General features: G+C 53.6%; 2 protein-coding genes across 4 annotated transcripts; both read left to right on the top strand.

The window, feature by feature from the left end:
* The first annotated feature begins 13,956 nt into the window (after positions 1 to 13,956).
* On the top strand, positions 13,957 to 78,354 carry ttbk1 (tau tubulin kinase 1). 3 transcript variants are annotated; one of them, XM_031902145.1, is made up of 15 exons: positions 13,957 to 14,090; positions 33,464 to 33,622; positions 34,372 to 34,519; positions 39,762 to 39,835; positions 41,005 to 41,145; positions 41,371 to 41,475; positions 51,935 to 52,000; positions 56,139 to 56,231; positions 56,602 to 56,727; positions 59,650 to 59,804; positions 60,108 to 60,327; positions 62,034 to 62,206; positions 62,556 to 63,096; positions 74,923 to 76,433; positions 77,755 to 78,354. In XM_031902145.1, exons 2-15 carry the CDS (start codon positions 33,515 to 33,517, stop codon positions 78,134 to 78,136), a joined length of 3,843 nt encoding a protein of 1,280 aa, XP_031758005.1. In that variant the 5' UTR covers positions 13,957 to 14,090; positions 33,464 to 33,514; the 3' UTR covers positions 78,137 to 78,354. The 3 variants fall into 3 exon arrangements, with proteins under 3 accessions (XP_031758005.1, XP_031758004.1, XP_031758006.1); XM_031902144.1 differs by having other exon boundaries at positions 14,020 to 14,104; XM_031902146.1 differs by lacking the exons at positions 13,957 to 14,090; positions 33,464 to 33,622; positions 34,372 to 34,519; ... (1 more) ...; positions 41,005 to 41,145; positions 41,371 to 41,475 and adding an exon at positions 43,689 to 43,998.
* Positions 78,355 to 103,857: 25,503 nt separating this feature from the next.
* Positions 103,858 to 111,897, top strand: LOC116411083 (solute carrier family 22 member 7-like). Its single transcript, XM_031902981.1, has 4 exons — positions 103,858 to 104,293; positions 109,100 to 109,203; positions 110,829 to 110,983; positions 111,671 to 111,897. The coding sequence occupies exons 1-4, from the start codon at positions 103,865 to 103,867 to the stop codon at positions 111,841 to 111,843; spliced, it is 861 nt and encodes a 286-aa protein (XP_031758841.1). The 5' UTR covers positions 103,858 to 103,864; the 3' UTR covers positions 111,844 to 111,897.
* Positions 111,898 to 112,695: the final 798 nt, after the last annotated feature.

Below are 112,695 nucleotides of genomic sequence, written 5' to 3'. Positions count from 1 at the left end.
CACACAGGCAGGGTAGGCAGGCAGGTATTGTGGCACACACAGGCAGAATAGGGCAGGCAGAGTATGGCACACACAGGCAGCATCAGGCAGACCAGAGTATGTGCACACAAACAGGCAGTCATAGGGGCAGGCAGAGTATGACACATAGCAGCATAGGCAGCAGAGTATGGCACACACAGGCAGACATAGGGCAGGCAGAGTATTGCACACACAGGCAGCATAGGCAGGCAGAGTATGGCACACATAGGCAAGCACAGGCAGCAGAGATATGGCACACACAGGCAGCTAGGGCAAGCCAGAGTATGGCACACACAGGCAGGGTAGCAGCAGAGTATTGCACACAAGGCAGGGTAGGCAAGCAGGAGTCAATGGCACACACAGGCAGGGTTAGGTCAGCAGAATATGGCACACACAGCAGCATAGGGCAGGCAGAGTATGACACACACAAGGCAGGGTAGGGCAGGCAGAGTATGGCACACACAGGCAGCATAGGGCAGCAGAGTATGGACACACACAGGCAGGGTAGGGCAGGCAGAGTATTGGCACACACAGGCAGCATAGGGCAGCAGAGTATGCACACACAGCAGGGTAGGGCAGGCAGAGTATGGCACACACGGCAGAGGGCAGGCGATGACCCGGTCAGAGGCAGCGCAGATATGGCAACACAGGTGCAGCAGGGAGCAGTGGCGCCGCACGTATAGGGCAGACAGATATCTCAGTGCACATACAGCACATATACACAACATATCACGGTGGCGACAGAGTATGCCACACACATGCAGCTAGGCAGGCAGAATGACACACAGGCGGAACACGGGCAAACAGTAGATCTATGTGCAAGCACATGCAACATAAGCGCATGAGATCCAAGTCGCACCTAAGATGTCACACACATGCAACATAGAGTAGCGGCACGAGCACAGGTTATCTCAACGTAGAGGCTGTTCCTGACGCTACGTCAAAATCAGGTAGAAAACTATTGCCGAACATCATGAATGATCTATATGATCTACCTGTGCTTTTATCACTGATGCAAATTCGTAAAAGCAAATACCTACCTTCCCCACTACCAACACATAAAAATTCTTATAAAATGTACATACCCCATATAAACAAAGCAGCAATAGTAGAAGGAGGGGCCTGTCCATATTGTATTAATCACCTCTTAATAAACGGTGTAATATGCATATAGGGCTGATTCACTAAAGTGCATTAAAACGTGTGCTATTTTACGCGCGATACTGTATGCGATATTTCGTGCACGCGAATTATCGCAAGTGCGATAGCTTTTGCACGCGTGCTAATTGACACGACATTACGCATGCGGCAATTGCCACGCGACTTGATGCGCGCAGCAGCATAAAACTGGCGACATTTTGCCCTGGGAGAGCACAGAGTGCTAGAGAGGTGCTGTATAAATGTTTATTTGCAAAAAAAAAAAACCCAATAAAGTAAGAAAAAAAAGAAGTGCTAGAGATAATAAAATGTGGGGGGGGGGGGGGCATTTAAGAATATTTAGCCAAATACTTAGGGGTCCGTTTGTTAAAGTGGCTTAAATTAAGTGGGAGATTTTAGACACAGAATAAATGGCAAATATGTTATGGGCACTTTATTAAACGGGGACAAATATAATATTGCAATTATTCTGGCAACAAAACATTGGATTGGCAGTTATCCCACTCGCCAGAAAATACGCTACGTACTAATTAACGCAAGTTTTACTATTCAGCAAAATGGGCTAAAGGCAAAATTGTTGGCAGAATATTTGCAAACATGTAACCCATATAGCATATTGATGTGTTACTGATAAATGTAAGGGTGTAGGGGAAACTACATGAAAGTATAGAATACCATATCAAGGAAGGAAAAATAATGACACATTACTCAGTTCAAGTAGAAAAATAAAAACTTTCATATTAACAATAAAATATTTTAAAAACTATAAAAAAGAAAAAAAAAAAACTTAGGGCTTGCTGCCCTTGAGTTCCCGCATGTCCCCCCGCAAGCTGGGCCAACTGGGCCTTTATGGTGTCCAGATCCTCCTGCATTGACCGAAGTGTGGGGTCAGTCCACCCAGGTGTTGTTTGGGTCTCCAAATCTTCAGTCTGTGATGGTCCCTCGTCTGCAGGAGGACCTGGTGCCCAGCGCTTGGCCTGGGGAGAGTCTGGGGCCTGGGGGGAGAACTCAAGGGCCTGGGGGGAAACTGGGGTAGAAATCAAGGGGGAGAGTGTCCTGGGCCTGGGGTGTGCCTCTGGGGCCTCGCCGGGTGCTTGGGCCTCGGGGGCCTCTGGTGGCGCTGGAGCCTCGGGGGCCTCGGGGGCCTGGGGGGCCTGGGGTTGGGCCTCTATAGGGAGAAGAGGCGCTATATCGAGCTGAAGTTCTGTGAGACAGTATTGCAAGATGTTATTTAAATCTATTATACATATACACTCACCAAAAGGATTATTAGGAACACCTGTTCAATTTCTCATTAATGCAATTATCTAATCAACCAATTACATGGCAGTTGCTTCAATGCATTAAGGGGTGGGGTCCTGGCCAAGACAATCTCCTGAACCCCAAACTGAGTGTCAGAATGGGAAAGAAAGGGGATTTAAGCAATAGTGGGCGGGGCATGGGTGTTGGTGTCAGACGGGCCGAGTATTTCCCAATCGGCTCAGTTACTGGGATTTTCAGGCACAACCATTTCTAGGGGTTACACAGAATGGTGGGAAAAGGGAAAAACACCCCGTATGGGGCAGTCCTGTGGGTGCAAATGCCTTGTTGGTGCCAGAGGCCAGAGGAGATGGGCCGATTCAGCTGATAGAAGGGCAACTTTGACTGAAATAACCACTCGTTACAAGCAAGGTAGCAGCAAAGCATTAGTGAAGCCACAACACACACAGCCTTGGGGCGCATGGGCTACAGCAGACCCCCCCGGGTACCACTCATCCCCACTACAAATAGGAAAAATAGGCTACAATTTGCACCAAAATTGGACAGTTGAAGACTGATGATGGTCTGATGAGTCTCGATTTCTGTTGATTCAAATGGTAGAGTGAGAATGTGGCGTAAACAGAATGAGAACATGGACCCATCATGCCTTGTTACCCCTGTGCCGGCTGGTGGGGTAATGTGGGGATTTTGGCACCGTAGCGCCAGTGGCCAACGCCATGGTTAATGCAAGGCTACCTGGCAAGTTTGACATGTCCATCCCTAACCACCATGTACTAAACTCACGAATACTCCTGCGAGCCAGCCAAGCATGCCAGTACGGAAGCATGCCGTTATATCGACGGACACAACTTACTCGCTGTAGAAGATCTACATCATGTATACTCTCCTGCTCGGTCGGATTAGCGTCATACCAAACACTAGTGCGACCTTCAGCTTGCCCTTATCAGTGCGCATACACTTCATCCGGAGCTCCGGCCGATCCACTCCATGTATAGCCTGACATCCTCGAGCTATCTCGCACAGGAATAAGTCTTCCTATGTTGTATGTACTCCCGCGGCTATTCTTTTTGACGCCCGCAGCTATTCTTTTGTCGTGCGGCTAATATTTTTGACGCCCCGTGACTATTCGTTTGACGTAGGGCGACAACACGGAAATTCGCCGCAAATCCATGCCTTGGATGAAAAATTTCAGTCCGATTCACTAATTAGAATCCCAATTCTTTGGTGAATATACACATAGATTTTGAGTTAATACAAAAACTGTCCTTAATAACAGTGACACAAAAATGGGCAACTGCCTACTTGCTGTGATTGTGTATTCAAAACAGAAGGGAAAAATAAAAATCAATTATTTTATAAATAGTGTAAATAAAGTACATTTTGCTAAACTATTTATGATTAGATAAGGATTGGAAATTAATTTTAGGATACAAAGGTAGCCCACGATCCCCTGTACAAATCCCTTATATTTAACCACCATCGCTAGTACTCGATGTCCCTGATCTACTGCAAACAACAAACACCTTGTAAATCCACGCCTGCAGGTATTAGGTGTAACCATGTCATCCTCTATGACCTCATTCGCCAACAACTATGCTATAACACCATCATGAGAATAAATCAGACAATTAACAACCTCCACGTGTTAGAGCCTAGTTTAAAGCCCATCAACAGTAACCATTCTAAATTGTCTTGGTCTGCCTAGCGCTGAGACAGGTCATAACCTAGCTGCTCTCAGTGAATGCGTACCTTCCTGCTTCCAAATGCAGAGGACACTTTATGTGGACTAAGATCTGGTCTCAATATAATGCACATATTCCACCTGAACCTATATAAGATCCAAACGTGAATGTTGTTAATGTGAACTTACATTACTATTTTTATTCATGTAGCTACTGACACAATTGTTTCTTATCACATTTTGCAATTATATGTAGGCACACCACGCCACGAATAATGTCATTTACCAGATTAGTTCGCACAAATGCACCACACTATATACCGATACTTACATCTAATCCACATGAGCTATAGAAATGTGGCGTGGGCAAAAAAAGAATTCGCCCGCCCAAGCCGAATCCCAATTCCTATTGGTGCCAACCCAGTAGCCCGCCTCGATGGACTGACAAACATTCTGTCTATTGACCATGCAGCTGAGAACCTCCAATCGATCAGGCATCGAATATCTCTCCGTACGATCGAGGACCCTATCTTCCTTTGACGTAGACAGAAGCCGGCACCGACATACATTTCCTCCTATGACGATCCCAACCACATATAAACGTGCGACAATGTCTCTTTCGGTGACATATCGAAGTAATTTATGGCACACGCTCTTTTTCTCATATCATTTCCGCAAGAAAGTGCCAACCAATCGATCGAAATACCTCGGAACGAAAATCCATGAGCCTGCCGCAAATACAAATCATTTTGCCCGTATATCAGACGTAAAATCTATTCTGGCTCTTTTGACAGCTACGCTCGGGCTGTATAAGCAACGGTATACTATAATTAAATTTGCTTGTCTTTGCGCAAAGCCAAATATCACGTTGATAAATCGATCAACCACCTTGGATACAAAGATAAGTAATTAAAATGCACTGGGTGGTGGTGTACTATATAAAGCTATATTATTTTGTCGACATAGAGGCTGTGCTAGTGAGATATACCATACCCACATCCCAAATGAGAATAATGTGAATACCATTTGATCCCGAGCATACTTACATGGGACCCAACAATGCCCCTACTTCTTCATTCCTTCATGCACCTAGTCACACCACAAACTGCCCCGCGTCAACTACCAAACCTCGACCATGACCTCCCTATCTGAGCCAGTTATTTTCTTCCATAGACTAAAAGAACACAAAATAATATTGGCTATGAAAACTCTGTCTAACAATATTCCTTTTACGCCATCTCTATCCCCTATCCACATGATGAAGCTACCGTAACTGATCTAACGGGTAGAAATACAATAATTCATGGGTCTAATTAGGAGAAATAATGGTGGATGGCGCAACTTTCCATAATTTTCACTACATATTTATTATAACATACTAATTATTTAATAATTTTTTTAATATATGATTTAGTTTTCTCAGTTAATCTATGTTTTTCTGTGCAGCAGCATACATAGCTGTGTACTTAAAACAATATACATATTGTAACCTCACTATTAAGATTGTGCTGCTAAGAAGACTGTTAATACATTTAAGCTGGTTGTAACATTTGTATAGACATTGAGTTAATGAGTGCAAGCACATATCAGAATCAGCGATGCACTCCACCAGGACCCCCGGTTGCTGCGTAAAACCAGCATAAAACATTATATAAAATGTTTCCAAAAGGCTGATGCGTTGTCATGTATATGATAAGATAATTGCAGTTTCATGTGACTAACATAAAACAATGAATGATATGCATTTAAAAGGCCTTTGATGAAGTTGAACGTGATCACTAGCTACGTCATAGTTACATACAACTACTTAAGTTAATCCCTCCACTTACTCAATCATACTAATCATATATGAAAATTGGACTGTTTCTGATATGCCAACCTAAAGTTAGCTATTAATACAAAATCATTAATGAATAATAGTGGAACATTCATTTATAAATATAATATAATTTATAATAACACTGTAAATAAGTATGAACAATATTATCGATTTGATTATAAGCAATTTCTATTAGTTACTTAGGATTATAAGTGGTAAAAAAAAACTCATTTACATGATGCCTAGCACCATTAACTGTTATGACAACAATAAATCAATGTATTCACATCCCATTTGACATTTAACCCTTTTGGTTCCCGAGTATTCTCAGAGAAGAGATATTTATGTCTGGTGGAAGCGTAACATAAGGAAGAAAATGTAGCCCCAGCACCTCTTTTGGTGTGAAAAGAAACCAAGAGCCTGAGGAATTTTAACCTAAAATGGTGAGACGTCTATGCTCCAATATTCTGTCGTGGCTAGAGAGTCGTTAGGTTATGAGATGAGTAATGATAATGATTTGTGTTACTGGCGTGTAGGTTTTCTTGTTGCTGTATCGATCGGTTATGTTGATGTTAGAGTAGACATGTTAGATAAGAAGCTCTCCATGACTGATGATAATAAGTATATTGTATGCAGCTGACGCGCTTGGCTGAATGCATAGTATACAATGGTCACAGTGACAATGGTGTCTTATATGTCAGCAGGACCCATTTTGATGTGCCAAATCTTGGGCTTGCATACCTCTTAGGCCAGTGATCCCCAACTAGTGGCTTGTTGATGAGTAACATAGTTGTCGGTGTTGCTCACCAACCCTTTTGGGATGTTTTTGCTCCCAGTGGCCTCAAAAACAGGTGCTTATTTTGAATTTCTGGGTTAGTAGGCAATCCTTGATTGCATGAAAAAACCCAGATGTAATTGCCAATAAAGCTTCTGTTAGGCTGCCAGTCAATCAGTAAGACTATCAAATAGCCCTAATAATAATATAGCTCTCGATTGCGCACCTCCAAGAACATTTTTTCATGCTTAGGTGTGTCTCTGCCTAAAAATGATTTCTCATAAATAGAATGTGCGTGTTAGTGGGTGTATTAAAAGTTGGGCGATCTTAGGCCATTAGCACTACAGTTTTAGACTCTGCACTTATTTAAGTATATCATCTGAGGCTGTGGTGAATATAAAAGAAAAACTGGTAGAGTTTGAGGAGACCTTGTGAGAATAAGCTTTACTGAGTTTAGTACGAGAATGTATGGACCTTGGGTTTATCATACTAATGACACTACCATTAAGGTATCGACACGGGTAAGTATCAGTACCCTGTCCAAACACCATCTTTCAGATGTGCATCTGGTAATTGCATATAATCACTGAAGCGTTTGTTAAGGCATCTGGTGGGGTGGATGATTACCATTAATAGTTGATTAATGAGTGAGCGGAGGATGTTTTATGTTTTAATAAAGTTGCTGGCAGGTGTTCCTGGAAGTGTGAAACGTAAGAATAAAAGAAAAAACCTTGGGTTAAGAGTGGAGCCTTCCTTACATGTTATTGCATATTACACCTTTTGGTAGACAAACCTTTTACTCCTTTTTAGTTGCAAAAATTTCTAGGAGAAACACTTTACCCACAAGATATTGCGGATCAATATCATCAGTTATTAAATAGTTTATTTTCCTGTTGTTTTTTTTCTTTCACATATTGCATTTGTTATTTAAGTTAAGTTTTCTCTGCTGTACTGGGGGGATAGTGTGGGAGTCGGACGTCTCTGGGGTAACAGTCTCTCTGGTACCGGGGGGATAGTGTGGGAGTCGGACGTCTCTGGGGTAACAGTCTCTCTGGTACCGGGGGGGATAGTGTGGGAGTCAGACGTCTCTGGGGTAACAGTCACTCTGGTACCGGGGGGGATAGTGTGGGAGTCAGACGTCTCGGGGTAACAGTCACTCTGGTACCGGGGGGATAGTGTGGGAGTCAGACGTCTCTGGGGTAACAGTCTCTCTGGTACCGGGGGATAGTGTGGGAGTCGGACGTCTCGGGGGTAACAGTCACTCTGGTACCGGGGGGATAGTGTGGGAGTCGGACGTCTCGGGGGTAACAGTCACTCTGGTACCGGGGGGATAGTGTGGGAGTCAGACGTCTCGGGGGTAACAGTCACTCTGGTACCGGGGGGATAGTGTGGGAGTCAGACGTCTCTGGGGTAACAGTCTCTCTGGTACCGGGGGGATAGTGTGGGAGTCAGACGTCTCTGGGGTAACAGTCACTCTGGTACCGGGGGGATAGTGTGGGAGTCGGACGTCTCGGGGGTAACAGTCACTCGTGTGATGCATTAAAGGGGAACTAAACCCAAACAGCTACATTTCATGCCCATTTGCCCCTCAGTTCTTCTGGGTTTAGATACATTTTCTGCTTCTAGTAGTTTCTGAGATCGGAGCAGTTCTACCCTGCCGGTACCGCCCCCCAGCTCTCCGACTGTCTATTAGACTCCCAGACTGTCTATTAGACTCTCCCAGAGAGAGCGCGAGGCACAGGGAAGTGAGGAACTGACGACTTCACTTGCACCGACCAATCACAAACCCTGTTTCAGTAACAATAACCAACCTGCCCTGAGGCTTTGGGCCCATTAACCCTTTCACTGCTAGAAGAAATCCACGCTTCATCCGCAGTTACTGCCGGACAATTGCCCAACATTCATTGCTTTTATTACTGGGGCATTACTGGGGGCAACTGTTACTGTACCAGAAAACTATGAGATTTCTATCCAATATGGAAAGGTTTATTATGGGGGGCACAGAGATACCCACTAGCCCCGCCCCAGTAGGGAGAGACCCACCCACTCTGGGCACAGAGATACCCACTAGCCCCGCCCCAGTAGGGAGAGACCCACCCACTCTGGGCACAGAGATACCCACTAGCCCCACCCCAGTAGGGAGAGACCCACCCACTCTGGCACAGAGATACCCACTAGCCCCACCCCAGTAGGGAGAGACCCACCCACTCTGGCACAGAGATACCCACTAGCCCCACCCCAGTAGGGAGAGACCCCACCACTCTGGCACAGAGATACCCACTAGCCCCGCCCCAGTAGGGAGAGACCACCCACTCTGGCACAGAGATACCCACTAGCCCCGCCCCAGTAGGGAGAGACCCACCCACTCTGGCACAGAGATACCCACTAGCCCCGCCCAGTAGGGAGAGACCCACCCACTCTGGCACAGAGATACCCACTAGCCCTGCCCCAGTAGGGAGAGACCCACCCACTCTGGGCACAGAGATACCCACTAGCCCCGCCCCAGTAGGGAGAGACCCACCCACTCTGGCACAGAGATACCCACTAGCCCCGCCCCAGTAGGGAGAGACCCACCCACTCTGGCACAGAGATACCCACTAGCCCCCCAGTAGGGAGAGACCCACCACTCTGGCACAGAGATACCCACTAGCCCCACCCCAGTAGGAGAGACCCACCCACTCTGGCACAGAGATACCCACTAGCCCCGCCCCAGTAGGGAGAGACCCACCCACTCTGGCACAGAGATACCCACTAGCCCCACCCCAGTAGGGAGAGATAACCCACCCACTCTGGGCACAGAGATACCCACTAGCCCGCCCCAGTAGGGAGAGACCCACCCACTCTGGCACAGAGATACCCACTAGCCCCGCCCAGTAGGGAAGACCCACCCACTCTGGGCCCAGAGATACCCACTAGCCCCGCCCCAGTAGGGAGAGACCCACCCACTCTGGCACAGAGATACCCACTAGCCCCGCCCCAGTAGGGAGAGACCCACCCACTCTGGCACAGAGATACCCACTAGCCCCACCCCAGTAGGGAGAGACCACCCACTCTGGCACAGAGATACCCACTAGCCCGCCCCAGTAGGGAGAGACCCACCCACTCTGGCACAGAGATACCCACTAGCCCCGCCCCAGTAGGGAGAGACCCACCCACTCTGGCACAGAGATACCCACTAGCCCCACCCCAGTAGGGAGAGACCCACCCACTCTGGCACAGAGATACCCACTAGCCCCCCCCAGTAGGGAGAGACCACCCACTCTGGCACAGAGATACCCACTAGCCCCACCCCAGTAGGGAGAGACCCACCCACTCTGGCACAGAGATACCCACTAGCCCCGCCCCAGTAGGGAGAGACCCACCCACTCTGGCACAGAGATACCCACTAGCCCCGCCCCAGTAGGGAGAGACCCACCCACTCTGGCACAGAGATACCCACTAGCCGCCCCAGTAGGGAGAGACCCACCCACTCTGGCACAGAGATACCCACTAGCCCCGCCCCAGTAGGGAGAGACCCACCCACTCTGGGCACAGAGATACCCACTAGCCCGCCCCAGTAGGGAGAGACCCACCTCTCTGGCACAGAGATACCCACTAGCCCCACCCCAGTAGGGAGAGACCCACCACTCTGGCACAGAGATACCCCACTAGCCCCACCCAGTAGGGAGAGACCGACCCACTCTGGCACAGAGATACCCACTAGCCCGCCCCAGTAGGGAGAGACCCACCCACTCTGGGCACAGAGATACCCACTAGCCCCGCCCAGTAGGGAGAGAAACCCACCCACTCTGGCACAGAGATACCCCACTAGCCCCGCCCCAGTAGGGAGAGACCCACCCACTCTGGCACAGAGATACCAACTAGCCCCGCCCCAGTAGGGAGAGACCGACCCACTCTGGCACAGAGATACCCACTAGCCCCGCCCCAGTAGGGAGAGACCCACCCACTCTGGCACAGAGATACCCACTAAGCCCCGCCCCAGTAGGGAGAGACCCACCCACTCTGGCACAGAGATACCCACTAGCCCCGCCCCAGTAGGGAGAGACCCACCCACTCTGGCACAGAGATACCCACTAGCCCCGCCCAGTAGGGAGAGACCCACCCACTCTGGCACAGAGATACCCACTAGCCCCGCCACAGTAAGGAGAGACCCACCCACTCTGGCACAGAGATACCACTAGCCCCGCCCCAGTAGGGAGAGACCCACCCACTCTGGCACAGAGATACCCTAGCCCCACCCCAGTAGGGGAGACCCACCCACTCTGGCACAGAGATACCACTAGCCCACCCAGTAGGGAGAACCCACCCACTCTGGCACAGAGATACACTAGCCCCGCCAGTAGGGAGAGACCCACCCACTCTGGCACAGAGATACCCACTAGCCCCGCCCAGTAGGGAGAGACCCACCCACTCTGGCACAGAGATACCCACTAGCCCGCCCCAGTAGGGAGAGACCCACCCACTCTGGCACAGAGATACCCACTAGCCCCGCCCAGTAGGGAGAGACCCACCCACTCTGGGCACAGAGATACCCACTAGCCCCGCCCAGTAGGAGAGACCCACCCACTCTGGCACAGAGATACCACACTAGCCCACCCAGTAGGGAGAGACCCACCCACTCTGGCACAGAGATACCCACTAGCCCCGCCCCAGTAGGGAGAGACCCACCCACTCTGGCACAGAGATACCCACTAGCCCCGCCCCAGTAGGGAGAGACCCACCCACTCTGGCACAGAGATACCCACTAGCCCCGCCCCAGTAGGGAGAGACCCACCCACTCTGGCACAGAGATACCCACTAGCCCCGCCCCAGTAGGGAGAGACCCACCCACTCTGGGCACAGAGATACCCACTAGCCCCGCCAGGGGAGAGACCCACCACTCTGGCACAGAGATACCACTAGCCCCGCCCAGTAGGGAGAGACCCACCCACTCTGGCACAGAGATACCCACTAGCCCCGCCCCAGTAGGGAGAGACCCACCCACTCTGGCACAGAGATACCCACTAGCCCGCCCCAGTAGGGAGAGACCCACCCACTCTGGCACAGAGATACCCACTAGCCCTGCCCCAGTAGGGAGAGACCACCCACTCTGGGCACAGAGATACCCACTAGCCCCGCCCCAGTAGGGAGAGACCCACCCACTCTGGCACAGAGATACCCACTAGCCCCGCCCCAGTAGGGAGAGACCCACCCACTCTGGCACAGAGATACCCACTAGCCCCGCCCCAGTAGGGAGAGACCCACCCACTCTGGCACAGAGATACCCACTAGCCCCACCCCAGTAGGGAGAGACCCACCCACTCTGGGCACAGAGATACCACTAGCCCCACCCCAGTAGGGAGAGACCCACCCACTCTGGCACAGAGATACCACTAGCCCCACCCCAGTAGGGAGAGATACCCACCCACTCTGGCACAGAGATACCCACTAGCCCCGCCCCAGTAGGGAGAGAACCCACCCACTCTGGCACAGAGATACCCACTAGCCCCGCCCAGTAGGGAGAGACCCACCCACTCTGGCCCAGAGATACCCACTAGCCCGCCCCAGTAGGGAGAGACCCACCCACTCTGGCACAGAGATACCCACTAGCCCCGCCCCAGTAGGGAGAGACCCACCCACTCTGGCACAGAGATACCCACTAGCCCCACCCCAGTAGGGAGAGACCCACCCACTCTGGCACAGAGATACCCACTAGCCCCGCCCCAGTAGGGAGAGACCCACCACTCTGGGACAGAGATACCCACTAGCCCCGCCCCAGTAGGGAGAGACCCACCCACTCTGGCACAGAGATACCCACTAGCCCCACCCCAGTAGGAGAGACCCACCCCACTCTGGCACAGAGATACCCACTAGCCCCGCCCAAGTAGGGAGAACCCACCCACTCTGGCACAGAGATACCCACTAGCCCCACCCCAGTAGGGAGAGACCCACCCACTCTGGCACAGAGATACCCACTAGCCCCGCCCAGTAGGGAGAGACCCACCCACTCTGGGCACAGAGATACCCACTAGCCCCGCCCCAGTTAGGGAGAGACCACCCACTCTGGCACAGAGATACCCACTAGCCCCACCCCAGTAGGAGAGAACCCACCCACTCTGGCACAGAGATACCCACTAGCCCCACCCCAGTAGGGAGAGACCGACCCACTCTGGCACAGAGATACCCACTAGCCCCGCCCCAGTAGGAGAGACCCACCCACTCTGGGCACAGAGATACCACTAAGCCCCGCCCCAGTAGGGAGAGACCCACCCACTCTGGCACAGAGATACCCACTAGCCCCGCGCCCAGTAGGGAGAGAGACCCACCCACTCTGGCACAGAGATACCCACTAGCCCCGCCCAGTAGGAGAGACCGACCCACTCTGGCACAGAGATACCCACTAGCCCGCCCCAGTAGGAGAGACCCCACCCACTCTGGCACAGAGATACCCACTAGTCCCGCCCCAGTAGGGAGAGACCCACCCACTCTGGCACAGAGATACCCACTAGCCCCGCCCCAGTAGGGAGAGACCCACCCACTCTGGCACAGAGATACCCACTAGCCCCGCCCCAGTAGGGAGAGACCCACCCACTCTGGCACAGAGATACCCACTAGCCCCGCCCCAGTAAGGAGAGACCCACCCACTTCTGGCACAGAGATACCCACTAGCCCCGCCCCAGTAGGGAGAGACCCACCCACTCTGGCACAGAGATACCCACTAGCCCCACCCCAGTAGGGAGACCCACCCACTCTGGCACAGAGATACCCCACTAGCCCCGCCCCAGTAGGGAGAGACCCACCCACTCTGGCACAGAGATACCCACTAGCCCCGCCCCAGTAGGGAGAGACCCACCCACTCTGGGCACAGAGATACCCACTAGCCCCGCCCCAGTAGGGAGAGACCCACCCACTCTGGCACAGAGATACCCACTAGCCCCGCCCCAGTAGGGAGAGACCCACCCACTCTGGGCCCAGAGATACCCACTAGCCCCACCCCAGTAGGGAGAGACCCACCCACTCTGGCACAGAGATACCCACTAGCCCCGCCCCAGGGCCTGGCAGGGGATGATGGGAAAGAAGCCTCACAGACTGATACTCAGCTCCGAACACCGGGAGGCCCCGCCCCCACAGAGGTAGAACTAAAGGCCGATGGGCGGGGAAGAGGCGGGGCGTATCCAGGTGGGAGTGTTTTGTTCGACGAGCGACAGAGGTGGGCGTGGCGCTGCGCGATTCGGTGGGTGGGGTCGTGACGTCAGTGCAGAGGCAGCGCGCAGGGCATTGTGGGAGAATCCGCAGCAGCGGGACCGGCGGGAGGGAGTGAGGGGCGCGCCCGGACACTATCAGCGGCTCCTCCCCCTACCGACTGCCCCGGGGAGCATGAACCCCAGCCGGGAACCGCGGTGAGAAACGGGAGGTACCAACTGGCATCATGGGGGGAATGGGGAGGGTGGAGGGTACCAACTGGCATCATGGGGGGAATGGGGAGGATGGAGGGTACCAACTGGCATCATGGGGGGAATGGGGAGGATGGAGGGTACCAACTGGCATCATGGGGGGAGTGGGGAGGATGGAGGGTACCAACTGGCATCATGGGGGGGAATGGGGAGGATGGAGGGTACCAACTGGCATCATGGGGGGAGTGGGGAGGATGGAGGGTACCAACTGGCATCATGGGGGGGAATGGGGCTGATGGGAGGATGGAGGGTACCATATTGCTACTGGGGGGCATTAACTGTCTGGGGCTGATGGGGCTGCTCTGTGTGTGATACTGATACCGTCTGTACTGCTGGGGCATTGTGTGTCCTACCCCTGGGGCATTCCCTGCCCTCCTGGCACCAGTCTGTAGGGGTATCCCCCCTGGTACTGCTGGGGCATTGTGTGTCCTACCCCTGGGGCATTCCCTGCCCCCCTGGCACCAGTCTGTAGGGGTATCCCCCCTGGTACTGCTGGGGCATTGTGTGTCCTACCCCTGGGGCATTCCCTGCCCTCCTGGCACCAGTCTGTAGGGGTATCCCCCCTGGTACTGCTGGGGCATTGTGTGTCCTACCCCTGGGGCATTCCCTGCCCCCCTGGCACCAGTCTGTAGGGGTATCCCCCCTGGTACTGCTGGGGCATTGTGTGTTCTACCCCTGGGGCATTCCCTGCCAACTGCCCCCCTGGCACCAGTCTGTAGGGGTATTCCCCCTGGTACTGCTGGGGCATTGTGTGTCCTACCCCTGGGGCATTCCCTGCCCCCCTGGCACCAGTCTGTAGGGGTATCCCCCTGGTACTGCTGGGGCATTGTGTGTCCTACCCCTGGGGCATTCCCTGCCCCCCTGGCACCAGTCTGTAGGGGTATCCCCCCTGGTACTGCTGGGGCATTGTGTGTCCTACCCCTGGGCATTCCCTGCCCTCCTGGCACCAGTCTGTAGGGTATCCCCCCTGGTACTGCTGGGGCATTGTGTGTCCTACCCCTGGGGCATTCCCTGCCCTCCTGGCACCAGTCTGTAGGGGTATCCCCCCTGGTACTGCTGGGGCATTGTGTGTCCTACCCCTGGGGCATCCCTGCCCTCCTGGCCACCAGTCTGTAGGGGTATCCCCCCTGGTACTGCTGGGGCATTGTGTGTCCTACCCCTGGGGCATTCCCTGCCCCCTGGCACCATGTCTGTAGGGGTATCCCCCCTGGTACTGCTGGGGCATTGTGTGTCCTACCCCTGGGGCATTCCCTGCCCTCCTGGCACCAGTCTGTAGGGGTATCCCCCCCTGGTACTGCTGGGGCATTGTGTGTCCTACCCCTGGGGCATTCCCTGCCCTCCTGGCACCAGTCTGTAGGGGTATCCCCCCTGGTACTGCTGGGGCATTGTGTGTCCTACCCCTGGGGGCATTCCCTGCCCTCCTGGCCACCAGTCTGTAGGGTATCCCCCCTGGTACTGCTGGGGCATTGTGTGTCCTACCCCTGGGGCATTCCCTGCCCCCCTTGGCACCAGTCTGTAGGGGTATCCCCCCTGGTACTGCTGGGGCATTGTGTGTCCTACCCCTGGGGCATTCCCTGCCCTCCTGGCACCAGTCTGTAGGGGTATCCCCCCTGGTACTGCTGGGGCATTGTGTGTCCTACCCCTGGGGCATTCCCTGCCCTCCTGGCACCAGTCTGTAGGGGTATCCCCCCTGGTACTGCTGGGGCATTGTGTGTCCTACCCCTGGGGCATTCCCTGCCCTCCTGGCACCAGTCTGTAGGGGTATCCCCCCTGGTACTGCTGGGGCATTGTGTGTCCTACCCCTGGGGCATTCCCTGCCCTCCTGGCACCAGTCTGTAGGGGTATCCCCCCTGGTACTGCTGGGGCATTGTGTGTCCTACCCCTGGGGCATTCCCTGCCCTCCTGGCACCAGTCTGTAGGGGTATCCCCCCTGGTACTGCTGGGGCATTGTGTGTCCTACCCCTGGGGCATTCCCTGCCCTCCTGCACCAGTCTGTAGGGGTATCCCCCCTGGTACTGCTGGGGCATTGTGTGTCCTACCCCTGGGGCATTCCCTGCCCCCCTGGCACCAGTCTGTAGGGGTATTCCCCCTGGTACTGCTGGGGCATTGTGTGTCCTACCCCTGGGGCATTCCCTGCCCTCCTGGCACCATGTCTGTAGGGGTATCCCCCCTGGTACTGCTGGGGCATTGTGTGTCCTACCCCTGGGGCATTCCCTGCCCTCCTGGCACCAGTCTGTAGGGGTATCCCCCCTGGTACTGCTGGGGCATTGTGTGTCCTACCCCTGGGGCATTCCCTGCCCTCCTGGCACCAGTCTGTAGGGGTATCCCCCCTGGTACTGCTGGGGCATTGTGTGTCCTACCCCTGGGGCATTCCCTGACCCCCTGGCACCAGTCTGTAGGGGTATCCCCCCTGGTACTGCTGGGGGTTCTTCCCATTGGCTACTACTATTGGGGTATTGTATCTGCTGCTGCCTGCACTGGTATCTGAACTGCTGGTTCTGGCCAATAAATATAAACTGTTTGTGATAATTCTGTCCCACTGTCCTGGTACCTTGGGTTCTGTACTGAATGGGTTTAAGTACCTGTAGGTCCAGTCTGCTGGTCTGTTATTGTCTGCCTGAACTATAGCGGGGTGACTGTTACCCCAATGTTTCTATATATCTGTAACCTTGTTATGGGCTAAGGGGGCCCAGCCTGAAGGCCAGTTAGGGGGGGATTTGGGGTGAGTGCTTATTTGTGCCCTGGGTACCCCTGGAACTATAGCCCCAATGTTTCTATATATCTGTAACCTTGTTATGGGCTAAGGGGGCCCAGCCTGAAGGCCAGTTAGGGGGGGATTTGGGGTGAGTGCTTATTTGTGCCCTGGGTACCCCTGGAACTATAGCGGGGTGACTGTTACCCCAATGTTTCTATATATCTGTAACCTTGTTATGGGCTAAGGGGGCCCAGCCTGAAGGCCAGTTAGGGGGGGATTTGGGGTGAGTGCTTATTTGTGCCCTGGGTACCCCTGGAACTATAGCGGGGTGACTGTTACCCCAATGTTTTCTAATATATCTGTAACTTTGTTATGGGCTAAGGGGGCCAGCCTGAAGGCCAGTTAGGGGGGGATTTGGGGTGAGTGCTTATTTGTGCCCCTGGGTACCCCCTGGAACTTAAGCAGGGGTGACTGTTCCCCCAATGTTTCTATATATCTGGTAACCTTGTTATGGCTAAGGGGGCCCAGCCTGAAGGCCAGTTAGGGGGGGATTTGGGGTGAGTGCTTATTTGTGCCCTGGGTACCCCTGAACTATAGCGGGGTGACTGTTACCCCAATGTTTCTATATATCTGTAACCCTGTTATGGGCTAAGGGGGCCCAGCCTGAAGGCCAGTTAAGGGGGGATTTGGGGTGAGTGCTTATTTGTGCCCTGGGTAACTGTACTGGGTATTGGGTACATACTGGGTATTGGGTACATACTGGGTATTGGGCACATACTGGGTATTGGGTACATACTGGGTATTGGGTACATACTGGGTATTGGGTACATGCTGGGTATTGGGCACATGCTGGGTATTGGGCACATGCTGGGTATTGGGCACATACTGGGTATTGGGTACATACTGGGTATTGGGTACATACTGGGTATTGGGTACATACTTGGTATTGGGTACGTATTGGGTATTGGGTACATACTGGGTATTGGGTACATACTGGGTATTGGGTACATACTGGGTATTGGGTACATACTGGGTATTGAGTAAGTACTGGGTATTGGGCACATACTGGGTATTGGGCACATACTGGGTATTGGGCACATACTGGGTATTATGAAGGTTACTAGTTCAATTAAAGGGTTAACATTGGCAATGTGACTTATTACAGGAGTCTGTTGGTTGCCGGGGTCAGTGACCCAGATGGGCAGATTGCTGCTCATATAAATAAAGGACATAGTGGGACCCAGTTGGTAGGTTTCCCAGAACAGGTCCCTGTGTGACCCACTAGCAGTTTGTATAGAGGGGAGCTTCCCTGTATGTGATTGGCCTCGTTGTGCTGCTTATTGGCCAATAGAGCGAAGTGCAGGTTCCACTGTATATTGGGGGTGAAACACGCAGAACCCTAAATTTGGCACCCCCCCCCCAAATATATTCATACAGTGGCTTGCAAAAGTATTCAGCCCCCTTGAACTTTCCCACATTTTGTCACATTACAGCCACAAACAGGAATCCATTTTATTGGAATTCCACGTGAAAGCCCAATACAAAGTGGGGTACACGGGAAAGACCAATACAAAGTGGGGTACACGGGAGAGACCAATACAAAGTGGGGTACATGGGAAAGCCCAATACAAAGTGGGGTACACGGGAAAGCCCAATACAAAGTGGGGTACACGGGAAAGCCCAATACAAAGTGGGGTACACGGGAAAGCCCAATACAAAGTGGGGTACACGTGAGAAGTGGAAGGAAAATCATACATGATTCCAAACATTTTTTACAAATAAATAAGTGCAAAGTGGGGTGTGCGTAATTATTCAGCCCCCCAATACTCTGTAGAACCCCCTTTTGCTGCAGTTCCAGCTGCCAGGCTTTAGGGTATGTCTCTACCCGCTTTGCCCACCTACAGACTGAAATCCTTGCCCATTCTTCTTTGCAAAACAGCTCCAGCTCAGTCAGATTAGATGGTCAGCCTTTGGGAACAGCAGTTTCAGATCTTGCCACAGATTCCCCATTGGATTTAGATCTGGGCTGTGATTGGGCCAGTCTAACACATGGATATGTTTGGGTTTAACCCATTGTTGCCCTGGCTTTATGTTTAGGGTGGTTGCCCTGCTGGAAGGGAACCTCCGCCCCAGTCTCAAGTCTTTTGCAGACTCCAAGAGGTTTTCTTCCAAGATTGCCCTGTATTTGGCTCCATCCATCTTCCCATCAACTCTGAGCAGCTTCCCTGTCCCTGCTGAAGCCCCCCCAGAGCATGATGCTGCCCCCCCATATGTGACAGTGGGGATGGGGGGGTCAGAGGGATGTGCAGGGTTAGTTTCCGCCACACATAGAGTTTTGCATTTTGGCCAAAAAGTTCCATTTTGGTCTCATCTGACCAGAGCCCCTTCTCCCACATGTTTGCTGCCCCCCCCCACATGGCTTGTGGCAAACTGCAAACGGGACTTCTTATGGTTTTCTGGTAACAATGGCTTTCTTCTTGCCCCTCTCCCATAAAGGCCAACTTTGTGCAGTGCCCGACTAATAGTTGCCTATGGACAGATTCCCCCCCCTGAGCTGTAGATCCCTGCAGCCCCCCCAGAGTCACCATGGGCCCCTTGGCTGCATTTCTGATCAGCGCTTGTTGGGCCTGTGAGTTTAGGGGGACGGCCGTGCCTGGGTAGGGTTACAGTTGTGCCATACTCCTGCCATTTCTGAATGATCGGTGGAACAGGGCTCCGTGGGAGGTTCAAGGCTTTGGGAATCTGTTTGTAGCCTAAGCCTGCTTTATATTTCTCAATAACTTTATCCCTGACCTGTCTGGTGGGTTCTTTGGGCTTCATGGTGTTGTTGCTCCCAATATTCCCTTAGCAACCTCTGAGGCCGTCACAGAGCAGCTGTATTTGTACTGACATTAGATTACACACAGGGGCACTCTATTTAGTCATTAGCACTCATCAGGCAATGTCTATGGGCAACTGACTGCACTCAGACCCAAGGGGGCTGAATAATTACGCACACCCCACTTTGCACTTATTTATTTGTAACAAATGTTTGGAATCATGTATGATTTTCCTTCCACTTCTCACGTGTACCCCACTTTGTATTGGGCTTTCCCGTGTACCCCACTTTTTGGGCTTTCCCGTGTACCCCACTTTGTATTGGTCTCTCCCGTGTACCCCACTTTGTATTGGGCTTTCCCGTGTACCCCACTTTGTATTGGGCTTTCCCGGGGAATTCCAATAAAATTGATTCATGTTTGTGGCTGTAATGTGACAAAATGTGGGAAAGTTCAAGGGGGCTGAATACTTTTGCAAGCCACTGTATGTTTATCTGTTTACAGAGGGAGAGGTGCTCAGTTGGCAAGTTTGTTTCCCTAAAGGGGGTCAGTGATTTGGGGGGGGGGGGGATACTGTGGGGGGGTTGAACTTGAACCGTTTTCTACTGATATTAACTCTTTCAGTTGCCTCATTCCTGCCTTTCCCCCAGACTCCCAATAGGGCCCTGTAGCCCCCCAACCCTTTCACTGGCCTGGCGTTCCAGTGGGGAGCCCTTAGTGGGAAGGTTGGGGGGCTCCTAGAGATCCTTATCACTTATCAGTCTCAGTAAGGCCTCTTTTCTAGCTCCCCCCTTCATACTCTTTGGTTTTTCCCTTTTGGGAGTTTGCCCTTTTGGGAGTTTGCCCTGGGGTTGGACTTGGCTGTACATGTAGCAGTTCTACTGACGATTCCCAGGCTTCTTATTGGAAGTAAGGAGCTCCCAGTCTGTATTTATCTGGGCCATGGGGGGGTAAGTAATTACCCATAAGTCTCTGTAGAGGAGGCACCTCTGCCCATTGTTGGGTACAGAGCCCCAGTATATGATCTTGGGGAGCCCTATAGCCAATCTCTATCCCCTCGTGGCATTGATAGTCGGCCATTGGGCTTGCGGAAAGCTCTGGGTATCACTTGGACCAGAACCTTCTCCCTGTTCTCAGGCCCATAAGGAGATGACTGGTGTCTCTGTAGGTTTTGCCCAAGTTTGTTCCTGTACCCTCCAGTTCCTGCCTGTCTCTACTCTCTTCCCTTGGCAGTGCCCCTTCCAATGCCACCCACTGATATGCCATCATTAGTGTCCATCGTGCCCTGTTCCAGACCCACGTTTAACCCTATGAAACCCATAACGGTACTTCCCTAATGACCTACAGTAGGTCAGTAAGTTGCTCCTTGGTAAAGCCTGTAGGGTACGTCGGTGGGCACATTGCTGGGCATCACTTGGTGCCCTCATCCTGCGGATACTGAGCCTGAGCAGCCAATGGGAAGGCCAGATTTCAGCTGGTCAACGTTCTGTCACCCTCAGGGCATTTCTGGGGTCCTAGACCCTCCTTGCACTCCGGACGCATGAGTAAGGGGGTTTATAAGGGGTATTATGGGGTATTTGTACAGCCAAGTGCTGAGTTTGTTGTTTGGCTCCACCCCATAGGGAGCTCCACTTGGGTTGAGCCATATGGAGCACTGGGCTCTGAGCCAATGGGGGCCCCTTGGTGCTTGGGTAACTGGTGAAACCCTCCTCGTTCTTGTCCGCAGGCTCTTAGCTGAACTCACCCCCTCCCGTAAGGGCTTCAGGCTCCCGGAACTGTAGCAAAATGGTGAGAAGCGGGTACCGTCCGGCATGTTTGGCATCTTGCATCGTCTCTGATACCCACAAGATGCCCGGGCAGCCCAGTGCATGCTGAGCCCCAGTACACTGACCCGTTGGCCCAAGGTGCGTGGGGGTAACTGGGGCTTGTATGGAGGGCAAATAGTAATGGAGAAGGGGTTACATGGGCAGCAGGTAGAGCTGGGTATGTTGGTGGGTGGGGTCCATTTTAGGAATACGAGAAGATAGTGGCCCCATAAAGAAACGCCTGCGAATGGGCGGAGCCAGGCCAAGAATATTGTCACCCAAGAACCACTTGGCCCAGTGACCCCCTCTCTGTCCCCAACACAAACTCCCACTTGGGCCAGTGACCCCCTCTCTGTCCCCAACACAAACTCCCACTTGGGCCAGTGACCCCCTCTCTGTCCCCAACACAAACTCCCACTTGGTCTCGTCAACCAACCCTCAACCTTCCCCCCCTTCGGCCTACACCCAGGCTCCCTGCTCCTAGCTCCTCCCCCTGCTGATCCCTCCCACTTTGTTGTGGTCCCCGAAACTGTGCCCCAGGCATGTGCTTAATTCTCACCCTGCGCATTGGGGGGCAGAGTTTGTTTCTGGAGGATAATGCCCCCTATGTGCCAACACCTCTTCGGGGCTAAAGGATAGTGTTCTGGGTATTAGGCCCCCCTATAACACTCACCTACATGGGAGCAGAGTTACTCACTGGAGGATAATGGCCCCATAGCAGAACCCTTACAAACTGGAGAGCAGCCTCACTTACTGGGGTGTAGCCCCTTATACTGGAAAAGTCACCCAGTACTGAGTAGGGTTACTCGCTGGAGTATAATTACACAGGCCCTTATCCTTTATGGTATATTGGTACGAGAGGTGTATTGGATACATGTAGGTATAGGGAAGGGTATGTTGGGGGGAAGGGGTATGTAGGGAGGGGTATATTTGTTACATGTAGGTATAGGGAGGGGTATGTTGGGGGGAAGGGGTATGTAGGGAGGGGGGTATTTGTTACATGTAGGTATAGGGAAGGGTATGTTGGGGGGAAGGGGTATGTAGGGAGGGGTATATTTGTTACATGTAGGTATAGGGAAGGGTATGTTGGGGGGGAGGGGTATATTGGGTACATTGTAGGTATAGGGAAGGGTATGTTGGGGGAAGGCGTATGTAGGGAGGGGGGTATTTGTTACATGTAGGTATAGGGAAGGGTATGTTGGGGGAAGGGGTATGTAGGGAGGGTATATTGGGTACATGTAGGTATAGGGAAGGGTATGTTGGGGGGAAGGGGTATGTAGGGAGGGGTATATTGGGTACATGTAGGTATAGGGAAGGGTATGTTGGGGGGAAGGGGTATGTAGGGAGGGGTATATTGGGTACATGTAGGTATAGGGAAGGGTATGTTGGGGGGAAGGGGTATGTAGGGAGGGGGGTATTTGTTACATGTAGGTATAGGGAAGGGTATGTTGGGGGGAAGGGGTATGTAGGGAGGGGTATATTTGTTACATGTAGGTATAGGGAAAGGTATGTTGGGGGGAAGGGGTATGTAGAAATAGGGGGGGGTCATATGGGGGGGTAGTCTTATTAAACTAAAAAGTGCAATTGTGATGAACAGGAATATGCACACGTGGCCTATGGGGGGTATTTGGGGTATATATATATATAAATATGCTGCGTCACTTCATTCCCAGGCTGGGTATGTAATGTACAGGGGTCTCACTCGCCCCCGAGCGGCTCCCCCCTTGCCTGGCTTGTACCGTATCTCTGGGGGTCGGCTCATTTCTGGCACCCTAGGGGGCACTTGGGCAAATGCGCTGTGATGCACCGACCCCCCCAATATAGGGGGGCGCATGGGGGGAAAAACTTGCGCCTTTGCATGCACGACTGTCACTCCATCAGGCACACAAGCGACAAGTACCCCCCACCCCCACAGAGAAGCCCCCACCCACTGGGGAGCAGAGTTACTCAGTGGGAGATAGTGCCCCCTATAGAGAAACCCCCACCCATTGGGGAGCAGAGTTACTCAGTGGGAGATAGTGCCCCCTATAGAGAAACCCCCACCCATTGGGGAGCAGAGTTACTCAGTGGGAGATAGTGCCCCCTATAGAGAAACCCCCCACCCATTGGGGAGCAGAGTTACTCAGTGGGAGATAGTGCCCCCTATAGAGAAACCCCCACCCATTGGGGAGCAGAGTTACTCAGTGGGACATACTGCCCCCTATAGAGAAACCCCCCCCCCCATTGGGGAGCAGAGTTACTCAGTGGGACATACTGCCCCCTATAGAGAAACCCCCACCCATTGGGGAGCAGAGTTACTCAGTGGGAGATACTGCCCCCTATAGAGAAACCCCCACCCATTGGGGAGCAGAGTTACTCAGTGGGACATACTGCCCCCTATAGAGAAACCCCCCCCCATTGGGGAGCAGAGTTACTCAGTGGGACATACTGCCCCCTATAGAGAAACCCCCACCCATTGGGGAGCAGAGTTACTCAGTGGGACATACTGCCCCTATAGAGAAACCCCCACCCATTGGGGAGCAGAGTTACTCAGTGGGAGATACTGCCCCCTATAGAGAAACCCCCACCCATTGGGGAGCAGAGTTACTCAGTGGGAGATACTGCCCCCTATAGAGAAACCCCCACCCATTGGGGAGCAGAGTTACTCAGTGGGACATACTGCCCCCTATAGAGAAACCCCCCCCCATTGGGGAGCAGAGTTACTCAGTGGGACATACTGCCCCCTATAGAGAAACCCCCACCCATTGGGGAGCAGAGTTACTCAGTGGGAGATAGTGCCCCCTATAGAGAAACCCCCACCCATTGGGGAGCAGAGTTACTCAGTGGGACATACTGCCCCCTATAGAGAAACCCCCACCCATTGGGGAGCAGAGTTACTCAGTGGGAGATAGTGCCCCCTATAGAGAAACCCCCACCCATTGGGGAGCAGAGTTACTCAGTGGGACATACTGCCCCCTATAGAGAAACCCCCACCCATTGGGGAGCAGAGTTACTCAGTGGGACATTACTGCCCCCTATAGAGAAACCCCCACCCATTGGGGAGCAGAGTTACTCAGTGGGAGATAGTGCCCCCTATAGAGAAACCCCCACCCATTGGGGAGCAGAGTTACTCAGTGGGAGATAGTGCCCCCTATAGAGAAACCCCCACCCATTGGGGAGCAGAGTTACTCAGTGGGAGATAGTGCCCCCTATAGAGAAACCCCCACCCATTGGGGAGCAGAGTTACTCAGTGGGAGATAGTGCCCCCTATAGAGAAACCCCCACCCATTGGGGAGCAGAGTTACTCAGTGGGAGATAGTGCCCCCTATAGAGAAACCCCCACCCATTGGGGAGCAGAGTTACTCAGTGGGAGATAGTGCCCCCTATAGAGAAACCCCCACCCATTGGGGAGCAGAGTTACTCAGTGGGAGATAGTGCCCCCTATAGAGAAACCCCCACCCATTGGGGAGCAGAGTTACTCAGTGGGACATACTGCCCCCTATAGAGAAACCCCCACCCATTGGGGAGCAGAGTTACTCAGTGGGAGATAGTGCCCCCTATAGAGAAACCCCCCACCCATTGGGGAGCAGAGTTACTCAGTGGGACATACTGCCCCCTATAGAGAAACCCCCACCCATTGGGGAGCAGAGTTACTCAGTGGGAGATAGTGCCCCCTATAGAGAAACCCCCACCCATTGGGGAGCAGAGTTACTCAGTGGGAGATAGTGCCCCCTATAGAGAAACCCCCACCCATTGGGGAGCAGAGTTACTCAGTGGGAGATAGTGCCCCTTATAGAGAAACTCCCCCCACCCATTGGGGAGCAGAGTTACTCAGTGGGAGATAGTGCCCCCTATAGAGAAACCCCCACCCATTGGGGAGCAGAGTTACTCAGTGGGACATACTGCCCCCTATAGAGAAACCCCCACCCATTGGGGAGCAGAGTTACTCAGTGGGAGATACTGCCCCCTATAGAGAAACCCCCACCCATTGGGGAGCAGAGTTACTCAGTGGGACATACTGCCCCCTATAGAGAAACCCCCACCCATTGGGGAGCAGAGTTACTCAGTGGGAGATACTGCCCCCTATAGAGAAACCCCCACCCATTGGGGAGCAGAGTTACTCAGTGGGAGATAGTGCCCCTATAGAGAAACCCCCCCCCCCATTGGGGAGCAGAGTTACTCAGTGGGACATACTGCCCCCTATAGAGAAACCCCCACCCATTGGGGAGCAGAGTTACTCAGTGGGAGATAGTGCCCCCTATAGAGAAACCCCCACCCATTGGGGAGCAGAGTTACTCAGTGGGACATACTGCCCCCTATAGAGAAACCCCCACCCATTGGGGAGCAGAGTTACTCAGTGGGAGATAGTGCCCCTTATAGAGAAACTCCCCCCACCCATTGGGGAGCAGAGTTACTCAGTGGGAGATAGTGCCCCCTATAGAGAAACCCCCACCCATTGGGAGCAGAGTTACTCAGTGGGAGATAGTGCCCCCTATAGAGAAACCCCCACCCATTGGGGAGCAGAGTTACTCAGTGGGAGATAGTGCCCCCTATAGAGAAACCCCCACCCATTGGGGAGCAGAGTTACTCAGTGGGAGATAGTGCCCCCTATAGAGAAACCCCCACCCATTGAGGAGCAGAGTTACTCAGTGGGAGATAGTGCCCCCTATAGAGAAACCCCCACCCATTGGGGAGCAGAGTTACTCAGTGGGACATACTGCCCCCTATAGAGAAACCCCCACCCATTGGGGAGCAGAGTTACTCAGTGGGACATACTGCCCCCTATAGAGAAACCCCCACCCATTGGGGAGCAGAGTTACTCAGTGGGAGATAGTGCCCCCTATAGAGAAACCCCCACCCATTGGGGAGCAGAGTTACTCAGTGGGACATACTGCCCCCTATAGAGAAACCCCCACCCATTGGGGAGCAGAGTTACTCAGTGGGACATACTGCCCCCTATAGAGAAACCCCCACCCATTGGGGAGCAGAGTTACTCAGTGGGAGATAGTGCCCCCTATAGAGAAACCCCCACCCATTGGGGAGCAGAGTTACTCAGTGGGACATACTGCCCCCTATAGAGAAACCCCCACCCATTGGGGAGCAGAGTTACTCAGTGGGAGATAGTGCCCCCTATAGAGAAACCCCCACCCATTGGGGAGCAGAGTTACTCAGTGGGAGATAGTGCCCCCTATAGAGAAACCCCCACCCATTGGGGAGCAGAGTTACTCAGTGGGAGATAGTGCCCCCTATAGAGAAACCCCCACCCATTGGGGAGCAGAGTTACTCAGTGGGACATACTGCCCCCTATAGAGAAACCCCCACCCATTGGGGAGCAGAGTTACTCAGTGGGAGATAGTGCCCCTTATAGAGAAACTCCCCCCACCCATTGGGGAGCAGAGTTACTCAGTGGGAGATAGTGCCCCCTATAGAGAAACCCCCACCCATTGGGGAGCAGAGTTACTCAGTGGGAGATAGTGCCCCCTATAGAGAAACCCCCACCCATTGGGGAGCAGAGTTACTCAGTGGGACATACTGCCCCCTATAGAGAAACCCCCACCCATTGGGGAGCAGAGTTACTCAGTGGGAGATAGTGCCCCCTATAGAGAAACCCCCACCCATTGGGGAGCAGAGTTACTCAGTGGGACATACTGCCCCCTATAGAGAAACCCCCACCCATTGGGGAGCAGAGTTACTCAGTGGGAGATAGTGCCCCCTATAGAGAAACCCCCACCCATTGGGGAGCAGAGTTACTCAGTGGGAGATAGTGCCCCCTATAGAGAAACCCCCACCCATTGGGGAGCAGAGTTACTCAGTGGGAGATAGTGCCCCCTATAGAGAAACCCCCACCCATTGGGGAGCAGAGTTACTCAGTGGGACATACTGCCCCCTATAGAGAAACCCCCACCCATTGGGGAGCAGAGTTACTCAGTGGGAGATAGTGCCCCCTATAGAGATACCCCCACCCATTGGGGAGCAGAGTTACTCAGTGGGAGATACTGCCCCCTATAGAGAAACTCCCCCCACCCATTGGGGAGCAGAGTTACTCAGTGGGAGATAGTGCCCCTTATAGAGAAACCCCCACCCATTGGGGAGCAGAGTTACTCAGTGGGAGATAGTGCCCCCTATAGAGAAACCCCCACCCATTGGGGAGCAGAGTTACTCAGTGGGACATACTGCCCCCTATAGAGAAACCCCCACCCATTGGGGAGCAGAGTTACTCAGTGGGAGATAGTGCCCCCTATAGAGAAACCCCCACCCATTGAGGAGCAGAGTTACTCAGTGGGAGATAGTGCCCCCTATAGAGAAACCCCCACCCATTGGGGAGCAGAGTTACTCAGTGGGACATACTGCCCCCTATAGAGAAACCCCCACCCATTGGGGAGCAGAGTTACTCAGTGGGAGATAGTGCCCCCTATAGAGAAACCCCCACCCATTGGGGAGCAGAGTTACTCAGTGGGACATACTGCCCCCTATAGAGAAACCCCCACCCATTGGGGAGCAGAGTTACTCAGTGGGAGATAGTGCCCCCTATAGAGAAACCCCCACCCATTGGGGAGCAGAGTTACTCAGTGGGAGAAGCTCCCACCAGTGAGTCAATGGAGGGTAATGCCCCCGATAATGAAGTCCCCTGGGGGCAGGTGTCCGTCTCTGATGCCAATTCCCCCCCAATATGGGGTGGGTGCTGCCCGTCGCTCGTGTCTCTGCCATCCGTGTGGGCATGACAAGTGCATGCTGGTCCCGTGTTTTCCTGTGTTTCACCTCATCTGTCTTGTCTTCTTCTCCCCGTTGCCCCCGGATACCTGCCCACCCCAGTCCAGCCACGGCAAGAAGAGCACAGTAAGGAAGGGGGGGCAGTTGGTTTATTCTTGTGCATGAAACTGTTGGTGCCACTTACCTTGGCTTCTTCTTATCATACCCCCCCGGGGTATTTATATGCTCTCTGGTCTCTCTCGTGCCGACACCCAGGAAACCTACCCGGGCGGGTACATCTGTGCCCCCTACACTGTGTGTTTCCTGGGGTCCCTAATCAGTTTAATGGTTCCCAACACCCCCTCTTTGCACATATACTGTATCTTACCCCCAGATCCCTCAAATCAGGATATAAGAACCATCTGTCTCTGAGCCCAGACACTGCCACCAGGGGATCCAGGATATAGGAACCAACTGTCTCTGAGCCCGGACACTGCCACCAGGGGATCCAGGATATAGGAACCATCTGTCTCTGAGCCCAGACACTGCCACCAGGGGATCCAGGATATAGGAACCATCTGTCTCTGAGCCCAGACACTGCCACCAGGGGATCCAGGATATAGGAACCAACTGTCTCTGAGCCCAGACACTGCCACCAGGGGATCCAGGATATAGGAACCATCTGTCTCTGAGCCCAGACACTGCCACCAGGGGATCCAGGATATAGGAACCAACTGTCTCTGAGCCCAGACACTGCCACCAGGGGATCCAGGATATAGGAACCAACTGTCTCTGAGCCCAGACACTGCCACCAGGGGATCCAGGCTATAGGAACCATCTGTCTCTGAGCCCAGACACTGCCACCAGGGGATCCAGGATATAGGAACCAACTGTCTCTGAGCCCAGACACTGCCACCAGGGGATCCAGGATATAGGAACCAACTGTCTCTGAGCCCAGACACTGCCACCAGGGGATCCAGGATATAGGAACCATCTGTCTCTGAGCCCAGACACTGCCACCAGGGGATCCAGGATATAGGAACCAACTGTCTCTGAGCCCAGACACTGCCACCAGGGGATCCAGGATATAGGAACCAACTGTCTCTGAGCCCAGACACTGCCACCAGGGGATCCAGGCTATAGGAACCAACTGTCTCTGAGCCCAGACACTGCCACCAGGGGATCCAGGATATAGGAACCAACTGTCTCTGAGCCCAGACACTGCCACCAGGGGATCCAGGATATAGGAACCAACTGTCTCTGAGCCCAGACACTGCCACCAGGGGATCCAGGATATAGGAACCAACTGTCTCTGAGCCCAGACACTGCCACCAGGGGATCCAGGATATAGGAACCAACTGTCTCTGAGCCCAGACACTGCCACCAGGGGATCCAGGATATAGGAACCGTCTGTCTCTGAGCCCAGACACTGCCACCAGGGGATTCAGGATATAGGAACCAACTGTCTCTGAGCCCAGACACTGCCACCAGGGGATCCAGGATATAGGAATTGTCTGTCTCTGAGCCCAGACACTGCCACCAGGGGATCCAGGATATAGGAATTGTCTGTCTCTGAGCCCAGACACTGCCACCAGGGGATCCAGGATATAGGAATTGTCTGTCTCTGAGCCCAGACACTGCCACCAGGGGATCCAGGATATAGGAACCGTCTGTCTCTGAGCCCAGACACTGCCACCAGGGGATCCAGGATATAGGAACCGTCTGTCTCTGAGCCCAGACACTGCCACCAGGGGATCCAGGATATAGGAACCAACTGTCTCTGAGCCCAGACACTGCCACCAGGGGATCCAGGATATAGGAATTGTCTGTCTCTGAGCCCAGACACTGCCACCAGGGGATCCAGGATATAGGAACCGTCTGTCTCTGAGCCCAGACACTGCCACCAGGGGATCCAGGATATAGGAATTGTCTGTCTCTGAGCCCAGACACTGCCACCAGGGGATCCAGGATATAGGAACCGTCTGTCTCTGAGCCCAGACACTGCCACCAGGGGATCCAGGATATAGGAATTGTCTGTCTCTGAGCCCAGACACTGCCACCAGGGGATCCAGGATATAGGAACCATCTGTCTCTGAGCCCAGACACTGCCACCAGGGGATCCAGGATATAGGAACCGTCTGTCTCTGAGCCCAGACACTGCCACCAGGGGATCCAGGATATAGGAACTGTCTGTCTCTGAGCCCAGACACTGCCACCAGGGGATCCAGGATATAGGAACCGTCTGTCTCTGAGCCCAGACACTGCCACCAGGGGATCCAGGATATAGGAACCGTCTGTCTCTGAGCCCAGACACTGCCACCAGGGGATCCAGGATATAGGGACCATCTGTCTCTGTCTCTGAGCCCAGACACTGCCACCAGGGGATTCAGGATATAGGAACCGTCTGTCTTTGAGCCCAGACACTGCCACCAGGGGATCCAGGATATAGGAACCAACTGTCTTTGAGCCCAGACACTGCCACCAGGGGATCCAGGATATAGGAACCAACTGTCTCTGAGCCCAGACACTGCCACCAGGGGATCCAGGATATAGGAACCGTCTGTCTCTGAGCCCAGACACTGCCACCAGGGGATTCAGGATATAGGAACCAACTGTCTCTGAGCCCAGACACTGCCACCAGGGGATCCAGGATATAGGAACCATCTGTCTCTGAGCCCAGACACTGCTACCAGGGGATCCAGGATATAGGAACCAACTGTCTCTGAGCCCAGACACTGCCACCAGGGGATCTAGGATATAGGAATTGTCTGTCTCTGAGCCCAGACACTGCCACCAGGGGATCCAGGATATAGGAACCGTCTGTCTCTGAGCCCAGACACTGCCACCAGGGGATCCAGGATATAGGAACCGTCTGTCTCTGAGCCCAGACACTGCCACCAGGGGATCCAGGCTATAGGGACCATCTGTCTCTGAGCCCAGACACTGCCACCAGGGGATCCAGGATATAGGAACCGTCTGTCTCTGAGCCCAGACACTGCCACCAGGGGATCCAGGATATAGGAACCGTCTGTCTCTGAGCCCAGACACTGCCACCAGGGGATTCAGGATATAGGAACCAACTGTCTCTGAGCCCAGACACTGCCACCAGGGGATCCAGGATATAGGAACCGACTGTCTCTGAGCCCAGACACTGCCACCAGGGGATCCAGGATATAGGAACCAACTGTCTCTGAGCCCAGACACTGCCACCAGGGGATCCAGGATATAGGAATTGTCTGTCTCTGAGCCCAGACACTGCCACCAGGGGATCCAGGATATAGGAACCGTCTGTCTCTGAGCCCAGACACTGCCACCAGGGGATCCAGGATATAGGAACCGTCTGTCTCTGAGCCCAGACACTGCCACCAGGGGATCCAGGCTATAGGGACCATCTGTCTCTGAGCCCAGACACTGCCACCAGGGGATCCAGGATATAGGAACCGTCTGTCTCTGAGCCCAGACACTGCTACCAGGGGATCCAGGATATAGGAACCAACTGTCTCTGAGCCCAGACACTGCCACCAGGGGATCCAGGATATAGGAATTGTCTGTCTCTGAGCCCAGACACTGCCACCAGGGGATCCAGGATATAGGAACCGTCTGTCTCTGAGCCCAGACACTGCCACCAGGGGATCCAGGATATAGGAACCGTCTGTCTCTGAGCCCAGACACTGCCACCAGGGGATCCAGGATATAGGAACCGTCTGTCTCTGAGCCCAGACACTGCCACCAGGGGATCCAGGCTATAGGAACCAACTGTCTCTGAGCCCAGACACTGCCACCAGGGGATCCAGGATATAGGAACCTTTCCCCTCCTGGCTTATTGGGGTACTCATGCCATACTGTATGTGGGGCACAGGCCTTCCTGCTCTGCACTGTGGATCTGACTCATGAGGGGATTGACAGGGTACTACATGGGTTCAGTTATACTTGAAAAGGGCATCCCTAACATAGTGGGCTGGGCTGTTAAGTGACTGGCACTCAGCTGGTACTCTCTGTGGGTTCTGGGTCCAGAGTTCTAATGTAGAACAAAGCTGGTATTCTCTGTGTGGTTCTGGGCCCAGAGTTCTACTGTAGAACAAAGCTGATACTCCCTGTGGGGTTCTGGATGCAGTAAAGGAGAGCCCTAGTGTGGGAAAGGGCTGCCACTCACTGCTGGGTTCTGGGTGCAGTAAAGGAGAGCCCTAGTGTGGGAAAGGGCTGCCACTCACTGCTGGGTTCTGGGTGCAGTAAAGGAGAGCCCTAGTGTGGGAAAGGGCTGCCACTCACTGCTGGGTTCTGGGTGCAGTAAAGGAGAGCCCTAGTGTGGGAAAGGGCTGCCACTCACTGCTGGGTTCTGGGTGCAGTAAAGGAGAGCCCTAGTGTGGGAAAGGGCTGCTACTCACTGCTGGGTTCTGGGTGCAGTAAAGGAGAGCCCTAGTGTGGGAAAGGGCTGCCACTCACTGCTGGGTTCTGGGTGCAGTAAAGGAGAGCCCTAGTGTGGGAAAGGGCTGCTACTCACTGCTGGGTTCTGGGTGCAGTAAAGGAGAGCCCTAGTGTGGGAAAGGGCTGCTACTCACTGCTGGGTTCTGGGTGCAGTAAAGGAGAGCCCTAGTGTGGGAAAGGGCTGCTACTCACTGCTGGGTTCTGGATGCAGTAAAGGAGAGCCCTAGTGTGGGAAAGGGCTGCTACTCACTGCTGGGTTCTGGATGCAGTAAAGGAGAGCCCTAGTGTGGGAAAGGGCTGCCACTCACTGCTGGGTTCTGGGTGCAGTAAAGGAGAGCCCTAGTGTTGGAAAGGGCTGCTACTCACTGCTGGGTTCTGGGTGCAGTAAAGGAGAGCCCTAGTGTGGGAAAGGGCTGCCACTCACTGCTGGGTTCTGGGTGCAGTAAAGGAGAGCCCTAGTGTGGGAAAGGGCTGCTACTCACTGCTGGGTTCTGGGTGCAGTAAAGGAGAGCCCTAGTGTGGGAAAGGGCTGCTACTCACTGCTGGGTTCTGGGTGCAGTAAAGGAGAGCCCTAGTGTGGGAAAGGGCTGCTACTCACTGCTGGGTTCTGGGTGCAGTAAAGGAGAGCCCTAGTGTGGGAAAGGGCTGCTATTCACTGCTGGGTTCTGGGTGCAGTAAAGGAGAGCCCTAGTGTGGGAAAGGGCTGCTACTCACTGCTGGGTTCTGGGTGCAGTAAAGGAGAGCCCTAGTGTGGGAAAGGGCTGCTACTCACTGCTGGGTTCTGGGTGCAGTAAAGGAGAGCCCTAGTGTGGGAAAGGGCTGCTACTCACTGCTGGGTTCTGGGGGCAGTATGGCAGAACCGTGTTGTGGTGCTGATCTGACTCTCTCCCTTTCCCTCTCTCTCTGCAGGTCAATGTTTCTATTAGATCTGGAGCGGGGCGCATCCTTTCGGGGTGGCCCATGCAGTGCTTAGCGGCTGTCATCAAGGACGACGGAAACATGAGCGGAGGGGCGGAGCAGGTGGACATCCTGCCAGTCAGCTATGTCGTCAAGGACCGATGGAAGGTGGTGAGTGACTGGGGTGGGAGGGGCTGATATAGATACTGGGGTGGGCGGGGCTGATACAGACACTGGGGTGGGAGGGGCTGATACAGACACTGGGGTGGGCGGGAATGATATAGACACTGGGGTGGGAGGGGCTGATATAGATACTGGGGTGGGCGGGGCTGATATAGACATTGGGGTGGGAGGGGCTGATATAGATACTGGGGTGGGCGGGGCTGATATAGACACTGGGGTGGGCGGGGCTGATATAGACACTGGGGTGGGCGGGGCTGATATAGACACTGGGGTGGGCGGGACTGATATAGACACTGGGGTGGGGGGGCTGATATAGACACTGCGGTGGGCGGGGCTGATATAGACACTGGGGTGGGTGGGGCAGATATAGACACTGGGGTGGGCGGGGCTGATATAGACACTGGGGTGGGGGGCTGATATAGACACTGGGGTGGGGGCTGATATAGACACTGGGGTGGGGGCTGATATAGACACTGGGGTGGGGGCTGATATAGACACTGGGGTGGGAGGGGCTGATATAGACAGTGGGGGGAGGGGCTGATATAGACACTGGGGTGGGAGGGGCTAAAATAGACACTGGGGTGGGCGGGGCTGATATAGACACTGGGGGGTGGGACTGATATAGACACTGGGGTGGGGGGGGCTGATATAGACACTGGGGTGGGCGGGGCTGATATAGACACTGGGGGGAGGGGGTTGCTGATATCTCATGTAGTGAATAAGCATTTTCCTTGCAGCTGAAGAAGATCGGTGGGGGAGGATTTGGGGAAATCTATGAGGCCATGGATCTGCTGACACGGGAAAATGTTGCACTGAAAGTGGAATCTGCGCAGCAACCGAAGCAAGTGCTGAAAATGGAGGTGGCGGTGCTGAAAAAACTGCAAGGTCAGAGCAGCCATTTTGTACCTGTGTCATAACAACCACTGTGTGTGTGAGGGTAAGTGAGGGTGAGTGAGTGTAAGTGAGTGTGAGTTAGTGTAAGTGAGGGTGATTGAGTGTAAGTGAGTGTGCGTGTGGGTGAGTGAGTGTAAGTGAGTGTGAGTGAGTGTGAGGGGCAGTTAGTGTAAGTGAGTGAGTGTGAGTGTAAGTGAGTGTGAGTTAGTGTAAGTGAGTGTGAGTTAGTGTAAGTGAGTGTGAGTTTGTGTAAGTGAGGGTGAGTTTGTGTAAGTGAGGGTGAGTTAGTGTAAGTGAGTGTGAGTTAGTGTAAGTGAGTGTGAGTGAGTGTAAGTGAGTGTGTAAATAAAAGGCCACTTACCATTTCTGGAGTGGGGGGGGGGCTGACGTGACTGGAGGGGCCCATGGAGCTGTTTTTGCAGCAGGACATGCGGGGGTGGGGCTGGAGGTGGGGGGGCTCTAATAGGGTCCCAAACAGCAGGAATATCATTTCCATGTGTCCGCTCTTTGGGGTGGTCCCGCGATGATCATGTTACACACGTGACAGCCCCCTTGGCTTTCTGCCCCCAACCCTCTGCCCCAGCGCCAAAAGCTCTGACTGCAAAGAATGTGTCCTGTTATATGCTGGGCAGGCAAAGGGTTAAAGATTAAGCGCTTAGTGACAAGAGGAAGGAGGCCCCTGCCCAGAGAGCTTACAATCTAAAGTCAGTGGGTAACGTACAGACACAAATAGGAATTGGCTGAACTGTCGCCCTGTGTAATGTCCCTCAATGTGATATTGCAGAGAATTTGGGGAGCCCCTACAGTACAAGCCCAGTATTGGGTGCCGGGACCTTTGGGTGCTGCTTGGAATACACACCCGCTGGTTGGATAGTGGAAATCAGTGTATGGGCTCAAGATCCCTAGATCCAACGTCTGGGAACCCAGTTGGTCGCTGCACCCACAAATGCAAGTTGCGCCAATAGTGCAAAGAAGAACCAATATTTAAACCCGACCCAGAACCGCCGGCGCCTTCTCTGGGCAAAAGATTATTTAACACGGACCGAGTCCAAGTGGAAAAGGGAGAGTCGTTTTCATCCACATATCGACATATACACCCGGGTACCCCATGCCCAGACCCTCCCCTAGCTACACAGGAACCCATAGCCCACGTCTACATCCTGACCCCCCCCCCCACCCCAAAAGGTGGGAACTATGCTGATAGGGATAGTGGCCAGTAAGTGTGAAACACCTGCCCCTGCTGCCCAAGAGGTTGCCCCAGTGCCCGTGGAATGAGCCCTTGAGCCTGCCGGAGCCGGATTGGTATGTTCTGGCTATCTGCCCCGAGATCCAAAACTGCAGCAGCCTGACCTTCCCTTTTCCTCCACAAACAACAAAAACTCCCTCAAGGTTCCATAAAAAAATCCCTTAATCATTGACTCTTCTGCCAAAAAGTGACCTGATAGTGCCGATAACGCGGAGGCATTCGCTTTCAGAGTTCCCAACTGTAACCCCTTCTTCTCCTGGACAGAGAACCCATTTTTGACTCTTCTGTTCCAAATTCGGTAATACGATGCAGAGGAAGAAGGTTTTTTTGCTTTTAACAAAGTTAGGAGACTCTGAAAGGCCTAATCCTTCCAATCTCTGGCGCTCAACAGCCAAGCCTGAAAAGAGAGGCAGAGTTTGGGTGCAGCAGAGGTCTCTGGGAGAGAAGATCCCTCCTTGTGGGGAGCAACTTGCCAGTTTGAGTAGCAGAAGAAACCTTGGCCTGCTCGGCCATTTTGGGACTATTAAAGTCTTGAATCAGAGAACTGGAGATATCAGTGGAGCCGGGGGAACCACATAAGCCGCTGGAGACTTCATGGGTGGAGAATAGTATCTGCTGCCAGTGCCGACCAACCAAAAGTCCTGGTGAAGAATCTGCAGCTTGGTGTTTCCTAAGATGCCATCAGGCCCCCTCTGCTTACTAAGCTCTGAAAGGCTACTAGTGTGTCTCCATGGGCACGGTAGGTTGCTTACAGAGGTTAAAAAGACTGATCTCTGCCCAGAAAAAGGATCTACTGAACCATCTGCATTTGAACTCTGCTTCCTGTCCCCCATTTCTTGTCCACATAGGGTTTATAGACCATCACTAGTTTGGCCAAGAACCCCTTGAGGGATGAAGCAAGAGTACAAAGAGCATGTTTTGCTGCTCTTATCTCCAATGCATAAGAAGGAGTCTCTGGAAGAGGAGAAGGCCATTTTCCTTGCACTGCCAGATGAACCCCCAAACCCCATGCTGAGGCATCTGTGGTTATTATTTTCCACTCAATCTGAGACATATGCCACCTGGCCCATCCAACCAGGTCTCTTGGTCGTGGTCTCCAAGAGAAACATAGCTGCCACAGTCTGTCTGGGAAGAAAAGAGGCCCATGTGGATATTACATGGACCTTCTAAGGAGACAAGGATGCTGTCCCTAGGGCGGTCTGGAACCAAGCTCCCAAACACACGAGGGAATTACTTTTGTCTTTGTTTAGGAAGCCAACCATGACTGATCGATTACCCTGTTTCGATGACTGATCAACAAGTTTGGATCCCTTGCCGACAAGAGGAGATCATCTAGATAATGCCAAAGGGCAATGCCCTCCTTTCTGAGCTCTAAAGGGTAGGCTTATGTATTGCAAATGCCTCTTGGCTATGGCAAGCCTCAGGTAACAGATGCACCTCTGCCACTGGCATATGGGGGTACATCCCTCTGCCCAGAAACACACATTGTAACAAACACTATGGTTAGAAATGCAAAGAAGGGGGTTGTTTCTCTATTGACATCTGTAGGAGGTACGAGCAGCCGCGGGTACGATGAACAACAACTTCCTACACCCCCCCAGTGAGTCTAGCGTTTGGTTAGGGATACCAACAATTGCCCCTTCAGGTCTCGTAACCCCTCAAAGGGTATCAGAAGTTTGTAATTGAGGAGATTTCAGAAGCCATTGGGTAGGTCCCACATCCCTCAGATTTATAGAGAAAAGGCCATTTCTCCAGGGAGAATCATCACTGTGATTGTAAAGATGGATTCCATGTTGAACTTCTGTGTAACCGGTTGATCCCCTTGAGATGCAGGACTGGTCTCCATCCTCCCCGCGCTTTATTTACTAAATAAACAATTGAGTATATTGAGTATACACCAGTTCCCGGGGGGACGGGGACAACCTCTTTCTGATTCACCAACAGTTGAACGTGGTGCAGATAGCTTGCCTCTTTTCTGCATTTTTGGGAAAGGTTGACCGAACAAAAAAAAATCTTTTGAAGTAAGGGAGTAAATTTTGGGCGGTAGCCTCTTTCCAGGATGCCCCCCCACCCAGTGATCTAGAAATAGATCTTCTCGACACAGGAAACAATGTTGCCAGCCCAACCTTCCCTACATGCACAGATGGATAGTGAGGAGGACTTTTTGGAAACCTCCAATGACTTGGATTTGCCTCCTCTAGCAAACCCAGACTGGCCTCCTCAGGGCTCTCTAATCCCTCTTTGCCTCCTCTAGCAAACCCAGACTGACCTCCTCAGCGCTCTCTAATCCCTCTTTGCCTCCTCTAGCAAACCCAGACTGACCTCCTCAGCGCTCTCTAATCCCTCTTTGCCTCCTCTAGCAAACCCAGACTGGCCTCCTCAGGGCTCTCTAATCCCTCTTTGCCTCCTCTAGCAAACCCAGACTGGCCTCCTCAGGGCTCTCTAATCCCTCTTTGCCTCCTCTAGCAAACCCAGACCGGCCTCCTCAGGGCTCTCTAATCCCTCTTTGCCTCCTCTAGCAAACCCAGACCGGCCTCCTCAGGGCTCTCTAATCCCTCTTTGCCTCCTCTAGCAAACCCAGACCGGCCTCCTCAGGGCTCTCTAATGCCATTTTGCCTCCTCTAGCAAACCCAGACTGGCCTCCTCAGGGCTCTCTAATCCCTCTTTGCCTCCTCTAGCAAACCCAGACTGGCCCCCTCAGGGCTCTCTAATCCCTCTTTGCCTCCTCTAGCAAACCCAGACTGACGTCCTCAGGGCTCTCTAATCCCTCTTTGCCTCCTCTAGCAAACCCAGACTGACCTCCTCAGGGCTCTCTAATCCCTCTTTGCCTCCTCTAGCAAACCCAGACTGACCTCCTCAGGGCTCTCTAATCCCTCTTTGCCTCCTCTAGCAAACCCAGACTGACCTCCTCAGGGCTCTCTAATCCCTCTTTGCCTCCTCTAGCAAACCCAGACTGGCCTCCTCAGGGCTCTCTAATCCCTCTTTGTCTCCTCTAGCAAACCCAGACCGGCCTCCTCAGGGCTCTCTAATCCCTCTTTGCCTCCTCTAGCAAACCCAGACTGACCTCCTCAGGGCTCTCTAATCCCTCTTTGCCTCCTCTAGCAAACCCAGACTGGCCTCCTCAGGGCTCTCTAATCCCTCTTTGCCTCCTCTAGCAAACCCAGACTGGCCTCCTCAGGGCTCTCTAATCCCTCTTTGCCTCCTCTAGCAAACCCAGACCGGCCTCCTCAGGGCTCTCTAATCCCTCTTTGCCTCCTCTAGCAAACCCAGACTGGCCTCCTCAGGGCTCTCTAATCCCTCTTTGCCTCCTCTAGCAAACCCAGACTGGCCTCCTCAGGGCTCTCTAATCCCTCTTTGCCTCCTCTAGCAAACCCAGACTGGCCTCCTCAGGGCTTTCCATGTCTGCTGAAACCTTGGTCTTCCTGAGCCTCAAAAAATATTGGGCTTAAAAGGAATAAAGTTTTGTCTTTTCTGGCTCTTTCCTCCTGAAGCCTTCAACACCACCCCATGAAGCCTGGTACTGAATAACCGAAGGCCCTTGAATACCAAGGTACATAGACTCATCTTGGAGGACACATCCACCGACTGGGACCTCAGTCATAACCAAAAGGAAATGATGGAGGAAGCAAAGGGGCAGAACCGTATGGGCTTTGTAGCACACTACGTGTTTCCGGCCAGCATGCCTCTTGACAAGAGAGTGGGTGCTAAACTGGGCCAGTGCCCTCAGTCCCATTGGGAACATGTGGTGCATTGAGATAGTGTTGGGAAAAGAAGAGGGGGTACAAAACATCTCTCACCCCCAACTTTTTGGAAACGTGTTTCTGGCATCCAATTCAAAGTGAGCAGAGATTTCTTAGAAAACAGTAAAATCTCTCAGTTTTAGCATTGGATCTGTTTGTACTATTTGCTATTAAATATTGGGGTTAATTTATCTGCAAATCACCCCATTCAGTTGCCCCTTCATATCTCTCCCTATTATCTCTGCAGGGAAGGACCATGTCTGCAGGTTCATCGGCTGTGGGAGGAATGAGAAGTTTAATTACGTGGTCATGCAGCTTCAGGTAAGAGACACTTACAATATGGTGTGGGTAATGTCAGGGCAGGTGGAGCATTCAGGGATATCGGGGCAGGCGGAGCATTCAGTGATATCGGGGCAGGTGGAGCATTCAGGGATATCGGGGCAGGTGGAGCATTCAGGCATATCGGAGGAGGCGGAGCATTCAGGGATATCGGGGCAGGCGGAGCATTCAGGGATATCGGGTCAGGTGGAGCATTCAGGGATATCGGGGCAGGCGAAGCATTCAGGGATATCGGGGCAGGCGGAGCATTCAGGGATATCGGGGCAGGCGGAGCATTCAGTGATATCGTGGCAGGCGGAGCATTCAGTGATATCGGGGCAGGCGGAGCATTCAGGGATATCGGGGCAGGCGGAGCATTCAGGGATATCGGGGCAGGCGGAGCATTCAGGGATATCGGGGCAGGCGGAGCATTCAGGGATATCGGGGCAGGCGGAGCATTCAGTGATATCGGGGCAGGCGGAGCATTCAGGGATATCGGGGCAGGCAGAGCATTCAGGGATATCGGGGCAGGCGGAGCATTCAGTGATATCGGGGCAGGCGGAGCATTCAGGGATATCGGGGCAGGCGGAGCATTCAGGGATATCGGGGCAGGCGGAGCATTCAGGGATATCGGGGCAGGCGGAGCATTCAGTGATATCGGGGCAGGCGGAGCATTCAGTGATATCGGGGCAGGCGGAGCATTCAGTGATATCGGGGCAGGCGGAGCATTCAGGGATATCGGGGCAGGCGGAGCATTCAGTGATATCGGGGCAGGCGGAGCATTCAGGGATATCGGGGCAGGCGGAGCATTCAGGGATATCGGGGCAGGCGGAGCATTCAGGGATATCGGGGCAGGCGGAGCATTCAGGGATATCGGGGCAGGCGGAGCATTCAGGGATATCGGGGCAGGCGGAGCATTCAGGGATATCGGGGCAGGCGGAGCATTCAGGGATATCGGGGCAGGCGGAGCATTCAGTATGTGTGTTTATTAGATAAGATAGTAGACAGAGCCCCCAGTTGCGATGCTGAAGGCTCAGAAGACTCGGTGAGTAGCATCACTGCAGCTTTTGCCCCACTGTATTAAGTTTCTTGGCCGGTCCCATGGGGTATCTGCACCAGGAAATCTATTTATGGGGCAATTAGGCGAGTGCTCTGTGCCCTTTTCCTCACAGGGAAGAAACCTGGCAGATCTGCGCCGGAGCCAACCCCGTGGCACCTTCACCATGAGCACCACCCTGCGCCTGGGCAAGCAGATCCTGGAGTCCATCGAGTCCATTCACTCTGTTGGCTTCCTGCACCGCGACATCAAACCGGTGAGTACCGCCCTGATGGGGAGCGAGAGGGGCAGAATAACAGGGTTGCCCATAGTGAATAGCAGGGGTAGATGCCATTTCATGGAGGGGGCACATTCCTGTAGGGGCCCCCCTACTGCCAGAGGGGCCACCATAGAGTGACATATAACAGGATCCTTCCAATGAAATCCCCCGTCCCGCCGTGTTGCCCCGGTGCCACTTACCTGTTGTCCGTGTGTGTTGCAGTCCAACTTCGCCATGGGGCGGCTGCCATCGACCTACCGCAAATGCTACATGCTAGACTTCGGCCTGGCGCGCCAGTACACCAACACCACGGGGGAGGTGCGGCCGGTAAGTACACATTGCTTGGCTCGGTCTGGCAGAGGGAGTCTGGGTAATCATCACCACTCAGCTTCCACCAACTAGCGCCGCCATATTGCTTCTATTTATTATCAACCCCACTGGGGCATCTGGCTCGGCATTCTGGGAACCAACTTCTGTCTCAGCAACTTCACTCACTGGAAGGAAAACTGCACCAAGAAATTCACAGAAAGAACAAAAAGACTTCATTGTTGGTTCCTCCCAGACCTTCTGCCTTTCATTCCATTCTTCTCCTGCTGGGAGGTCTCCCAAAGCCCATCTCTCCAATAACTCCTCCCAGTGCTCCATGTGACCCTTCCTATACTCCTCCTACTGCTCCATATAACCCTCCCTATAACTCCTCCCATTGTTCCATATAACCCTCCCTATAACTCCTCCCATTGCTCCATATACCCCTCCCTATAACTCCTCCCATTGCTCCATATACCCCTCCCTATAACTCCTCCCATTGCTCCATATACCCCTCCCTATAACTCCTCCCATTGCTCCACATACCCCTCCCTATAACTCCTCCCATTGCTCCATATAACCCTTCCTATAACTCCTTCCAGTGCTCCATATAACCCTTCTTATAACTCCTCCCATTGCTCCATATACCCCTCCCTATAACTCCTCCCATTGCTCCATATACCCCTCCCTATAACTCCTCCCATTGCTCCATATACTCCTCCCTATAAATCCTACTACTGCTCCATATACCCCTCCCTGTAACTCCTCCTACTGCTCCATATACCCCTCCCTGTAACTCCTCCTACTGCTCCATATACCCCTCCCTATAACTCCTCCTATTGCTCCATATACCCCTCCCATAACTCCTCCTACTGCTCCATATACCCCTCCCTATAACTCCTCCTACTGCTCCATATACCCCTCCCTATAACTCCTCCTACTGATCCATATACCCCTCCCTATAACTCCTCCTACTGATCCATATACCCCTCCCTATAACTCCTCCTACTGATCCATATACCCCTCCCTATAACTCCTCCTACTGATGCCATATACCCCTCCCTATAACTCCTCCTATTGATCCATATACCCCTCCCTATAACTCCTCCTAATGATCCATATACCCCTCCTATAACTCCTCCTACTGATCCATATACCCCTCCCTATAACTCCTCCTACTGATCCATATACCCCTCCCTATAACTCCTCCTATTGATCCATATACCCCTCCCTATAACTCCTCCTAATGATCCATATACCCCTCCCTATAACTCCTCCTAATGATCCATATACCCCTCCCTATAACTCCTCCTATTGATCCATATACCCCTCCCTATAACTCCTCCTATTGCTCCATATACCCCTCCCTATAACTCCTCCTATTGATCCATATACCCCTCCCTATAACTCCTGCTACTGATCCATATAACCCTCCCTATAACTCCTCCTAATGATCCATATACCCCTCCCTATAACTCCTCCTACTGATCCATATAACCCTCCCTATAACTCCTCCTAATGATCCATATACCCCTCCCTATAACTCCTCCTACTGATCCATATAACCCTCCCTATAACTCCTCCTATTGATCCATATACCCCTCCCTATAACTCCTGCTACTGATCCATATAACCCTCCCTATAACTCCTCCTATTGATCCATATACCCCTCCCTATAACTCCTCCTACTGATCCATATAACCCTCCCTATAACTCCTCCTACTGATCCATATAACCCTCCCTATAACTCCTCCTACTGATCCATTTAACCCTCCCTATAACTCCTCCTACTGATCCATTTAACCCTCCCTATAACTCCTCCTACTGATCCATATAACCCTCCCTATAACTCCTCCTATTGATCCATATACCCCTCCCTATAACTCCTCCTACTGATCCATATAACCCTCCCTATAACTCCTCCTACTGATCCATATAACCCTCCCTATAACTCCTCCTACTGATCCATTTAACCCTCCCTATAACTCCTCCTACTGATCCATATAACCCTCCCTATAACTCCTCCTACTGATCCATATAACCCTCCCTATAACTCCTCCTACTGATCCATTTAACCCTCCCTGTAACTCCTCCTACTGATCCATTTAACCCTCCCTATAACTCCTCCTACTGATCCATATAACCCTCCCTATAACTCCTCCTACTGATCCATATAACCCTCCCTATAACTCCTCCTACTGATCCATTTAACCCTCCCTATAACTCCTCCTACTGATCCATTTAACCCTCCCTATAACTCCTCCTACTGATCCATATAACCCTCCCTATAACTCCTCCTACTGATCCATATAACCCTACTGCAGTGTTGGGAGTCAGGGGCACTTAATGCTGAATCATTTGGGTTTGGGGCCATTGGTGTATAAGTGGAGTGCATTATGGGAAGTTGGTGGGCGGGGCAGCTGAGTGGAATTTCCGTTATTGTTTATTTCGCATTCACATGAATGAGTTTTATTTTCCCACCATGTTTTGCTTCTGTTTTTCAGTTTTGCTGCGCTGTTTATTTTTGCCGGCGGGACATGCGCTGTGAGTCTCCATCCCCATCCCTTTCCTTTGCTTTTTATTTTCTCTCCATATTAGCAGCGGGGGTGTCTCTAGGGGGTACGGGGGTCTCTGTACTGGGGTGTCTGTACGGGGGCACTGGGGTGTCTGTAGGGGGGTACAGGGGTGTCTGTAGGGGGTACGGGGGTCTCTGTACGGGGGTGTCTGTATGGGGGCACTGGGGTGTCTGTAGGGGGGCACGGGGGTGTCTGTAAGGGGGTACGGGGGTGTCTGTAGGGGGGCACGGGGGTCTCTGTACAGGGGTGTCTGTAGGGGGGCACGGGGGTGTCTGTATGGGGGCACGGGGGTGTCTGTATGGGGGCACGGGGGTGTCTGTAGGGGGGCACGGGGGTGTCTGTACAGGGGTACACGGGTGTCTGTATGGGGGCACGGGGGTGTCTGTATAGGGGTGTCTGTATGGGGGCACGGGGGTGTCTGTACAGGGGTGTCTGTATGGGGGCACGGGGGTGTCTGTACAGGGGTGTCTGTATGGGGGTACGGGGGTGTCTGTACGGGAGTGTCTGTACAGGGGTGTCTGTACAGGGGTACGGGGGTGTCTGTACAGGGGTAGGGAGTCAGCGTGGGGGTAACAGAGCGCTGGGAGTCAGCGTGGGGGTACCAGAGCGCTGGGAGTCAGCGTGGGGGTAACAGAGCGCTGGGAGTCAGCGTGGGGGTAACAGAGCGCTGGGAGTCAGCGTGGGGGTAACAGAGCGCTGGGAGTCAGCGTGGGGGTACCAGAGCGCTGGGAGTCAGCGTGGGGGTAACAGAGTGCTGGGAGTCACCGTGGGGGTAACAGAGCGCTGGGAGTCACCGTGGGGGTAACAGAGTGCTGGGAGTCACCGTGGGGGGTAACAGAGTGCTGGGAGTCAGCGTGGGGTACCAGAGCGCTGGGAGTCAGCGTGGGGGTAACAGAGTGCTGGGAGTCACCGTGGGGGTAACAGAGCGCTGGGAGTCACCGTGGGGGTAACAGAGTGCTGGGAGTCACCGTGGGGGTAACAGAGTGCTGGGAGTCACCGTGGGGGTAACAGAGTGCTGGGAGTCACCGTGGGGGTAACAGAGCGCTGGGAGTCAGCGTGGGGGTACCAGAGCGCTGGGAGTCAGCGTGGGGGTACCAGAGCGCTGGGAGTCAGCGTGGGGGTACCAGAGCGCTGGGAGTCAGCGTGGGGGTAACAGAGCGCTGGGAGTCACCGTGGCGGGGGCTAACAGTAACAGAGCGCTGGGAGTCAGTGTGGGGGTAACAGAGCACTGGGAATCAGTGTGGGGGTAACAGAGCGCTGGGAGTCAGTGTGGGGGTAACAGAGCGCTGGGAGTCAGTGTGGGGGTAACAGAGCGCGGGGAGTCAGTGTGGGGGTAACAGAGCGCTGGGAGTCAGTGTGGGGGTAACAGAGCGCTGGGAGTCAGTGTGGGGGTAACAGAGCGCTGGGAGTCAGTGTGGGGGTAACAGAGCGCTGGGAGTCAGTGTGGGGGGGGTGGCTAACAGTAACAGAACGCTCCTGGGGAGGGGGACAATGAGTAGCGGATTCAACTCATCCTCATCCAGGACCAACAGATCCAACTCATCCTGGTTTCCCACTACCGTCTGGTTCTCTCTCCTCTCATTCCCTATTGGATCACTACCGTCTGGTTCTCCTCTCATTCCCTACTGGATCACTAACGTCTGGTTCTCTCTTGGTAGTGATCCAATAGGGAATGAGAGCGATTAGAGATGGGTGGGTTGGGTGGGATGCGGGTGAGACTGGGGGACTGCACTTTATTGCCCCCTTTCTTGGAATAGTACAGATTTAGTTAGCATGAAGGTAGAGGAAATGGGGCAGTACACAGGAAGTTGCTGTATAGTGAGGGGAAATGGGGCAGTACACAGGAAGTTGCTGCATAGTGAGGGGAAATGGGGCAGTACACAGGAAGTTGCTGCATAGTGAGGGGAAATGGGGCAGTACACAGGAAGTTGCTGCATAGTGAGAGGAAATGGGGCAGTACACAGGAAGTTGCTGCATAGTGAGGGGGAATGGGGCAGTACACAGGAAGTTGCTGCATAGTGAGGGGAAATGGGGCAGTACACAGGAAGTTGCTGCATAGTGAGGGGAAATGGGGCAGTACACAGGAAGTTGCTGTATAGTGAGGGGAAATGGGGCAGTACACAGGAAGTTGCTGTATAGTGAGGGGAAATGGGGCAGTACACAGGAAGTTGCTGCATAGTGAGGGGAAATGGGGCAGTACACAGGAAGTTGCTGCATAGTGAGAGGAAATGGGGCAGTACACAGGAAGTTGCTGCATAGTGAGAGGAAATGGGGCAGTACACAGGAAGTTGCTGCATAGTGAGGGGAAATGGGGCAGTACACAGGAAGTTGCTGCATAGTGAGAGGAAATGGGGCAGTACACAGGAAGTTGCTGCATAGTGAGGGGAAATGGGGCAGTACACAGGAAGTTGCTGCATAGTGAGGGGAAATGGGGCAGTACACAGGAAGTTGCTGCATAGTGAGAGGAAATGGGGCAGTACACAGGAAAGTTGCTGCATAGTGAGGGGGAATGGGGCAGTACACAGGAGTTGCTGCATAGTGAGGGGAAATGGGGCAGTACACAGGAAGTTGCTGCATAGTGAGGGGAAATGGGGCAGTACACAGGAAGTTACTGTATAGTGAGGGGGAAATGGGGCAGTACACAGGAAGTTTCTGTATAGTGAGGGGGAAATGGGGCAGTACACAGGAAGTTGCTGCATAGTGAGGGGAAATGGGGCAGTACACAGGAAGTTTCTGTATAGTGAGGGGAAATGGGGCAGTACACAGGAAGTTGCTGCATAGTGAGGGGAAATGGGGCAGTACACCAGGAGTTGCTGCATAGTGAGGGGAAATGGGGCAGTACACAGGAAGTTACTGTATAGTGAGGGGCAATGGGGCAGTACACAAGAAGTTGCTGCATAGTGAGGGGAAATGGGGCAGTACACAGGAAGTTGCTGCATAGTGAGGGGAAATGGGGCAGTACACAGGAAGTAGCTGCATAGTGAGAGGAAATGGGGCAGTACACAGGAAGTTGCTGCATAGTGAGGGGAAATGGGGCAGTACACAGGAAGTTTCTGTATAGTGAGGGGGAAAATGGGGCAGTACACAGAAAGTTGCTGCATAGTGAGGGGAAATGGGGCAGTACACAGGAAGTTTCTGTATAGTGAGGGGGAAATGGGGGCAGTACACAGGAAGTTGCTGCATAGTGAGGAGAAATGGGGCAGTACAACAGGAAGTTGCTGCATAGTGAGGGGAAATGGGGCAGTACACAGGAAGTTGCTGTATAGTGAGGGGAAATGGGGCAGTACACAGGAAGTTGCTGCATAGTGAGGGGAAATGGGGCAGTACACAGGAAGTTGCTGTATAGTGAGGGGAAATGGGGCAGTACACAGGAAGTTGCTGCATAGTGAGGGGAAATGGGGCAGTACACAGGAAGTTTCTGTATAGTGAGGGGAAATGGGGCAGTACACAGGAAGTTGCTGCATAGTGAGGCGGAAATGGGGCAGTACACAGGAAGTTGCTGCATAGTGAGAGGAAATGGGGCAGTACACAGGAAGTTGCTGCATAGTGAGGGGAAATGGGGCAGTACACAGGAAGTTTCTGTATAGTGAGGGGGAAATGGGGCAGTACACAGGAAGTTGCTGCATAGTGAGGGGAAATGGGGCCAGTACACAGGAAGTTGCTGCATAGTGAGGGGGAAATGGGGCAGTACACAGGAAGTTTCTGTATAGTGAGGGGGAAATGGGGCAGTACACAGGAAGTTGCTGCATAGTGAGGGGAAATGGGGCAGTACACAGGAAGTTGCTGTATAGTGAGGGGGAAATGGGGCAGTACACAGGAAGTTGCTGCATAGTGAGGGGAAATGGGGCAGTACACAGGAAGTTTCTGTATAGTGAGGGGGAAATGGGGCAGTACACAGGAAGTTGCTGTATAGTGAGGGGCAATGGGGCAGTACACAGGAAGTTTGCTGCATAGTGAGGGGAAATGGGGCAGTACACAGGAAGTTTCTGCATAGTGAGGGGAAATGGGGCAGTACACAGGAAGTTGCTGTATAGTGAGGGGGAAATGGGGGCAGTACACAGGAAGTTGCTGCATAGTGAGGGGGAAATGGGGCAGTACACAGGAAGTTTCTGTATAGTGAGGGGGAAATGGGGCAGTACACAGGAAGTTGCTGCATAGTGAGGAAGAAATGGGGCAGTACACAGGAACTTGCTGCATAGTGAGGGGAAATGGGGCAGTACACAGGAAGTTGCTGCATAGTGAGGGGAAATGGGGCAGTACACAGGAAGTTGCTGCATAGTGAGAGGAAATGGGGCAGTACACAGGAAGTTGCTGCATAGTGAGGGGAAATGGGGCAGTACACAGGAAGTTGCTGTATAGTGAGGGGGAAATGGGGCAGTACACAGGAAGTTGCTGCATAGTGAGGGGGAAATGGGGCAGTACACAGGAAGTTTCTGTATAGTGAGGGGGAAATGGGGCAGTACACAGGAAGTTGCTGCATAGTGAGGGGATAATGGGGCAGTACACAGGAAGTTGCTGCATAGTGAGGGGAAATGGGGCAGTACACAGGAAGTTGCTGCATAGTGAGGGGAAATGGGGCAGTACACAGGAAGTTGCTGCATAGTGAGGGGGAAATGGGGCAGTACACAGGAAGTTGCTGCATAGTGAGGGGAAATGGGGCAGTAAACACAGGAAGTTGCTGCATAGTGAGGAGAAATGGGGCAGTACACAGGAAGTTGCTGCATAGTGAGGGGAAATGGGGCAGTACACAGGAAGTTGCTGCATAGTGAGGGGAAATGGGGCAGTACACAGGAAGTTGCTGTATAGTGAGGAGGGAAATGGGGCAGTACACAGGAAGTTGCTGCATAGTGAGGGGAAATGGGACAGTACACAGGAAGTTGCTGCATAGTGAGGGGAAATGGGGCAGTACACAGGAAGTTGCTGCATAGTGAGGAGAAATGGGGCAGTACACAGGAAGTTGCTGCATAGTGAGGGGAAATGGGGCAGTAACACAGGAAGTTGCTGCATAGTGAGGGGAAATGGGGCAGTACACAGGAAGTTGCTGCATAGTGAGGGGAAATGGGGCAGTATACAGGAAGTTTCTGTATAGTGAGGGGGAAATGGGGCAGTACACAGGAAGTTGCTGCATAGTGAGGGGAAATGGGGCAGTACACAGGAAGTTTCTGTATAGTGAGGGGAAATGGGGCAGTACACAGGAAGTTGCTGCATATTGAGGGGAAATGGGACAGTACACAGGAAGTTGCTGCATAGTGAGGGGAAATGGGGGCAGTACACAGGAAGTTGCTGCATAGTGAGGAGAAATGGGGCAGTACACAGGAAGTTGCTGCATAGTGAGGGGAAATGGGGCAGTACACAGGAAGTTGCTGCATAGTGAGGGGAAATGGGGCAGTACACAGGAAGTTGCTGCATAGTGAGGGGAAATGGGGCAGTACACAGGAAGTTGCTGCATAGTGAGGGGAAATGGGGCAGTACACAGGAAGTTGCTGCATAGTGAGGGGAAATGGGACAGTACAACAGGAAGTTGCTGCATAGTGAGGGGAAATGGGGCAGTACACAGGAAGTTTCTGTATAGTGGGGAGAAATGGGGCAGTACACAGGAAGTTGCTGTATAGTGAGGGGAAATGGGGCAGTACACAGGAAGTTGCTGCTTAGTGAGGGGAAATGGGGCAGTACACAGGAAGTTGCTGTATAGTGAGGAGAAATGGGGCAGTACACAGGAAGTTGCTGCATAGTGAGGGGAAATGGGGCAGTACACAGGAAGTTGCTGTATAGTGAGGGGAAATGGGGCAGTACACAGGAAGTTGCTGCATAGTGAGGGGAAATGGGGCAGTACACAGGAAGTTGCTGCATAGTGAGGGGAAATGGGGCAGTACACAGGAAGTTGCTGCATAGTGAGGGGAAATGGGGCAGTACACAGGAAGTTGCTGCATAGTGAGGGGAAATGGGGCAGTACACAGGAAGTTGCTGCATAGTGAGGGAAATGGGGCAGTATGCAGGAAGTTGCTGCATAGTGAGGGGAAATGGGGCAGTACACAGGAAGTTGCTGCATAGTGAGGAGAAATGGGGCAGTACACAGGAAGTTGCTGTATTGTGAGAGGACATGGGGCAGTACACAGGAAGTTGCTGCATAGTGAGGGGAAATGGGGCAGTATGCAGGAAGTTGCTGCATAGTGAGGGGAAATGGGGCAGTATGCAGGAAGTTGCTGCATAGTGAGGAGAAATGGGGCAGTATGCAGGAAGTTGCTGCATAGTGAGGGGAAATGGGGCAGTATGCAGGAAGTTGCTGCATAGTGAGGGGAAATGGGGCAGTACACAGGAAGTTGCTGCATAGTGAGGAGAAATGGGGCAGTATGCAGGAAGTTGCTGCATAGTGAGGGGAAATGGGGCAGTATGCAGGAAGTTGCTGCATAGTGAGGGGAAATGGGGCAGTACACAGGAAGTTGCTGCATAGTGAGGAGAAATGGGGCAGTACACAGGAAGTTGCTGTATTGTGAGAGGACATGGGGCAGTACACAGGAAGTTGCTGCATAGTGAGGGGAAATGGGGCAGTACACAGGAAGTTGCTGCATAGTGAGGGGGAAATGGGGCAGTACACAGGAAGTTGCTGCATAGTGAGGGGGAAATGGGGCAGTACACAGGAAGTTGCTGCATAGTTAGAGGAAATGGGGCAGTACACAGGAAGTTGCTGCATAGTGAGGGGAAATGGGGCAGTGCACAGGAAGTTGCTGCATAGTGAGGGGGAAATGGGGCAGTACACAGGAAGTTGCTGCATAGTGAGGGGAAATGGGGCAGTACACAGGAAGTTGCTGCATAATGAGAGGAAATGGGGCAGTACACAGGAAGTTGCTGCATAGTGAGGAGAAATGGGGCAGTACACAGGAAGTTGCTGCATAGTGAGAGGAAATGGGGCAGTACACAGGAAGTTGCTGCATAGTGAGAGTAAATGGGGCAGTACACAGGAAGTTGCTGCATTGTGAGAGGAAATGGGGTAGTACACAGGAAGTTGCTGCATAGTGAGGGGAAATGGGGCAGTACACAGGAAGTTGCTGCATAGTGAGAGTAAATGGGGCAGTACACAGGAAGTTGCTGCATAGTGAGAGTAAATGGGGCAGTACACAGGAAGTTGCTGCATTGTGAGAGGAAATGGGGCAGTACACAGGAAGTTGCTGCATAGTGAGGGGAAATGGGGCAGTACACAGGAAGTTGCTGCATTGTGAGAGGAAATGGGGCAGTACACAGGAAGTTGCTGCATTGTGAGAGTAAATGGGGCAGTACACAGGAAGTTGCTGCATAGTGAGGGGAAATGGGGCAGTACACAGGAAGTTGCTGCATAGTGAGGGGAAATGGGGCAGTACACAGGAAGTTGCTGCATAGTGAGAGTAAATGGGGCAGTACACAGGAAGTTGCTGCATAGTGAGAGTAAATGGGGCAGTACACAGGAAGTTGCTGCAATTGTGAGAGGAAATGGGGCAGTACAACAGGAAGTTGCTGCATAGTGAGGGGAAATGGGGCAGTACACAAGAAGTTGCTGCATTGTGAGAGGAAATGGGGCAGTACACAGGAAGTTGCTGCATTGTGAGAGGAAATGGGGCAGTACACAGGAAGTTTCTGCATTGTGAGAGGAAATGGGGCAGTACACAGGAAGTTGCTGCATAGTGAGAGGAAATGGGGCAGTACACAGGAAGTTGCTGCATTGTGAGAGGAAATGGGGCAGTACACAGGAAGTTGCTGCATTGTGAGAGGAAATGGGGCAGTACACAGGAAGTTGCTGCATAGTGAGAGGAAATGGGGCAGTACACAGGAAGTTGCTACATTGTGAGAGGAAATGGGGCAGTACAGGGGAGGAAAGTGCGAGGTTCTGCCCAGTGTTTGGTACATTTGTAACATTAATTTCCTGCCAACAGCCTCGCAATGTTGCCGGATTCCGTGGGACTGTGAGATACGCGTCAGTGAATGCGCATAAGAACAGAGTGAGTATAGAAATAAAATGGTTCTTGTTCCCTGGTTCCTACCCCCTAGCGCAGCCCCCCATCCCTTTCCTTATACCCTTAACCCCCAGACCCCTTGCAGACAAATCCCAGCAGTACCACTATCTGCAGAGAGAAGGTATATCTCCCTATTGTCAGTGATCTGCACTGGTGCCAGTCTGTGCCAGGTGGGCTCTGTATCCCCCGAGTGCCAGGTGGGCTCTGTATCCCCCCGAGTGCCAGGTGGGCTCTGTATCCCCCCGAGTGCCAGGTGGGCTCTGTATCCCCCGAGTGCCAGGTGGGCTCTGTATCCCCCCGAGTGCCAGGTGGGCTCTGTATCCCCGAGTGCCAGGTGGGCTCTGTATCCCCCGAGTGCCAGGTGGGCTCTGTATCCCCCCGAGTGCCAGGTGGGCTCTGTATCCCCCGAGTGCCAGGTGGGCTCTGTATCCCCCGAGTGCCAGGTGGGCTCTGTATCCCCTCTAGTGCCAGGTGGGCTCTCTATCCCCCGAGTGCCAGGTGGGCTCTGTATCCCCCGAGTGCCAGGTGGGCTCTGTATCCCCCGAGTGCCAGGTGGGCTCTGTATCCCCGAGTGCCAGGTGGGCTCTGTATCACCCGAGTGCCAGGTGGGCTCTGTATCCCCCGAGTGCCAGGTGGGCTCTGTATCCCCCGAGTGCCAGGGGGGCTCTGTATCCCCCGAGTGCCAGGTGGGCTCTGTATCCCCCGAGTGCCAGGTGGGCTCTGTATCCCCCGAGTGCCAGGTGGGCTCTGTATCCCCCGAGTGCCAGGTGGGCTCTGTATCCCCCGAGTGCCAGGGGGGCTCTGTATCCCCGAGTGCCAGGTGGGCTCTGTATCCCCCGAGTGCCAGGTGGGCTCTGTATCCCCCGAGTGCCAGGTGGGCTCTGTATCCCCCGAGTGCCAGGTGGGCTCTGTATCCCCCGAGTGCCAGGTGGGCTCTGTATCCCCCGAGTGCCAGGTGGGCTCTGTATCCCCCGAGTGCCAGGTGGGCTCTGTATCCCCTCTAGTGCCAGGTGGGCTCTGTATCCCCTGAATTCCAAAATCAGTGCCCAGGTGGTGCCAATAAAACTATTTCTATAGAGTTTCTATAGGAGATGTTGGCACGCCTGTCTCTCTCTCCCTGCGCAAGGGTCGGTGCCCAGGTGGTGCCAATAAAACCATTTCTATAGAGTTTCTATAGGAGATGTTGGCACGCCTGTCTCCTCTCTCTCTGCGCAAGGGTCAGTGCCCAGGCGGTGCCAATAAAACCATTTCTATAGAGTTTCTATAGGAGATGTTGGCACGCCTGTCTCCTCTCTCTCTGCGCAAGGGTCAGTGCCCAGGTTGTGCCAATAAAACCATTTCTATAGAGTTTCTATAGGAGATGTTGGCACGCCTGTCTCTTTCTCTGCGCAAGGGTCGGTGCCCAGGTGGTGCCAATAAAACCATTTATATAGAGTTTCTATAGGAGATGTTGGCACGCCTGTCTCTCTCTCTGTGCGCAAGGGTCAGTGCCCAGGTGGTGCCAATAAAACCATTTCTATAGAGTTTCTATAGGAGATGTTGGCACGCCTGTCTCTTTCTCTGCGCAAGGGTCGGTGCCCAGGTGGTGCCAATAAAACCATTTCTATAGAGTTTCTATAGGAGATGTTGGCACGCCTGTCTCTTTCTCTGCGCAAGGGTCAGTGCCCAGGCGGTGCCAATAAAACCATTTCTATAGAGTTTCTATAGGAGATGTTGGCACGCCTGTCTCTCTCTCTGTGCAAGGGTCAGTGCCCAGGCGGTGCCAATAAAACCATTTCTATAGCGTTTCTGTAGGAGATGTTGGCACGCCTGTCTCTCTCTCTGTGCAAGGGTCAGTGCCCAGGCGGTGCCAATAAAACCATTTCTATAGAGTTTCTATAGGAGATGTTGGCACGCCTGTCTCTCTCCCTCTGCGCAAGGGTCAGTACCCAGGCGGTGCCAATAAAACCATTTCTATAGAGTTTCTGTAGGAGATGTTGGCACGCCTGTCTCTCTCTCTCTGCGCAAGGGTCAGTGCCCAGGCGGTGCCAATAAAACCATTTCTATAGAGTTTCTATAGGAGATGTTGGCACGCCTGTCTCCTCTCTCTCTGCGCAAGGGTCAGTGCCCAGGCGGTGCCAATAAAACCATTTCTATAGAGTTTCTATAGGAGATGTTGGCACGCCTGTCTCTCTCTCTGCGCAAGGGTCAGTGCCCAGGCGGTGCCAATAAAACCATTTCTATAGAGTTTCTATAGGAGATGTTGGCACGCCTGTCTCTCTCTCTCTGCGCAAGGGTCAGTGCCCAGGTGGTGCCAATAAAACCATTTCTATAGAGTTTCTATAGGAGATGTTGGCACGCCTGTCTCTCTCTCCCTGCGCAAGGGTCAGTACCCAGGCGGTGCCAATAAAACCATTTCTATAGAGTTTCTATAGGAGATGTTGGCACGCCTGTCTCTCTCTCCCTGCGCAAGGGTCAGTGCCCAGGCGGTGCCAATAAAACCATTTCTATAGAGTTTCTATAGGAGATGTTGGCACGCCTGTCTCTCTCTCCCTGCGCAAGGGTCAGTACCCAGGCGGTGCCAATAAAACCATTTCTATAGAGTTTCTATAGGAGATGTTGGCACGCCTGTCTCTCTCTCCCTGCGCAAGGGTCAGTACCCAGGCGGTGCCAATAAAACCATTTCTATAGAGTTTCTATAGGAGATGTTGGCACGCCTGTCTCTCTCTCTGCGCAAGGGTCGGTGCCCAGGTGGTGCCAATAAAACCATTTCTATAGAGTTTCTATAGGAGATGTTGGCACGCCTGTCTCTCTCTCTGTGCAAGGGTCAGTGCCCAGGCGGTGCCAATAAAACCATTTCTATAGAGTTTCTATAGGAGATGTTGGCACGCCTGTCTCTCTCTCTCTCTGCGCAAGGGTCGGTGCCCAGGTGGTGCCAATAAAACCATTTCTATAGAGTTTCTATAGGAGATGTTGGCACGCCTGTCTCTCTCTCTGTGCAAGGGTCAGTGCCCAGGCGGTGCCAATAAAACCATTTCTATAGAGTTTCTATAGGAGATGTTGGCACGCCTGTCTCTCTCTCTCTCTGCGCAAGGGTCAGTGCCCAGGCGGTGCCAATAAAACCATTTCTATAGAGTTTCTATAGGAGATGTTGGCACGCCTGTCTCCTCTCTCTCTGCGCAAGGGTCAGTGCCTAGGCGGTGCCAATAAAACCATTTCTATAGAGTTCCTATAGGAGATGTTGGCACGCCTGTCTCTCTCTCTCTCTGCGCAAGGGTCAGTACCCAGGCGGTGCCAATAAAACCATTTCTATAGAGTTTCTATAGGAGATGTTGGCACGCCTGTCTCCTCTCTCTCTGCGCAAGGGTCAGTGCCCAGGCGGTGCCAATAAAACCATTTCTATAGAGTTTCTATAGGAGATGTTGGCACGCCTGTCTCTCTCTCTGTGCAAGGGTCAGTGCCCAGGCGGTGCCAATAAAACCATTTCTATAGAGTTTCTATAGGAGATGTTGGCACGCCTGTCTCTCTCTCTCTCTGCGCAAGGGTCGGTGCCCAGGTGGTGCCAATAAAACCATTTCTATAGAGTTTCTATAGGAGATGTTGGCACGCCTGTCTCTCTCTCTGTGCAAGGGTCAGTGCCCAGGCGGTGCCAATAAAACCATTTCTATAGAGTTTCTATAGGAGATGTTGGCACGCCTGTCTCTCTCTCTCTCTGCGCAAGGGTCAGTGCCCAGGCGGTGCCAATAAAACCATTTCTATAGAGTTTCTATAGGAGATGTTGGCACGCCTGTCTCCTCTCTCTCTGCGCAAGGGTCAGTGCCTAGGCGGTGCCAATAAAACCATTTCTATAGAGTTCCTATAGGAGATGTTGGCACGCCTGTCTCTCTCTCTCTCTGCGCAAGGGTCAGTACCCAGGCGGTGCCAATAAAACCATTTCTATAGAGTTTCTATAGGAGATGTTGGCACGCCTGTCTCCTCTCTCTCTGCGCAAGGGTCAGTGCCCAGGCGGTGCCAATAAAACCATTTCTATAGAGTTTCTATAGGAGATGTTGGCACGCCTGTCTCTCTCTCTGCGCAAGGGTCAGTACCCAGGCGGTGCCAATCTGCACATAATGGTTACTGTGAGACGTTTCTCTGCCCGCAGGAGATGGGCCGGCACGACGACCTCTGGTCCTTATTCTACATGCTGGTGGAATTTGCTGTTGGACAACTGCCCTGGAGAAAGATAAAGGACAAGGTAAGATCAAAGCAGTTACCTGCCAACCCCCCCCAGGGCATCTGATGTGGTACCATGTGACCTGGTTACTGAGGTGCCAGGGGGAGGGACATCCACTGAGAGTGCTGCTAGGAACAGTGCTACAGTGCGGGGGGGAATCTTCTATTTGCTTTCAGGGGTGGGGGGTTGGGAGACTGTAGATGGGGCCCCTGTTTGGGCAGTAACTACCAGGGCTGGAGCTTCCATGGCTATATGTGCCAGTCCTGTAGGGGCCCTATAATATTCCTGCACCAGGGGCCTGTTATATTTTCACTCACAAGAAGTAGTGTTTTAGTTTGGGGGGTCTCCCTGCTGTGGAAGTAACTGCCCCATTGTGTGTTTGCCCCCCCAGGAGCAGGTTGGCATGATTAAGGAGAAGTACGATCACCGGATGCTCCTCAAGCACATGCCGTCTGAGTTCCACCTCTTCCTGGAGCACATTTCCACTCTGGACTACTTCACCAAACCGGACTATCAGGTACCCCACGCCCCCACGGGCATGTTCCCGTGCCCAATCAGTAACAGGCATGTTCCCGTGCCCAATCAGTAACGGGCATGTTCCTGTGCCCAATCAGTAACGGGCATGTTCCCGTGCCCAATCAGTAACGGACATGTTCCCGTGCCCAATCAGTAACGGGCATGTTCCCGTGCCCAATCAGTAACAGGCATGTTCCCGTGCCCAATCAGTAACAGGCATGTTCCCGTGCCCAATCAGTAATGGACATGTTCCCGTGCCCAATCAGTAACGGGCTTGATCCTGTGCCCAATCAGTAACGGGCATGTTCCTGTGCCCAATCAGTAACGGACATGATCCTGTGCCCAATCAGTAACGGACATGATCCTGTGCCCAATCAGTAACGGGCATGTTCCTGTGCCCAATCAGTAACGGACATGTTCCCGTGCCCAATCAGTAACGGGCATGTTCCCGTGCCCAATCAGTAACGGGCATGTTCCTGTGCCCAATCAGTAACGGGCATGATCCTGTGCCCAATCAGTAACGGGCATGTTCCTGTGCCCAATCAGTAACGGACATGTTCCTGTGCCCAATCAGTAACGGACATGTTCCCGTGCCCAATCAGTAACAGGCATGTTCCCGTACCCAATCAGTAACGGGCATGTTCCCGTGCCCAATCAGTAACGGACATGTTCCCGTGCCCAATCAGTAACGGGCATGTTCCTGTGCCCAATCAGTAACGGGTATGTTCCCGTGCCCAATCAGTAACGGGCATGTTCCTGTGCCCAATCAGTAACGGGCATGTTCCCGTACCCAATCAGTAACGGGCATGTTCCCGCACCCAATCAGTAACGGGCATGTTCTCGTACCCAATCAGTAACGGGCATGTTCCCGTACCCAATCAGTAACGGGCATGTTCCCGTACCCAATCAGTAACGGGCATGTTCCCGTGCCCAATCAGTAACGGGCATGTTCCCGTGCCCAGTCAGTAACGGGCATGTTCCTGTGCCCAATCAGTAACGGGCATGTTCCTGTGCCCAATCAGTAACGGGCATGTTCCCGTGCCCAATCAGTAACGGGCATGTTCCTGTGCCCAATCAGTAACGGGCATGTTCCCGTGCCCAATCAGTAACGGGCATGTTCCTGTGCCCAATCAGTAACGGGCATGTTCCCGTACCCAATCAGTAACGGGCATTTTCCTGTGCCCAATCAGTAACGGGCATGTTCCCGTGCCCAATCAGTAACGGGCATGTTCCCGTGCCCAATCAGTAACGGGCATGTTCCCGTGCCCAATCAGTAACGGGCATGTTCCTGTGCCCAATCAGTAACGGGCATGTTCCTGTGCCCAATCAGTAACGGGCATGTTCCCGTACCCAATCAGTAACGGGCATTTTCCTGTGCCCAATCAGTAACGGGCATGTTCCCGTGCCCAATCAGTAACGGGCATGTTCCCGTGCCCAATCAGTAACGGGCATGTTCCCGTGCCCAATCAGTAACGGGCATGTTCCCGTGCCCAATCAGTAACGGGCATGTTCCCGTGCCCAATCAGTAACGGGCATGTTCCCGTGCCCAATCAGTAACGGGCATGTTCCCGTGCCCAATCAGTAACGGGCATGTTCCCGTGCCCAATCAGTAACGGGCATGTTCCTGTGCCCAATCAGTAACGGGCATGTTCCCGTGCCCAATCAGTAACGGGCATGTTCCCGTGCCCAATCAGTAACGGGCATGTTCCTGTGCCCAATCAGTAACGGGCATGTTCCTGTGCCCAATCAGTAACGGACATGTTCCCGTGCCCAATCAGTAACGGACATGTTCCCGTGCCCAATCAGTAACGGGCATGTTCCCGTACCCAATCAGTAACGGGCATGTTCCCGTACCCAATCAGTAACGGGCATGTTCCCGTGCCCAATCAGTAACGGGCATGTTCCCGTGCCCAGTCAGTAACGGGCATGTTCCTGTGCCCAATCAGTAACGGGCATGTTCCTGTGCCCAATCAGTAACGGGCATGTTCCCGTGCCCAGTCAGTAACGGGCATGTTCCTGTGCCCAATCAGTAACGGGCATGTTCCTGTGCCCAATCAGTAACGGGCATGTTCCCGTGCCCAATCAGTAACGGGCATGTTCCTGTGCCCAATCAGTAACGGGCATGTTCCCGTGCCCAATCAGTAACGGGCATGTTCCTGTGCCCAATCAGTAACGGGCATGTTCCCGTACCCAATCAGTAACGGGCATTTTCCTGTGCCCAATCAGTAACGGGCATGTTCCCGTGCCCAATCAGTAACGGGCATGTTCCCGTGCCCAATCAGTAACGGGCATGTTCCCGTACCCAATCAGTAACGGGCATTTTCCTGTGCCCAATCAGTAACGGGCATGTTCCCGTGCCCAATCAGTAACGGGCATGTTCCCGTGCCCAATCAGTAACGGGCATGTTCCCGTGCCCAATCAGTAACGGGCATGTTCCCGTGCCCAATCAGTAACGGGCATGTTCCCGTGCCCAATCAGTAACGGGCATGTTCCCGTGCCCAATCAGTAACGGGCATGTTCCCGTGCCCAATCAGTAACGGGCATGTTCCTGTGCCCAATCAGTAACGGGCATGTTCCCGTGCCCAATCAGTAACGGGCATGTTCCCGTACCCAATCAGTAACGGGCATTTTCCTGTGCCCAATCAGTAACGGGCATGTTCCCGTGCCCAATCAGTAACGGGCATGTTCCCGTGCCAATCAGTAACGGGCATGTTCCCGTGCCCAATCAGTAACGGGCATGTTCCCGTGCCCAATCAGTAACGGGCATGTTCCCGTGCCCAATCAGTAACGGGCATGTTCCCGTGCCCAATCAGTAACGGGCATGTTCCCGTGCCCAATCAGTAACGGGCATGTTCCCGCGCCCAATCAGTAACGGGCATGTTCCCGTGCCCAATCAGTAACGGGCATGTTCCTGTGCCCACAGATGATCATGTCGGTGTTTGAGAGCAGCATGAAGGAACGGGGGATCACAGAGAACGAGGCCTTCGACTGGGAGAAAGGGGGAACCGAGATCCTGCTCTCCACCAGCTCCTCCACCCCCCCCCAGCAGAACACCCGGCAGACGGCGGCCATGTTTGGGTGAGTGTTCAGTCTGGCGCTAGCCGTGCATTGTGGGACCCTTCATACCACAATATGTTGCCTCTGGGGCAGTGCCAAGCATGGTGGGTCCCTCAGTGCCACATTATTGCCCCTCTGGGGCAGTGCCAAGCATGGTGGGTCCCTCAGTGCCACATTATTGCCCCTCTGGGGCAGTGCCAAGCATGGTGGGTCCCTCTGTGCCACATTATTGCCCCTCTGGGGCAGTGCCAAGCATGGTGGGTCCCTCAGTGCCACATTATTGCCCCTCTGGCTGACAGTTTGCCTTGACCCTTCTCTCTGTAGGGTGGTGAATGTGACTCCGGTACCGGGCGATTTAATGCGGGAAAACACAGAGGACGTCCTGCAGGGAGAGCATCTCAGTGACCAGGAAAATGCCCCCCCGGTGCTTCCGTGCCGGCCGGCCGACATCACTGGCCAAACACCCAACTTGGGCTTTAATGACACCGAGATTTGGGAAGAGACAGATGTAAATCGCAACAAGCTCAGGATCAGCATCAGCAAGGTATCAACTTCCTGTGTCCCACATGCCCCGCCCCCTCACTGTCCCACCCTAAGGATCAGCATCAGCAAGGTATCAACTTCCTGTGTCCCACATGCCCCGCCCCCTCACTGTCCCACCCTAAGGATCAGCATCAGCAAGGTATCAACTTCCTGTGTCCCACATGCCCCGCCCCCTCACTGTCCCACCCTAAGGATCAGCATCAGCAAGGTATCAACTTCCTGTGTCCCACATGCCCCGCCCCCTCACTGTCCCACCCTAAGGATCAGCATCAGCAAGGTATCAACTTCCTGTGTCCCACATGCCCCGCCCCCTCACTGTCCCACCCTAAGGATCAGCATCAGCAAGGTATCAACTTCCTGTGTCCCACATGCCCCGCCCCCTCACTGTCCCACCCTAAGGATCAGCATCAGCAAGGTATCAACTTCCTGTGTCCCACATGCCCCGCCCCCTCGCTGTCCTACCCTAAGGATCAGAATCAGCAAGGGATCCCTTCCTGTGTCCCACATGCCCCGCCCCCTCGCTGTCCTACCCTAAGGATCAGCATCAGCAAGGTATCCCTTCCTGTGTCCCACATGCCCCGCCCCCTCACTGTCCTACCCTAAGGATCAGAATCAGCAAGGGATCCCTTCCTGTGTCCCACATGCCCCGCCCCCTCACTGTCCTACCCTAAGGATCAGCATCAGCAAGGTATCCTTTCCTGTGTCCCACATGCCCCGCCCCCTCGCTGTCCTACCCTAAGGATCAGCATCAGCAAGGTATCACTTCCTGTGTCCCACATGCCCCGCCCCCTCACTGTCCTACCCTAAGGATCAGCATCAGCAAGGTATCAACTTCCTGTGTCCCACATGCCCCGCCCCCTCACTGTCCTACCCTAAGGATCAGCAAGGTATCACTTCCTGTGTCCCACATGCCCTGCCCCCTCGCTGTCCTACCCTCACTGCTCCTTCTCCTCCAATCCCAGCTCAGAATAAACATCAGCAAGGTATCAACTTCCTGTGTCCCACATGCCCCGCCCCCTCACTGTCCCACCCTCACTGCTCCTTTTCCTCCAATCCCAGCTCAGAATAAGCATCAGCAAGGCATCACTTCCTGTGTCCCACATGCCCCGCCCCCCGCTGTCCCACCCTCACTGCTCCTTCCCCTCCAATCCCAGCTCAGGATCAGCATCAGCAAGGCATCACTTCCTGTGTCCCACATGCCCTGCCCCCTCGCTGTCCTACCCTCACTGCTCCTTCTCCTCCAATCTCAGCTCAGAATAAACATCAGCAAGGTATCAACTTCCTGTGTCCCACATGCCCCGCCCCCTCACTGTCCCACCCTCACTGCTCCTTTTCCTCCAATCCCAGCTCAGGATCAGCATCAGCAAGGCATCACTTCCTGTGTCCCAGATGCTCCACCCCCACACTGTCCCACCCTCACTGCTCCTTCTCCTCCAATCCCAGCTCAGGATCAGCATCAGCAAGGCATCACTTCCTGTGTCCCACATGCCCCGCCCACTCGCTGTACTGCCCTTACAGAGCCCCTCCCTATGCTGATGGTGAGATCCTACACAAACGCCAGTAGGTGGGCTGTAGATCAGGTTGCCAGCGGGCAGTGAGGAGCCTGAGTTACAAGACATTGGCGGGCACATCTTTATTCTGTACATATTATCTCGTCTCCGTGCCAACATGCCAGTGACAGTGCCACACAAACATTCTGCCTTGCAGACACAGTGCCTGATGGAAGAGGATCCCAGTCGGGGAGGGTGTCCCAGTTCCCCCGTACGGGCACCCCCAGAATCCCCTACCACCCAGGCTCGTTCCCTGCGCTACAGACGGGTCAACAGCCCCGAGTCGGACCGACTCTCTACAGCCGAGAGGGCGGAGCTGCCAGAGAGAAGGTAGGGAACCCGGGGCGCGGGGGGGGGGGGGGGTGATGGACTGGGAATGAGGATGATATAATGGTTCTTGGTGCTGCTGGGACCCAGTGTGGCCCCGGTATTGGAGAAGCCATGCAGTTTTTATTGAGGCACGGCCCCCGTGTAAGGAGGCTCTGGGGCAGTAGGTTTGGGCCGAGTCACAGTATTTTCCCTTTTCTCAGACAGTAGAACCCCTGAAATCTGGGGGCTTCCCTAACGCCCAGCCTCTTACCTACCTAAGTGCAGCTAATACCAACAGGCATCGGGTGGGGCCCCGTTCATGTTTAGGGCCCACACTGAGTCTGAACATCCTCTTATTATGTTCTGACAGGTCTCGGATGGACCTCCCTGCTTCCCCATCCCGCCAGGCCTGTTCCTCGCAGCCGGCCCAGATGTTGTCCATAGACACGGGGAATGCTGATCGGCAGGGCAGCGGGCGCATGGAAGTCTCCGCCTCGGTGGAACATGAAGCTTTAAGCAACGCGTTTCGCTCGGTGCCGCTGGCGGAGGAGGAAGACTTCGATAGCAAGGAGTGGGTGATCATAGATAAAGAAACGGAGCTGAAGGACTTCCATCCCGGGGCAGAACCCAGCACCTCCGGAACTACTGACGAAGAGCCCGAGGAGCTGAGACCCCTGGAGGAAGGGGAGGATCGGCGGAGGCCCGGGGGGGCGGAGGCAGCTGTAAGACCAAAGGTGCACGAGGCCAGGCCACGGGCCATGCAAACCGTAGCCGAGGAGGAGACGTCCTGTCGAAATGAGGGGCTGGACAGCAGGCCCGACGCGACTCCTGGGAGCCCATCCCATTCCCATTCTACATCCCTAACGCGGCAGCGGAGACGAGAGTCTGATCCGAGTGGACCTCAGAGACAGGTAAGACGAGTGACTCCACACACAACACAATAGAATATTAGTGTGACACCTAGTTATATAACGGGGCACTTCAGCTCCAGTAAGGGTTATATATATTTATATTTGTTACATATAATGTACCAGAACCAACCGCGTGTTTGCCCCATAGGCTCTAATATATTATTATATGCTCCTGTGTAGCCTGCCATTGGCTCGCACTGTAAACGGTGAGCAGGAGTGATCTGGCCCTTGTGTGTATGGAACCCAAGTGAGCAACGGGGGTCTGATCTTTGTATAGAACCCAAGTGAGCAACGGGGGTCTGATCTTTGTATAGAACCCAAGTGAGCAACGGGGGTCTGATCTTTGTATAGAACCCAAGTGAGCAACGGGGGTCAGATCTTTGTATAGAACCCAAGTGAGCAACGGGGGTCTGATCTTTGTATAGAACCCAAGTGAGCAACGGGGGTCAGATCTTTGTATAGAACCCAAGTGAGCAACGGGGGTCTGGTCTTTGTATAGAACCCAAGTGAGCAACGGGGGTCTGGTCTTTGTGTAGAACCCAAGTGAGCAACGGGGGTCTGATCTTTGTATGGAACCCAAGTGAGCAACGGGGGTCTGATCTTTGTATAGAACCCAAGTGAGCAACGGGGGTCTGATCTTTGTATAGAACCCAAGTGAGCAACGGGGGTCAGATCTTTGTATAGAACCCAAGTGAGCAACGGGGGTCTGGTCTTTGTGTAGAAACCAAGTGAGCAACGGGGGTCTGATCTTTGTATAGAACCCAAGTGAGCAACGGGGGTCTGATCTTTGTATAGAACCCAAGTGAGCAACGGGGGTCTGGTCTTTGTGTAGAACCCAAGTGAGCAACGGGGGTCTGATCTTTGTATAGAACCCAAGTGAGCAACGGGGGTCTGGTCTTTGTGTAGAAACCAAGTGAGCAACGGGGGTCTGATCTTTGTATAGAACCCAAGTGAGCAACGGGGGTCTGATCTTTGTGTAGAAACCAAGTGAGCAATGGGGGTCTTGTCTTTGTATAGAACCCAAGTGAGCAACGGGGGTCTGATCTTTGTATAGAACCCAAGTGAGCAACGGGGGTCTGATCTTTGTATAGAACCCAAGTGAGCAACGGGGGTCTGATCTTTGTATAGAACCCAAGTGAGCAACGGGGGTCTGATCTTTGTATGGAACCCAAGTGAGCAACGGGGGGGTCTGGTCTTTGTGTAGAAACCAAGTGAGCAACGGGGGTCTGATCTTTGTATAGAACCCAAGTGAGCAACGGGGGTCTGGTCTTTGTATAGAACCCAAGTGAGCAACGGGGGTCTGGTCTTTGTATAGAACCCAAGTGAGCAACGGGGGTCTGATCTTTGTATAGAACCCAAGTGAGCAACGGGGGTCTTGTCTTTGTATAGAACCCAAGTGAGCAATGGGGGTCTGGTCTTTGTATAGAACCCAAGTGAGCAAAGGGGTCTTGTCTTTGTATAGAACCCAAGTGAGCAATGGGGGTCTGGTCTTTGTATAGAACCCAAGTGAGCAACGGGGGTCTGATCTTTGTATAGAACCCAAGTGAGCAATGGGGGTCTGGTCTTTGTATAGAACCCAAGTGAGCAACGGGGGTCTGATCTTTGTATAGAACCCAAGTGAGCAATGGGGGTCTGGTCTTTGTATAGAACCCAAGTGAGCAACGGGGGTCTTGTCTTTGTATAGAACCCAAGTGAGCAACGGTGGTCTGGTCTTTGTATAGAACCCAAATGAGCAATGGGGGTCTGGTCTTTGTATAGAACCCAAGTGAGCAACGGGGGTCTGATCTTTGTATAGAACCCAAGTGAGCAATGGGGGTCTGGTCTTTGTATAGAACCCAAGTGAGCAACGGGGGTCTGATCTTTGTATAGAACCCAAGTGAGCAATGGGGGTCTGGTCTTTGTATAGAACCCAAGTGAGCAACGGGGGTCTTGTCTTTGTATAGAACCCAAGTGAGCAACGGGGGTCTGATCTTTGTATAGAACCCAAGTGAGCAATGGGGGTCTTGTCTTTGTATAGAACCCAAGTGAGCAACGGGGGTCTGATCTTTGTATAGAACCCAAGTGAGCAATGGGGGTCTGGTCTTTGTATAGAACCCAAGTGAGCAACGGGGGTCTGGTCTTTGTATAGAACCCAAGTGAGCAACGGGGGTCTGGTCTTTGTATAGAACCCAAGTGAGCAACGGGGCTCTGGTCTTTGTATAGAACCCAAGTGAGCAACGGGGGTCTGATCTTTGTGTAGAACCCAAGTGAGCAATCGGGGTCTGGTCTTTGTATAGAACCCAAGTGAGGAACGGGGGTCTGGTCTTTGTATAGAACCCAAGTGAGCAACGGGGGTCTGGTCTTTGTATAGAACCCAAGTGAGCAACGGGGGTCTGGTCTTTGTATAGAACCCAAGTGAGCAACGGGGGTCTGATCTTTGTGTAGAACCCAAGTGAGCAATGGGGGTCTGGTCTTTGTATAGAACCCAAGTGAGCAACGGGGGTCTGGTCTTTGTATAGAACCCAAGTGAGCAACGGGGGTCTGATCTTTGTATAGAACCCAAGTGAGGAACGGGGGTCTGGTCTTTGTATAGAACCCAAGTGAGCAACGGGGGTCTGGTCTTTGTATAGAACCCAAGTGAGCAACGGGGGTCTGATCTTTGTGTAGAACCCAAGTGAGCAACGGGGGTCTGGTCTTTGTATAGAACCCAAGTGAGCAACGGGGGTCTGGTCTTTGTATAGAACCCAAGTGAGCAACGGGGGTCTGATCTTTGTATAGAACCCAAGTGAGGAACGGGGGTCTGGTCTTTGTATAGAACCCAAGTGAGCAACGGGGGTCTGGTCTTTGTATAGAACCCAAGTGAGCAACGGGGGTCTGATCTTTGTGTAGAACCCAAGTGAGCAACGGGGGTCTGGTCTTTGTATAGAAACCAAGTGAGCAACGGGGGTCTGGTCTTTGTATAGAACCCAAGTGAGCAACGGGGGTCTGGTCTTTGTATAGAACCCAAGTGAGGAACGGGGGTCTGGTCTTTGTATAGAACCCAAGTGAGCAACGGGGGTCTGGTCTTTGTATAGAACCCAAGTGAGCAACGGGGGTCTGGTCTTTGTATAGATCCCAAGTGAGCAACGGGGGTCTGGTCTTTGTATAGAAACCAAGTGAGCAATGGGGGTCTTGTCTTTGTATAGAACCCAAGTGAGCAACGGGGGTCTGGTCTTTGTATAGAACCCAAGTGAGCAACGGGGGGGTCTGGTCTTTGTATAGAACCCAAGTGAGCAACGGGGGTCTGGTCTTTGTATAGAACCCAAGTGAGCAACAGGGTCTGGTCTTTGTACCAATGGTTATGGATGTAGAGGGATTTTTTTAGGAACTACACAAAAATATAAAGTGTCACGTCATGGCCAGGGACCCAAGGGGGGGCGGGGTCTAGTGACACCTAACATGGGTGGAGAATGATATTGATGTCGGTTGGAGGGAGGGGCCAGGGGAATTGTAAGCAGTTGGGTTTGTATGGCGCCCGGCTGAGCCTTGGTGTTTAGTCAGGGTGCTGGGTGGGACGCTGGGGGGGCATCATGTTTGGGGCATTGTCTCCTTTATTTATAGGCCGCCATTTGTCTGTGCCACTCAGGAACGCTCAATGTGCCCGCCATCTTTGTGCTCCCTAGAGACCAGCGGGCAGTGCCACGGCCTGAGGTTTAACCCCTTGGGATTCCCTGCCCTTTAGCCCTCCCAGCCATTAACCCTTTAGCCCCAGGGGGTGTGGCCGTGCATTTCCGTGCCTTTCTCTGTGTGCAAGCCAACCGCAGCCAAGAGTCGCCACGACAGGAAGTGCACCCGGGACAGGGAAGCACAGAGGCATTCTGGGAGTGGCTGGGGGAGGGGCCCCCTGAAGATGCAGCATGTAGCTAGAAGCCAGTCTCTGCTCTGCCTCACTCCTTTCCTCCGCTCTTCTTGATGTTTTTCAGCCGGAGGAGGACAGACTCTCCCAGAACCCCCTGCCTCGGTACAGCCCCCTGCGCAGACTGGCGTCCTCCGTCTTCTCATCCTCCACCCTGGAGACGGAGCATTACCCCCACCCCGCTGGCACCTTCATCCAGCGGAGCCGCTCTGCCGAGAGTAGCCCCGTGCGTCTTCCTCACCGCCGCCACCACCACCCGCTGCCCGCTGGCAACCACAGACTGGTCCCGTCGGTGCTGCGCATTTCCCGCTCGCAGCTGCAGCAAGTGTGGGCGCGCTTCACCCACAAAACATAGTTGTCAGAGCCGCCCGTCGGGGCCCCAAAGGTGCTGAGGAAGGCGGAGGAATCGCAATAAAGGAATCCCACGATGCAATTGGGGCCCAGTCAGAGGCGGCTGCTGTTGCACGGAGTCTGTATCACTTGGTGGCGCCAACCTGCCCCCTGGGCTGACAGCTGGCACCAAGCAGATATTGCATGCCCCAAATGCTGCTCTGCCACCCCCTCCTCTCGCCCAGACGGTGCCCCTGGCACTGCGCATGTCTCACCTGTCCCAAAGCTAAGGGTGCCGCGCCATCGCCATCAGAGCCACCGGGTTCTGCCCTCCCACCTACCAGCACAAGCGCCAACACTGTCTGTCCAGTGAGCTTCCTCCATCTCGTCATGTGACCGGGGTGCAGAATATGTACCCAATGGGAGTTCTCCGTCACGGGCAGATTTCCCAGTTCCTCCGCTACAAACACGGATCCGTATGGGCCGGAATCCCTTTGCCGAGGGGGCTGCTCTGACTACCAGCACGGATCCGTATGGGCCGGTGTCGGAATTCAGTTGCCGAGGGGGCTGCTCTGACTACCAGCACGGATCCGTATGGGCCGGCGTCGGAATTCAGTTGCCGAGGGGGCTGCTCTGACTACCAGCACAGATCCGTATGGGCCGGCGTCGGAATTCAGTTGCCGAGGGGGCTGCTCTGACTACCAGTACGGATCCATATGGGCTGACGTCGGAATTCAGTTGCCGAGGGGGCTGCTCTGACTACCAGTACGGATCCGTATGGGCCAGCGTCGGAATTCAGTTGCCGAGGGGGCTGCTCTGACTACCAGTACGGATCCGTATGGGCCGGCGTCGGAATTCAGTTGCCGAGGGGGCTGCTCTGACTACCAGCACGGATCCGTATGGGCCGGCGTCGGAATTCAGTTGCCGAGGGGGCTGCTCTGACTACCAGTACGGATCTGTATGGGCTGACGTCGGAATTCAGTTGCCGAGGGGGCTGCTCTGACTACCAGTACGGATCCGTATGGGCCGGCGTCGGAATTCAGTTGCCGAGGGGGCTGCTCTGACTACCAGTACGGATCCGTATGGGCCAGCGTCGGAATTCAGTTTCCGAGGGGGCTGCTCTGACTACCAGTACGGATCCGTATGGGCCGGCGTCGGAATTCAGTTGCCGAGGGGGCTGCTCTGACTACCAGTACGGATCCGTATGGGCCGGCGTCGGAATTCAGTTGCCGAGGGGGCTGCTCTGACTACCAGTACGGATCCGTATGGGCCGGCGTCGGAATTCAGTTGCCGAGGGGGCTGCTCTGACTACCAGTACGGATCCGTATGGGCCGGCGTCGGAATTCAGTTGCCGAGGGGGCTGCTCTGACTACCAGCTCGGGGACCACCAGAAGGATCAGCGCCGGTCCCATTGCCCCCCCCCCCTGCATATATCCCTTTCCAGAAGCTCCGGCGAGCGCTCCATTAACCCCCCAGCTGCCGGACAGAGGCAGAAACGCACAGTGCAACTCACACTACAATCAATGCTGCTCTCCAGAGTGTTACAAAGTATCACTATAAAATTGGGCGAAACTTGAAGAACAGAATAAATGCAAAAACCCCACAAGTCTTCTTCCTGTCGGTGGTCTCTGGGAGACCCCTTTGCACTGCGGGAGGAGGGTCTGGGCACAAGCTCCTCCCCCTGGGACTGAGCCACAGCCCCCTAGATGCATGCCTGCACCCGCCTGGCCCTATATTTTATACCCCAAGGGCCCGGCGCTAAACCCTGTACTGCATTCTATGGACTAAAGGCTTGCCTGTGAGACTGCAGCATACATCAGTACTGAGTACTGGCGCTAGGTGTGAATCAGAGTAGGAATGTATATTGTACAGTAACCCATAGTAAGGCCATAGGAACCGTCTGTATAAGGAATTAGTAACCAGGCGGATACACTGGTCACATGAGAATGCTGCTACCCTAAATACCCCACAGTGTCTAATAATGGGGGGATAGTGAGGGGGGCGGGGTTGCCCTATTGCTTCTCTGCATTCACAGTAGGACTTATAAACCCCTTTTTCCAAGTATTATTCAATGCTATGCCTCCTAATGCCCCATGTTACACTCCCTATATTTATGCCTCTATTATTGCCCCAGAATGGTTCAACATTATGTCTGCCTCCTTGTTTCTCCCACCTCCTATTTATCCCTAGAACTACTCCCATGTTGTAACTCCTCCTACTGCTCCATATACCCCTCCCTATAACTCCTCCTACTGCTCCATATACCCCTCCCTGTAACTCATCCTACTGCTCCATATACCCCTCCCTGTAACTCCTCCTACTGCTCCATATACCCCTCCCTATAACTCCTCCTACTGCTCCACATACACCTCCCTGTAACTCCTCCTACTGCTCCATATACCCCTCCCTATAACTCCTCCTACTGCTCCATATACCCCTCCCTATAACTCCTCCTACTGCTCCATATACCCCTCCCTATAACTCCTCCTACTGCTCCATATACCCCTCCCTGTAACTCCTCCTACTGCTCCATATACCCCTTCCTGTAACCCCTCCTACTGCTCCATATACCCCTCCCTGTAACTCCTCCTACTGCTCCATAGAACCCTCCCTATAACTCCTACTACTGCTCCACATACCCCTCCCTATAAATCCTCCTACTGCTCCATATACCCCTCCCTGTAACTCCTCCTACTGGTCCACATACCCCTCCCTGTAACTCCTCCTACTGCTCCATATACCCCTCCCTATAACTCCTCCTACTGCTCCATATACCCCTCCCTATAACTCCTCCTACTGCTCCATATACCCCTCCCTATAACTCCTCCTACTGCTCCATATACCCCTCCCTGTAACTCCTCCTACTGCTCCATATACCCCTCCCTGTAACTCCTCCTACTGCTCCATATACCCCTCCCTATAACTCCTCCTACTGCTCCACATACACCTCCCTGTAACTCCTCCTACTGCTCCATATACCCCTCCCTATAACTCCTCCTACTGCTCCATATACCCCTCCCTATAACTCCTCCTACTGCTCCATATACCCCTCCCTATAACTCCTCCTACTGCTCCATATACCCCTCCCTATAACTCCTCCTACTGCTCCACATACCCCTCCCTGTAACTCCTCCTACTGCTCCATATACCCCTCCCTATAACTCCTCCTACTGCTCCATATACCCCTCCCTATAACTCCTCCTACTGCTCCATATACCCCTCCCTGTAACTCCTCCTACTGCTCCATATACCCCTTCCTGTAACCCCTCCTACTGCTCCATATACCCCTCCCTGTAACTCCTCCTACTGCTCCATAGAACCCTCCCTATAACTCCTACTACTGCTCCACATACCCCTCCCTATAAATCCTCCTACTGCTCCATATACCCCTCCCTGTAACTCCTCCTACTGGTCCACATACCCCTCCCTGTAACTCCTCCTACTGCTCCATATACCCCTCCCTATAACTCCTCCTACTGCTCCATATACCCCTCCCTATAACTTCTCCTACTGCTCCACATACACCTCCCTGTAACTCCTCCTACTGCTCCATATACCCCTCCCTATAACTCCTCCTACTGCTCCATATACCCCTCCCTATAACTCCTCCTACTGCTCCATATACCCCTCCCTGTAACTCCTCCTACTGCTCCATATACCCCTACCTGTAACCCCTCCTACTGCTCCATATACCCCTCCCTGTAACTCCTCCTACTGCTCCATAGAACCCTCCCTATAACTCCTACTACTGCTCCATATACCCCTCCCTATAAATCCTCCTACTGCTCCATATACCCCTCCCTATAACTCCTCCTACTGATCCATATACCCCTCCCTGTAACTCCTCCTACTGGTCCACATACCCCTCCCTGTAACTCCTCCTACTGCTCCATATACCCCTCCCTATAACTCCTCCTACTGCTCCATATACCCCTCCCTATAACTTCTCCTACTGCTCCACATACACCTCCCTGTAACTCCTCCTACTGCTCCATATACCCCTCCCTATAACTCCTCCTACTGCTCCATATACCCCCCCCTATAACTCCTCCTACTGCTCAATATTACTCCCCCTATTGCCCCATAAGTTTCTGCTATTAACCCTTCTTGTTACTGTTGCTGGGAGCCAATCACACAATGTAAAATAGCAGATTTGTTCATGTTTCACTAAAATGGGCACATTTTTTGCACCCGGTGGCTCTGTATGATTGAGTGCTGTGCGGCTCTGTTCCTTATACTGGGTATTGCCCACACCCTGGGCAGCGGCTGATCGTGGGTCATAGAGGGGATCGGTGGGTGCTTGAGAGGTGGCACGGGGGGCACTATCCACGTGGGGGCTGCTGCACCCATTTCCCAGGTACAGTCACTGCATTAGAGGAGAGGGGTCCGTGCCACCCAGGCTGGGGGTACCTTCCGAGCACCCATAGGTGGCTGATACCCAGTGTTTGTGCCAAGACTAAGGCTTCCCATACACACAGCAATAAAATACATTTTCATACAACCTTTGGTACCAGTATGTTGGGCTAATGATCCCGACCCATATCCTTGTGCCATGGACATTGGTCAGTTGTGGGGAGCGTTACTATTGGTGGGATAGTGTTATTATTGGTGGGAAGTATTACTATTGGTGGGATAGTGTTATTATTGGTGGGAAGTGTTACTATTGGTGGGATAGTGTTATTATTGGTGGGAAGTATTACTATTGGTGGGATAGTGTTATTATTGGTGGGAAGTGTTACTATTGGTGGGATAGTGTTATTATTGGTGGGAAGTATTACTATTGGTGGGATAGTGTTATTATTGGTGGGAAGTATTACTATTGGTGGGATAGTGTTATTATTGGTGGGAAGTGTTACTATTGGTGGGATAGTGTTATTATTGGTGGGGAAGTGTTACTATTGGTGGGATAGTGTTATTATTGGTGGGGAGCGTTACTATTGGTGGGATAGTGTTATTATTGGTGGGAAGTGTTACTATTGGTGGGATAGTGTTATTATTGGTGGGGAAGTGTTACTATTGGTGGGATAGTGTTATTATTGGTGGGGAGCGTTACTATTGGTGGGATAGTGTTATTATTGGTGGGAAGTATTACTATTGGTGGGATAGTGTTATTATTGGTGGGAAGTGTTACTATTGGTGGGATAGTGTTATTATTGGTGGGGAAGTGTTACTATTGGTGGGATAGTGTTATTATTGGTGGGGAGCGTTACTATTGGTGGGATAGTGTTATTATTGGTGGGAAGTGTTACTATTGGTGGGATAGTGTTATTATTGGTGGGAAGTGTTACTATTGGTGGGATAGTGTTATTATTGGTGGGGAAGTGTTACTATTGGTAGGTGGTGGGGGGGAGCGTAACTGTTGGTGGGGGAGTGTTACTATTGGTGGGCCATAGCCTGGGGGGCACCATTGGCTGCTTATTACTTATAATTAGGATTATTATTTATAAGCACCCCCCCCCCCATACAGCCCCCCATACAGCAAGCTGGCCAGCTCCAGGCCAGCGATGCGGCCCGTGCTGCTTCTGTTGCCGCTTCGGGTTGCGCTCTGTGCGTATGTGACGTCAGTACGCACGGGGCGCAACCCGATACACCGGTATAGGGGTATTTAAAAAATGAATATCAGTTTTTTTTTTTAAAAACGGTATTCGGTATATGGCGGTATACCGCCCAGCACTAGTACCTGCCTACCCAGCAGCCCTTGCCATAACTGCTCATCGTGGGACAGGTCCAGCCCATGGGGGCTCCTGGGGGTAGAACCTGGGTTGAATTCTGAAAAAGCCAAAGGTGGATCCTTACTGAGCAGTTCTGGGTTGGAGGAAAGAGAAAGGTTCCGGGCGTGGGGTGGCAGCAGCTGGGGCAGGTGGAACAACTTGGGGCTTCTGAGAGGGACCCAGAGACCCCTAGGTGGGGAAGTGAAAGGGTTAAGATAGACCGGGGGCAGAGGAGGCCGAGGGTGCAGTAGTCCTGGTGGCATAGGGTAAATATTTAGACAGATGAGATATAGGGGGGCTATAGACCCTCTCATGTAAGTAACGAGGCCCCTGTTGCAGATAGAAAAGGCTGTGAGATTGGGGGCAAGTGATAACAACAGGGGGTTAATTACCCACATATTGAGCGGAATAATTGCCCCACCGGCACCGATAAGAAGCAGAAGTTCTCCAGACGATGCAGAACCGATTGGATCCACTGAGCTCTAACAACAGGCAATGTGGGGGTACAAGTCATGGGAGAGGGGGGGCTGGTGTCTCATTACACGTATGTTACACGCAGACATGGCGACACGTGCCGAACCCCGAGGAACATCAGAATTTCCGTGTATCGTTTGGGATCATCAGATACCAATTGCTCTGCTCTGTACTAATACACGGTTCTGTTTGGGTCCATAAATATCATATATTCATAATCATAGGCCAAGGGGCTTAACTTGCTACTGACCCCCAGAAATTAACCCTTTCCCTGTGCCATAAATGTATTTGCCCGGTGCTTTTACATTCCCTACCTGATCCCCAATGTTCCTCTATGGGGGGGGCCCATATTGGTTCCACAGGAGCCCGTTAGTATTAGGAACTGTAAGTGGCAGGCTGGGAGGTGACAGTCAGTTTGAAGCCACAACATGTAATTGTCAAAAGGCCTGGCGGATTCAATGCTTAATTGCAGGAACAATTCCCCGCAGCACTTTGCCCCTATTATATTCTCCTCCCCCTGGGGGGCTCCGGGGGCTTCAGGGATTTGCTTATTACTGGCACCGACCTTAATACCCTTCAGTTGGGCAGGAGCGAAGCCACCGTGCCCCTCAGTCTCTCTGTCCCAGCACACAATCTACTTCCTCTTCCTGGGTGATGTCACTTCCTCATCCTTTAGGTACCGCCTCTCACTGGTATTGGCCAGTCGAACAAAGCTGGCAGTTCCTGACAGGCAGTGATTCAATCTAAGTGAGTGTGGGGTTTTGTTTGGCTTTCAGTAGGTTTCATACCCCCCATACCTCCATTGCCCCCTGTGCAATAACTTCTCTGTAATTGGGTGGAACTACTGTGATGAGCCTCGACCTGCTCTCTCTAACGCCATGCTCACAGACGGAGGGAAACAGGTAAGAGCCACAGGCTGTAGGCCCGGGGGTAGGAAGGGCTGATCGTACAATATCATCAGCGGCATCAAGATCATCATTAAGGTCAAGCTAATTAAACAACGGGTTTGCTGGATAGGGGGTCTAAATGCTCCTTCATACAAGAGCTCACAATCTGGATTATATGGTTCCCTGTGTGAGGGAAAAGCTGTGATTGGTTAATTGTTGACACTCCCACATCCCATGGTGCTTCTGGGCAGGCAGCATGATAATAATCTGTCCACCACTCAGTTGTAGCCCAGACATCCCCCAGGGGGCGTCTAGGTGGATCCCCTAAAAGGTAATCATCATTTATTCCAAATGGAGATCATGTTGGTCACAGGGTCGGGTAGGAAGGTTCCCCTTAAACCTATCATTGTTCTTTTTCTTTCATGAAGTGACACACACTGTTCCCTATTGGCCAGTGAAAGCTCTAAAGTTGGTCCATAGAGGAAGTTCTGTTCTTTGGTTCTGATGTGCCATTGGCTGAAATCACTAACCATAGTTCCCTCCGATGTAGGTTCTGAGCCTGAAGCACCTGGAGATGAACACTGTGCCCAGGGTGGTGCCTTTAAGTTTGCCTTACCAAGACTTCAAGAAGGACATCTCTGACAGCAAGGAAATGCTGCGGGTCCCACACCGAATCAAGCGAGTGGACTTCTCCAGCGTGGTCCTGCCGGCGGTGTACGCTCCCGAGCCTCATATCATCATCAATGGGAGGGTCCCACACGAGCGAGAGGAGGAGGAGGAAGAAGAGGCTGAAGAGGAGGAAGAAGAGGCAGAGTTTTTAGGAGAAGATATCGATCTCCAGAGTGGGTCCAGCAGTGAGGTAAGCCAGAAGAGCACCGAGCGCAGCCAGGAAGGAGCTCCCTCCACTCTGTTGGCCGACGACCAGAAGGATTCGAGGGGTAAAGCCTCTACGGCAGAGAATGACTTGGAGCTGGAAGAGGGTTCAAAGACCTTAGTGCTGTTTTCTCCTGGGGACATGAAGAGGTCTCCAGTTACCAATGAGCTGATGCCAGAGGTTGATCTGGGAACTCTTGCTGTGCTGACCCCACAAGGGGAGAGGCTTCAGCCCCTGGGGAGCCAACTGGATGTTTCAGAACCAGGAACGTTATCCTCTGTTCTCAAATCCGAGCCCAAACCTCATTGCTCGGCATCTGCTACCGCTTCCTCCCCCTTCACCAAAGTCGAACGCACGTTTGTTCATATTGCAGAAAAGACACACCTAAATGTCATGTCTTCCAACGGGCAGCTTTTGAGGCTCGATGAACACTGCACCCCGGGGCAGTTTGAGGAGCCCATTATTGAAGAGGAAACAGAGGAACAGGAGCACCTGAGGGAGAATGGAAACCTCAATTCTGCGGTGGAAATGGGGGAGATGGACAGCTGTGCCGTGTCGGCAAGCCATGGAGATGTCTTCGCTGAGCCTCACGTAGCGCCCAGTTTGGTCAATGCACTCAGTCTGTCCCAGTTAGATAAAGAACCAATCAACTTGGCTTGTAAAGAGCTTACTGAGCAGGAACAGAAAAATATTGTATTTGCCACTGATCGCCTTAAAGAAACCGAGCAAGGCCCGATCAACAAAGCTACTGGGCCTCGCTTCCGGAGCCGAATCCCTGTCTTCTTCTCTGAAGAAGATACTGGGTCAGATAGGTCCATGTCACACTCGGCCAAAGAAAGGTTCAAAAAGAGGTCCAAACAATTGGATTTAGCCCGTCTGGTAATGGAGAAGAGGCAGGTGAGGCTGCAAAGATTGGCTTCTGCCGGCTCTTCTTCTGCCTCTTCCAGCGATGACCGGAGGCGGACATCAGAAACTCTTTCCACCACAGGCTCCGAGGAGGACACACACGATTCTGATGATTCCGTCCCAAGGAAGGTGGGGAAGAAGAAAATTGTTACTCCAGGAAAAGAAGATGGAACAGTCAGAAGCAGAATTCCCCGTCCCATTACTCCAGTGAAAAGTAATTACCCAGTGGTTCCACCAGTAGCAACCAGTAGCAACCTAAGAGAATCTTTGATGGCACAGAGGTAAGAATTTCTTTGTTAGTACTTGTGGGGTCCGTGTAGGGAACCACTCCAGTATAATGGATTCAATGTGAGTCCAGCTACATGCACTGCGTCATGGGAAACTGAATTATAATGGGTGGGTGGGGGATAAAATCCCTTGGGTGCTGTATATAATGCACTGTATGTCACGGCCGTGTCCCCTACGAAAGTCAGTGAATCTTTTGATTGTATCAGATACATGGTCGGAGAATGGCCAAAATGGAGGTTTGGCTGGCCAACTGAGCCAGATCTTGAGATAACAAGGGTATCATGTCTAGTCCAGTCTGGGCACCTCATCCAGTGGCAAGGGTATCATGTCCAGTCCAGTCTGGGCACCCCATCCAGTGGCAAGGGTATCACGTCCAGTCTGGGCACCCCATCCAGTGGCAAGGGTATCACTTCCAGTCCAGTCTGGGCACCCCATCTAGTGGCAAGGTTATCATGTCCAGTCCAGTCTGGGCACCCCATCCAGTGGCAAGGGTATCACTTCCAGTCCAGTCTGGGCACCCCATCCAGTGGCAAGGGTATCTATTACTTCCAGTCCAGTCTGGGCACCTCACCCAGTGGCAAGGGTATCATGTCCAGTCTGGGCTTCTCACCCAGTGGCAAGGGTATCATGTCCAGTCTGGGCACCTCACCCAGTGGCAAGGGTATCTATTACTTCCAGTCCAGTCTGGGCACCTCACCCAGTGGCAAGGGTATCTATTACTTCCAGTCCAGTCTGGACACCCCATCCAGTGGCAAGGGTATCACTTTCAGTCCAGTCTGGGCACCTCACCCAGTGGCAAGGGTATCTATTACTTCCAGTCCAGTCTGGGCACCTCACCCAGTGGCAAGGGTATCTATTACTTCCAGTCCAGTCTGGACACCCCATCCAGTGGCAAGGGTATCACTTCCAGTCCAGTCTGGGCTACTCACCCAGTGGCAAGGGTATCTATTACGTCCAGTCTGGGCACCTCACCCATTGGCCAGGGTGGTACCTTCCCTCTATCATTCCCTTCTAGCATCGCTGATAGTTGGGGTTCAGGGTTACCATGAGGTCCTTATGATATTTGGGGCCCCAGTACCAAGCTCTACCTGATCCTTAGTGGTACCATTTGGTCCCTCACCAGCCCCGTCCAGCTGCTGCTCTCCATTTAGGGAAGGACTCCTCCCACACGTCTCTTGTACTTCAGCCATTGGTTTGTGGCTTTCATTGGGTCTGGGACCATTGAGGACTGGATGGTCTCTGGGGATGTCCCACAATGGCCAACTGAAGCTCCTCATCTCTCTCTCACGCCCGTCCCTTTGTGTTTCCTTGCAGGTTCAAGCCCTCAAGATCTGTGGTTAGTGGAGGTGGGACTGAGCTCCGGCCCAAAGCCCTGAATATGAGGCTCCCCCCCCTGTCCAGCCCAGTACCCAGCAGAACCAACGTGAAGAGAATCAACTGTGCTCCTCCCAAAAGTCCCGCGGCCCCGGGCCGAACACTTAGTGCTTCATCTCGGAGTCAGTCGCTCTCCAGAACGGAAAGTCCATCCCCATCTCGGCAAAAAAGGCCAATTGCCCCCCCAAAGCTCCAGCCCCGGGCACAGAGCCAGGGCGAATGCCCAGCAACTCCAGCATTTCCCCGCAAAGGGCAAAGACTACGAGTCCAAATATCAAGCCTGGCAACCAAAGGGAGGCAAGGAGCTGGGGATGGCAGATAATGGGGTCCATCATGGGACCCGGGCGCACATCCGACAGCAGCCATAGGACGGACCAGGAGGGAATAGTGCAATGCTTTGCTCACTTTCTACAGCTTAATACATGCGCTTGGGGGGTCATGGTCCCGCGACAGGAGGGCTCAGCCAATCAGGGAATGGGAGAGTACATAGCTACGTCCAACACCGGGGCCTTCAGGCAGGACGATTGGTGGAAAGATAATGGATTAATGCACAGATCCCCTTCCTAGTCTGGGGGGGCAATGCTCCTGTTTAGCCGCACACCCCCACACCCCATAGCCAGACATGTGAGGACCCCCCACCCAATGATTGGTCAGAACATGACCTATCAATGCTCCTATTTAGCCCCACACCCTATAGCCAGACATATGAGGACTCCCTATCCAATGATTGGTGGGAACTTGACCTATCAATGCTTTAGGCACAGCCCATGTGACAGGGGGGCGCTCTTCCTTTGCTCCCTGCTTCCAGCACAAAAATTATATCATTTCTGTTGCAAATAGAACTGGGGAACCACTGTCCCCCACCGTCCCCCACTGCCCCCCACCATCCCCCACTGCCCCCCTCCGTCCCCCACTGCCCCCCACCATCCCCCACTGTCCCCCACCGTCCCCCACTGCCCCCCACCATCCCCCACTGCCCCCTCCGTCCCCCACTGCCCCCACCGTCCCCCACTGCCCCCCTCCGTCCCCCACTGCCCCCCCACCGTCCCCCACTGTCCCCCACCGTCCCCCACTGCCCCCACCATCCCCCACTGCCCCCCTCCGTCCCCACTGCCCCCCACCATCCCCCACTGTCCCCCACCGTCCCCCACTGCCCCCCACCATCCCCCACTGCCCCCCTCCGTCCCCCACTGCCCCCCACCGTCCCCCACTGCCCCCCTCCGTCCCCCACTGCCCCCCACCGTCCCCCACTGTCCCCCCACCGTCCCCCACTGCCCCCCACCATCCCCCACTGCCCCCCACCGTCCCCCACTGCCCCCCACCATCCCCACTGCCCCCCTCCGTCCCCCACTGCCCCCACCATCCCCCACTGCCCCCTCCGTCCCCCACTGCCCCCCACCGTCCCCACTGCCCCCCCGTCCCCCACTGTCCCCCTCCGTCCCCCACTGCCCCCACCGTCCCCCACTGCCCCCTCCGTCCCCCACTGCCCCCCTCCGTCCCCACTGCCCCCCACCGTCCCCCACTGTCCCCCTCCGTCCCCCACTGCCCCCCTCCGTCCCCCACTGCCCCCACCGTCCCCCACTGCCCCCACCGTCCCCACTGTCCCCCACTGTCCCCCACTGCCCCCCACCGTCCCCCACTGCCCCCACCGTCCCCCACTGTCCCCCTCCGTCCCCACTGCCCCCACCGTCCCCCACTGTCCCCCTCCGCCCCCCACTGCCCCCACCGTCCCCACTGTCCCCACCCGTCCCCCACTGCCCCCCATTGTCCCCCACTGCCCCCCACCATCCCCACCGCCCGCCACCATCCCCCGGGCAGAATAGCACCCAAGCCCCCCCACACACACACAGGGGGAACATACAGACCCCAGGCAGTTAGTGCCCAGCGAGGGGACCCCAGGAGCAGCCGGACTGTATGATGCAGTTTCCACATTAAAGGACCAGTAATTATTAATGATTCTGAGTGGAATTTGCAAGTCGCCAAACTCACTGATTCATTTAAACTTGTTCTTTCCCTTTAATTTCCTTGGCCCATTAGGGGTTCAGATACACTATAGGGCCCCCCCCCCCGCCATTAGAGGTTCAGATACACTATAGGGCCCCCCCCCCGCCATTAGAGGTTCAGATACACTATAGGGCCCCCCCCGCCATTAGGGGTTCAGATACACTATAGGGCCCCCCCGCCATTAGGGGTTCAGATACACTATAGGGCCCCCCCCCGCCATCAGGGGTTCTGGGCAGATACACTATAGGGCCCCCCCCATTAGGGGTTCAGATACACTATAGGGCCCCCCCCCGCCATTAGGTGTTCAGATACACTATAGGGCCCCCGCCATTAGGGGTTCTGGGCAGATACACTATAGGGCCCCCCCATTAGGGGTTCAGATACACTATAGGGCCCCCCCGCCATTAGGGGTTCAGATACACTATAGGGCCCCCCCGCCATTAGGGGTTCAGATACACTATAGGGCCCCCCCCGCCATTAGGGGTTCAGATACACTATAAGGGCCCCCCCCCGTTATTGGGAATAATTATATCTAGCAGAGCCCAGAGCAACGGGGGATCCATAGCTAAAGCACAGGGGCAATTACTGCTGGGTGGGTAACAAGCGTGGGCAATAATGTGCAGCCGGGGGCATTAACCTGCTCAGAGACTGCCCCTGGCCTGGTACTGGTACTGGTACTGGCCGCCGACCCAATCCGGAGTTACTCTCGCCGCAGAACCCAATTCCAGGACAATGACTGGGGCAATGCCCGAATGTTTACACACTGCAAGCGAATGTAACCCCCCCATCTCATTCCCACCGTGTGCTGCCCCCCCACAGGCATGTCAGGGGGCGGAGTCACTCACAGGGAAGGACTCTCTTGCACTCCCCCCATCAACCTGTAGGGGGACGAGAGCTACAGCTTCTTCTTTACATCAAACCATCCCATAATATCAATAAACCCAGCCTGCTGTAACGTCTCCCACTGCCTGGTATTGGGGCAAATGTGTTGGATATTGGGGTTCACCAAATGGGGAGAGATATTGGGTTCAGCGCCCGGCAGGGACGATGCGATATTGGGGTTCAGTCCTAGCGGGTCTGGGAGCCCCACTGACAACACATATATATATATATATATATACTGTTAGAAATATATAAATGGGGTAAGTATGGGGGGCAGTAAGTACAGAGAAGAGCGACTAAGCTGATAAAGGGAATGGGCTCAGTTATGGGGAAAGGCTGGCCCAGTTGGGATTGGTTACACTGGGGGGGGGGCAGTTAAGGGGGGGGTCACTATATATAAATATATAAGGGGGGGGCAGTAATGAAATAGAGAAAGTACAGGGAAGAGCGACTAAGCTGATAAAGGGAATGGGCTCAGTTATGGGGAAAGGCTGGCCCAGTTGGGATTGGTTACACTGGGGGGGGGGGGGCAGTTAAGGGGGGGTCACTATATATAAATATATAAGGGGGGGCAGTAATGAAATAGAGAAAGTACAGGGAAGAGCGACTAAGCTGATAAAGGGAATGGGCTCAGTTATGGGGAAAGGCTGGCCCAGTTGGGATTGGTTACACTGGGGGGGGGGGGCAGTTAAGGGGGGTCACTATATATAAATATATAAGGGGGGGCAGTAATGAGCCCCCCCCCCATAAGAAGGCCGCTCAGGTACTGACTGATTCAGGGCAATGGGTTTAGCAGAGAATTCAAATACTTTACCAGAAGACAAGGCTTAGGAATGGGACCGGGGAGGCGGAGCAAAGCTGATGTTCCGTCCAATCAAACCCATTGTGGTTCTGCTCATAGAAACTTCCCAACAAGTTCTTCTCGGAGATTTGGGAGAGAAGACAATAAAAGACACAGGAGAGACGGGTTATTAGGGAACTAGAAGAAAATAAGAATTTAGTGATTAAGGAGACAGATAAAGGGATTGTAGGTAAATACTTCCATTTTCCTGGGTAGTTACCCACAATCCCATCCATTTTCATTGGTATTTAACCACAATCCCTAAATACCCAAGTAAATAAAGGGATTGTAGATAAATACCCTCAACTGGGTAAATAGGAAATAGAAGTGATTGCGAGTAAATACCCGCAAATCGGCAAATAGCCACAACTGGGTAAATAGGACATAGAAGTGATGCGGGTAAATACCCACAACTGGGTAAATAGATAATATTGCGGGTAAATACCCGGGAAATAGAATATATTGAGGGTAAATACCCACAACTGGGTAAATACCCAGGGAAATAGAAGAGATTGTGGGTAAATACCCAGGGAAACTGAAGAACAGAAAGTCACATATAATAAGGTAAGCACAATTGGTTAGAGAAGTTGTTGCATGTATCACCCCATAGAACTCTCCCGGGCTCACTGACCAAGAATCTGTATGAATATACAGGAACCTGGATCTCCTCCATTGTGGATAAATACCCAAGGAAATAGAAGAGATTGTGGATCAATACCCAAGAAATAGAAGGGTTTGTGGGTTAAATACCCACAACTGGGTAAATAGGAAATAGAAGTGATTGCGAGTAAATACCCGCAAATTGGTAAATACCCACAACTGTGTAAATAGGAAATAAGAAGTGATGTGGGTAAACACCCACAAATGGGTAAATACCCAGGAGATTGTGGGTAAATACCCAGGAAATATATTGTGGGTAAATACCCACAACTGGGTAAATACCCAGGAAATAGAATATATTGCGGGTAAATACCCACAACTGGGTAAATAGGAAATAGAAGTGATTGCGGGTAAATACCCAGGAAATTGAAGGGATTGCAGGTAAATACCCAGGAAATAGAAGGGATTGTGGTTAAATACCCAGGAAATTGAAGGGATTGCAGGTAAATACCCAGGAAATAGAAGGGATTGTGGTTAAATACCCAGGAAATTGAAGGGATTGCAGGTAAATACCCAGGAAATAGAAGGGATTGTGGTTAAATACCCAGGAAATTGAAGGGATTGCAGGTACAGTTATGTTCAAAATGATTCCCCCCCCCCCCCCCCCCCCCCCCACTGAAATTGAGTGTTTTGGCCAGTTTGACATTGATTTTGATCATTTCAGTCTTGTTTCCAATTAAATCAAAGAGGCACTTGTAAGTCAGACAAATATAACATTTATAATGAAATAACCACGTGTCTTTTTTGTGCTCACATCATTATCAGTTTTATTCAACCCCCAAGTGCCAATCATTGTTAGTACTGAGTACAACCTCCTTTCCCAGGTATAACAGCAGTTAAACATGAAGCATAGCTTGGCACAAGTGTCTGGCAGGGATCTACGGGTATCTGAGCCCATTCTTCATGGGCAAAAGCCTCCAGTTCAGTCACATTGTTAGGCTTGCGCGCTGCTTCTTTAAGTCCCACCAGAGGTTCTCAATGGGATTGAAGTCTGGTGACTGCGGTGGCCACTCCAACATGTTCCTTTAATCTGCAGCCATGCTCTATGGACTTGGGGGTACGTTAGGGATCATTGTCCTGTTGAAAGGCCCAACATCTCCCAAGCCTCAGGTTTGTGACGGACTGCATCACATTTTCTCCCAATATCTCCTGGAACTGAAGAGAATTCATGGTCCCTTGCACACGCTGAAGCTTCCCTGTACCTGCACAAGCAAAACAGCCCCAAAGCATGATGGACCCCCCGCCATGCTTCCCAGTAGGCAAGGTGTTCTTTTCTTCATAGGCCTCCTCCAAACATAGCGTTGATCCATGGGCCCAAACAGTTCCACAGAACACTATCCCAAAACTTTTGTGGTTTGTCCACATGACTTTGGCATACTGCAGTCGACTCTTCTTATTCTCTGGAGACACAAGGGGGTGCGCCTGGAGTTCTGGCATGGAGGCCTCATTACGCAGTGTGCGCCTTATTGTCTGAGCGGAAGCTTCAGTACCCACATCTGACAAATCTTTTTTCAGTTCCTCAGCAGTCACACGGGGACTTCTCTCCACTTTGCGCTTCACGTAGCGCGCAGCAGTCAGCATCTTCTTTCTGCCACGACCAGGTAGCGTTCCAACAGTGCCCTTTGCCTTGAATTTGCCAATGAGGCTTCCTCTGGTGTCTCTTGGTATGTTTAACATCTCCTTATAGCCATTGCCCTTCCTGTGAAGAGAAATCACCTCTTGTCTTGTCTTCCTGGCCCATTCTCTTGTCTCCCTGGCCCATTCTCTTGTCTCCCTGGCCCATTCTCTTGTCTCCCTGGCCCATTCTCTTGTCTTCCTGGCCCATTCTCTTGTCTCCCTGGCCCATTCTCTTGTCTCCCTGGCCCATTCTCTTGTCTTCCTGGCCCATTCTCTAGTCTCCCTGGCCCATTCTCTTGTCTCCCTGGCCCATTCTCTTGTCTCCCTGGCCCATTCTCTTGTCTCCCTGGCCCATTCTCTTGTCTCCCTGGCTCATTCTCTTGTCTCCCTGGCCCATTCTCTAGTCTCCCTGGCCCATTCTCTTGTCTCCCTGGCCCATTCTCTTGTCTCCCTGGCCCATTCTCTTGTCTCCCTGGCCCATTCTCTTGTCTCCCTGGCCCATTCTCTTGTCTCCCTGGCCCATTCTCTAGTCTCCCTGGCCCATTCTCTTGTCTCCCTGGCTCATTCTCTTGTCTCCCTGGCCCATTCTCTAGTCTCCCTGGCCCATTCTCTTGTCTCCCTGGCTCATTCTCTAGTCTCCCTGGCCCATTCTCTTGTCTCCCTGGCTCATTCTCTTGTCTCCCTGGCCCATTCTCTAGTCTCCCTGGCCCATTCTCTAGTCTCCCTGGCCCATTCTCTAGTCTCCCTGGCCCATTCTCTAGTCTCCCTGGCCCATTCTCTTGTCTTCCTGGCCCATTCTCTTGTCTCCCTGGCTCATTCTCTTGTCTTCCTGGCCCATTCTCTAGTCTCCCTGGCCCATTCTCTTGTCTCCCTGGCCCATTCTCTTGTCTCCCTGGCCCATTCTCTTGTCTCCCTGGCCCATTCTCTTGTCTCCCTGGCCCATTCTCTTGTCTCCCTGGCCCATTCTCTTGTCTCCCTGGCCCATTCTCTAGTCTCCCTGGCCCATTCTCTAGTCTCCCTGGCCCATTCTCTAGTCTCCCTGGCCCATTCTCTTGTCTCCCTGGCCCATTCTCTAGTCTCCCTGGCCCATTCTCTAGTCTCCCTGGCCCATTCTCTTGTCTCCCTGGCCCATTCTCTTGTCTCCCTGGCCCATTCTCTTGTCTCCCTGGCCCATTCTCTAGTCTCCCTGGCTCATTCTCTTGTCTTCCTGGCCCATTCTCTTGTCTCCCTGGCCCATTATCTAGTCTCCCTGGCCCATTCTCTTGTCTCCCTGGCCCATTCTCTAGTCTCCCTGGCCCATTATCTAGTCTCCCTGGCCCATTCTCTTGTCTCCCTGGCCCATTCTCTTGTCTCCCTGGCCCATTCTCTAGTCTCCCTGGCTCATTCTCTTGTCTTCCTGGCCCATTCTCTTGTCTCCCTGGCCCATTCTCTAGTCTCCCTGGCCCATTATCTAGTCTTCCTGGCCCATTCTCTTGTCTCCCTGGCCCATTCTCTTGTCTCCCTGGCCCATTATCTAGTCTCCCTGGCCCATTCTCTTGAATGAACCTCTGTTCCTAAGAGTGGGAGTCTGTAAGGGGTTGAATGATTGTGTCAATGAAGAAATCACAAAACAAACATTTAATACTGTATTACAGAAACAATTGATGTCGTTTTAGTTGCATTTGGTTCTTTATAAAGTCCCTGTAAGATTTCATTCTGATCACAATTATAAATAAACACTGAATTCCCTGAAACCCGTCACAGCATTGGGGGTTGAATCATTTTGAACACAACTGTAAACACCCAGAGAAACTGAAGGGGTTGCAGGTAAATACCCAGAGAAACTGAAGGGGTTGCAGGTAAATACCCAGAGAAACTAAAGGGGTTGCAGGTAAATACCCAGAGAAACTGAAGGGGTTGCAGGTAAACACCCAGAGAAACTGAAGGGGTTGCAGGTAAACACCCAGAGAAACTGAAGGGGTTGCAGGTAAATACCCAGAGAAACTAAAGGGGTTGCAGGTAAATACCCAGAGAAACTGAAGGGGTTGCAGGTAAATACCCAGAGAAACCGAAGGGGTTGCAGGTAAGTACCCAGAGAAACTGAAGGGGTTGCAGGTAAACACCCAGAGAAACCGATGGGGTTGCAGGTAAATACCCAGAGAAACCGAAGGGGTTGCAGGTAAACACCCAGAGAAACTGAAGGGGTTGCAGGTAAACACCCAGAGAAACCGATGGGGTTGCAGGTAAATACCCAGAGAAACCGAAGGGGTTGCAGGTAAACACCCAGAGAAACTGAAGGGGTTGCAGGTAAATACCCAGAGAAACTAAAGGGGTTGCAGGTAAATACCCAGAGAAACTGAAGGGGTTGCAGGTAAACACCCAGAGAAACCGAAGGGGTTGCAGGTAAATACCCAGAGAAACTAAAGGGGTTGCAGGTAAATACCCAGAGAAACCGAAGGGGTTGCAGGTAAGTACCCAGAGAAACCGAAGGGGTTGCAGGTAAATACCCAGAGAAACTAAAGGGGTTGCAGGTAAATACCCAGAGAAACTGAAGGGGTTGCAGGTAAATACCCAGAGAAACCGAAGGGGTTGCAGGTAAATACCCAGAGAAACCGAAGGGGTTGCAGGTAAACACCCAGAGAAACCGAAGGGGTTGCAGGTAAGTACCCAGAGAAACTGAAGGGGTTGCAGGTAAATACCCAGAGAAACTAAAGGGGTTGCAGGTAAATACCCAGAGAAACTGAAGGGGTTGCAGGTAAATACCCAGAGAAACCGAAGGGGTTGCAGGTAAGTACCCAGAGAAACCGAAGGGGTTGCAGGTAAGTACCCAGAGAAACCGAAGGGGTTGCAGGTAAGTACCCAGAGAAACCGATGGGGTTGCAGGTAAATACACAGAGAAACCGAAGGGGTTGCAGGTAAACACCCAGAGAAACCGATGGGGTTGCAGGTAAATACCCAGAGAAACCGATGGGGTTGCAGGTAAATACACAGAGAAACCGAAGGGGTTGCAGGTAAATACACAGAGAAACCGAAGGGGTTGCAGGTAAATACCCAGAGAAACCGATGGGGTTGCAGGTAAACACCCAGAGAAACCGATGGGGTTGCAGGTAAATACCCAGAGAAACTGAAGGGGTTGCAGGTAAGTACCCAGAGAAACCGATGGGGTTGCAGGTAAATACACAGAGAAACCGAAGGGGTTGCAGGTAAATACACAGAGAAACCGAAGGGGTTGCAGGTAAACACCCAGAGAAACCGATGGGGTTGCAGGTAAACACCCAGAGAAACCGATGGGGTTGCAGGTAAATACCCAGAGAAACTGAAGGGATTGCAGGTAAATACCCAGAGAAACCGATGGGGTTGCAGGTAAATACCCAGAGAAACTGAAGGGGTTGCAGGTAAGTACCCAGAGAAACCGATGGGGTTGCAGGTAAATACACAGAGAAACCGAAGGGGTTGCAGGTAAATACACAGAGAAACCGATGGGGTTGCAGGTAAACACCCAGAGAAACCGAAGGGGTTGCAGGTAAATACACAGAGAAACCGAAGGGGTTGCAGGTAAACACCCAGAGAAACCGATGGGGTTGCAGGTAAACACCCAGAGAAACCGATGGGGTTGCAGGTAAATACCCAGAGAAACCGATGGGGTTGCAGGTAAATACACAGAGAAACCGAAGGGGTTGCAGGTAAACACCCAGAGAAACCGAAGGGGTTGCAGGTAAATACCCAGAGAAACTGAAGGGATTGCAGGTAAGTACCCAGAGAAACCGATGGGGTTGCAGGTAAATACACAGAGAAACCGAAGGGGTTGCAGGTAAATACACAGAGAAACCGATGGGGTTGCAGGTAAACACCCAGAGAAACCGAAGGGGTTGCAGGTAAATACACAGAGAAACCGAAGGGGTTGCAGGTAAACACCCAGAGAAACCGATGGGGTTGCAGGTAAACACCCAGAGAAACCGATGGGGTTGCAGGTAAACACCCAGAGAAACTGAAGGGGTTGCAGGTAAATACCCAGAGAAACCGATGGGGTTGCAGGTAAATACCCAGAGAAACCGATGGGGTTGCAGGTAAATACCCAGAGAAACTGAAGGGGTTGCAGGTAAATACCCAGAGAAACCGATGGGGTTGCAGGTAAATACCCAGAGAAACTGAAGGGATTGCAGGTAAGTACCCAGAGAAACCGATGGGGTTGCAGGTAAATACACAGAGAAACCGAAGGGGTTGCAGGTAAATACACAGAGAAACCGATGGGGTTGCAGGTAAACACCCAGAGAAACCGAAGGGGTTGCAGGTAAATACACAGAGAAACCGAAGGGGTTGCAGGTAAACACCCAGAGAAACCGATGGGGTTGCAGGTAAACACCCAGAGAAACCGATGGGGTTGCAGGTAAACACCCAGAGAAACCGATGGGGTTGCAGGTAAGTACCCAGAGAAACCGATGGGGTTGCAGGTAAATACCCAGAGAAACTGAAGGGGTTGCAGGTAAACACCCAGAGAAACCGATGGGGTTGCAGGTAAATACCCAGAGAAACCGATGGGGTTGCAGGTAAACACCCAGAGAAACTGAAGGGGTTGCAGGTAAGTACCCAGAGAAACCGATGGGGTTGCAGGTAAATACCCAGAGAAACTGAAGGGGTTGCAGGTAAACACCCAGAGAAACCGATGGGGTTGCAGGTAAACACCCAGAGAAACCGATGGGGTTGCAGGTAAACACCCAGAGAAACTGAAGGGGTTGCAGGTAAATACCCAGAGAAACCGATGGGGTTGCAGGTAAATACACAGAGAAACCGAAGGGGTTGCAGGTAAACACCCAGAGAAACCGATGGGGTTGCAGGTAAGTACCCAGAGAAACTGAAGGGGTTGCAGGTAAGTACCCAGAGAAACCGAAGGGGTTGCAGGTAAACACCCAGAGAAACCGATGGGGTTGCAGGTAAATACCCAGAGAAACTGAAGGGGTTGCAGGTAAGTACCCAGAGAAACCGATGGGGTTGCAGGTAAATACACAGAGAAACCGAAGGGGTTGCAGGTAAACACCCAGAGAAACCGATGGGGTTGCAGGTAAATACCCAGAGAAACTGAAGGGGTTGCAGGTAAGTACCCAGAGAAACCGAAGGGGTTGCAGGTAAACACCCAGAGAAACCGAAGGGGTTGCAGGTAAACACCCAGAGAAACCGATGGGGTTGCAGGTAAGTACCCAGAGAAACCGAAGGGGTTGCAGGTAAACACCCAGAGAAACCGAAGGGGTTGCAGGTAAATACCCAGAGAAACTGAAGGGGTTGCAGGTAAGTACCCAGAGAAACCGAAGGGATTGCAGGTAAATACCCAGAGAAACTGAAGGGGTTGCAGGTAAGTACCCAGAGAAACCGAAGGGATTGCAGGTAAATACCCAGAGAAACTGAAGGGGTTGCAGGTAAGTACCCAGAGAAACCGAAGGGGTTGCAGGTAAACACCCAGAGAAACCGAAGGGGTTGCAGGTAAACACCCAGAGAAACCGATGGGGTTGCAGGTAAGTACCCAGAGAAACCGAAGGGGTTGCAGGTAAATACCCAGAGAAACCGAAGGGGTTGCAGGTAAACACCCAGAGAAACCGAAGGGGTTGCAGGTAAACACCCAGAGAAACCGAAGGGGTTGCAGGTAAATACCCAGAGAAACCGAAGGGATTGCAGGTAAATACCCAGAGAAACTGAAGGGGTTGCAGGTAAGTACCCAGAGAAACCGAAGGGATTGCAGGTAAATACCCAGAGAAACTGAAGGGGTTGCAGGTAAGTACCCAGAGAAACTGAAGGGGTTGCAGGTAAATACCCAGAGAAACTGAAGGGGTTGCAGGTAAGTACCCAGAGAAACTGAAGGGGTTGCAGGTAAACACCCAGAGAAACCGAAGGGATTGCAGGTAAATACCCAGAGAAACTGAAGGGGTTGCAGGTAAGTACCCAGAGAAACCGAAGGGATTGCAGGTAAATACCCAGAGAAACTGAAGGGGTTGCAGGTAAGTACCCAGAGAAACTGAAGGGGTTGCAGGTAAATACCCAGAGAAACTGAAGGGGTTGCAGGTAAGTACCCAGAGAAACCGAAGGGATTGCAGGTAAATACACAGAGAAACCGAAGGGGTAAGAGGCCCTGGCTCCCCATGGCTGAACCCCAACCCTTGTCTGGAGAGGAAGCCAAGACATTGTGTTGCACCCTAAAGGCCAAGGCTTGGAGCTCCATGTTCCACCTCATCGGCCTGGGGTCGGTGCCCTTCATGGAGTGCAACCACTTGGGGCAGATGGTCAGTTACCAAGACAACTAGTAGCCCTGCTAGGTGGGACCTTAGTGCCCCAATGGCCCATTTAGCGCCCAGACACCTCTCTGCTACAGAGCAGTTTCCTACTGAGAAAAACAATTGGGCACTTGACCCATTAAGGTGCCAACACTGCCCCTGTGCCAACCTGAGGCGCCTGTCTGCCCGACAAAGGGTAAGTCAAATCTGAGCCTTTAATGAGCCTGGCAGCCATGTGGGCAAAATCCCTCCGACACCCGAGTGAGCCAACTGCCCCACCTTGGGGCATTTCTCTTTGGAATCTGGAGAGAAACTCTCTGTTCCAGGGCAGAAAGGGCCCGAGACTCGGGCAAAGCTCACAAAATGCCCCAACATCCCTCAATGGACCCAGTTTGGATCTACTAAATTGGAGGCACAAATGCCCCATAATGGCGATGACTCTGTATAATTACCCGGCAGTGGGCGGAGCCAGCCCTGGGCAAATGCATCATCCACCCTAGCTCCGCCCCTCTAACCGCTTCCCTTACGCCACAAGGAACCAATAACAGTGCTCTGAATAAACGGGTTCATAGTCATTGGGTTTGGGGAGCAGAACCCATCGGTACCGGCCGCACTAACGGCCCTTCAGCAGAATTATTGTGTTTCAATCTGACCCGAAATGGAACTCCACCCACTTTCTATTTGGTCCCATTAATCGATTGCACCCCCTGGGCACAAATAACTGGCATCATTGGGTCGGAGTCTCAGGGAGAATCCAATTGGATTTTATTAGCTCCGCCCACAGATGTTTGGCCAGGGCAACGCCTTCTTTTGCTGGTCGCTGCAATTTTCCATGAAATCCCGGGGGGGGGGGGTCACCCCACAGTGAACTCAGTCCCGTTATTATCAATGCCAGCCTTGGTGCCAGTGCGCCCGCCCGGCCTTGGTGCCAATGTACCCGCCCGGCCTTGGTGCCAGTGCGCCCGCCCGGCCTTGGTGCCAATGTACCCGCCCGGCCTTGGTGCCAGTGCGCCCGCCCGGCCTTGGTGCCAATGAACCCGCCCGGCCTTGGTGCCAGTGCGCCCGCCCGGCCTTGGTGCCAATGTACCCGCCCGGCCTTGGTGCCAGTGCGCCCGCCCGGCCTTGGTGCCAATGTACCCGCCTGGCCTTGGTGCCAGTGCGCCCGCCCGGCCTTGGTGCCAATGTACCCGCCCGGCCTTGGTGCCAGTGCGCCCGCCCGGCCTTGGTGCCAGTGCGCCCGCTCGGCCTTGGTGCCAGTGCGCCCGCCCGGCCTTGGTGCCAATGTACCCGCCCGGCCTTGGTGCCAGTGCGCCCGCCCGGCCTTGGTGCCAATGCGCCCGCCCGGCCTTGGTGCCAGTGCGCCCGCCCGGCCTTGGTGCCAGTGCGCCCGCCCGGCCTTGGTGCCAGTGCGCCCGCCCGGCCTTGGTGCCAATGTACCCGCCCACATGTTTCTGACCCAGAGTCAAACCTGGATGCGCGACATCATAAATGAACCCAGAGAGTCGGCCCAATGTGCCAATTGCCTCGGGTGCCCAGGGGTTGGGCAGGGCCCTGCCATTTACCCAAAAGCTTACGCTCTAAGGAAGCGAGGAGACATCCCAGATGCAATGTCTTATTAACTCCTCGTTTCAGAACTGCCCCAGTTTGTGTTCTGTTACCCCCTGTATAACTGATCCATATGCAACTCAAAGTGAGGGAAAAGATTAACCCTTTCAGCTTACTTTGTGCCCGGTCTGTGCCACTTTGTCCTACAGTTTGGCCAACACTGGCTCCTCCCTCCTTTCTAACGAGAGAGACGATTGGGCTAAAGAGACAGCACCATTACCCTCCTGCCATTCGCAGGGATATTCTGTTCTGTTATTAGAACCCAGTCCGGTTTGTCCGTCCGTCTCTGGTTCTGGGCTTTTTACAGGCCCTGGGAGGTGCTGGTACCAGATCCGGACACACAGGTTCCACAGGGGAAGGTGCTGGCGGGGGGGGGGGGGGGCAGCCAGGGGGCAACACAAAGGGGCAATGGCCAGTCATTAACCCTTAAGTATGTCTATGAAGATTCTCATTCATCCAGGCCATGATATACAGTATCTAGTAGAATTAAGTCTAAAACAACTGGACTTTTCTGAGTTTTTCTTGAAAACGTTTCACCACTCATCCGAGTGGCTTCTTCAGTTCCAATGACTGGTAGGGAATTCCCCGGTATTTAACCCTTGATGGTAGTACAGTCACAGACAGCCAATCACAATGGCTCCATTGAACTTGTTCAGTTAGGTGTTGGCTGAAACTGACAGGTGTAAGAAGGTAGGATCCAATCACAATGGTACCAAGATTCTCATTGATGAAGGGGTTAATCCTTCAAAGTACATGACTGGAAGTGTGAACTGTTGTGAAACTGCCGGGGTAAGGATGTCCCCGCGCCATTGTATGTTGGTGACAAGCGGTGTCGCAGGCCCCCTCCTCTGTTCAGGGATGGTTTTTCCAGGTTGGCATAAATGGCCTCTTTCCAACCATCTGTCCTCTCGGTCCAAAATATGCTCGTTACTGTCCTCAAAGGAGTGACCTTTTTCTTTGAGGTGTAGAGAGACCGCTGAGTCTTGTCCTGAGGAGTTTGCCCGCCTATGTTGGGCCATTCTCTTACAGAGAGGTTGTTTTGTCTCCCCAATGTATAAGTCTGAGCACTCTTCACTACACTGGACAGCATAGACCACATTACTCCCCATGTGCTTGGGTGTTGGGTCTTTAGGGTGCACCAGCTTCTGTCTCAGGGTGTTGCTGGGTTTGAAAAACACAGGAATGAGATGTTTGTTGAAAATTCTCCTAAGTTTTTCCGATGTTCCAGCAACATATGGAATGACTATGTTGTTTCGCCTGCTGTGTTCCTCCCTTCTGTTTGTAGGTCTGGTCTTTCTGTTGGTCTTGGATTTGGTTCTGATGAAGGCCCAGTCTGGGGACCCACAAGTTTTCAGAGCTCCTTATAGATGTTTATATTCTTTCTCCTTGGCCTCTGCATTGGATGCCACAGTTTCAGCCCGATGATGTAGAGTCCTAATTACACCCAGTTTATGTTCCAAAGGGTGGTGGGAATCAAACAGCAAGTACTGGTCTGTGTGGGTGGGTTTCCTGTATACTTCAATATCCAGGTCCCCCCCCTCTTTGATAACTATAGCACAGTCCAAAAAAGCCAGTTTGCTGTCTCTCACATCTTCCCTTGTGAACGTGATGTTTTGTCCACCGAGTTTATGTGTTTGGTGAAGGCTGGAACCTCGCGTTCTTTAATTTTGACCCAGGTGTCATCCACATATCTGAACCAATGACTTGGTGTTGTTCCCTTGAACGTGTCCAGGGCTTTCTTTTCCACTTCTTCCATGTAAAGGTTCGCTACAATTGGAGACACAGGCGAACCCATGGCACAGCCATGTTTTTGTCTATAGAAAACTTCCTTGTGCTTGAAGTAAGTGGTACTGAGACTCAGGTCCAGTAAGGAACAAACTTGTTCTGGGGTCAGCTTTGTTCTGCTGCTGAGGGTGGTGTCTTGTTGCAGCCGTTTCCTCACTGTATCAATTGCCCCGGCAGTGGGTATGCATGTGAACAGAGATGTTACGTCATAGGACACCATTGTATCATCGATCTCCAGCTTTAACTCCTTCACTTTTTTGACAAAGTCCATGGAGTTCTGAATGTGGTGTACTGTGTTTCCAACTAAGGGGGCTAAGATGTTGGCCACGTATTTAGCAATGTTATAAGTCACACAGTTAATGCTGCTGACAATTGGCCTCAAAGGGGCTCCTTCTTTGTGTATTTTTGGGAGTCCATATAGGCATGGAGTGGCTTCGCCTGGGTAAAGGCGACGGTACAAAGCTGGACTGATGACCTTTTCCTTCTCAAGGTGCTGCAAGCAGTCTATAACCTTCTTCTTGTAGTTGCTTGTTGGATCTCTCTTGAGTTGCTCATATGTGTCTGAATCGTTGAGCAGTGTGGACACTTTGGCATGGTAGTCTGATGTACTCAGTACCACTGTACACCTTCCTTTATCCGCTGGCAGGATGGTGACACTTGAGTCCTTGGCAAGTGCAAGAGCTTTAGCATTAGCTAGGGCAGCTGATACTTTTAACCGGATGTTTTCAGCCTCATCCACTGGGATCTTATTGTTGTGGATGGATGATTCTGTGGCTGTGATGAAGTCTACCACTGGGACATACCGTGGGGCCACTGGGACATACCGTGGGGCCACTGCAAAGTTCAGTCCCTTGGCTAAGACATCTTCTCTGGTTCTGTGAGTTCCCTGTCTGATAAATTATTTACCTACAGATCCTTGATGTTCCGACATGTCTTGTTTTCCTCTTCCTTCCTCCCAGTTGATTTGTCTGTTGGCTGGGTGTTGTTGGGATAATAAACTGGTGAATTTGTTTATTTGCCTCTCCTTGCCCTTGGCACGTTGTGCCAGTTGCGCCCGCTCTGTGAATGCAACCACTCTTTGCAACGTCAGCACCGGTAGTTTTGCTGTCAGTCTCTGTTTTGCATTATCAAATTTATGAACCAGGACCTCAGTTGAGAAGTTGGTCTGTCTCACCCGTTCATTTAGCAGTTGTTTCTGGGCTTTCTGAAGGCTGACAAGACTCAGCGGTCTCTCTACACCTCTGTCAGGACAAGCCGGGCGCGTCACTGGAAGAACTCGTAGAGGAAGGACCTCTCCTACACCTCCCACTAAGGATCACAGCCACTGAGGATGGAACAGGACTTGAACCAAGTGGAGGAGTGGCAGGAGTGCCGAACCGGAACGTCAGAGCAAAATCGGCAGGCAAAAGCGAGGTCGGACAGGCGGGAAGTTTTCAAGATCGAGAGTCAGGCCGGGTCAGAGAATCAAATAGGCAATCACAGGAAACAAGCTTGGCGTCTTTCACAAGGAAACGATCACTTCGCAATGCTGGTAGGCCTTTGGCGTCCTTTTGAGCGCAATGCGCCTGCGCCGGCGTCAAGACGCATGCCGGCGTCATGACGCGCGCCGGCGTCATGACGCGCGCCAGCGTCAAGACGCGCGCCGGCGTTAATGCGCGCGCGGGCGTCACGACGTACGCCGGCGTCAATACTTGCGCGAGCGACGGAGCGCGCGCGGCCGTCGGAACGTGCGCTGGCGATCGGGCGCGCGCCTACCTTAGGCGAACGACCAGGTACCTGACATTGCCCCTCCCAAGGCGCGGCCTCCGGATGCGCCCAGACGCAGGTTTCCCTGGAAATTTTTTATGGAAGGCCCGAATCAGTTGAGGAGCATGAACATTGGTTGAAGATTCCCAGGAATTGTCCTCAGGCGTATAGCCCTTCCACTGGACCAAATACTGCAAGCGACCTCTTCGATACCTGGAATCGAGAATAGCTTGGACTTCGAATTCTTCAACACCCTGTACTGTCACTGGCTCTGGAGGTGCCCCAATACGACCCGGAAACGGATTCTCCACCACTTTCTTTAGAAGAGAGACGTGGAACACAGGATGGATTCGAAGGTTAGCAGGCAGCTTCAATTTAAAGGTAACAGAGTTAATTTGCTCCAAGATTGGGAAGGGACCCATAAACCTTTGGCCCAACTTCTTGGAGGGACACGATAACCTGAGGTTGCGAGTGGATAACCAAACGAGATCCCCCGGCTTGAATTCAGGACTCTTCCTCCGTCTCTTATCGGCATATCCTTTGTAATTCCTTTGAGCCTCCCGTAAAGTCTGCTGGAGCAACTCGAAATTATGCCTTAAGAACGAAAGTCTATCCTGAGCTGCAGGAACCGTAACCTCTGCTAGGCCTGGCAGAGTGGTAATATGAAATCCATAGTTAGAGAAAAAAGGAGTCTGTTTGGAGGAGCTATGTACCGCATTATTGTAAGAAAACTCCGCTAAGGGTAAGAGCGCCGACCAATCTTCCTGAGAATAAGAGGAAAAACATCTAATATATTGCTCCAACGTCTGATTAGTACGTTCTGTTTGCCCATTCGTCTGAGGATGAAAAGCAGAGGACAGGGCGAGCTCAATATGGAGTCCCTGACATAACGCCCTCCAGAAGCGAGACGTAAACTGCGACCTCGATCAGACACTATCTCCTTGGGTAAGCCGTGAAGCCGAAAGACCTCTTTAATAAATACTTCTGCCGTTGTGGCTGCAGATGGTAACCCCACCAAGGGTATAAAGTGAGCCATCTTGGTAAACCCGTCAACCACTACCATGATTGTGTTAAAACCCCCCGACTTGGGCAGATCCACAATAAAGTCCATGGAAATTCTCTCCCAGGGTTTCTCAGGAACCGGGAGAGGTTGAAGTAACCCCATTGGTCGGGAGTGTGTATCCTTAAATCTGGCACATGTTTGACAGGAAGTAACATATTTCATGCAATCCCTTGACATGCCGGGCCAAAAAAAATTCCTATTAGCAAGTTCTAGTGTCTTGCGAACCCCCAGGTGGCCGGAAACAGGATGATCATGGACAAATCTGAGTACCTCGAGGCGCAGGTCTTCAGGGACAAAAATTTTATTATTTAGACATGAGGTAATTACCACGACGATCCATATGTGTAGGTAAATTGTCCACAGACTGGAGGCGTTCTGGATCTTGTCAAGCAGATCGGCTTGGAGAAGGAGAAAATTGGAGGCATGAAGGACAGTGCTGGCGGCAGAATTATTCTCGGGTGCAGAAAACAGACGGGACAACGCATCCGCTTTGCCATTCTTGGAACCCGGTCTAAAAGTAACGTGGAAGTTGAATCTGGAAAAGAAGAGTGCCCATCTGGCCTGACGAGGTCGGAGTCTTTTTGCTGAGCGTAAATATTCCAAGTTCTTGTGATCAGAAAAAACTAAAATAGGGTGAGACGCCCCCTCCAACAGGTGTCGCCATTCTTGGAATGCAGATTTAATCGCAAGTAGCTCTCTGTCTCCCACATCGTAATTTTGCTCAGAGGAAGATAACTTTTTAGAGAAAAATGCGATAGGATGAAGTAGGCTCTGTACAATCGTTTCTTTGCGATAGCACAGCTCCGATGGCATACTCTGAGGCATCCACCTCTAGAACAAACGGCCGTGTAGGATCTGGATGTTTGAGAATGGGAGCGGAGGTAAAACAATTCTTGAGATCCAAAAAAGCCCGCTGAGCCTCAGAAGTCCAGCAGAATCTTTTTACCGAGCTGGTAAGAGCAGTGATAGGGGCGATTATCTTAGAGAAATTCTTGATGAACTTTCGGTAAAAGTTGGCGAAGCCCACAAATCTTGTACAGCCTTACGACTGTTGGGAACGGGCCAGTCTAATACCGCAGAGGACCTTGCGAGAGTCCATAGATATTCCGTCTGAAGAAATGATAAAACCTAGGAACTCTATAGAAGATTTTTCGAACTCACACTTCTCCAGTTTGGCGAAAAGTTTATATGCTCGTAACCGAGAGAAGACTTGTCTGACGTGGTGTCGGTGTTCCTCCAAGGAAGATGAAAATATTAAGATATCATCGAGATAAATAAAAATCCAAAAAGTCTCTGAAATATCATTTGCAAAGTGTTGAAACGTTGCTGGGGCGTTGCATAAGCCCGAAGGGCATCACTAGGTATTCATAGTGCCCATATCGGGTGCGAAAGGCTGTTTTCCACTCATCTCCTTGTCGAATGCGGACCAAATTGTATGCCCCCCCGAAGATCTAGTTTTGTGAATACATGTGCTGAACGTAATCTTATAAACAGTTCCGAGATGAGGGGTAGCGGATATCGGTTCTTAATGGTTACCTTGTTCAAATCTCGGTAGTCTATGCAGGGGCGTAAGGAATGGTCTTTTTTCTCAACGAAGAAAATACCTGCCCCAGCAGGGGAGGTAGATGGACGGATAAATCCTTTCCTAAGGTTTTCCTCAATGTAGGTCTTGAGAACTTTAAGTTCAGGTTCGGATAGAGGGTAGATCCGTCCAAATGGGATCGCTGCTCCGGGAAGAAGATCCACCGGGCAATCATTTATCTGATGTGGAGGAAGTACATCCGCTCCTTTCTCATCAAAGACATCTAAGAATTCGTGGTAAGGTTCTGGAACCAGTTTGAGTCGAGGATCAGGGGTCACAACCAGCAATCTCCCAGGAGCCAACTCAGAACAAGGACAATGCTCAGAGGGGAATGTTATTTGATTCGAGTCCCAATTGATGAGAGGGTTATGAGTCTTTAACCATGGAAAACCCAAAATGATAGGATACAGAGGGGAAGAAACCACGTTAAACGATAGGGTTTCGGTATGCTGTTGAATTTTTATTAACAAAGGAATAGTCTCAAACAGGACTGGACCAGAAGAAATATTAGATCCGTCAGCCAACTTCACCGTCAGTGGGCAGGATCTGGGTCTTAAAGGAATGTCATGAAAACGGGCGAAGTCTCGATCGATAAAGCAACCGCACGCCCCGGAGTCAATCAACGCAGGGGTCTGGAGCGTCTTTCTTGACCACTGCAAAATAGTAATAACTGACATAAGAGACAGTCCATCAACAGCTTCCGCACTAAGAAGACCCGGTATAGATCTCTTACTTGTGGGTCGCACCGGGCATGTGCGGAGCAGATGACCAGAGGCACCACAGTAAAGGCACAAGTTCAGGCGACGTCTGCGTAGCCTCTCTTCGGGAGTCAGAGGGGAACGGATGAGCCCAATTTGCATGGGTTTAGCAGCCCCAGCCGATGACGAGGCCGAGGTGGATGGAGCCAAAATGGGTTTAGGGAATAGAGGAGCTTTAGGGAGCAGCCAACTGGGTTGAAATGTCCCGGACTTTTCCAGTCTCCTCTCCCTCAAACGTCGGTCTAACTGGACGACGACATCGATGAGGGAATCGAAGTCTTCGGGAATCCCCACTCGGGCTAACTCGTCCTTTAGACCTTCAGACAACCCTATTCTGAATTGATGCTTCAGTGCAGCTTGATTCCATCGGGTATCTGCAGCGTGGCTACGGAAGTCAGTAACATATTCCTCAACTGGCCGTTTACCCTGGGACAAAGATCTGAGTGCGGCTTCAGCTGAGGCTTCTCTTTGGGGGTCATCGTATAATACCGCCATCGCCTGGAAAAAAGCAGCAGAGTCACTAAACAACGGACTTTGTTGTTCCAGAAGACGATGAGCCCAAGTCTGTGGCTCCCCGGACAGGAGTGAGATAGCGAACCCCACCTTGGACTGCTCAGTCGTATAAACTTGGGGGTTAAGTGTGAATTCCAGCTTGCAGCTATTCATAAAAGCCCGGAACTTTTTGCGATCCCCCAGAAAACGCTCCGGCAGAGAGAGCTTAAGCTTGGCAATTGGCGGCTGGGCCGCAACAGGTGGGGGTGCAACAGGAGCATCAGTAGGATCCCTGGGCAGGGGTTGTAGCTGGGCTTGAACTTCTTGGAAACCTGCCTGTAGTTCTTGCACCGCTCGAGTGAGGGTCGCCATCTGCTGGTTAAGGAGCTGCATAGCAGAAATTTCCTCAGATTCTTCCATACTGGCGAAGTGATACTGTCAGGACAAGCCGGGCGCGTCACTGGAAGAACTCGTAGAGGAAGGACCTCTCCTACACCTCCCACTAAGGATCACAGCCACTGAGGATGGAACAGGACTTGAACCAAGTGGAGGAGTGGCAGGAGTGCCGAACCGGAACGTCAGAGCAAAATCGGCAGGCAAAAGCGAGGTCGGACAGGCGGGAAGTCGGTACAGGCAGCAAGTTTTCAAGATCGAGAGTCAGGCCGGGTCAGAGAATCAAATAGGGAATCACAGGAAACAAGCTTGGCGTCTTTCACAAGGAAACGATCACTTCGCAATGCTGGTAGGCCTTTGGCGTCCTTTTGAGCGAAATGCGCCTGCGCCGGCGTCAAGACACACGCCAGCGTCATGACGCGCGCCGGCGTCATGACGCGCGCCAGCGTCAAGACGCGCGCCGGCGTTAATGCGCGCGCGGGCGTCACGACGTACGCCGGCGTCAATACGTGCGCGAGCGACGGAGCGCGCGCGGCCGTCGGAACGTGCGCTGGCGATCGGGCGCGCGCCTACCTTAGGCGAACGACCAGGTACCTGACAACCTCAAAGAAAAAGGTCACTCCTTTGAGGACAGTAACGAGCATATTTTGGACCGAGAGGACAGATGGTTGGAAAGAGGCCATTTATGCCAACCTGGAGAAACCATCCCTGAACAGAGGAGGGGGCCTGCGACACCGCTTGTCACCAACATACAATGGCGCGGTGACATCCTTACCCCGGCAGTTTCACAACAGTTCACACTTCCAGTCATGTACTTTGAAGGATTAACCCCTTCATCAATGAGAATCTTGGTACCATTGTGATTGGATCATACCTTCTTACACCTGTCAGTTTCAGCTAACACCTAACTGAACAAGTTCAATGGAACCATTGTGATTGGATGTCTGTGACTGTACTACCATCAAGAGTTTAAATACCGGGGAATTCCCTACCAGTCATTTGAACTGAAGAAGCCGCTCGGATGAGGGTGAAACGTTTTCAAGGAAAAACTCAGAAAAGTCCAGTTGTTTTAGACTTAATTCTATTAACCCTTAAGGTTACGTGGGCTGTGGGGCATTTCTTTACACTCAGTATTGAGCTCTGGGGGAATTAACTCTTTCAGTATGAGAGTGGTCCCAGAACCTGTTGCTGGGGTTCTAGCAAATGTGCAGTCCCTATCGGAACCGTCTCCAAAATGGGGTAAAGCAATGCCCCGGGGCGGCACCGTGCCGGGGCATTAGGGGCAGTTCCTACCTGGAAGGTTTAACCGCCCGCATTTTGCCCCATCCTTGCCCGTGTCCCCCAACAAGCAGGAACCCCCTTTTAGTTAGAGATTAGGGGTGATGGCCGTCGCTGGAGGGGTGGCGCTGGCTCTACAGACGGCTGTTGGACCAATAGGGTGGTAGCTTGGAGCCTTTGGACCTCAATGGGCAGAACCAGCAGAAACAGCTCTAGAACCTCAGTCTTTGTTGCCTGATCCGTAGACTTTGTTGCAAACAGAATTCCCCAGGTGCAAAGGTCCATCAGCTGCTGGGATAGGACTCCGGCCAAACCTGGGCAGTGTCTGACCTGAACCGCTGGCCCAGTGGCACGAGGCCCAATCTGCCCAGGATGGTTGGCTTGACTTGTTGGTTGGCTGATTGCCCCCATATCACTGGCACCGGGGGCACAATATAGATGGGCAGGAGAGTCCCATACTGGCACGAGGGGCATCAGTAGAAATGGGGTTAATTTCCAAGGTCTAACCATTTATATGGGGGGGGGGTGGCACTGGGTACATCCCTTATTGTATGGGCACCGTAAGAGCAACATCGCAAGGGGCACTTGGTTGTATTTGGCTTTGCAAGGGGTAATAAGGGAATAGTCATTCAGCCCAGGCAGATGGCATCAGGGGGGCAGTGGGACATCCCGTGCCAGGCTGGGCCCCTGACTCCTTGCCCAACCCTCACTGGGGGCAGCTGACTTGGCACCTAGTGGGACATCTCGTGCCAGGCTGGGCCCCTGACTCCTTGCCCAACCCTCACTGTGGGCAGCTGACTTGGCACCTAGTGGGACATCCCGTGCCAGGCCGGACCCCTGACCCCTGACTCCTTGCCCAACCCTCACTGGGGGCAGCTGACTTGGCACCTAGTGGGACATTCCGTGCCAGGCCGGGCCCCTGACTCCTTGCCCAACCCTCACTGCTGGCAGCTGACTTGGCACCTAGTGGGACATCCCATGCCAGGCCGGGCCCCTGACTCCTTGCCCAACCCTCACTGTGGGCAGCTGACTTGGCACCTAGTGGGACATCCCATGCCAGGCCGGGCCCCTGACTCCTTGTCCAACCCTCCCTGCTGGCAGCTGACTTGGCACCTAGTGGTACATTCCGTGCCAGGCCGGGCTCCTGACTCCTTGCCCAACCCTCCCTGCTGGCAGCTGACTTGACATCTAGTGGTACATTCTGTGCCATTCCGTGCCAGGCCGGGCCCCTGACTCCTTGTCCAACCCTCCCTGCTGGCAGCTGACTTGGCACCTAGTGGGACATCCCGTGCCAGGCCGGGCCCCTGACTCCTTGCCCAACCCTCACTGTGGGCAGCTGACTTGGCACCTAGTGGGACATTCCGTGCCAGGCTGGGCCCCTGACTCCTTGCCCAACCCTCACTGGGGGCAGCTGACTTGGCACCTAGTGGGACATTCCGTGCCAGGCTGGGCCCCTGACTCCTTGCCCAACCCTCCCTGTGGGCAGCTGACTTGGCACCTAGTGGGACATCCCGTGCCAGGCCGGGCCCCTGACTCCTTGCCCAACCCTCACTGTGGGCAGCTGACTTGGCACCTAGTGGGACATTCCGTGCCAGGCTGGGCCCCTGACTCCTTGCCCAACCCTCACTGGGGGCAGCTGACTTGGCACCTAGTGGGACATCCCGTGCCAGGCTGGGCCCCTGACTCCTTGCCCAACCCTCACTGCTGGCAGCTGACTTGGCACCTAGTGGGACATCCCATGCCAGGCCGGGCCCCTGACTCCTTGCCCAACCCTCTTACTGGCAGCTGACTTGGCACCTAGTGGGACATCCCGTGCCAGGCCGGGCCCCTGACTCCTTGCCCAACCCTCCCTGCTGGCAGCTGACTTGGCACCTAGTGGGACATTCCGTGCCAGGCCGGGCCCCTGACTCCTTGCCCAACCCTCACTGCTGGCAGCTGACTTGGCACCTAGTGGGACATCCCGTGCCAGGCCGGGCCCCTGACTCCTTGCCCAACCCTCACTGTGGGCAGCTGACTTGGCACCTAGTGGGACATTCCGTGCCAGGCCGGGCCCCTGACTCCTTGCCCAACCCTCACTGTGGGCAGCTGACTTGGCACCTAGTGGGACATCCCGTGCCAGGCCGGGCCCCTGACTCCTTGCCCAACCCTCACTGTGGGCAGCTGACTTGGCACCTAGTGGGACATCCCGTGCCAGGCCGGGCCCCTGACTCCTTGCCCAACCCTCTGGCTGGCAGCTGACTTGGCACCTAGTGGGACATTCCGTGCCAGGCCGGGCCCCTGACTCCTTGCCCAACCCTCTTACTGGCAGCTGACTTGGCACCTAGTGGGACATCCCATGCCAGGCCGGGCCCCTGACTCCTTGCCCAACCCTCTTACTGGCAGCTGACTTGGCACCTAGTGGGACATCCCATGCCAGGCCGGGCCCCTGACTCCTTGCCCAACCCTCACTGTGGGCAGCTGACTTGGCACCTAGTGGGACATCCCATGCCAGGCTGGGCCCCTGACTCCTTGCCCAACCCTCACTGTGGGCAGCTGACTTGGCACCTAGTGGGACATTCCGTGCCAGGCTGGGCCCCTGACTCCTTGCCCAACCCTCACTGTGGGCAGCTGACTTGGCACCTAGTGGGACATTCCGTGCCAGGCCGGGCCCCTGACTCCTTGCCCAACCCTCTGGCTGGCAGCTGACTTGGCACCTAGTGGGACATCCCGTGCCAGGCTGGGCCCCTGACTCCTTGCCCAACCCTCTGGCTGGCAGCTGACTTGGCACCTAGTGGGACATCCCGTGCCAGGCTGGGCCCCTGACTCCTTGCCCAACCCTCTGGCTGGCAGCTGACTTGGCACCTTGTGGGACATCCCGTGCCAGGCCGGGCCCCTGACTCCTTGCCCAACCCTCACTGCTGGCAGCTGGCGTGGAGGTATAACCCTATTTGTCGCGGTGCTGATGGATCTCCCACAGTCAGAACAATGAGCCGCTGTCTGATCCAATCAGGACCTGGTCCCATGACGCCTCTGGGCCAGTAGGAATCACGGCCATTACCGGGGGAATAAGAGGAGGGTGTATGCTCAGGGGCACCAACACTCTGAGGGATTCCCGTGCCAACACCCATGCCAGTTGCTCTGGGCATCGTTACTACTGACCCCCTTGGGCTTCCCCGCACCATGAGGTTTGAGGGGCTCCTGGCAGAGGTGGGGGGATTCGGAAAGTTCCAGATATCAATTTTGCTGATTACCTGCCTCCCAAGAGTCATCCTTCCTCTTCACTTCCTACTGCACATCTTCATCTCGGCGGCGCCCTCCCACCACTGTGCCACCCCCAGCGCGGGCAAACTGGGGAACTGGAGCCAATGGAAATCCCTGCTCCTCTACATCCCACAGGAACCAGATGGATCCCTCAGCTCCTGTCGGAGATACTCCCACCCCCAACTCCACCTGCTCCCCAACAGCTCAGTGGGACCCCCCAATAGGTCTACAGAACCTTGTGAGGAAGGCTGGGAGTACGACCAATCAGTCTTCTCCTCCACCACCGTCACACAGGTAGGATCCACTGTGCGACTACTGCCCCCCCACTGTCCGACTACTGCCCCCCCACTGTCCGACTACTGCCCCCCCACTGTCCGACTACTGCCCCCCCACTGTCCGACTACTGCCCCCCCCCACTGTCCGACTACTGCCCCCCACTGTCCGACTACTTCCCCCCCACTGTCCTACTACTGCCCCCCCACTGTCCGACTACTTCCCCCCCCACTGTCCTACTACTGCCCCCCCACTGTCCAACTACTGCCCCCCCACTGTCCTACTACTGCCCCCCACTGTCCGACTACTGCCCCCCCACTGTCCGACTACTGCCCCCCCCACTGTCCGACTACTTCCCCCCCGCTGTCCGACTACTTCCCCCCCGCTGTCCTACTACTGCCCCCCCGCTGTCCGACTACTTCCCCCCCACTGTCCTACTACTGCCCCCCGCTGTCCGACTACTTCCCCCCCGCTGTCCGACTACTGCCCCCCACTGTCCTACTACTGCCCCCCACTGTCCGACTACTGCCCCCCCCCACTGTCCGACTACTTCCCCCCGCTGTCCGACTACTTCCCCCCCGCTGTCCTACTACTGCCCCCCCACTGTCCGACTACTTCCCCCTTGCTGTCCTACTACTGCCCCCCACTGTCCGACTACTTCCCCCCGCTGTCCTACTACTGCCCCCCGCTGTCCTACTACTGCCCCCCCGCTGTCCGACTACTTCCCCCCCGCTGACCTACTACTGCCCCCCCACTGTCCTACTACTTCCCCCCGCTGTCCTACTACTGCCCCCCGCTGTCCGACTACTTCCCCCCCGCTGACCTACTACTGCCCCCCACTGTCCTACTACTTCCCCCGCTGTCCTACTACTGCCCCCCGCTGTCCGACTACTTCCCCCCGCTGTCCTACTACTGCCCCCCCACTGTCCTACTACTTCCCCCCGCTGTCCGACTACTTCCCCCCCGCTGTCTTACTACTTCCCCCGCTGTCCTACTACTGCCCCCCCACTGTCCTACTACTTCCCCCCGCTGTCCGACTACTTCCCCCCCGCTGTCCTACTACTTCCCCCCGCTGTCCGACTACTTCCCCCCGCTGTCCTACTACTTCCCCCCGCTGTCCTACTACTTCCCCCCACTGTCCTACTACTTCCCCCCGCTGTCCGACTACTTCCCCCCCGCTGTCCTACTACTTCCCCCCGCTGTCCTACTACTGCCCTCCCGCTGACCTACTACTGCCCCCCCCACTGTCCTACTACTGCCCCCCCGCTGACCTACTACTGCCCCCCCACTGTCCTACTACTGCCCCCCACTGTCCTACTACTGCCCCCCCACTGTCCTACTACTGCCCCCCGCTGTCCGACTACTTCCCCCCGCTGTCCTACTACTTCCCCCCGCTGTCCTACTACTGCCCCCCCACTGTCCGACTACTGCCCCCCCCCGCTGACCTACTACTGCCCCCCCCACTGTCCTACTACTGCCCCCACTGTCCTACTACTGCCCCCCCACTGTCCTACTACTGCCCCCCCGCTGTCCGACTACTTCCCCCCCGCTGTCCTACTACTTCCCCCCGCTGTCCTACTACTGCCCCCCCACTGTCCGACTACTTCCCCCCGCTGTCCTACTACTTCCCCCCCCGCTGTCCTACTACTGCCCCCCCACTGTCCGACTACTTCCCCCCCGCTGTCCTACTACTTCCCCCCGCTGTCCTACTACTGCCCCCCCACTGTCCGACTACTTCCCCCCGCTGTCCCACTACTTCCCCCCCGCTGTCCTACTACTGCCCCCCCGCTGTCCTACTACTGCCCCCCCGCTGTCCGACTACTGCCCCCCCGCTGTCCTACTACTGCCCCCCGCTGTCCGACTACTGCCCCCCCGCTGTCCTACTACTGCCCCCCACTGTCCTACTACTTCCCCCCGCTGTCCTACTACTGCCCCCCACTGTCCGACTACTGCCCCCCCACTGTCCGACTACTGCCCCCCCACTGTCCGACTACTGCCCCCCCACTGTCCGACTACTGCCCCCCCACTGTGCGACTACTTCACCCCCCACTGTCCGACTACTGCCCCCCCACTGTCCTACTACTGCCCCCCACTGTCCGACTACTGCCCCCCACTGTCCGACTACTGCCCCCCCGCTGTCCGACTACTTCCCCCCCGCTGTCCTACTACTGCCCCCCCACTGTGCGACTACTTCACCCCCCACTGTCCGACTACTGCCCCCCACTGTCCTACTACTGCCCCCCCACTGTCCGACTACTGCCCCCCACTGTCCGACTACTGCCCCCCACTGTCCGACTACTGCCCCCCCGCTGTCCGACTACTTCCCCCCCGCTGTCCTACTACTGCCCCCCACTGTCCGACTACTGCCCCCCCACTGTGCGACTACTTCACCCCCCACTGTCCGACTACTGCCCCCCACTGTCCTACTACTGCCCCCCCACTGTCCGACTACTGCCCCCCACTGTCCGACTACTTCCCCCCCGCTGTCCGACTACTTCCCCCCCGCTGTCCTACTACTGCCCCCCCGCTGTCCTACTACTGCCCCCCCACTGTGCGACTACTTCACCCCCCACTGTCCTACTACTGCCCCCCGCTGTCCTACTACTGCCCCCCCGCTGTCCGACTACTTCCCCCCGCTGTCCTACTACTGCCCCCCCGCTGTCCTACTACTGCCCCCCCGCTGTCCGACTACTTCCCCCCGCTGTCCTTCTACTGCCCCCCCGCTGTCCGACTACTGCCCCCCCGCTGTCCGACTACTGCCCCCCCGCTGTCCGACTACTGCCCCCCCGCTGTCCTACTACTGCCCCCCCGCTGTCCCACTACTGCACCCCCACTGTCCTACTACTGCCCCCCCACTGTCCTACTACTGCCCCCCCACTGTCCGACTACTGCCCCCCCACTGTCCGACTACTGCCCCCCCCACTGTCCGACTACTGCCCCCCCACTGTGCGACTACTTCACCCCCCACTGTCCGACTACTGCCCCCCCACTGTCCTACTACTGCCCCCCCACTGTCCGACTACTGCCCCCCACTGTCCGACTACTGCCCCCCCGCTGTCCGACTACTTCCCCCCCGCTGTCCTACTACTGCCCCCCCACTGTGCGACTACTTCACCCCCACTGTCCGACTACTGCCCCCCACTGTCCTACTACTGCCCCCCCACTGTCCGACTACTGCCCCCCACTGTCCGACTACTGCCCCCCACTGTCCGACTACTGCCCCCCCGCTGTCCGACTACTTCCCCCCCGCTGTCCTACTACTGCCCCCCCACTGTCCGACTACTGCCCCCCACTGTGCGACTACTTCACCCCCCACTGTCCGACTACTGCCCCCCCACTGTCCTACTACTGCCCCCCCACTGTCCGACTACTGCCCCCCACTGTCCGACTACTTCCCCCCGCTGTCCGACTACTTCCCCCCCGCTGTCCTACTACTGCCCCCCCGCTGTCCTACTACTGCCCCCCCGCTGTCCGACTACTTCCCCCCCGCTGTCCCACTACTTCCCCCCCCGCTGTCCTACTACTGGCCCCCCCGCTGTCCGACTACTGCCCCCCCGCTGTCCGACTACTTCCCCCCCGCTGTCCGACTACTTCCCCCCCGCTGTCCTACTACTGCCCCCCCGCTGTCCTACTACTGCCCCCCCGCTGTCCTACTACTGCCCCCCCGCTGTCCTACTACTGCCCCCCCGCTGTCCTACTACTGCCCCCCCGCTGTCCGACTACTTCCCCCCCGCTGTCCTACTACTGCCCCCCGCTGTCCTACTACTGCCCCCCCGCTGTCCGACTACTTCCCCCCGCTGTCCTTCTACTGCCCCCCCGCTGTCCGACTACTGCCCCCCCCGCTGTCCGACTACTGCCCCCCCGCTGTCCGACTACTGCCCCCCCGCTGTCCTACTACTGCCCCCCCGCTGTCCCACTACTGCACCCCCACTGTCCTACTACTGCCCCCCCACTGTCCTACTACTCCCCCCCCACTGTCCTACTACTGCCCCCCACTGTCCGACTACTGCCCCCCCACTGTCCGACTACTGCCCCCCCCACTGTCCTACTACTGCCCCCCCCACTGTCCTACTACTGCCCCCTCACTGTCCGACTACTGCCCCCCCCACAGTCCTACTACTGCCCCCCACTGTCCTACTACTGCCCCCCCACTGTCCTACTACTGCCCCCCCCACTGTCCTACTACTGCCCCCCACTGTCCTACTACTGCCCCCCCACTGTCCGACTACTGCCCCCACTGTCCTACTACTGCCCCCACTGTCCGACTACTGCCCCCACTGTCCTACTACTGCCCCCCCACTGTCCGACACTGCCCCCCACTGTCCGACTACTGCCCCCCCACTGTCCGACTACTGCCCCCCCACTGTCCTACTACTGCCCCCCCCCACTGTCCGACTACTGCCCCCGCTGTCCCCACTACTGCCCCCCCACTGTCCGACTACTGCCCCCCGCTGTCCGACTACTTCCCCCCGCTGTCCCACTACTGCCCCCCGCTGTCCGACTACTGCCCCCCCACAGTCCTACTTCTCCCCCCCCCACTGTCCTACTACTGCCCCCCCACTGTCCTACTACTGCCCCCCCCACTGTCCGACTACTGCACCCCCACTGTCCTACTACTGCGCCCCCCCACTGTCCGACTACTGCACCCCCACTGTCCGACTACTGCCCCCCCCACTGTCCGACTACTGCCCCCCCCCCCGCTGTCCGACTATTACAGAGAGTAGCATAAGGAGCTGCAGGTGGGCCCCATTGCAGGCTCCACCTCCTGTACAGGTAGGGGCGGGGCCAGTGGAAGGTGCAACATCTCTCATTTCTGCCCCCTTCTAGTGGGACCTGGTGTGCGAGAGAAAGGGGTTAAACCAGGCGGCTGCCACTTTCTTCTTCATGGGACTGACTGTGGGCTCAGTTATATGTGGGTACCTGTCTGACAGGTAAGTGCCCGACACCCGGAGGGGTATCAACTGGCACCAGATTGGCCTGTTTGGCAAAGGGTTGGTAGCAACATGCCAGTTGCTAGGGAAAATGTAAAATGCCAGTTGCTAGGGAAATAACAACCCGCACCGACCCAAACCCACAAACCCCTAACTCCCTGACCCAAACCCACAAACCCCTAACCCAACCCCCCCAAACTCACAAACCCCTAACCCACACCCGACCCAAACCCACAAACCCCTAACCCACACCCGACCCAAACCCACAACCCCTAACCTTCACCTGACCCAAACCCACAAACCCCTAACCCACACCCGACCCAAACCCACAAACCCCTAACCTTCACCCGACCCAAACCCACAAACCCCTAACCCACACCCGACCCAAACCCACAAGCCCTAACCCTCCGACCCAAACCCACAAGCCCCTAACCCTCCGACCCAAACCCACAAACCCCTAACCCACACCCGACCCAAACCCACAAACCCCTAACCTTCACCCGACCCAAACCCACAAGCCCCTAACCCTCCGACCCAAACCCACAAGCCCTAACCCCCTCCGACCCAAACCCACAAACCCCTAACCCTCCGACCCAAACCCACAAGCCCCTAAACCCCCTCCGACCCAAACCCACAAACCCCTAACCCTCCGACCCAAACCCACAAACCCCTAACCCCCTCTGACCCAAACCAACAAACCCCTAACCCACACCCGACCCAAACCCACAAACCCCTTACCTTCACCCAACCCAAACCCACAAACCCCTAACCCCCTCCGACCCAAACCCACAAACCCCTAACCCCCTCCGACCCAAACCCACAAACCCTAACCCTCACCCGACCCAAACCCACAAACCCCTAACCCCCTCCCACCCAAACCCACAAACCCCTAACCCCTCCGACCCAAACCCACAAACCCCTAACCCCCTCCGACCCAAACCACAAACCCCTAACCCTCACCCGACCCAAACCCACAAACCCCTAACCCCCTCCCACCCAAACCCACAAACCCCTAACCCCCTCCGACCCAAACCCACAAACCCCTAACCCCCTCCGACCCAAACCCACAAACCCCTAACCCCCTCCGACCCAAACCCACAAACCCCTAACCCCCTCCGACCCAAACCCACAAACCCCTAACCCCCTCCGACCCAAACCCACAAACCCCTAACCAACACCCGACCCAAACCCACAAACCCCTAACCCTCTGACCCAAACTCACAAACCCCTAACCCCCTCCGACCCAAACCCACAAACCCCTAACCCCCTCCGACCCAAACCCACAAACCCCTAACCCCCTCCAACCCAAACCCACAAACCCCTAACCAACACCCGACCCAAACCCACAAACCCCTAACCCTCTGACCCAAACTCACAGTAATTGCCCAAATTTCATGTCAGCTCACACATGACTATTCCAGATAACAGATCCCATGTATTTCTGTTGTTTAGAAGCCGGTTCTGACTCTGTAGTCATTGAATGGTTCCTATGATTTTCATTGCCCCCCTATTCTGCCCCAGTCTGTGCCCTAAAGGCCAAATCTTCACATTTGCTTGGTTGAACCTCAGACAGATCCCTCGCTCACAGCCAATAAGATCCCTCTCTGTGTGTTTGTGTTGGGCAGGTTTGGGCGCAGGAAGATCCTTCTCGTGTCCATCCTTATCAGCTCTGTGTTTGGGCTCCTGTCGTCCTTCTCCGTGTCCTTCCTCATGTTCTGCCTCAGCAGGTCCATCTGTGGGGTCGGCCTCATGGGAATGACCCTCGTCTCCATCACTCTCGGTACCAGTCACTTTAGCCCATCAAGCTCTTCTACCTCCCTGAACCTGTCTGGCCTCCATTCAATGCCTCTGGCAGCCTCAGTCCTGTATCTCCCCCAACATTTCCATCCTACCCCCGAGCCAAGCCCGGAACCTCCTTCAGTCTGCCCCTAGTGCCCCCCAAACCTACAAGCCACCTTCTGATATCTCCCAGCGTGTCCCTATATCTCCATCACTCTCGGTACCAGTCACTTTAGCCCATCAAGCTCTTCTACCTCTCTGAACCTCTCCCGGCCTCCATCCTATGCCTCTGGAAGCCTCAGTCCTGTACCTCCCCAACATTTCCATCCTACCCCCGAGCCAAGCCCGGAACCTCCTTCAGTCTGCCCCTAGTGCCCTCCAAACCTCCAAACCACCTTCTGATATCTCTCAGCGTGTCCCTATATCTCCATCATCATCATCATCTGTAGGTCTCTCCAAGTCCCACCATGAATCCCACTCTACCTCTTATCTTTAATGCCTCCATGTTGCCCCCTCATACACCCCCACATGGCTTTTTTTGGTTCCTTCCATGTCTCAGCCCCACAGTAGCCCCGTTGCCCATGTTCTCCCCTTGGTTCTACCCCTTACATTACACGAGGTCTCTGTTACTGTAAACGGGGTGGGTGTGGAGCTGTTTGGGTTTATCTCCCCTTGATTTTTCTCTCAGCCTTGGAGTGGACAGATGTGGAACACCGCACGTTCTGTAGTACAATCAATAGTCTGTCATGGACTGTGGGCTACATGATACTAGCCCTGCTGGCCTACTGCATAAGGGACTGGCAATGGCTCCTTTTGGCTACCACTTTGCCTTGCTTGCTCAGTATCGCCACCTGGTGGTAAGATCTCATTCTATGGCTGGATATGTAGATTGTACCCAATCCCTGCAGTGTGTGAACCCGAACCCTAACCCTATCCCTAACTCTTACCCTAACCCTAATAACCCTAACCCTAATACACTAACCCTAACAACCCTAACCCTAATAACCCTAATACACTAACCCTAACCCTAATAACCCTAACCCTAATACACTAACCCTAATAACCCTAACCCTAATACCCCTAACCCTAACCCTAATACACTAACCCTAATAACCCTAACCCTAATAACCCTAACCCTAATACACTAACCCTAACCCTAATACCCTAACTCTAATACCCCTAACCCTAATAACCCTAACCCTAATACACTAACCCTAATAACCCTATCCCTAACCCTATCCGTAACCCTATCCCTATCCCTAACCCTATCCCTAACCCTATCCCTAACCCTAACCCTATCCCTAACCCTAACCCTATCCCTAACCCTAACCCTAACCCTATCCCTAACCCTAACCCTAACCCTATCCCTAACCTTAACCCTATCCCTAACCTTAACCCTATCCCTAACCCTATCCCTACCCTATCCCTAACCAAAACCCTATCCCTAACCCTAACCCTATCCCTAACCCTATCCCTAACCTTAACCCTAACCCTATCCCTAACCCTAACCCTAACCCTATCCCTAACCCTATCCCTATCCGACCCTATCCCTAACCCTATCCCTAACCCTATTCCTAATAACCCTAACCCTATCCCTAACCTAACCCTATCCCTAACCCTAACCCTATCCCTAACCCTAACCCTAACCCTATCCCTAACCCTATCCCTAACCCTAACCCTATCCCTACCCTAACCCTATCCCTATCCCTAACC

Source organism: Xenopus tropicalis, chromosome 5, assembly GCF_000004195.4.
Source record: "Xenopus tropicalis strain Nigerian chromosome 5, UCB_Xtro_10.0, whole genome shotgun sequence".
Classification (NCBI taxonomy): domain Eukaryota; kingdom Metazoa; phylum Chordata; class Amphibia; order Anura; family Pipidae; genus Xenopus; species Xenopus tropicalis.
Note: the sequence above shows the minus strand (reverse complement) of the source record. Positions and strands in the feature narration are given on the sequence as shown.

Coding starts and splice junctions, on each gene's coding strand:
- ttbk1 (XM_031902145.1), top strand. CDS start 33,515: ATGCAGTGCTTAGCGGCTGTCATCAAGGACGACGGAAACATGAGCGGA. Junction 34,520..39,761: donor GGTGCTGAAAAAACTGCAAG/GTCAGAGCAGCC, acceptor TTATCTCTGCAG/GGAAGGACCATGTCTGCAGG. Junction 56,728..59,649: donor TCACCAAACCGGACTATCAG/GTACCCCACGCC, acceptor CTGTGCCCACAG/ATGATCATGTCGGTGTTTGA.
- LOC116411083 (XM_031902981.1), top strand. CDS start 103,865: ATGCCAGTTGCTCTGGGCATCGTTACTACTGACCCCCTTGGGCTTCCC. Junction 109,204..110,828: donor TGTGGGTACCTGTCTGACAG/GTAAGTGCCCGA, acceptor TGTGTTGGGCAG/GTTTGGGCGCAGGAAGATCC. Junction 110,984..111,670: donor CCTCGTCTCCATCACTCTCG/GTACCAGTCACT, acceptor TTTTTCTCTCAG/CCTTGGAGTGGACAGATGTG.